This window comes from Xiphophorus maculatus, chromosome 8 (assembly GCF_002775205.1).
Source record: "Xiphophorus maculatus strain JP 163 A chromosome 8, X_maculatus-5.0-male, whole genome shotgun sequence".
Classification (NCBI taxonomy): Eukaryota; Metazoa; Chordata; class Actinopteri; order Cyprinodontiformes; family Poeciliidae; genus Xiphophorus; species Xiphophorus maculatus.
The window spans coordinates 14,998,410-15,120,305 of NC_036450.1; the positions used below are offsets into that span (position 1 = coordinate 14,998,410).

Here is a 121,896-nt window from a genome sequence, read left to right on the forward strand (position 1 = left end):
CGGTCTTAGTGTTAAAGGAAATCAGATTTCTGAGTTGTTTATGTTGCTAAGATATTATGTCATTTTGTAACAGAGTGTGATCAGTGTGACCTGTCAGGTATAATTCGAGCACAGTCATAGCTTGTCGTCTGTAGCAGTTTGAGGAACTTTTTCTGCAGTTAATCCAGTCAATCATGCATTAATTCTGTTCAGCTGCCACTTACTGTGCAGGAAAGGCCTGCATCTTGAGCCTCTGCTTTGAAGCCAGCATGTCCCACCTCGTTACCCCTCAGATGAGAAGCTGTTGATTTAGCTGCACTGAGCTCCGCCTGGAACAGGCGCAGACAAATTGACTTTATCCTTTTCGTAAAGTTCAGGGTTCTGACAAACGGAGGGACACACGCAGATGGGGGAAAATATTTCTCTGAGCAACTGTATGTCATGGAGTCATGGGGCATCTTTGGAGTAAAATGGGAGGCAGTGGGGGTTAGTGCTGCATGGAGTAGCACATACTGAAGGGGGGCAGGTCATTGTGCCTTGGGGCAGGTGGGGGTGGGCTTAGAAGGTAATTGGTAGTTTGGGGCTTGATGGTGAATGGTGGTGACAAGTCTGCGTGGCCAGACCCAGTGAGCGCCTGCTGTATACTCACTTTGTCGCTGAACATCGTGGCAACTGTTACAGCTCACTGTGCAGCAGAGATATAAAGGGAGTGGAAAGGGGAAGGGAGGGAACACTAAATGTATCCCTCCTTTACTTTTTGTCTTGCTTTTTTCTTTAAAGCTACTTGCTGCCATCTATATTCTGAGAATGAAGTGTCCCCAGAGAAAAAAAAAGAGCTATCTGACAGTTTCAAGTCAGCTAGCAAATGTGGGGAGTAGGATTTCAGGCTAAAACGACCCTGAATGGAGTATGACGCTGGGGTGACTCAGTCAAGCCCTCATCCTAATTGTGGCCCAGGGAGTCTATCGTAACTGGGGTGCAGGTCACCCCGAGCCCCAGGAAGGTTACATTGGCCCTTTTAAACCTGTTGTTGCCTGGCGCTCACATAAAAATTACACCTCGTAAATATGGACAGCTAGGGAGTGCATGAAGCAGTACAGGGTCCTTTACTTTCCTGAACCCTGCCCTTTTAACTCACAGTCACCTTGGCCCTGGCGCTGAATGCCAGTTATCTTGTTCACATGCAGCCTGAACAGCACAAAAGACAGTAAAATCCAACAAGTTTAGGATGTTTTTGCTGCAGTAATTTCAATTTCTCTTTTGAAAACCAAACATGCATTCCTTTAGGTACTTTTAACATTGTTACTGTCTAGTTTAAAATATATTTCTGGTGATTTAATCATTATTTGAGTAACACTGTTACTCAATTGGTGTAATTTTCTGATATGAATACTAAAAGTTAATTTATTAAGGCATGTTTTCAAAACCATATCAAGAATCTTTGAACAATGAAAGGCCAAGCTTTTGTAGACCCAAAGAAGTGAAACAAATGTATGTAAACTTCTGATTCTGGAGAGAATCAATTTTCAGGCAAAAAGCAAATATAAAAACAATGTTAGTAATGATTGACAGTGAGAAAAAAGATTCTATCTTTTCACACAGTATATCAACATGTCTGTTTTCAACTATATATATATAGCTGGTTAAAAAAATAAAATAAAATGTATTTATATATATAAATATGTATGTACATATATAATTAAAAAGCTTAGAAAATTTCTTGTATTTTTTCTTTTTTCTTAGTGTGAAACAAGTGTTCATCATCTAATAAATATTAAATCCCTTTTCCATGTGGGTTAAAACTATACAATCTGTGTGTGTGTCTTAATTTTTGAGTGATGGGCTTATAAGCTTTAGTTATGTCAGTGACATGCCTCTTAGTGTGATATTGTTTTACAGCACAGTCATTCAGTTGCAGCCTAATCAGCCCCTTCTCTCTATAGACAGTTTCCTTTTCTTTGGTTTCCCAGGAACCTATGTAGGAACAATAGATGTACAATTAACGTCAGCCAGGCACCGAAGAGCAAACGTTTGATGTTGCTGTTGAGTGGCCAGCCTCCTTAGTGTGTGTAGGAAAGCTTCGCTTATCTGTTGTACTCCAGGTTTTCTGTGTTTTCCATCTTTCTGAAGCTTATTAGCTCTCATATTATTAAAATTCAAGCCATAAATAATAGCTGATTGCAGCTGCAATATACCAGAAATAATGTTTACAAAGCCAAGGCCTTCATTATCTCCCCAAGGCCTAAAGTGGGAAGACAAGGAGTTGGAGGAAAAAAGAAACATGCTTTTAACCTACTGGATACCTACTTTTACTCCACTCTTCCTCACTCTTGTTTCCTCATGTGCCACTCCCACTTCAACTAAGAGGGAGCTAAGACGTACCACAGGATAGAATCATGCTAAAACCTGACTAATGGCAGCAGTAGTAATGGAGATTCACTTCACTTGTTCCCCTCAAAGTGCCGGACATAGGATACATGTATATGAATAAAAGAAGGGAAAAATTTAGACTCTACTTTAATCTTCACAGGACCGTTTTTATAGTGCAGTGCTTGTGTTGCTTTATATGAAACATCACTCAGATGCCACAAATGATCTCCTACATTGGTTGTGCCAACAATAATGTTACATTTTCCCTCTATGTGAGGACAGAAAATATTAATCAGAATGACAGGTTTAATGATTGCATTGATGAAAACTAAACTGGTACATTGCTTGTACTCGTTTCTCTTTGTAGACTCACCAGAAGTCTGTATCTCCAGCCTGGGTTGGGGTACACCTTGGACAATTCACCAATCGAGCAGGGTAACACAGGGAAAAATAAACTTTACACACATATATTCACAGTTTAAGGCAATTTGGAGTAACCAGCTAGCCTAGCAGTCATGTTTTCAGACTGTGGGAGGAAACTGGAGTATCTAGAAGGAACCCATTGATGAGCAGGAAGAACATGCAAACTCCATGTAGAAAGACCCCATGCCAGTGTCAAACAAAGGGGCCTTCTTGCTGTAATTCAACAGTGTAATTAACTACACCACTGTGCAGCCCTATTACTATTACTTTAAAATGTAGAAAAAAACTATTTTTATAGAACAAATTGACATTCATTAATTACTTTTCAATAAATCTAAACAAGAGGAGAAGAGGCATGTTGTTGTTTTACACAGACATTGTTCTAGCTAGGTTAATTGCTGTAGATTTGATTTTAAGCGTAATGCTATATATTTACCTGTAATTGTACTTAGAGGGAATTGGATCATATTGAGGTAGATTTAAACAGAACCTCTTCAAGAATTTTGCATGAGTTTTTGTAGCTCATGCTACATAAAAAATTACTCACAGAAAGTTTTAGTGAAATAATTCACTCCAATCTCACCTGCACCTTATAGACTGTATTTTCATCTTGACCTAGGCATGTCTGAGAAAATGTTATTAAAAATGAAAAGTGGCCAAAGTTTGAAAGGCTGATAGAAAGCATTTATGTAACCTCTCATCTCTGATAAAGACCTAATAACAAGTGTATTCAAACACATAATTATAAAATGTACACATGCTTAAAAATGTACTCCCCTTTTATTTGAAACCACAAAATAGCCTATCTAACTATTATTTGTCTTCATCAGGCCTTTTTGTCAGACCTGCTTTTTGTGGCCTCAGATGTCTCCACTAAAGAGCAGTTGGAGTGGGTCAACCAAATGAGCCCATGGACATAAGGACTACAAGCAATTCATCCTAAAATGTGGACATGATGAGAAAGGACATTCAGGTCCATGCACGCTTTGTTACTGCACAATAGCCATTCAAGGGAGAGAAATAGCCATGAACTGGAATCATTTGGCTGCCCTGGCAACCTTAAAAAATTAGCAGTGGAACAGCAATGAAAGGCTGAGTTCAGAACCAAAAATAATAATTACCAAAACATGTATGTAACCAGTTTTCCTAACCTTTAACTTCTAAAACTATAAATGTTTATAAATGGATGAATGTGTCCCTAGTGTGTGTTCATGAGTGGAAACAAGAAGTAATAATAATAAAAAAAAGACTTGACCGCTAACACATCCAGATACACAAGCTGAAACACAAACAGACAAACAAACATAATGCATGTTCTTTCAGCCCGGTGGTGGTAGCTGCTTGCTCCAAATTTAGTTGTTGTGTCAGAGTCTTTGATCAGCAGGGCTGCTGATGGAGAGAATGGTGAGGGTCAGAGTGTGTTTTCACAAGAGATGAGTAGAGGAAGAATGACAGCATAACACAAAAAACCCTGTTGCTTTGTTTGAAAAGAAGGTCGGAGTGAGTGTATGCTAAAGTGTGAAGAAATTAGAAGGGTACTGAGGTCTCTCAGGAATCTGATCAGATTCACAATAAAGCACATTCCATGAAGGAGAATAAAAAAAGAACAAAGACTGCCTGAAGGAAATGCAATATATGTCCAACGAGTTTCCATTTATTATGATTTGGATGTCATTGTTAGACAGGGTTGGGTTTCAAGTATTATTTAAATTTTACCAAAGTGATTCTTTTGATTTTGATTAAAATTAACCTTTCAGTGAGAACCGTTCAGAAACTTAAACGTAAAAGAGAATTTTGGTGCAGCTTTTAAAGATTAGAGTGATGGCAAGGACACCAATCGAAAACATGAAAAAAGCTGGTTGATATTGTAAGCCTTTGATTGCAGTAATTTCAGTAAAGATTTTCCTTTGAGCATTAAGAACGGCATAGATAACTGTTGACATGCCATTTTTTAAAACAAAATTTAAATGAAAACAAGTCAAGTGCTTTCTTCAAAACTATTACTCCGTTCACTTGTTCAGAGTTGCTCATTTCTTGTAAGAAACAATCTTTTTCTTTGAATACAAATAATTTTAATTCCAAGTAGGCAGGGGGATGAATGAGTTTGGACTTAATTGTATAGAATAGAATAGAATAGAATAGAATAGAATAGAATAGAATAGAATTACTTTATTCATCCCAGCAGGGAAATTACTTCGCAGTTACAGCAGCATAGAGACAAGACACACAACAACCACCACTGAGTAGCAATGTAGACAAAATAAAAAAATAACATGCTGTCAATATAAAAAGCAACTTAGAGCAGTCCTTGCAACGATTCAAAAAATGCAGATACAGTATGTATATGTAAATATATGTACAGCAAGTGTGCCACAGTGCAGTTGTGCAAAATTGGACTGATTTGTGCAGAACAATGATTTAGATTTTATTGTACAGTGAGATGGCATGTAGCAGGAAGGATTTCCTGTATCTGTCCCTACGACAGCGGAGCTGGAGCAGCCTATGTGAGAAGGTGCTCCGCTGTCTGTCCACTATGTGGTGGAACGGGTGCTGTTTATTGTCCATAATAGACAGAACCTTCTTCAGTGTCCTCCTCTCCACCACAGTTTCCAGGGACTCCAGCCTTAGTCCCAGTACAGAGCCAGCTTTCCTGATGATTTTGTCCAGTCTATTAGAGTCGCTGGCTCTGATGCTGCTTCCCCAACACACAGCAGCAAAGAAGATGGCACCGGCAACAACACTGTGATAAAAGGTCTCCAACATCTTGCTGCACACATTGAAGGATCTCAGCTTCCTTAAAAAAATAAACAAGTGCATGTGAAAGAGTTGTTGTTTTTTTTATCTAAATTAAGCAGATTACCTGATTCAGAGGAACATATAATAATTTAGAGAATTATTATGATTCTCTACAGTCCAATGAATCTGAAATACTTAGTAGAAGGGGAAAGTCCACTGATTTCTTTCTTTTGTGAGAAATATAATTTATTTTCTGATGATAGTCTGAGTCGGAAAGGGATGTTCGAGGAGGTAGATTTAGTTTTGAAAAAAGAAGCTAGAAGCTACCCCTCAAATCTGTACTGCAGTTTGAAGAAGTTTTAACTGAGAACAATGAAGCTTTTCCACATACAGAAGAAAGAAAAGCCGCAGTGTTTGACACTTCTGTCTTGAAGTGTAAGGAACAGGTTGTGTAGTTTTCATAGAAATCTCAGTATATTGTAAGAAAAAGAAGTCTGGCATGCATTTGCATTTAACCCTTTGAATTAGTAATTTGTCAAATCTGCTTTCACTGCAATGATAGCTCATCTCACTTTAGAACATGTGATAACTTCATTTTCTTTAAAAACCTCAATATTTTTATTTTGCCAGCTGGTAGAAGGAAGTAGATTTTCCTTAGCAATTTGTCGTTGGCAAGAAAAAAACAGTTTTAAACTATTTTTAAATAATGATGTTGATGTTAAGAATATGGTATTAAAATAGATTTCCTCTAAATTGAGCAGTTTAACCTACTTGGATAAGCAGAGGAAACACATGTGGTTTGTGTTGAGGTGTTGGAGTTTGTCATTGTGGTCACAGTAATGAGTGCTTGGTTGGGTCAGCTGAAACTACTGTTTACAGTCTGCATGAATTCAAAAGCGAACAGAGGTTTTCCAGCAAAGTAAAGAGGCTAACTGACCCACCCAACATTAGAGTTTTCATCTTTGTTCTCAATGAGAGCAATCTTAATTTAAGCTGATTAATGACTTTGTCACATAAACATTTGTTCTCATATGTAAGGATCTACCCAATATTAAACACACTATGCAATATTGAGGTTATTTTGAGTTGCAGTATTCTAACTCATTTGTTTGCTTATTTCTACTGTATATATTTGACCTTTTGCACGGGAGCTGCAATGGAAATTTTGTTGAATTCTGTTCAATGACAATAAATGCTATCTAATCTAACACAACAGAATTAGTATTTTCATATGGAAAAATCAAAAATCAGGCGAATTGTTTCCCTATTCCAGGCAGTGATTGAGCTACTCACTTATTAACAACACTAAGGTTCATTTGCAATCTCGTTAAATAAAAAGAACACAAAACAAAGACTAATACAAAGTATATACTGTTGCAAAAGAAGAGAGTAAAAATATTGATCCAAAATGTGATCTCATCAGAGTAATGTTTTAGCTTTTCTCAAAAGTTATTGTGGTCTCTTTAAACAAACGGGTTGTGTCCTGATTTTGAACTAGAAAAATTTAGTTTGAGAGAAGTAAAGAAAACAAGCAAAGTTTCTAGAAAACCTGGACTTGCTAGTTTGCAGAAGAAGCTGAACGCCTTACGAGGGTCCGACTCTTGTTGTGTCACCTTTTCTTAACCCGAGTCTCTAACCTGCGGTCGTCACCCTGTTCTACACTTGACTGATTGGTGAATCTCAGCACAACTCTGGCTTTCTTTGACAGGAATGTACCGGCAGACCTGTCTGGCCCACGGCTCTTTGGATGTTTGGATGCTTTTCCACTTTGGATCACTCCAGAACCAACTTGAACATGAAAAAAACGCTTTCAAAGGAAGACGCTCAGTACTGTTTTTTATTTATTTTGAGATTAGTAGAAAACAATAAATTACCCAAGAAGTTCTTTGACTGACTATCAGCATAACACGTTAGGATCCTCCATACAGACACTCATGCTGAAGACTCAAGGTTTGCATAAAAAACATCCTCCAAATATGTTCTCAAGATCATATCACCACCAGCCCTCATTCAACAGGAGGGCTGGCGGGGTGAAATCCCAAGAGGAAATTATTTTAATAAAGACTCATAAGATCTAACTAAAATCTTTGTCTTCTATTTTTGCTTTTGCTCTGGTTTATGGTTCTTCTCTTGGTCATCAGATTAAAACTATTGAGAACTGATTTGAATGGGGTTTGAAAGATTTTAAATAAAGAGAAGGTTGTTGAGTTTCAAAAGCTTTTTAGTCATAGCAGGGTCGTGTAAAGTAAAAAATGCAGAGGTTTGAGAATTAGTTGGCACATTAACCCCAAAGGAAGAAGTCTTTTGAGAAAAATTTAGCTGGGTTATAAATTTGCGGCATAAAGTGGCAAAACAGAAACTCAACTGCAATATTTCATGAAACACATCCTTTTCTTCCAGCCTGCAGCAGAGCTCCATTTTCAAGCGACGGAGAATTGAAATTCCAAGATGCCTTCAGCCAGATCTCTCAACCTGGTGAAACATTAGAGTAATCAGATTTGGAGATGGCTTTTTTTTTTTCTTTCTTTTTTGAGGAGAGCAAGATCCCGGAGAAAGCGGGAGCCTCTGGTGATGACATGAGCTGAGCAGATTGGACAAGGAGCACTTTTTCCTGACTGACAGACAGTTTCAAACAAGGCTGCTCTCTGAGGGAACAGAAGCAGGGGGGGTTAGGGTCTCGTCCTCAGACACGATCCCTCCAGCAGCTCAGCAGAAAAAAAAAACTTTGAGGAGGAAAAATGGAGTTCTTTGTGGATCCGAGGACACGTCCGCTTGATTTGTGGGTCTGATAAGGGGTAGAACTGGGAGGCTGATAGATGAATAAATCTTGGCAGTTTCTGTTTAATCACATCTTAACATGCTTGTTTGTTGTCTTTAAGGTCACTTCCTTTCTCTGTAGTAAATGTATGTACATGCACTCTATTACACGTTTTTTTGTGGCTTGTTGTTGATGTTTGTATTTCTTTTATTTTCTGAATTTCAAGACATCAGGAGTACAAATAGCAGATTTTTTTATTTTTTTATTTTTTCCTAAAGCAAGTTAGAAAACTGAAACATATCTGCTGCCCTCTCTGGCAAAACATCGAGACATTTGAACTGTGGTTACATTTTCACAAAGAACAAGCTGCTGTCACTTAAGTCGGCCACTGACTGCTCGTGCTGTTTAGCAGTGATGTACATTTATCTGTAGAGGCTTAATGAAACGTGAGATCTGTCATGAATGGGCAATGAAGCAATCAAAGAAGTGACTCATCCATCCCAAACAAAACGTGTTTGGACAGGAGAGTTTGAAACACCAATTATGTTGCTCTATTCAAAACATAAAAGTTAAGAGGCAAGTTCGCACCAAACGTCAGGAGTTAAATTGCTTACAAGTTATTAGATCTGTGTTAGCCTTTTCTTAATTAAATTGATTGTTGTTAGAGAGCTGTTATTTATTTTATTTAACATTTTATTTTGGGGGTATTTTGCACCCCTTTGTTTGGTATTTACAGGGAATTTCGGTTTTATTTCTCGTTGCTTTACCTTTTCAAACATTAAGTTAGACTAAGCAGCAATAAAACCTGCTAACATTAAAAAAGCAACTTAACTATTTTGTTTTTATTCTTTTGTTGAGACGTTGCAGCCAAACAAAATTTTTTTGTTTGTAAATTCTTCCAGTAAAAATAAATTGCATTGCTTCTTCAGGACATCGTGTAAGCACTCTATTGGCTTATTAAAATATATGTTATTCTCAATATATTTTGGCTCTTACTGACCAGTTACGATGATTTGAGCCAGTGTTCTTCTGTGGCTCTTTTTTTTTTTTTCCTCTGCTGAAAACAAACAAATGCTGCTGTTTTCGTTTCTAAAACGGCGATCATGCAAACACATGGTCAGCAGAGTGACAGTGTCAAACAAACCGCAGGAAGCCTTTCAGGTGATGTCAACGGCCCAGCTGTTTGTGTTTGACTCTTACTGTGCAGCGAACAGAGCCGGGGAGCAGCAGCAGTATGCAGCCGGGCAGGCAGGCAGGCAGGGCGGGTTGCTGTAATGTGGAAAGCAGCGGCGCTTTGACCGCAACAGACCTCACTTTGCTGTGGTCACTGTCCTGCAGCTCACAGAAGCACTTTGATGTCCTTTTTTTTTTTTTCCTGCTGACTGGAGTAAAGCATGCACTGACTGCTCTGTGCGTGCGTGTATGGGGTGCGTGCGTGAAAGTGTGTGAGTATTCAGAGCCGTGCTGCGTTCTTGCTGCTGCAGAGGCAGGTACAGGTTCCGAGCACACAGAGAATCAGCCGTGTGTTTCTGCGGAATAGAGACGGACAGACAGCAGTCAGGCGAGATAAGGTGATTGGAGACGCAGGCATGTATTTACTTAATCTTATTTATTTCATTTTTACACCTTGGGGGAACAAAATGACCCAAAAGGTCAATCTGAACGCCTAACAGATTCCAGTAGTGATTTGCTGCTTCGTGTGACTGTAGATCAGGCCCCGCTCGGATTGTCGTTCACCAACGCTAAAATTTTAAATCTGCAATTGAGTGGCTTTACTACGTAATTTAGCAACAGGTGATAAATTCATATTTGAAAGTAAATGTTTTTATTTAATTTATATTTATGTGTCTTTAGTTAGCAAAATTTGAAAGTGTTAATAAAAAAATACAGAAATAATTTAAGAAATATTTTATATACCTTTTATACTTTTTTATTAATATAAAAAGGGGCAAAATATGTAACTATAAGTTTAACTTCGTTCATGGTCAAATATGACACGGTCATTAAAAGTCCTTTTAAGGAGGTGAAATTATAATAAATAATGTATGTTTTATGTCGATACAAAAAAAAACCTAACTAAAACAGCAAAAAATACAATCCCAAATGTAAGTATATTCAAACCACTGCAACAGTGCCAAATATATATGTGTATCTAATACCAAAAGCGTATATTTGCTCCCATTTCACCGTATTATTTGTACAGATAAATCTCATTTGAAGTATTTTCAGAAGCGACCCAAATTGTTCTAAGGCTTTCAAATTCTAATAGATATATTTCTACGTGTATCTAAAACATAATAATTCAATGACAAAGCAAATAGTAAAATACAACAGTTAATTTGAGGTTTTGTTTTTGTTAGTTTTGTCAGCAATTAATCCAAAAACAAAAAATAGGTGTAATGACGTCCCTTATGGTAAACCATAGCATAATTTTATTCCAAATCTCTTCTTCGTATAATAATTGCGAAACGATTATTATTATTATTATTATTATTATTATTATTATTATTATTATTATTATTATTATTATTATTATTATTATTATTATTATTGATGGATTTAAAGGAGATTCTAACCTGTTATAATGTTAGTGAATGCGCGCTGTCTGCGGTTCCTTAGCGCCATGCAGTGGCAGCTGAATATTTTCAATGCAGTCTAATCCACCAAATATGCTAACCGTCTTTTATTTGTTTATTTTTTTATCAATAGCAATGCTGTATACAGCTGATTAATTTAATATAATAATACTCACTAATCCTTGTAGTTTATTAGAATGTTTTTACCCCCTCAACCTTCACTCCTTCCCCTTTATATATATCTTTCCCGATAAGCTGTGAAATGTTTACTCTGAATAAGCAATTTGTTTCCGCCCCTAAAAGAGTCGAACAATTTTTGTCGACACCAAAATCAACTTTTGTTTAACTTAACTTTGATGTCAGCAACCAAACACGTCTCAACAGCAAGATCCGTTTGAGGACGAAGCGCCCTAACAGCCTAATTGGCTCTATCATGTAAAATTGATACAATAACATCCTCTCAGTTCGCTTCAAAGACAGCCCAAAGAAAACTGACACTTTTTTTTTTCTTCCTCACTACTCTTTCTTTCTTTGCTCTTCTTATTTCTTGCGGTGTAATGACCCTTGCAATTTTCTCCCAACCCAGAGTCATTTGCGGCGCAAGAGGAGGAAATATTACGCGGGTCCATTTGACGAGATGTGTTTTTTTTTCCTTCCTTCTTTGAAACATTTTCTTCAGGTCGTTCCTGAAGGAAGTTTGAAAACATGTCGCCTACAATTAGCGCTTCAGACATCACAAGCGAATCCAAGACTTACTCCTTTGGACTTTGACATCAATCTTGTAAAAAAAAAAAAAAAAACTAAATAAAAAAGATCCCTCCCCCATCAGTTTAAAGCCTTGATTTGTTTGTATTTTTAATCCTAACATTAGAAGTTGAAAGCAGAATATCTTTTTCAGTAAATGTGTATTTTATTTATCTATGAATTTAGGAATGCACAACCGTGCTTTGATTTATGTTATTTTAAGTGATCTGCATTTATGTATATCCCCAAGTTTCTTGTCATTTCCTTTTTAATTGATTTTGCTTTTGTTTGTGTGAATCACATTTAATAAGTCAATATTATTATTGTTTGTAATTCAGCTTACTTACCTTGTTACTGCTGAATTGTTTTGACATCCACAAGTCCAGCCACCCCAGTGTGCTGGTGTATTAATACTTATTTAGCATTATTGAAAAGATAGAATTGCCATTTTGCAAATTGATCTGAAAACAGAGAGGATGCCATCATGCAGCATGGGCCTCCTCAGTCACTCTGCATCAGTGATGATACCAGTATCACAGCAGTCATTTAGCCCATTGCCTATTAATCACCTTCCATTAGTGTCTTTTATCAGCTTTCAGATGGCTTCCATGATCCCAGTCTGTGTTTCAGGGTAAATTAGTCATCAAGCCATGCTTCAAAAATACAATAACAGACTGCACATAGTTCCTGCACGTCACTCCAGCAGATTTTTTCATTATAGGGTGCAGAGTGTAAACAATGGAATCTATTCCCTCCCAGCCCCCCATCAGGGTCTGACGTGTGACAGTATCTGTAGGGAGGTTGGTGTGGTGTGGTCTGGGAAAGGGAAGCAGAAACACTTTAAAGAAGGAGGGTTCTTCATCTTGCTTTGTCTGGGGGTGGGGGAGAGGGCTGCTGACATGGGGAAACATCTGCTGTGTAGAAATAGAGACTGATGACTCAAATTATCTGCCATCAGGAGGACTGCCAGCTTACAGTATGGAGAGTGAAATGGCACAGAGCATGGATAGACAGCATCCGTTCAGTTAAACCGGTGACCCTAAGGGGGTTAGAACTAAAGGCCTGCAGAGATGCAACCCCTCCACTATCGCGTAGAGACTGTAAAATGGATATAACACATCTATGGAGGTGTGTGTCTGTGTGAGGAGTGAAACTTCAAAGGATAGGCTGGTATGCGCTCAGCGCAAAGTGGATCCACATTATGTCAAAAGTGTAGCTCACCTTGGCGTACTCACAACAACAACCACAACAAAACACGCTCACACACACATTTCAGCAGAGCTGTTTGTTGCCTGTCTCTAATAATGAACCTCTGCCATTTGATCTGTGTGGCTGAGAAGTCTGCCTGCGTCTGCAGCGCCATTCCTTGTTGTGCTCGTCCACTTGAGTGAAAATGGAATTTTTAGGGGGCACGTTTCACCTCTTGGTTTTCACCGCAACAGCAGCTCGCCAATGCTTTTATGATTAGGGATGACTAAATTAGAACCAGAGGAAGGGCAAAAAGCAGGAGAGAAAACGCTGGAAGGACCAAAGAGAGAGGATCACCTCAGAGCCAGCAAAGCCTTTTGTTTCCAAAAGAGCTGCATGTTGTCATTGTTGTAATGATAATGGCTGCATTCAGAGCTCACGGAGAAAGCCCTCCGCTCCTTGATAGCACGTCAGTTGTTATGATCATAAAGACAAACAGGCACAACACAGGATCCAGCATTGTTTCATAACATTTCTCCACCATAATAGTCTTAATTTACATGCAATTGTGAGTGCTCCATGTGAGCAACATCAGTAGAGGGGTTGGGGGAAGCTTATGTTTTAGTCATAGTAAGCCTAGTCTTCCAAAAGAGGCAGATCATGTCTATATGCAATGAGAGAAAAGCTGATGGATCATTATTATACGTAACTCACGCTCTATCTTTTGGACTGCGGGGCTTTTGCAGCTCTGGCTTTGATTTGGAGCCATCTCTCCAATGTGACTTGAGTGGACTAGCTGAACTTAGATGTGATCTCCTCCAGAAGATTGCACAGTAAGTGCCTCTGGCAGGACCTTTTTTATTTATGTAGCACTTGACTTTATTCCTCCCTCCTTTTGGGGAAACAGAGTGAGAGGGCTTTTTTTTTTTGTTAAATTGTTTTGATTTCTTCAAAGGATAAAAATCGTGGCTGGATTTAATGCTGCAATAAATATCAATAACCGAGTGGATTAGAATGATCCCAGTATATATCAGGGTTAGGTCAGGTTCAGACCTCTTAATTCTATGAATTGTGTTTAAAACTTATTGAGATGAAGTGACAGGTTTGGCACGGAGGATATTATTCAGTAACGCAGCCAAGGTACTCATGGTAACTCTGGAGGAGCTGCTGAGAATCCACAGCTTAGGTGGAAAAATCTGACCAATCCGATTTTAATGTAAGAGGAAAGAAAACTACTGCTGAAGAAATCTTGTTTTTAGGCACATCACAGACATGTAAAATGGATTCTCTGGCCTGACGTGATAAAACCTTGTACTATTTGGCATAGGCACAAATTCTTCTGGTGACAAATGGTGGTGGCATTATTATTCTGTGGGGAGACATTTCTTAGAAAGCTCATGAGTTGTTCGGGAAATGGGTAGAGATAATGACAGGGCAATTGTGTAATAAAAAGAACATCTAGAGTTTTGGATGGAGGTTCACCTTCCCGTAGAACAATGAACACACACATGGCTGAATCGAAGTTCAAACTAGAATTTAGCAAATCCACAAGACTGAGGCAAAAAAAAAAAAACAAAAAAAAAAGATTTCAGTCTAGCGCTGCATGGTTCACAGTTATGCATTACTTTTGTTAATCTATCAGACAAAATCACAATAAAATATGTCAAAGGTTGTACTTGCGAATGAAAGAGAGAATAATTGCTAATTTTTGCAAGCTACTTTGACCGCACATCATTTGTGTCAGCACTTTAAAGAAATGTAATCAATTCTGTACAAATTTACATTAAGAAAATAAGTGGTTAAATTGAACTTATGCTTGTGTTCAGCTTCCATGACAAATCTTTCCAGTTTTAAGAAACTGACTGAAATAACTTTGCATATTTGAGAGCCTTGAATTCTTCCTCATGGCATGTAAATTATTGCCTAGATCTTGGGATAGTTAAATCAGAGGAAGGATCTAAAATTATATGTTTTGCCTGCAGGATTAGTTCAAACAAGCAGTTCATACATTGACTTACAACTCTCCCTTGTGGGCACGGCGGACACTACACTGGGGATTGAATAGTCTTTGAAAATGTTTTCATTGACTCTTTGTACAAGTCAAATTGCAACGCTCACTTGATTTTCTCCCATGAAATGATGCACACAATGTAAACACATCATAAGGAAAAATAAACATGTCTGACGTTTGCGAATCAGAAAACACGGCGCATTTGTTTGTTATTGTGCTATAAACGTGTATTAAATCCGATAAATGCGGTGGCCAGCAGTACAGTTACAATTAGGCTGTTGGTAAGAAAACACTGCAGTTTCCAGGCAACATCAGCAGGAGTGTATAATTACCAGTGTTAGTGGCAGTTTTCTATCAGCGTAGGAGACATTGAAATTCATAGCACAGGTGTGCTGTTGTTGCTTGCCTTCTTTTTCAGCAGCAGCAGCTTCAAACATGCCTCAGACAATCATAGCTGCCGAGTGGGACCTCCTCTTGATAATTAGGTCAAATAATTAATGAAATAATGAAACAATGAGCCTGGAGAGGCCATGTTTTACATCTCAGAGGCGTTGATAGGCCTCATCGTCATTCCAAGTGGCCGGCTGAAGTGTTGGATGGCTTATTGGTTTTGAGAATCAGCAAAACACTTTTATGTGCTTTTGTATTGGAAAAGGGAGTAAGGGAAGAGTTTGGTAAATGTTTGTTCTTTGTTATGAAAAAAAAATAACATTCATAATAAGTAACAGGAGGGTTTTGATATGTTTGTGATGTGATGATCAATGGCAAAACATCTGTTACAATCTTACAGATTTTGTCATGGCTGTCAGGTTTAACAGAAGATGTGACAAAGCAAAAAAGTCGGGCCCAAATATGTTAAAGATGTTCAGGCACATGAAAAGGCCTTGGTGTTTGCTTTGTAGATGTCTGTTAGTCAATTGTAGTGTTATTTTTGTTACAGAGATATAATTGGGCATTAACAAGGTAACTCTATCAAGATATAGTAAATGCTAAATAGTTATTGCTTCAAAACAACTAAAATATTCCATCATACCAAAATGGTTTAAAACCCTTTTAAGAGAAGCAAGCAGTTGCCATAGCAGAGGCAATACAAAGCAAAGAGTAACACATTTACCCCTTTTTTATTACCGTTTGATTTGAATTTTGATCAGTGTGCGAAAAATGGCTTCTAAACTCTTCTTTTGGTTACAAAACAGGCAAATTTAGCTATTTGAAAATATTTCAAATCAAGAAAAAGAGTGTTATTATGGTAACTCTATGTAACAATCAAATATGTAATAATAAACAATAACATAATAATGTCTGGCATTTAAAATGTAATAAATAAATAAAAAGTGCAAATAGTGAAATAATGTTTTTGAACCAATATTGTAATCAAATACTACAAAATGTAAATTTCCACTTCAGTGATTTAGTATTTAAAAATCATTAGGAAAGGTGATAACTGGAGACAAAAATGTAACAGCTCATAAATATGGCAGCGTTTTTAGATATCAAATATTTTATGGCAGTTTCAGTGCATTATATATATATATATATATATATATATATATATATATATATATATATATATATATATATATATATATATATATATATATATATATATATATATATATATATATATATATATAAAGGATAGATAGCTATCGTTTAGTGTACAGGAAGAGAGCAGAGGACATCTGACCTATGTGTGTTACATAACTACTGGCAAAACATTATATTATTGCCTTAGAAATTGCAATGTAATTTTACTACATTTTGTCCCCACATTATTTTAATATTGGCTCATTAGCTTATTACCGCTTGCTACATTATTGTTTAAAAAAATTACCAAGAAACTCACTGCAGGTGGTCCACTTGAGAAGGTAGCCAGAAATCATTAACCACTTAATAATAATTTTTTGTAGTTGTGTTACTCCATAAAGAGCAGAACTGTAAGAAACAGTTTAATATTGTTATTTGTGAGCAGTTAAAATCCACTTGGCTACAAAATTCAGTGGATGTTTCATTCTATAAAACTGTCTGTAGAACCAAATAAAAGTAACAACATGGTAATTTTGGGGGAAAATTGCAATATAGCTGTAACGTTGAATATATGCATTCATATTTTAGCAGTAATGGGACAAATTAGAGCTTTCCTATGTTAAAGAGAAGCGTATAAGGTCATGTTCCGAGGTCGTTCTCACAATTTCCTGAGCAGGACAAATGCAGTGTAGTCCAGCATAAAAGCACGTGCACTGGTCTCCCTATTCTCCCTATTCTCAACAGAAAACAGGGGACACTTACTCAACACACGCAGCTGCCAGCTCCCCACAGACTGCACATACATAAAAGCAACAGAAAGGACACAACTGAAGAATAAATTCTGTTTTATCACAACACAACTTCATTTCTAGTGCAACCGTGAACAACTACCCAGGTGGCCCAAAATCAACAACCCCCACTAGACTTTTCCTGTATTTTTATTTGAAAAGTAAATCTGTGATAATGTGAAATTTAATGTTATTAGGTTATCATATTGGGAGAAGCTTCAGTTGGTCCAAGCTTAGTCTTAGACTGTTTAAATTTCCACTATGAGTCAAACAATAACATAATCCAACAAAAGTTTTATTGAGTCAAATATATGTTACCCCAAAGTCGGGTAACATTTGAGAGTTATTTAGAGGCAAGTTCTGATTGAAAATCATTATTTTTAAAACAGATAAAACAAAAGGCTCTTCATAGAAAGTAATATTAAATGCTGAAGTCTTTTTACCACAGCTTGCTAATGCTTGATCACCCAATTGAAAAACGATCAAACTTTGTTCAGGACAGTAAGTAAAAATTACTTACTGTGTCTTTTTTTGTGCTGTTTTTATGACCTGGTGTTTTTTTATTTTTCAAAAGTGCTATATACATTTAATCTACAATATTTGATTAGGATTTGTTGCTGCTTAGTCTTATTTTTTAGATATCAAAAGTAAAGTAAAGTTTATTTAGTAACTATCTTGTGCATGAGCACTTTTTACATTGATTTGAAAACTGCAAAGTGATTAACAAAAAATAACAAACAAAATGTTCTACTGCTGAAAATATGAGACAAAAGATAATTGAAAAGATATTTGAACATACGGCCGTAAAGACTCTATCTAAGCTTTTATAAGAAATGTAATCAGTTTTGTTGTTGTTTTTATTGTTGTAAAGTTTTTTTTAAGAGATTCATCAGTAAAATTTACAAAGATACACATCTTTTCAGAGTTGAATTTTTAAACTCCATTTGCTGTAGACTTTGACACAACCTGACTATTCTTCTTCTATGGCATCATCTGGAATGTTTTTTCCTGTCCAGCTGGTTCATATTAGCATTTTTGAACAACCCCACAAGTCAATCTTCTCTATTTTTTTCCATAATTTATTTTTACTTTCTTTTTTCTTTTTTTTTTTACAGAACTCATTGTGCTGCTATTCTTATTAAAAGTCTAAAAAACATTGTATCATTGTGTCCCATTTTCTTGCTTAATCAGCATTTTATTTGGAACAACTTGCAGCATTTATGGTACAAAACAATGAAATGGTTCTATTTTTCATATTCCTGCCTTTAATAGGCCTTGTTCATGAAACTGTGCCACTGATTTCACTACTTCAGTAAAACATACAAGAAGTTAATGTTTATATTAAAATGTTGAGAGGAGAGCAAGACTAAGAAATTACTGTATCAATGTAGTCTATTTGTGGTTATTAATAACAATAATCTAGTCATTCATAAAAAAATATCTACTTTATTATTTTTGGTTTTCTTAAAATGTTAGATTTTCCACCTACCCTGTGTGAAAGACTTGTGGCACGCAGTCATCAAGTGGATTAATGCTCCTCATAGTTTTATATTCAACGTAAATGACGGATTGCTTTTTTTCCCCCCAGTGATTTGATGGTTTGGAAAAAAAAGGTATCCCTTTGAAGTCTGCAGAGCTTTTATCTTTCTCTATTTACACTGGCTAAAGTGTTAAGTGGAGTTCTTGTTTGGCCTGAAGGATGAAATACTCTGCAGCAAGAGATTTACAGGAAGCGAAATTGTAATTTCTAGCATGTTCCTCTCAGGCCCTTCTAACAAAAACTATTTACGCAAATGGAAAAAAGGCTAGAGATGGGAAGCACTCCCAGACAAAATCAGATGTTTTCTAAAGAGTGGCCGTGCTGAGTTGGCAGATGTTCTGTCACTTCAATGGGAGCTCCTTTAAACAAAAGCTGTCGATGGCTCTCTGGCTTGAGTGTGAGCCGTTCTGAGAGGCACATTTTTCTTGGAGCCATCTGGGAGCTGGCTGAGGATTTGCTTGGATGGAGTTGTTCTACCGCAGAAGCACAGGAGAGTGAGAGGCACTAATTAAAATCAACATTGATGCCTAAGAACAGCCAGTGAGCTAACGTCAGGGGAAGATATATTAACTCCTTCAATTAAAGCAAGAAAAGAATATCAGCACTATTTGACCAAATTTAAGATGGAGTGCTTAACATAATTAAGGCTTATCTCATTGATTTGTGAAAACATACCCCATATAAATAAAGTAGATTTGAAAAGTCTACAGGTTTTTGTGATGATGAAAGAAAAAAAGGCAAAAGTAAAGCCCCAACCTGAAACATAGATCCAGACCTAAAATCTTAAAAATCTTGTTAATCAAACAAGTCTGTTTATTTTTGTTGTTGTTTGCTGCATCCTGTCTGACAGCATGACATTGAGAATTGCTATGTGAATCTGTTTATGTTAAAAGAAAGAGGATTAAACACATAGGCAAGAAACAGCAACACATGCAAAAATAACAACGATATTCCTGAAAAGCACAAAGTATAAATTTAACGTAGATGTATTTAGTGGTAACTGCAGCACAATATAAAGTATATCTGTAAACACCTGAATCCAAACACCTATGAATGTGTGTGGGGGCGTGTGTTTGCGTGTGTGTGTGTGCCTCAGTGCACGCCATAAGAATAATTAACAACGGGTTTGAGAACCCACAGATCTATTCCTCAGGAGCCGAGGTAGAAATGCGATAGATCGGAGCAAAAGATTCTATGAGTTTTATACATAGACATCAAGTGTCACCACAGGAACATCATAACTATGGTGAAATATGGCAGTGCCACCACTATACTTTGGGTTCACCTTTCTTCAGACTCAGCTGCATCACGTTTCTAAGTTAAAAGGAATTATGAACAACTCTTAATACTTATCAGTTTTGGAACAAAATATTTAGGTGTCTACTAGAAAGCTACAGAAAACGAGTGGTGTTGCTTTTTAGCATTGCAGTGAGTCCAAATATATGCCAAAATCAACAGGACGGTTTCATCAAAAGCAGTTTCATAAATTTAGACAACTTCTATTGTCAATGGAAAATGACAAGATCCCAACAAAACGAAATGTTTAGTTGTTACTTCATTCAGTCAGAAAGGATAAAGTGTTTGTGGTGTTCAGTTGAGGTTCAGACGACATCTTTATTTTAAAATTTCTCATTACTTTATGAGCTGAAACTATAGTTTTCCTTCACAAAGCCTAATTACACAAATGAAAGGCCTGCAACATAAACAACATAAAACTAAAATATATGAAGTCTTTGTTGTGACACTTACAAAAAGAAAAAGTACAAATGAAAACAGCGATGAAAACAATAAAGTAAAATTAAATTACCTCTGAGCACATGTTTATTTTTTTGCTATTCTGTTATTTGTCTTTAGCTGTTTTCCACATGAAAAAGTTGAGCGACCTTTTTTCCACAGTGAGACAAAGGGGAAAGTTTAATTTTGAGTGTTATAGAACAGTACTAATGATGTAATAAATCTCGTAGGTCTTCTTTCAAATTTGTTTTATTGCACACAAAAATACTCAGAAGTTAGAGTTGTGACATCAAAAGAAAATATATCATTAGGTCTATACAATCTTGCAAAAGTATCCACATTTAGACTTTAGACATTTTGCTACATAGAAACCACAAACTTCAATGCTTTCCATTAAGATTTTACGCAGTAGAGCAAAGGAGCACATTGTGAAATGGTAGGAACACGATGCATGTTTTTATTTTTTTTTACTTAAAAATCCAGACTTTGGATTGTATTTGTACTCGTGTACAAACCCGCAAATAAAATCCATTGCAAACAATTTCTTTTAGAAGTTACTTCATTATTAAATACAGACCATTAGTTTTTAATTTACTTGAAGTAAGGCCTTGAGAAAATCAGAGAAGCAGTCAAGATCCCCAGTGTAACTTTGGAAGAAGCTTCAGAGCTCCACAGGATCTGCTTATAGGACAACAACAAGCCATGCAACAGACACAGCAAACGTGTGGATAAAAATGAGACAGAAAATGTAACTTGTTGACCTACAAAAAGCTACTTCTGTTGTAAAAAATGACAATGCACATCAACCTAAATGCACTGTCTCCAAGACGGTGGTGGCAGCATTATAATTCAGTAGGCACAGCGAAGCTGGTCAGCGGTGATGAGAAAATGGATGCAGCTTATGATAAAGTTAATGGTGTACGATATAATCGTAATTTACTTGCATTGCCACTCTTACTTTGTTGATATTTTTTGCACACAGACAGCAAAAGGACACTATTCAAAGCATTCACTGGTACTAAGCAAAGCTTGTAGAGGAACGACTTTGTACCTAACATAATACAGATATGGGACTTGTTTTAGAAATATAAAAACATGCTAACTTATATATGCAACATGTTAGCATCAATGACAGACAGGCCTTCCTTATTACAAAGTTCTATAGTTAGTATTTGTTGTTATGAAGAAGAGTTGGATTAAAGTAACATGACAGTCAACACATGTTGACTCCGGGTGACATTTCAGCAACAAACATGCTTACGTGTTTGATCATTTTGAAATAAATCAGATAAAATGTTGCATTAAAATGTAGGTGAGGATCGTAACCTCTACCACCCACATTTCTCTAAGACCACTGAACCTTTCCTGACCTGAATGGCACACAGGAGGTCACCGATAAAGGACCCACCACGATGTCCACCCCCCTGCATGACGGCTGACTAAAGGCTTCAATGACAGACACCAGACAGAAAGCGACACACTGAGTTATAAAGTGTGTGTTATTCCTTTGCCTGTAACTTTAAAAGGATTAGAAGGCTTGATTTGCGTGAAGCTACAGCCTTCAGCTGCTTATGCTTTGGTAGGAGAGGAAATAGCAGAGTGCATTGTAAGGCCCTGCAGAATTTATGTACACAAAAGATGGATCAACAGAGTGACATTAATTCTGTCCCTTCACCAAACTTTGCGCTGTTTATGCTGCTTCCTGAATCTCAAATCTGTCAACACATGCATTTACATTACCACGATAATTACAAGTAGCATCAAATCAAAGCTTTTTGAAATGACATATGATAAGCTATTTCAGTAAACTCTAAAATGCGACCATTTTGCTCTATGCTATTTTCCGGCATTCTTTTCAACCAGCGCAATTGTGAGTCAGACAGCAAGGAATGTTTGAGCTCCTCCATTATGATCTGCTATTATGCTGGTCAATAATAATATTAGCTGTTTTTGTCTCTTAATAGATCTAGCATTAAAATAATGGTCAAGTTTTTGGAATTTAAGTTGTACGCAACAGGGTTGAGATGGGATTTTAGAACATTACTGCAAATTACAATATCTTAAAATATTATTTAAACTCCCAACTCAGTATCCAAAACCCAGATGACAGCAGGGACAAATAAACTAATCAGCTAACCGTCTGTTTTCAATGTATTTGATGGAGACAGGGAAGAAATTGGAAATTTTCCTCACTGAAGATTTTTTCTGATTGATTTAATTTTACCAAGTATCAGGAAGGCGTTAATCAGCAAAGATCAGGTTCACAGATTCTAAACGCTACGTGGTGATTTCTCAAAAACAATTGAGACATCCTTTTGAACATGAATATGCACACTAAACTTCCTAAAAAATGTTCTTAATGTTCAGGTCATTTATATCCCCCCCCCCAATTTTAGGCGGACAGAACCAAAAAAATAAAGAAAAGACGTTATAATCAGTCCCATGTTGTTTTGCCCTTTGTATCAGATAATGCATAATGTTTAGAGGAGCCCAAGCTGTGCCACATAACCTATGTCAGACCTTTAGGCAGTATCCCAAATCTGTCTATATACAGGAAGTGTTTCATATAAAAGCATGAAAGCTGCTGTCCTTCGAGGCAGTTTTACACAGAATAGTTCTTGTATCTTTCAGGGTTCCTCATTTCATTTCATGTATTTTCTTTTATATTCAACAATAACTGTCAGCTTAGAGAGGTGCACCTTGTTGAAATTTGTCAAGTATTATTTTAGGCACTCATTAAAATGTATTGCCCGTAACACTAAAGCTTCTATTCAAGTCTCAAATGTCTTCAAGGAGAAATGAATTCTGCTTTCCCTCTTTGCTGAGCCACATCATGGACACTGAGCTGAATCTATTGATCCAAGATTTTTTTTTTTTTTGAAGAACCTTGACGTCTAAGGTAGTGCACTGTTGGCAGGAGAGACGCACTTGTAAAATGTAATTGACTTCTAATTGTGTTTCCAATGCTATGTCAAAGCGGCCCTTGGCCTAAATTGTCCAGTCTGTAGGCCATTTGGCAGCAAAACAGCACTTGGCAAGCCACATTACAGGTGAATGGCCGTGGTCTAATAGGTTATCTGTGGAAAACACATTGCAGTCAATTAAAGAGTCCACTTCCTTCAGTTGTGATGGCCATTAGACAGGCCCACCACAACAAGTGACTCTTCAGTGGCTTTTACTCCACAGCTAGCCAATCCTTTTCAGTCATAGTGTCCTCGAGCTGCCCAGTCCCTCAAAGACATAGTTTTTGTCTGGTTTTGTTGTCCACTAAGCTTTTTTAGGTGGCTTAGAGACACAGTGTTCACTCAATGATTCTGCTTGACCCTGATGGACAAATAAAACCCTTTTAACAAGTGATTTTTTTGCTTCCACTCATCCTTAAATATTCTTCCCTGCTCACACAAAGGGAACACGGCTCTTACCTTCTTTTAGGAGGACATCATTTAGAATCATTACATTTGCACAATAAACCAATTCAAAAGTCCTTAATGTTTTCAAATTGTTATAACATACTCCAACAACCATCTAAAGCCCACATACATGCACACACAAAATTATTCTTACACATAACAAGCAACTTACTCTTACCTCATTTCCTATTTTGTAGCTATTCCGATTTTATCCACTGAGGACATTTTGGCTGTCAGTATTTAATTTTACTGCAACATGCAGCTTCCTGAAAGTTTGATTTATGATGCACACTTCCCCTTATTATTAAGCAGCTTGCACGCTGATCTGTGGGAGCTGAAACAGAAGACATTTCATCAGCTCTTGAGGTGAGCCAGCTGCGTGTTTATACTATCCTGCTGAACAAGAAAGACCAATGACATTTGATAAGATAAGATAAGATTTATTTGTCATTGTCATCAACAGATTACAACGAGATTGAGATTTGCTCGACTCGAGTTAAGATGCAGGTTATGTGTATATACATAATATACAAAGATAAAGAAATAAATAGTACAAAATGAGAAATAAATAGACATCAGAAGATGGTTGCAGTGCCTGGAGGTGTCGCAACAGAATTTACATTTTTAACAAAGTGGTGTCAAGAGCAGAAGTTCTTATGCCTTTGAATTTAGTGCCATGATTGCACTTTCTTCAGGAACTCTTCTTCCTGAAGAGTTCCTCAGGAGTGGCATTCATCAATTTTGTTTGCTCTAACAAACTTTCAGTAAATATTGGTCTTTTGCAAAGGTTGTTTCCGCATCCCAACTTTTTACACAAATAAAAAAAGAGACAAATTGATAACAGGCCCTAATAACATGAGGTTTAAACCAGAAGTCTACACACGCCACATAAAAAGACATATGCAGCTTTTTAAAATGTAATTTTTTTTACTGTCTTACATTAGGTCAGACAAAAAGTTTCTTGTTTTAGGTTGGTTAGAATTACAACAAATATTTCTGTTTGTTACGTGGCATAAATTTGAGAGATGGAATGTGTCAGATTTATTTATTAATACTGTTGTTAGTTTACAAATCTCTGGATGTCTTAGCACCACAATACATTAAAGATCTGCGGTTGTTGTATCAACCTTCCAGACTTCTCAGGTCTTTCGGTTCTGGTTCTGCTCTGCATCCCCAGAACCAGAACCAAATGAGGAGAAGCAGCTTTCAGCATCTATGCACCACAAATTTGGAACAAACTTCCAGAAAACTGCAAAACAGCTGAAACACTGACTTCTTTTAAATCTCAACAAAAACCCACCTGTTTAGAATTATATTTGAAATGTAATCAATTACAAATTTATTGATGGAACTTGACTTAATGCTGTGTTTTGATTATTGATTCTATGTTGCATTGTGTTTCTGTGTTTGTAATGATGTAAAGCACTTTGAAATGCCTTGCTGCTGAAATGTGCTATACAAATAAAATTTGATTGATTGATTGATTGATTGATTGATTGATTGATTAATTTCTTAAAAATCTAACGTTTACATACGTTTCCTCAGAATTTGGTAGCATTGCCGGTTGCCTGTATGAAAAGGGTCAAATGTTTTATGCCCATGACGTTCTGGCCCATTCTTGTCATATATTAGTGTAACTGAGCCAGGTTTGTAAGTCGCATTGCTCACATATAGCTTTTAAAATTTACCCACAAATTCTCCATGGGACTGAGACCAGAGCTTTTTGATGACCAGTCCAAAATATTGATGTTTTGTTCTCAATCTACATTTAACCACTTTGGCTGTATGCTTCGGGCCGTTGTTAATTTGGAAGACCAATCTGCGCCCAAGCTTCAACTGGCTAGCTAGCATCTTTAGATGTTGCTTCAATATTTCCATATAATGTTCTTTCCTCAAGACTCTTTATGAAGTGCTCCAGTTCTTCCTGCAGTAAAACAGTCCCACAACAAGATGCTGTCACCCCCATCCTCCAAAGTTGGGATGGTGTTCACAATGTTCCCTACAAATGCAGCATTGCTTGTCATGGCCAAACAGTTCCACATCAGACGCCAGGATATTTCTCCCAAAAAGGAAGGTTTTTGTCCCTGCATGCTTTGGCAAACTGCAATCTGCCATTTTAATTTTCTTTCGGAGTAATAACACCTTCTCACCAGCATCAGCCAGCATCCTCACAAGATCTTTGGCTTTTGTTAGTTAGGTTAGCACATTTAGGACAAAATAAGTTTTCCGCCTTCCTGAGCATTATGGTGATCGGATATTCCCATCATGTCTACACTCGCATATAATTGTTTGAACAAATGAATGCGTCACCTTCAAGCATCCAAAAATTCTTCCCAGTGATTAACTAGTCCACCACAAATACCTCTGCCTGATATTGATGATTTGTTTTCAAATTCCCATCATATCAAACTAGAAAGAAGTATGTCTAAGGAGGCACCTTAAAATAAACCCTCAGGTGTGTCACCAATTAACTCAAATGTGTCAGTTGGCCTATCAGGAGTTTCCAAAGCCGTGACTTCATCACTTAAACTTTTCAACAATTTGCCATGGGAAAATTGTTTGAAAATAGTTTGAAAAGAAAGTAATGAGAACCAAATGTACCAGATGATTACTCTGTAATCATCTGGTACATAATGTTCTGATAAAGAATTAAAATTGATCATCAACGTACTAAAATTTGGATAAAGAACTTTATGTGCAGGACGGTTACTAAGTAATCATCCAGTACACAAAGTTCTAATTAATGAGACATTAAAAAATACTTTCATTATTGTGGCATAACAAATAGAAAGAAATGTGTTAATTCTAACTGACCAGATACAAGAGATGTTTGGTCTGACGTAACTTCAGACATTGAGAAAGAAAGGTGTATGTGTCTTTTTATTTGGTGTATGGACATTTCTGTTATCAAGAACTTTTGTCGTTATATCCACCTTCCAGACCACTCAGGTGTTCTGGTTCAAATCTTCTCTGCATTCCCAGAACCAGAACCAGACATGGAGAGGCATTCAGTTTTTATGATCCTCTAATCTGGAATAAACTTCCAGAAAATAAAAAAAATGCTGAAACGCCAGGCGTGCCGTGGTGGCGTAGGGGATAGCGCAACCCATGTTTGGAGGCCTTGAATCCTCGACGCGGCCGTCGTGGGTTCAACTCCCGGACCTGGCGATATTTGCCGCATGTCTTCCCTCCTCTCCTCCCCCCTTTCCTGTCAGCCTACTTTCATATAAGGGACACTAGAACCCACAAAAGAGCCCCTGGAGGGGTAAAAAAAAAATACTGAAACAATGAGTTCTTATAAATCAAGGCTAAGAACCCTCTTCTTTAGGATTACTTTCAATAGTAATAACTGGAATATAGAATAAATTCCCTTTTTTTCTGCAACAATATTTGTATATAATCCAACACTTTAACATTTGTTCCACGGCAAGTAGATCTTCAAAAAGTGAATTTCAAAATGAAAAACAATAAACAAATGTCATGTATTAAAAAGAAGCACTGAACGCAGCATCATTCTCAAGAGTTTTAATAATTTACTAAAAAAAGAGTGTAAAAGTAACAGATCACTTCCACCAAAGATAATCTGTTTAATATTCAAAGTGATGACAGATGTAACAAACTTTTGCACTTGTCTGTACGTGTGTACACTTACTTGGCAACTGGCTGGAATTCATTGACTTTTGCACATAATATCTCAAAAAACTCACAGCGGAAAAACAATAATCATAAAAATGATATGAATTACTTTAAAATAAACCAACCATCATGAAATGTACAGCTCTTAAAAAATAGCAAAAATAACCCCCCAAAAATCTGAAATGTGTATATACAAACATGCTTAGACACTAACAAATAGCAGACCGAGGGAGGCGGAAGAAACTGAGCCTTTTTGATGGTTTGCTTGACATCATCTAGGAAAGCCAATGAAATAAATGGGTCATTCTTAAAATATCTGATCAATTTGAACTATCAGCAAATTTTACTTCCTATTTCAAGTTTTGTCATTTATTTTTTTGGCTGAATATGAATACCTTATAAATATACAGCATACTGTATTTTCTGCATCAATTTAAGTTAAACTCATTAAATAAAAATGTCCGTAAGTTAAGAAAATAAAAATAGGACAAAAATGCATCATAAATGTGCGCACTTCTAAAGGGTCGGCTTTGCCCACCCCCGTCTTCATCATTAAGTGCCTGTTTGCGAGAGGTAATATATATTTTTGTATTTACATTTATATATATTTATTTAGATTCATATATATCAAATTCTAAGACATGATATAATCTGTATAAATATGGCATTTTTACAATTGCATTAAATTGACATTTCATTTCGCATCCCATGACAATTAACAGTCACTTGGGAAAAAAGGCTTTGTTTCTTTCTTTCATTGTTTTAAATATTAAAAAATAAGTCTCAATTCTTTGTAAATGTAGGCCTTACAATATAAATAACACATCTTTTTTTTTTTGTCAAATAGTTTCCATTGCGTGTGTATCTGCAACACTTTAGAAAGTGAGGAAAAAAGTGGCGTCAAAACGCTCCCCCCTCAGGCAAAAAAGTTTCCGCAACCAGCTGCAAGTCCAGTGCAGAACCATAGAATCCATGTGTTTGTGTTGTCATGCAATCTGCTGGTTGCCCAGTATGGAGATATGTTGTCCTGCTCCGATGACCGTATTCACAGCCAGAACTCTATTCCTCAGATGCTGATGCGCTGCCCATGAAGCTTTTTTTTTTTTGGGTGAGCATATTTGGAGCCATTCGTTTTGCTCTTTGCACGCCACCATCAGAGTCACTACTGACCTCACTCTCCATATTTCAGCCCTGCCCATGAAATCCAAGTCTACTTCAAAGCAACAGAGGAGCATTGGCGCTCTCTGGTGGTCATAAAGAGGCACAAAAAATTGTAGACTCCCATAGGTCCACAAAGCTACAGTAGGTTCAGAATGGCGTTATACATCTGGACCAGGACAGCAAGATGGACAGGCAGGCAGGACTGACGGTCTTGAGTGGCAGGTGTGCATGTCAGCCAGGAGAGGGCATTGTACTGTTCCAACACAAACCTGCAAGAGAAATATTCAGTTGTTATCACTAGAAGTATATAAAATTCTGACAATATTAAGGTTTATTTCATAGTTTAAAATCTAAACAGTGCTGGTTCGTGATATATATTTACCTTAAGACATCAGAGGTGGTCTTTGAGTCTAAGGGGTGAGGGGTTCGCTTGGTCTTATCAGACGGGATCTCATCTGACTGAGCTATGGAGATATGGTGGTGGAGAGATGCCTGGAGGGAAGAATCAAATTACAGTGTCAAATGCTGATTCAAATGTTTTCAAACATTAAAAAATATATATATTTCCTGCATATTTTCCCAGGGCAAAGAACCGTGCACAAACACAGGAATACCCAAGGGAAATAAAGCCAGAGTAACTGGGGAGAACCGGCGCACTCATAGGGAGACCATGTAAAAGCTCAATCCCAAAAGCCCCCCCAACAGTCTGCACGTTCTGATTTTAGTACCTTAAGGAAGAGCGGACACTGGCTCTCAGCTTGTGGGCAAGATGCCCAGAACCAGTGAGGAAGTCCATTTGCCTGAGCGGTGGAGACGTAGTAGCCCAGAGCCAGCGGCTGCTGCTTCAGCTCCTCTGGAGGGTTGTCCCTGGACAGCAGGCGCTCTCCCTGGCTCTGCAGACACAAAGCAGAACCAGAAAAATTAGGACCTCATTTCAGCTCTTCCATTATTTATCCATTGATGATGGCATGGCCTACTTTTGTAAGCTTTTGCTATTAAACTGAGGGTTTATGTTTCTAACAAAACTACTATGAATTTTAATCTTTACAGTACAATGTAGAGGCTTTAAAATACACTCAGTTTGAATTTACGCAGTTTGTGTTTACAAACGTACCACGTGTGTATAAATAAACTAAGGAAAATCTCCATAACCTCCAGAGTAATTTCAATTTTGGCTTCCTCTGTGTCAGCATTTAATTCCCATGCATGTAACTAAACTATTGCTACACAAAATAAACAAGTTCACTTTGAAGATTTAAACTAATTCCAAATGACATTTTAATTAAGACAAGGTCACACAGCACATTACAGCCCATTAAAGTCTAGTTAAAGAAATTTTGGAAGCACATGAAAAGCCTTCTAAATTATGGGGAACTTATTTATTTTTAGTAGGCAATAGTTGGGTGTTTTTTCTAGGGATCATGTACAATTTCTATTCACTTAAATATCATTTGTATAACTGATCCCTGACTCACCCTGGTATGGTGAAAATGTGATCCCATTCCAATCCCTGATGGTGACCCAGGCGACGGCACAGGAGAGGTGTTGGGCGGTGAGTGAAGAGATGTGATCAGCATCATGTCATGGCCAATATCGTTTTCCAGTTCATCAGGGAAGGGAAGATCAGGGAACATGTCATCTGAAGAAAGAAACAAACAGCAGACAAGACTTCGAGTATCAGAATGTAAATCACTGTTCGTAGGAGCTTAGATTAATCCCTGTTTCAGTCACATTTAACACGATTTATATCATTATATTTCATTACCATTATTGTCTTCAGTGGGATAGGAGCTGGGAGCCAGCTGGGTGGTGGCAGAAGTTGGGAAGACTAAGATATGTGTGCAGGAAGCATCCTGAGGTGTGTTCAGCTGTGACGTCTGTAGGTTTAAAGCATTGCTGCGTCCAAACACAGAGCCCATGGTCACCGCATCTAGATGCAGAAAAAAAGGAAATATGATAGTGATTTTTTCTATGTTGTGCATATTTGCATGTGCCATTATTGCACATGCAATGGTGAGCAATGCTACAGATGAAATGATCCTTCTATAGAAGGATTTCACCCTGAAAAGCATGAGCACAGAGAGTACAAAATTCAGCATTAAAATGAAAAATCCAAACAAAGATTTTGTGGTACAATTAAGAAAATAATTTAGCTTGGAACTGAATACAATTTATACTTTACGTTCACTATTAAAACTCACTGGATTTCTTAGTTATAATAAAAAAAGGAACATTTATTGTGCAGTTCCTACATACCTGGCATGATCACAAATGAGCCCTGGGGCTCCATGGCAACCAAGCAGGCACTGAGGATGGAGGGAGAATCAGCAGCTGAGATCCCACACACACGACAAGCCTCCCTCAGCTGCCGTCCAATTGATTGGAGGGAATGCTCCCCGAGGAGTGAACTCCAGTCTAGTTGGAAGATAAACTGAGTGAGAAGTCTTTTTCTCTCCTTATATTCCATAATATCATCTTACATTGAGAAAGCCAAATGGCCTCTAGTATCAAAGATGAACTTAGAGAGAGCAAGTTTCCCATATTTACATGTACATTGCAATTTCATCCTAATTTTTTTCTTTCTAATTCTCTGTTCATTATTGAAATTTTGAAATATGCTTATTTCACTATGACTTTATTGAAGATATTTTCCCACAAATAGGTCTATTAAAGCTAAATTTAAATATGGTAAAAACAGAAACAGAAAGACGAAAAAAGAAGTAAAGAAATATATAAACAAGTCAGTAAGGAATTGTTTTTATTATAAAATCCCTAATCTATAATAGAGCTTTACATATACAGTACATACCTTTTGGTATTTATACCAAACTTATACATACTTTTTGGTATTTTTGGTATTAAAACTATGTAATCCAGATAGACATAAATAATTTCTTCACTAGCCATAACTCATCACAAAATTTTTTACCAGAAAAGACACTTTGTTCTGAGCACTTACTCACCTTTAAGCTCCCCATGACCCAATCTGCCTAATCGACCTATAACAATCCTCCAAGGTAGGGAGGTCATCTGAATGATGCCAATACACCACTCCCACACTTTCTGCAAACCCATCTTCCTTGCTGATACTTTAGGACGCCTCGTTCTGAAGTGAAGAAAATGTAGATATAGAGAATTACTCACATTAGTTACATTGGTCTCACATGTCGTAAAGAGCAGCATAAACATTAACAATAATTCTCTTTTGTTATGTTTCAAGCTTGGTATTATGAGCAAAAATCCAGTAGTGGTATTTGACAGGGTTGATATAACTCTTCATCCAAGGTTTCTCTGAGGTAGGTGCCGTGATAAGTTCTATTCAACTACTAAATTGCATCTCCAGTCAATGGGGAGTTAATACACTGCACTGTCATCACTGTAGGATACTACTCACATTCAGTTCACCTTGGCTAGATAGAAGTGCGGAAGTAAGCTTCTGATTTGAGATCCTTATTCAGGATTAAATTAAACGGTGCTTCACTTTTTTTTAAGTTATTTGGACTGCATTTGATATAAAGTCATAATATCTAGACTCACCAAAGATAGACAGGACTATTCTATGATGTGCAGAGATTATGTAAAACACAGTTTTGGATTAGTAAAATCTCTATTCTGAAACTTAGGAAAAAGTTTCTCAATTTTAAAGTATTGAAGAGAGTGGTGCAGTTTGTAAAAGCAAAGGGAGTTTTACAAAAACGTCAACAATGCTGCAAAAACATACTATTGGAAATGATTATAGCCATATTTATAAACTGGAATGTTTCAGTGTGTTCTGTTTAAGCCATAATCTGGAAGTAGAAAGAACATAATTTCACCATAAAATAGCAACAGCCTATTGGGACTCATAAGATTTCTGACAGAGGAGTCCAAGAATAATTAAAATATTTATGAATGTAGTTCTTGCAGAGAGGTTCTGAAAACCTGGAAATAACAGAAAGTCTTTCCATGAAAACAATAAGTAATGCACTAAACCACAATGTCCTCTATAAACAAACACTACAAAACACTCCAGTGCAGAAAAAAACAGATGCTGCAGCCTGTTTAAGGTTTGCTTCAAAATATTTGGTCAAACGAATTAAATACTAGAAGAATATGATCTGGTCAGATGAGAGCAAAGCTGCCCTGGTTGGATGAGTGGTTCTGTATATCCCCCCAGAAAAACAAGCAGAACAGTTAAAAAATAGTAAGGAAATATGCAGGAGGGAACGACTGGTACTGTCAGACTTCATATAACTGAAGAAAGATTGAATGGATAAATGTACTTGTAGATTCTTGAAGATGAAAAAAGTATGAATTTCTAAGCAGAATAATAGTCCCAAACTCATGCTAAGTAAACTCTTAATTCGTAAAAAGTAAGTAAAAGTCTAATGATGGCCCAGTCAATTAACTGACTTGTATCCAATTCAAAGTCTATGGAAAGAAAATAATTATATGGAGTGCATTGAATCGACACCCAGAATCTTAAAGATGTGAAAAATTTGGGTGCAAAACTAGATCAAAGTCACACCAGGGCAACTGCGACTAATTTCTTCATTCAAGGTCGGCCTTTAAGTCATTTCACAAAAACCCCAAAACCTTTGTACAGTGTGTTTCATAAAAGTCAGTAAGTGTGTTCAATACATATTCCAGCATTGTACCTATAATTCATCTTGTGGATTCATTTGCTTTAATTTCTTGTAAATGTGTTTTACTTCGGTTATTATTGGAATGCAGTGTGAAAGGTCAAAGGAAAAAGGTTGAAATGTATTTATTGAGAAAAATTTTGAAGTGTTCAATTCTTATTTTGCCCACTGAATACATAAGATCGCGTGCAGATAGAGGGGCTTTCCAGGCGCAACAGGCAAACAAGGACTGCCACTGCAGACAACCACAGCTTACCTATTGGGAACATCAACATTAATAACACAGGTCTCCAGGAGCTCCCCCTGCTGGTCCGTACAGGACACCAAGATCCAGCGTTGGTCATGAGACAGGCAGTATCCTACAAAGAGTACGTTGAATTTGGGTGGGACCTCGGCCCATATCTCTCCTGGTTCTGGATACTTTGGACGGCTCGGCCCAAGTATGAAGGGTGGCGAATAAAGCTGGAGTGGTCTAGGATACTAAAAGAAAAAGGTGAAAACAGAAATATGAGTAAAAATATTAAAATATTGGTATAAGAACAAGTGAAAGGTTAGCTTAAATGCAGACCTCAGGGCTCTTCAGTATCGAACTGACGGTGGACACTGGGCCAAAACCAGTAAGCGACTTGATATACGTTTGCTGGGGTAGCAGCCGTCTGCACTGTGAATAGCAAGAGAAGGCCATGGAGCGGAGGTGTTGCAGGTACAAACGGCTTTCTCCACTCGCTGGCTGGAGAAGATACTGGCACGGCACCACCTGAAACACAGGCACAGGATGGAAACAAACTAAAACATGTGTCTTTAATTCAGAACTGCCATACTGCAAATCAAATCATTTTCCTACCTGTAGTACCAGTGCTGGTCTCATAGTCTCAGGCAAGTTTTGCAGCATTTCTGTGTAGCAGCGAAGAAGCCCGAGAAGCCAAATGCTTCCTGACTCTACTTCTTCACCCTCTTCTTCCTCCTCCTCTCGCCCTTCATGCCTCATTCCACTTGAACTGAGAAAAGCGTCGACAACATAAATAACAACTGCTGGTGGGTTTGCAATGCTGTCTGCTGAGTCAGCCTCAGTGGGGATGCCGATTCGTGTCTGCTCTGAGGAGCTGTACAAAGGAGCAAAAGAGGCATGAAGCTGAAGAACACTTGCTCTTGTTACAACATAATTTAAATTGCAGCAACTACTCTGACACTCTGTCTCCTTACAGTTCAGCAGTATCCGCTGGTGTGTTCGCTGCTGGTGTGGAACTAGGCTGGCCCTTTGAATCACTGGATCCCCCTTGGGTTATTTCTCCGGGCTGACTTGAGATAGCTCCACCAGGGGTTGATGCATTTGATGCACTGACAGCACCTGAAGGTTGTTCTCCATCAGCACTCCAAGTTTGAGGCTGTCCAGAAGAGGATGTGTTGTTTACAGGAGGCTGCGGTTTGGGAGGCAACAGAAGACTGCTGTCTAAAGTCAGGGCTGCAAGCTGAGGGCCTTAAAGAAGAGAAAATATATAAATATGGTTTATTTATTGATAGAAACAAATGTAACAGATAAGAAAATAATCAGCGTATTAATTCTCACCTAGTTGCTGCTTCAAGGCATAAGCATATAGTTTAAGTTTGCTAATATTGTCACTGTGCTGCTGTCCAGCCCACTGTCCACTCAGCCACTGATCGACATTCAGCTCCTCCAGCTTTTCTGGCTCCACTTCCTGCCCAACTTGGACAAGGCCATCCTTGGATACCTTGGACAAAGGGCGGTGCTTTCCCAGACGGCACGTCTGCAGAATAATTCATTTTCACATTAGATAAATACATTACAAAAGTTGTTCATACTGTGCATTGAAAAGCATTTAAACTCCCTGAACATTTTTGTTTGTACTATGAAGTGCTTAATATAACATTAGTTGTGAACTGGCACTACAAACAGAATTTTCATATTTACTGAAGACTAAAGAGTTCTGCCAGTCTTTGCAAAACACCCCAAGTGCAGACAGATTAGATAGGCAGCATTTTTGAAGTTTTGCTACAAATTCTCAGTGGATTTGAGTATAAACGTTGACTGGGTTGTTATACTACATCTAAAATCTTTGATTTTAACACTCCGTTATTATTCTGTTAGAAGATGGACTGCCACCACAGTATGAAGTCTTTTCCAGCCTCTTCTGGGATTTTTTTCAAGGATTAGTTAAACCCTAATTAACCAAACCCTACTCTAAACTCCTTCACAACTTTATCCTTGACCTCACTGATGTGATCATCACTCTTAGGGTTGCAGCTGCTGTTGCTTCTAATTGTTACCTCATAAACAGCACTGAGCTCCTGGAAGAACGCCTGTGATGCCGCAAGCAGCGAAGTGCTACTAGGACACACCACCACGTATGCAACGTCCCTCTGTCCTCCGTATGGTTCCAGCAGCAACTTTTCCCAGAAAGGCAAAGCCAGGGGGGACAACGCCAAGAAGTCTCGTTCTCGGTCATAGCCTAATAGCACTGTCGGAATTGGCAAGGGCTCTGGTGACTCCTCAGAACCTGAGACGGATACAGATTATTATATCAGTTTCAAGGTCACTTTTACATTCGGCATAGAAGAGGGGTTTCCAACTGTCCTTCAATTGTAGGGTTGTGTTCCAGCACATCTGATCTAAACTGATTGAAATACCTTCTCAACATGTTATCAAATTCTGCAGAGACCTGGTAATGTGTTGGAACACATCTGAGTGTAAAGCTTCAAGAGAGTGGTTCTCAAGGACTGGCGTTTGAGAACCCTGGCAGTAAAAAGGTGTAGAAAAGGGCGTGAATTCACCGTAGGAGCCTCTTCCAGCCATCTTGTGGAACTGCTGCCAGGTGAGTGGACCCTGAACGTGTTGGATGTTTTCCCAGGTCCGTCCTGTCCTCTTCTTTTGGATGGCATCCTGCAGGAAGGGCTGCATAGACAGCAGCATTCGAACCATATCCTGTGATGACAACCTGCTCATGTCCACCACTTTGGAAAGTGCAAACACACACAGAAACACACACACAAGAAGGTTCATGAAAAGATGCACAAACATATTAACATTGATTTTACTGATTCATTCCAGACATGTCCCAAACGCTATGATGAGCAAATACACATTGACACTAGGATGAATCTATGCATTCATCCATGTAAACATGCATACCCATCTACACATATGCGGGTACACATATGATCAATTGTGATCACATAATTGATCACATATGAAAAGAAACTCTTGTAAATAAATTTATACCAATCAGTACATCTACTTTAATGGAATGTACTAAATTATTCTGTCACTAATATTAATACTAAATTAATTGCAAATATAACAGTCACTCTCCTTACCATTTGTGTGAGGCCAAGAATGAATAGCACTGCTTCTCACGACAGTGAGGTCGACTTTCCCTCCTGTAGGGTTATCCACATACTGCAGCCCCTGCTCAAAAGCATTGAAACAGTCCACACAAGCATCACTCGCATCTGCCCACTGTTTTTCAGACATCCAACTCTGGAGGAGCGCTCCCTTGCGGCCGTGACAAGATGAATTAATTGGAAGGTGCAACGAAGTCAGACAGGAAATTGGTTGGGAGCACTGTTCCTGAATAACAACCATGACCGATGGAGAGCCAGGACCAGTATCCTGGGACTGCTTAGCTCTGGAGTCTCCCATTGTTGGGTCCCGGCGACAAAGAGCAAGCCTCCGCTCGGCAGCTCTGCCTCCTTCAGAAGTTCGACCAAATATGTCAAGCTCATCCTCCAGGAAGAGCCCGGTGCCATGAGCCAGCCGCCGGTTCACGATGGCACTGAAGCCACACATGCAGCGGTACTGATCTTCACAAGTGGAGTCTGGGATGTACACCCCAACATCTGCTCCTTTCACATTCATGTTGCACGCACAGATGCAGCAGCTGTCAAAGTTACGATCCTTAAAGACGCTGAGGACAGAGTCTGAGAGCAGAAGGACTACATAGAGGCTGTGGGCCTCAGGGATAGGGGGCCCCGGTCTAGCTAAATGCTCCACAGAGCTAAGAGGCAGGCTGGTGGAGGGGGTAGAGACTGGTGAGCTGAGCTCAGTACCATCCTGCTTCACTGAACCTTGCCCTGAGCTGGCAGTATTAATTCCCCTCGGTGTACGTGGAGTCCGTGGAGTTGGCACGGAGAAGCGTGGCGTTGCCGGTGAGGGAAGGATGCCGGTAGTGGTGCTTACAGAGGCAGTGTTGACACTCATCTGGACATAGTCTTGGTCTGTGAGGGTGTTAACACTGGGAGTGTTCCTGTAAAACACACATTAGAGGAAACAAATAGTCAACCACCTGCATGATAACACCGAAAAGTCACATGGGTCTATATGCTTGTGCAACTGCAGCTGCAACCACATATTTACATGCATTGCACAAAAAGACAGATTATCTTTATTCTTCTCAATTCTGTCAGATCTGACAAATCTTATGAAATTTAGGTCATTTAGGATTACCAAAACTATTTCTTTCTTTCTTTTTATGCATTTTATGTAAATATTTGGTTTCAATTGTTTTCAAAAATTGGTTCTCAAAATCTTTAGGCCTATTGTTTCTTACGTGTATCCATCCTTGGTGAACGCAACATTCTGGGGATGCATGATGGGTGTAAAATGCTCCATTTTGGGCAAAAGCGCCCAGGATGGACGGTAGTAACATTGTTCAGGAATCTTGAGTGGCGGTAAAGTTTGGCTGGGAAGGCAGGAGAGCGGCGCAAACATGGAAGATCCTATCTGTGGCTGGAGAGAAAGTCAGATGTATGTTAGTTCAGGTTTTTAGGATATGTCTCTCGCAACTGCTGCTCAGGCCAGTGGTACCAGCAACAACACGTAGATGCAAACCCATAGTACCACTTGAGGGCTTAACATCCCCCCTGAAGTCCAACAGGCTGAAACCCTTAATTCATCAATTATACCTTATACAACAATACATGTACTTCTCCAAGAGTAAAATATTTATTAATAAGAGGGCCAGGGTAAGGGGTAAGGTTAAATGTCAAAGTAACTGGCTGGTTTATAGTAGCTTAAAGCATAATAGCAAAGAATTTCTGAATGGGAAAAGGACTAGATCTGTCTACTATAGTGAAAAAAGCATCTACCTTAATGTCATCCTGCCTGGGACTAGTCGCACCGTCCTCCATCTCCATCATGTAATCAGTGAGTTGGGTGGGGGCCAAAGATGGAAGGTGGTCTGTCACTCCGCTGGGTACAGGGGGCTCTTGACTGGGTGTATCTCGATATGGTGTGATGGGGGAAAATGCTGGGTGTTGCTCCAACGAAGGAGGAGTGGGGAACATTCGCTGGAGATCTGCAACTGCTAAAAGGAGACATATGAGGAATGAGATGAAACGGAAGAAGGAGAATGATTTAAAGATATTTAATGCAGAAGGGAAATTCTATCTGTAAAACAGTCTGGAAAATATATGGCCAATTGTATTGCAAAGATGTCTCTGAAACGTAATTCCTGGTTCTTTGATAACAGAGTGAGGTGTTTCACTATGGGAATCACCTCAGCATGACAAATGTAAATGTAATTTTCTCCACAAAATTACTGGTGGCAAATTTGTTCCCTCTACTGTACTCTCTACATTCCCTTTTGTCTCCTAAAATTTCAGAAGGCAGGAGAATCCAGAGCGAGGGATCTTTTGCACATTTTTCTAGATTGCCTAGACTTCTGAGTCTTTTGAGTCCTCTCCCATGAATTCTTCTCCTTTGCTCAAACTTTTCTGTAGGACTTGGGCCAAGTCCTATAGAACATGTAGACTGTTTCTCATGAGACCCAGCTGAAGTGTTTGTTGACCAAAAAGTCTGAGAAAAAGTTTTTTATCAGCATCCCTTAAAAACCAGCATTATGGACACACATTAAGGATTCTTATGGAGGATTTGATTGCCCAAGGTGGCCCTTTTTACACCAGTTCTCTAACAGTGAACGTGAGCGAAACTGAATCACGTTTTCTTTGTTTTTCCCATTTTGAAGTGTGGCTAAATGAAATGTCCAGTCAAATTTATACACAAAGAAAAAACAACATAATGGAGACAAATTAGAAGTTCATTGAGACAACTATAGAAAAATAAAGTATGAACAACACATTGTTTATTTACTTGCTGCTCTGGGGAATTTGATAAGGATGTTTCTTTCCTATGATAGGTTTATTTCTCCAAATAAATAAATACAAAGGGTTTGATAGCATCAAAGGTTGCGTTAGATCACAAACAATTGTTTTACACAGACAGGTATTTTGATGTAAACATTTTCCTTTATTTTTTAAAAAGATTTTTATGTCATTAGTGATTGCTATACAACAGAAGAGACAGAAGACATGCAGCAAATGACCCAGGACTGTGAATTGAACTGAGTATGTTTTACTTACTTGGAGGATAAGATACACTAACTCTTCCTTCTTTGCCACTGAGACGATCTTCTGTTGACAATAGCAACTTTGTTGAGTGTTGGTTTGGATAAACAGTCTGTAAGATATAAATCAATGATCAGTTTTATTATATAGTGCATTTTCTGCAGCAAAACTAGAAAAGAATACAATACTTTATTAACTTATTTTATTATATTTCCAACACCGATGGCACAATAAAACTACAAAAAAATCGAAAGCCTTGTATTGCCAGTAAACATCAAAATAATGTCAGAAACTAAAGGATAAAAGGGGATGTCTTACCCCTACATCTTCTTCATCAAGTATGTTTTCCAGATCTGAGATGTTGACTGCCAGATCTTTCGCTTCGGTTAGAGAAGGATTAGTTTTAGTGGGTGCATCTTCTTGACCCAAATCATCTAAAACACAAATAAAATCAGATCCAGAATTAAAATATATCCATGAGTGAGTGATGTCCAAACATGTGAAATAAAACACTAAAACATGGCAATGTTTGTGGTCATTTCCTCACCGGATTTTGGAGCAGAGTTGAAAATAGACATTGCATCTTTTCCATCAGGCAGTGAACCGTTGCTGGTGATTTCCTCTCCCTAAAGAATGAGTTAGATAAGACTTTAGATTGTTGACCACAAAATAGAAAAAAAAATCGAAAGCCACAGTTTGTGAATATTATGAGTCACAGGGTGCAGCATCACAGTTCACATTACTGCCATACAAAATAGAAATATTAATTTCAATGTTCCTTATCATTTTTTGCAAGAGTGGATTTTTGTGGATTTTGTACTGTATACACTCATATCATACATGTAATTATGTCTATCCACAAACAACTACATCCCCTTCTCCTGCCACCCTAAAAATATATATTTTCCCCTCTGCAAGGACAGTAAGCAACAACATGCTCTAAAGAAATTGGCACAGAAGATGTACTGTATATCTAGCTTGGATTTCGAGATCTGCACCTCTATATTTTGGCCACTTGGGGGAGACAATTTTGGAATGTAATTTGAGTGTTTTTCTTACTTACACTCAGGATTAAAGTATTAATTTGTAAAACCAATCTTACACATAGCCTCATTAGCGTTCAAATGGAGTGTTGCAGCACCTGGTGAATTTAAGTCTGGTATTTACTTTCCATTTAGCTGCTTTTGATTTCACACTACCTCCTGAGGGAAATGTCTCAACCTTGTGCTGCTAAATGTTTGTCAGCACTTTCACCAGCCAGTCACTTTAGTTTATTTATTTGCTGTCACAGCAAGCAAAATTTCTGCCGTCAGAAAAAAACAAAAAAAAACAACTTAGGTTTTCACTTTAGTTTTCACCATATTCAAACTGGTGAATTTGTGTAGCTACTTCCTGTGGCTTCACATAATAGTGGCTTTGAATTATTGTACTTAGCTTTTAAAATGTTTATTCTTTTACCTTGGCCTTCTGCTTGGTTTCTCGCCCTGAGCCCTTGAACCTCTTGGACGAGGGAAACGGGTACTCAATATCTCCTTCCTTGAAGTCGTAAGGATCGTCCCCAGTTCCAGTCTCTCGCAGCGCCTCTACGCCCGGCTGCTCAAACAGGCCCAGAGCGTGGATGTGCTCCTCCACCTTCTCTTCTGAGATTTTAAATCTCTTGTGGCTCCGACTGTACAGTCTGGAAGAGACAGAAAGGAACAAGTGAAGCAGGAGTTTATTCTTTCTTTACATTATGTCCTAGCTTTTTTTGTCTTTATGGATCTTCAACGTCATGTTTGCAAAATAAGTTAGTTTTAATGCAGAAGAGCTTCACACCAGTAGCTGTATCTCTGCCATAACTAGCCTTGTTAGAGGTTTTGTCAATAAGATGCTTCCAACACTTATTTGCTCTCTTAACATCTTTCTCGAGTGTGAGGATCTACCGCAGTGTGACTCAATCCAACAGGCTGAATTGACCTGAATAGTGTGAAATCATGCCAAATGGAATGCAATAGCAATCAAATATTCAATTCTTAACTATTCATACTGTGCAAAAATAAGATTACAACTATTACATACAGTTGAAAACAGATACTTACATACACCAAATAAAAATACACACGCATTTTTTTTCTCACTGCCTGAAGTGAAATCAGACCAAACGTCTCTTGTTCAGGTTATTCAGAGTTATTGAAATTATTTGTATTTGATAGAAAATTCAGAGAATATATTTTTTTAGATTTGTTTTGTAATGTTTTTTCAAATTTAGAAGTTTATATATAGTTCAAAGAAAATTACAAAACATCTCTAAAAATTTTCTTGTTAAGTTTTTTGGCATTTAGAAAATCTAAAAATATGTTTTTATATTTCTAACTAACCTAAAAAAGGAGCAGTTTGGTTTGATTTAACTTCAGACAGTGAGAAAAAATGTGCATGTCTTCTAATTTATCTGGTTTCAATTGTATTTTTCCATCATGTGCCACATTTCCTACCTTTTAAATGCATTGTTTACAGTGGATGTTTCTGTCTCCACTTGCTCTAATTTCTCAGTGGGAAGTTCAGGGGGCCTGAATTCACTTTTGTCTGTCCTGGGAGTCCTGAAGCCTCTCCACCAGCCAGACCCACTCTCCCTCTGCCTCAGCTGAGCAGTATAGACCGCTGTTTCGCTGGTAATCACCCCCAGACCCGAGGGCCCATCTGGACATGCGAGCATGTCCACAGAGGCATCTAGAACCTCCGGGTCCTGCATCCGGGGGTGCGGGCTGAGAGTGGGCGGGAGTGGAGACATGGATGAATGAAGAAGGGACTCAGGGGCTTTTCTTTCATTAGAGAGAGACTTGGAACACTTGCAACTTGGCAGAGAGCTCAGCGGCTCCATCGGTGATTCAAGCGCAACAAGGGCACCAAGTTGGGGTCCTCCAGGTGAGCCCTGTTCCAGTGGGGACTCCTCCGTGACAGAAAGACGATGGTGAAAGGGAATCACAGCCGGCCTCTTTGACTGTTTGTCAGGCTTTTCCGGCCTCTCGCTTGTCTTGTGTTTTGGCACGGAGGTAGGGTATAATGACGGGCCTGAAGACAGTGAGGAGCTGGAACAAGGTTGAATGTTAGCTGTGAGTGTGGTGGACATGTTGAGCTTCTGCTGCTTTAACCTACAAAACAAAACAAAAACATAAAATTAAATATTCTCAACAGTAGCATAAATATGTTTTACTGAATGTATTGCTATAAACATTTGGGTACGTTGTGGAAGAAGGGATCCTGATCAGATGACTCTAAACTTCAACTTTTGGTCCTACTTAGAGAGCATAATTTGTGGTAGAAGATGAAACTAGGAGTCTGTCGCAGCGGTGAACAATATTGTTCACTGAAGCTCTTCAATACCGTATTTAAGTTATTTTGCGAGAATAGTCAAACATTTAAGTCCCTAGATGTGAAAAGACTAGAAGAGGCAGACCCCAAAGACTTTCTGTAATTGCAGCAAAAGGTGGTTCTACAAAGTATGAACAAATTCATGCTGCACTTTCAGATTCCTGTTTGTAAAAACTGTGAAAACCATAAATTTTTAGTTTGTGTTGTCTTTCACATAAAATCCTTTTTTCATATGGTAGACCGACAGCATTGCATTTTTAGGGGTGTACACGGTTTCAAATTAAATTAACATAAAAAAAACATAACTTTGTTAAACAAAGTTATGCGGGTTTGAAAACTTCAGTTTAAACAATGTGTTACCTGGAGCAGCTGCAGGTTGTTCGTGCTCCAAGATCATTAAAGTTCCACGTAGCAACTGCGTTTGGCACTTCCTTTCTCTGTGACGCATCAGTTACCTGATTTGGTCTGTAGGGAAAAATCACATCCAGATGAACACTGGTTAATATAACCTGTCACGAGTATTAGAATAATAAGCAGAAAAGGAAGAAAGTAATTTAGAGGTAACTTACACGTTCTGAGACTGGTTGAGATAGCATTCCCTCCAGGCCTGGTGGACCACCTGGCAGGTCAGCTTCTTCCCAGAATGCTTTGGGCTGAAAGTGGTGATCCCCATGCCGCTGTCCGGTGTAGGGACATTAGAGGCCGAGGTCACAAAGCCACTGTCCGCTGGCAAGGAAAAGAACAGATACCATCCTCTCAGCGACAGAGTTTTAATCTTAGTCAGCAGTGAAAAATGTCTTTTTCACTTAGGCCCTCCTTTTCATTAATCTGTTAGCAGCTGAAAAAGTCAGGGTCGTGTGAAAATATCCAACTGGTGCCTTTTCACAATAATTTGAAGCAGAAATGTAAGAAGGTCAGAGTGTATACTATGAACTCTTGTTACACATTAATGGCTACTTCTGTCTGTTAAAGGTGGGTAGCATCATTGGATCGTTTACACATTAGTCACTTCCTCATGCTTCACACAGACAAGCCTGGAAAAAAGTGCTACAAAGGCTACACAGTATTTGTTTATTCGTGGAAAATTGGACCAGTGAGTACGGTTATCATCAAACTGTAACTCTCAGGGCATGTAATACAAAACAATATGTAATAACAATGCGACAAACCTTTGATTGACTACATACATTAACAGAAGAAAGGAGATGAACAGCACTGATTTTTCTCATGTTTAGCTTAATTCAACAGTTAGTGCTACAACTATTTGGCTTTAAATGCTCAGATGTTCCCAGCAGTCCAGGAGAGCAGCGCATACCATAGCAGAAATCTGAGTCAGCAAATGTTATTACGTTTGAGACAAAGTTTATGAACCAGAAGAGCAGGTTTTGTCCTCACATGATTAAGGGGAACCAAATGTTACAAGCTAAATTACCAGTGAGTCGCATTAAAAGTAAATGTGAACAGTTTAGCAAACTGCTCCCCATGAAAAAGATCGGAGCTGGAGATTTTAATAAAGAATGTAGTGATTTGGTTCAAGCCAGAAAATTTTAGAAAAAAATAAATCCATTTGCTTTATTCTATGTCATTTGATTGTTTTATCAAACAATCAACACCACAATAGCTTTCTTAATGTATTTAACTCCCTGTTAGAGGAGTATGTTGAGGCTGACCAGGAGAACCTCAAAAAAAGCTTGCTGTATGAAAAAATGTGTAGCAAAGTAATCAGGACAGACTCAAGTAATAGTGATAAACAGTAGAATTACTTTTGCTGCATGTATACGGCACTTATTTGATAGAAGAATCGCACAGATTGCTGGTGTATGCAAATGCATATTCTTAAATAACTTGGGGGAAAAAAAAGCAAGAAAAAAAATCAGGACATCCCGAGAACAAAGTTAAAAATACAATGAGACTAATTTTAAGTGGGCCTAACAAATCTGAATTAAACTAGAATTACCATGGAACAAAATACATTTAAAATACTGGATCTAGAAGTGTTTACTTCAAGCTGTTAATGATTTAAACCCTGCACCATGCATGTGTGTGTGTTACCGGAGCAGGGCTGCTCTGGTGACGTCGGCGGAGTCAGCGGCACGCTGCAATTGTTCAGCTCCTTGTTGAGGCCCAGAGCTGCAGGAACAGGTGGAGACTGCTCCACCGGTAGGTCCCCCTGGGCAATCAGCACAAAAGCAGCTGGGTAGGTCATCCTCACGCCGCCTAGGAAGGTAAGAAAAAGAGGGTTTGCGGCACTCATTTAACAACAAATTTATGAAAATCCTTAATAAATCCTTGCAAAGATAAACTGTGTGAGCAAAACATGCTGTTTCTGTTAGAGATTTACAGCATGTTCCCAGATTTCAGCATGAATGGCCACAAATGCACTCGCGCCAAGCAGTAGCTTTGTATTGCATTAATGCAAGCACAAGCTTTCTCACTCACTGCTCTGATAAAACATGATCAAATAAGAAACCTTCTACTTTCAGGCTTCTTCTGGCTTTCCTCTTTAGCTGTAAAAGCTGCCGGTATCCAAAAGAGTTTTAATTGTAATCAGGTCAAGTCAACGCTGTGGGATCAGACTGATTAGGCTGTAAGAGAGACTCCCTGGAGTTTATGGCTCAGCTTCCAGACTCTTCCTCTCTGCCTGTCTCACTGTATGCTCATAGCTTTCAGTCATCCCCCCTTCCAGGCATGTTGGAAGACTGAGAGGCTCATTGCAGTTAAAGCAGCACTTTTACTAGTTCCTCTGCTCAAACAAAGACAGAGAGCAATCAATGAGATGTTATTGTCTCACCGTTTGCTTTGTGAAAGCAACATCACTGAAGCCTAATGTAATTATACATTGCTATTTGCATGCTGAAAGGTTGGCAGTGTTCTTTTGTATTTGCTGAAATAAGAAGGCTTGTGCAGGAGACTGTTTACTTTTATTTGGTGAAGTATCTCCCTTTGCATGCTGTATGTTCTTCAAATCTAGTAAATGTTTTTTTTTTTACAATTTTGTGTGATATTTTTTCTTTTTGCCATACCTACGATGACATCCACTGCCACATGAGAGCTGCGATCGTAGGCTTGCCCGGCTTCCTTTTGTTCCTTCTCTCCGCTCCCCTCTTTCTGTGGAAGCACCATGGGATAGAAGTAGCTCCACTCCTCTATCAGCTTCCGAGCGGCGGGGTCACTCATTTTGAAGGCCTGCCCTGTTAGGGTCCCGCTCAGGCCATACGGACTCAAAATCACTGCACAGACAAGAGCAGAGCGATCAAAGACTGCAAGGAAGGAACAATTTAAAAGTAAAGGTGATATAAATAAAACGGTTAAACATGATCCAAATATGTTTCTTAATATGTTTGTGTTTAGATCTGTTTTAGTATTTGCATCAAATAACAGTAAAAATAATTTTTAATTAACTTAAATTTATTTTAATAAGTTTATTTACTTCTGTTTATGTAAGCAATTACAGAAAAAAGTACTTTCTAAACTAAGACACTTGTAGTTATCACAGCCTTTGATCTAAATTTAAATCCAGTAATGTCAACTCTGCACTACACATGTGGTATACAGACTATGCAATATTATAAAGCAACTTTCATATTTGGTAAATATGTGGAAGAATGCATAATATACTCATCTTTTCACCAATGGCTGTTTTTTTTATCTCCTTGTAATTGTTCAGTACTTTGTTGGAAAGTGCTTTATAAATAATATTAAGAATATTTTTATTATTATTATTATTAGTATTAGTAGTAGTAGTAGTAGTAGTAGCATAATTTCATTGGAGTGATGTAATCTCATAATAAAGACTTTTGAAAAATCATAACTTTAAAATATATGCTTCTGCTCAAAATGATTACATGAGAGCAAAAGGCTAATGTATTAATTCTGATTTAAATATATATGTGTGTGTGTGTGTGTGTGCGTGTGTGTGTGTGTGTGTGTTACCTTGCACCGGAGTAGAGGAGGTCTGTGCGAGTCGGATGTGGCGCTCCGTGATGTGGTACGCAGGCTGATGCTGGACGATCTCCACACTAGTGCACACGTTGCTTTCGCCGTGCAGGAAGAAGGAGAAGGAGCAGGACAGGTGTTCGCTGCAAAAAGACGATTGAAAAACAATGGAATTAAAGGCAAAACGCATTAAAATAGTCAAAGCACGTACACAACTCGGAAATCAAGCCTGTCTTTGAAAACGACTGGCAACATGGGTTTGCACTCCTGTCTTTGTCCGGTTTAATTACAAGTAAAATCACCTACACAATTTAATTAAGCTCAAATTAAAATGGAACATAATTATTTTTTAATTATGTCCAATTGAGATGAAGCAGACTGAAGATGTTAAACATGCCAGGTTTTTTAGGCTGAGATCTGACAGACGAGGGGAGCTTATCTACAGATCAGAGAACGCCGTCTGACAGCATGTTCACAAAACTCTACCACCACTGATCTCACACACATGATTCTTATTGCAGGTATAAATCCTCATTTGCGTACGACTGACTGCGATGGCTACATGTTTACATATTGCGACTCTCTCTTTATTACACCAGCCAGAGTACAGTTCATCATGCAATGCTGTGTTTTTTTAATCAAGGAGGAGTAATTGTTGGAGCTTTATTGCAATCTATACAGCAGTGGGCGGGCTGGACGTCATTAACCGCCTCGACAGCTCCACTGATGTATATTTTTAATCTATAAACCACCTCACTACCTGGGTTTATATATATCAGAATTACAATAAAGTCAGCAGGTACTCTAATCGCTTTGTGATTACCCTGCTGCCTATGCAATATCCCCTTTGCCCTGAGGGAGTTGGACCTCCATTTGAGCTGTAATGGATCATCAAATTCAATAAAATGGCCAGTTCCACATGCGCAGCCAGAACTAAACACAGCCTATCTGTGCCCGATATCTCAGTTCTGACTATGAAAGCCTCCAGATGGCGCTGGATTCACCCAAGAGGTTGAGAAGGCAAGGTTTTCTGCTTCATAAACACTCCTCAAGCTCCCTGAGAAAAGAAAAAAAAAAGAAAAGAAAAATCCCTAATGACAGCAGGTGGTTCAAACATAAGCCTGCACAATCACAGGGAGAAGAGTACAGCTAAAGTGCAAACATATGCATGCCTGTGATAAACTGGCTCTCGGGCACACAATGCTTTCTCACCCCACAGATAATATCCCAAGTGCACACACGAAAACTCAGTGGCAGTTTATCATCTCTGCAGTTCACATTTCCACAACACATGAGTCAAAAATGCTTTCAATGTCACTGCCCTCCAACCTCGTCCTCGGCGCATCGTTCCAGTCACAAGAAGAGCTAAATATAGGTGCACAGGGAAGCTCGGGGAAAACAGCTGCAAGTCAAGGGTACCAATCTGCTCGGCACAAATACAAACATAAGCAAAATTAACAGGCAGGGATGTTCATCTCTGTCGCTTTTGTTTAATTTACAAGTAAAGTGAGATTTCTGTGGACTCATAGAGCTTCAAGACATTCAGGGGGTCCAACAAATATTGCATTTCAATTTTTTTCTTAAAAACATCCAGACATAAAATAAGATAGCTGTTTTAAATATTTAATATATATTTTTTATTATTTGGGAAATATTTCAGGCTTACAGTATGAAATCTATACAGACTGTTGGATTAATGGATGAATGGATGGATGGATGTGCAGTTGTCTGTCCTGAGTGACTTGTAGAGAGTGTCCCACCTCTTGTCTAATTACCTCCAGTCTCGCCCCAACCTAGGGCTGACAAGTAGGTGTACAAATTGATTGGAAATTTTTTCCAAATCTTATTTTTTTTCTGACGTTATCGAGCCCTGGAAAATCAATCTTTAGACTTTTCAGTTGCTTTTTTTTCAGATCTGAGCCACTGATGGGTTGAATTTTTTTTTTTTTCCAAAAGATGTCAACAGTTTTGCATAAATGTAACAATAATACAGTGAAAATTAAGAATTAATAAAAAATGAATCTCTTTCCCTTGTTGATGCTTGCTTATTTATGTGAGATGTAAGTGTAGACAAAGACTTTAGGGTTTGAGTCAGATTGTTCCACTAATGCTACTGTTTGCAAAAAAATCAATGTTACAAGTCTCTCTGACAATGTTTACACAAAGTTTATGTACGCAATTACAGCCAATAAATTCATAAAGTCAACACTAAAGCACGACATGCGTAACACTAACTCGTTTATTTTTTTTAACTGCAATAAAGTGTGACAATTTGCAAGTCAGTGAAAAAGCAGAGCTACAAAAAGCAGCATCAAACTGCAAGATGACCCAGCTGGGAGATTGATGCTCCCTGTCCTTTTACAAAGGGCATTTTCCTGCACAGTAAGCGGGTATGAGTGTGTGGACACACCGGGCTCCACACGTCCTCTGGGGGGTTTTGTTCAGTCGGCAGGCAGAAGTATGTGTGTGAGAACGGCAGACCAGGGATGTGTGTCTGTATGAGTACAGGTATTAATAAATGAAGAGGAGAGATGGCTGAGACATAACTAAGGGTTGACAGTACAGGAGAAGATGGGGAGGAGGGATGGATTGTGAAGAATGAGAAGGAAAAGACAGCAGGACAAGAAGATGGAGACATGGGGAATTAAGTCAGGTGGGGGTATGCATGAGCAGGACGGGCACAAAATGGGAAAGTAGGGAGGAGTAAGAGGAAATTAAAGAGATAAGGAAAGGGAAGACCGGAGGAGCCAGACCAAAAGCAGTGTGAGAGACAGAGGAGGAAGTGAATAATTCAGTGCCACACACTGCAAATGCTGCACACATATCGATGAGATCAGAGTTTTAATAGGAGGCTACTGAGCATGATTTTATGGTGAAATCAATCAGCTAATGTAGAGGTATAGGGGAACACACAGACATTTTACAGTCTGTGTGAATCTGTCACTTGCTCTGGCTTCATGATATCTGCAGGCTCCGTCTTGAATTTTGCATACTGAACATTGTGTGCAACAAATCTACCAACAATGCCACGCTCCTGAAACTAGACAGGTAAAAAGCAAGCACATATCCAGCGGTCAGAGCAGCACGTGGGCAAGAAGAGTGGCTTGCATGCAGTGCCTTACAAAACGATCCTTTGAAACATTTGACATGTCAAAAACCTCAATAAATTTACTTAGGATATTATGTGATAGAACAACACAACATTGTGCCTCATTTTCAAGTAGAAGGAAATAGATCATGTTCTTTTTTTTAAATATATGCTAATTTTATATTTCCAATTATATCCAGGCCCTCAATGCTGCAAATGTACTTCCAATGTAATTTGTTTAAGGTCAACTTAAACATGGATAAAAACGTACAAATTCTTCATGCATGATGTCCCAAAATTGACCAAGAATCGGTTCTGATGGATCTATTCTTTGCATATCTGGTGAAACAATTCAATCAGACATAAAAAAAAGTAATGAAGATATTCTGTATATTTATCAAAAGTAATATGTATTTTCTATGAAATTACATTAAAAAAAAACTAAGGGTCATATTTATGAATAACTACACTACACTAATAATTATTCATTATTATTTTTCTAATAATTTATGTAAGTAAAAAAAACACAACTAAGCAACAATTTTAGCACTAATTCTACTTAGTACTGTAATCAGAGAACTTTTAGGAATAAATTACCTTAAGATGTTCGGAGTTAACAAGGGCTCACAGCCTATGTTCGATGCTAATATTTATCTCTATATTTTAATTTGTAAATAGAAATAATAAATGATACAAAGTGACAACTTCGTATTATCTACCTCTCTTTTCAGAAGAGACACTTTTTGTTGGTCACATAAGATCCTAATAAAATATATTGGAGTTTGTGGTTGTCACATGAGAAAATGTGAATTTAAATGGGTAGAAATACTTTTGCTGAACATCACTGAAAGGGATCGAGAACCAACATGTGTGTTTAGCAAAGGAGGTGATTAAGGTCTGACATGGATTATTAAGACACATAGCTGCACAGAAAATAACTGTTAAAATAGCAAGAAAGATTACTAAAACAGCAATCCACACACTAACCATTAGGATTACACACAAGGCTTATATCTCCTCCAACAGACCTATCTTAATCTGATGGCGCGATAACGGTGCTCAGCTAGCAATCACAGCCATGTGAACTAATCAGGTATGATAGTATTTTATCTGGATTCTCTTAAATCTGAGAGGTTAATCTGCTTAAACTGAACCTTGGGTGTTCTCCCCGCCACCAGAGGAACAGCTCCGTGAGTTATCCTCTTCCCTCCAGCTAACCCTTTTCCACACACACGTGTAGGACGCTCCACTGATGCTTGTGGACCATTGTGGAGGATGTTTACACTCTTGTAAGCTCTCGTGAGCAGCATGTGTACACATCCTATTGAAACTGCTTCCAGAGTGCCCCCACGATTGTTTAATTTATTCCAACACAAACAGAGCACCAACATGTAGACTCATTCTCGGGCTTAGTGCAGTGCTAAATGCTACTGCATGTACACATTCTGCAGTATGCAGAGCATATCAGAAGCAACATAAAGGCAAAAGCATTAGGTTTGATGTTTTATTCAAGGGCTCCAGGTGGCTTTGAGGAGGACTGTTACCACAATGTTTATGCTACAACTAAATTTATATGGTTTCACAATAATAGGGAGCCAAGCTATAGAATAAAAGAAGTGCAATTACAGATTCAAGTACAGAATTCATGAAATTCAACATCCATAGGTTTTTATTTCATATACAATGCCTTCCTGTCCCACACAAAGTAAAACATCTCCACAGTATGATGCTGACAAAACTATGTTTCCCTATCTGGCCATGTGCAAAGACACTCCATGTTTTTGGTTGGTTTTTAGCCACACATAGCGTTACACAGACTGCCCAGTGAGAGACAAACTGGTGGTGGAAAGCCCAGTAAAATGATATGCTCAGCTGCCATTGTGAATGATAGCCTGAACAGTATTTTGTCAGATGTTGAAAACTTAGGATAAGACATTAAACTAATTTAATAAGACTCATTTAAATTTCTCCACAACTTTCTCCCTGACCTTTATCTTGTGTTCCTCTGTCTTCATGATGCGGTTTATTCACTTTTATTCTTTGACAAACTACTGTGGCTCTCACAGAACATTTGTGTTAATACTAGGACAGTTATGCACTTCATTGACCTAATAGTGGACTTTTCAAGGTGATCTTATTCAGTTATCATCTTGATAAGTGCACAAGCAAATGCATGTGGTGTTTATTGGATTTCTTTTTAAAGATACACATCTTCCACTACATTAAAAAAGACAACTTTAACTTAGTCTATCACAATGTTTTTATTTGCATAAGATAAAATTACTTCTTTCATAATTAATTCTTGGTATAGTTAGTCTCATAGGATCCTAATCAAAAACAATGTCAAGCAGTTTAACAACATTTGCAAGGTTCTGTATTGTTGTAATTTTAAAAAATGAAAAGGATCTGGTCATGTCTCTGTGACTTATCATCATTCTCTATTCTGCTCTACATATTTTTTTCTTTCTTATCTTTAACATCTTTAACACAATAAAGCAAAGGTTTCAGCTATCTTTGCAAAAATGCAAGTTTCAGCACCTTACATGTCGACTCCTCAGACTCTCAGAACATATTAAAGAGTAAATGTAAAGGCACCAACTTAAAAAAATCGTGCACTCATGCAAGAGTTGTGTTGAATTAATAAAGACAATGATTAAACAACACACACTAACACCTCTGCAGGAAAGATTGTACTATGTCAAGTCAATCACTGAGCAATTGTGCAAACCTTTTGCACAATGAAAGCAATCATCAAATTCCCTGGGGATTGTTAAAAGTGGTGTAACTTTTCATCTCTATTCTTACAGTCACACATTATATCCAGTCAGTCACCACCTTCCAGTTCATTCACTCAGCAGCTACTTATCCATCCAGTCGGGCTGTCAGTGCATCTAGCAATCTGTGACTTGAAGGGGCATTTTTCTTGTCTGTCACTTTTCTAATTTAACCTGTCTACAACCGTTCTAACCCTTAATTACACTGTGACTTAAAGCTTACATGTTTTTACCAATTGGCAAATTGTCCTCACTTTCTCCTAATCACATCTGTCAGATTAGCATTTATTTAAGACTTAAAAGTGTATATCATCAGTGAAATTCTTGTTTTAGATAACATATTAGAGTAATGGAACACACACAGTGAGATGCAGAAAATTAGATCTTTAAAAAAAACCTTTATCTCTTTTTCTTTTGTATGGGGAAATGTTTTTCCTACGTTTCTGAATACACCAGCGAGCGCGGAGCAAAAAATACTAAGATGAGCAAAATTAGGTCAGATAATTTTTTTTTCTTTTTTTTGCTGGCATGAATACTTTTCAAGTGAGTTCTTACAAGCTCTGTCTAGCTTCCTTTCCCTCCCGCCGATCTAAATTTATCATGGCATTTGTTTTGTGCAAACACAGAAGAGCAAACAAACAGCACCGACATCAATGAAGTTATTCCACAAGTCTAAATGAAGATGCTGTCTCTGTACCTGCGGTGTAGCAACACTGAAAAAATTAAAGACATGCTGTTGTGACAGAAAGCACACTAGATTTATATATTTATATATTTATATATAAAAATCTTGGTGGCTGTTTTATGATTTTTTAAAATTAATTTTATCATTTTATAATTGAAGAAATTTGTAAAACCCCAGTTCTGTCAGGTCAGCAAAGAATTCCTGAGATTAATAAAGCAAAAACAAAAGGCAGCTGCCATGTTTTTCATAGCAGAGAACAGGTCTGTTACTCTGAACTACAAATATTATTTATGCATGAGTTTATGGCCATTAGTGAAATGAAAGCTGCAATATAAAAAACACTGAGCGTTACACTTGGCATGCAAAGAATTGACTGAACTAATGAGGGAGACAGACTCTAATACATCCATTCAGCCGTCTATAGTGATGATTAATTTACGACCCCCCACCTTCTCTGATCCCCACCGCACCACCACCCGTCTTCTCCCTGCTCCCCCCGCTCCTCCCCTCTCTGATGCCTCGTCTCCCCATCCTCACTCTACATCCCTGTAACGCTCTCCCCCTACTCGTACGTTCTTCCCTCGGCGTCTGATGCAATGTGTTACCAACCCAGAGAGCTTTCCTCCCATTCAGACACAAAGAGAGAATGAGAGTTGGGTTGAGAGGAAGGAGTAAAAGGGGAAAGCGGGGGGCGGTTGTGGTTGGGGAAATCATCTCCTGGATCTAACGCAACCTGCTGTGCCCAATGGACACAAACAAGATAAACACCTGATAAGCCCTGACTAAGACAGCTATGCCAAGGCACTGAAACTGGCACGGGTGTGGAAGCATGGCATGAATGCTCGCATCAATACGCCCCCTAATGGGGAGAAAGGGCACAGTGTAGAAGTAGAAAAAAAGAGACAAAAGAGGTAATGAGATAAGAAGTCATTGTTAGTGAGAAATGTTCCCTCGTGGGCTGAAAATATTGCTGGTCGGGAATCTGGAGGTGTTCTCACACTCTCAACTTTGGGGCAACTTTATAACAATAGGAGCAAGAGGCGGTGTGGGAATATGAGTGGAGATAACAGGTGGATATCAGCACTTCTTTTGTGCCACTGTGTGGTACAAAAACGGTGTTGTAATAAAAATTCATACTCTTCACCTATGCAACGCACACACATGATTCAGGTTTGTTTTGGTGGGAGCTCTCAGGAACATTTCTGTCTTTCTCTCTCCGTCTCTCTTCCCATCTTTGCCTTTAGGATGTTCAATAATTCACACAAAAAAAGCAAGTCTGAATCGTCTCAGCAGGAGGCATGCAGCACATTCCGGTGGAGCTTTCGAAACGAAGAGGAATTAACATGACATACAGAAGTCTCACTGCCACACACACAAACACATATAAAGGTCTGTGAAACTTCCAGAAGAGTCTCATGTTTATATATGCGCATACTCATGGAGGTGTCTTCTACCTTAATACTTTCCACTCCTGTTGCTCTATTTAAATTCATATTTTTCATGTATTCCCATGTTGAGATATTTCTGATTATCTCTGTCTCAAAATCCCTTCTACAGAAAATTAGAATATTGGTTGTACTTATTATTTCTTACAGCATTTTCTAATCTTCTCTAAAATAAATTAAAAGCTTTATAGTCACAAGATGACAAAGAACAAAATAAAATCTGTACGGTTTAGCTAACATAAAACATCCATGATTAATGAATATTGTCTTGGTTTTGTTGAGTAATAAACAAAGGGCATTGCAACTTCAGGTGACAGAAACTTTACTCAAATAAAAAGGCTCACAATGTTATTTTAAATGTGGTTAGTAATCATGGAAAAACACACTTTCACTCAGGATAGAAAAATAATATTTGCATTGAATAGCCAGCACAATAAATATCCAGTGGACCATTAATATTCGCTGGGGTTAGGGACCACAAAATTCTTAGCTGCCTATTTTATTAGCTCAAACGCCAAAGTAACTTAATATGCATCAACACAAACAGCAAAAACGGTCTTAGTGCTACTGCAGATGTTAACATCTACAGTCTTCCTTATCTCCATTCAAAACAGCAGTAAGATAAATGAATAGCATTCCTTGATTGGCTGCTTTACAAATGGCAACCAATAGTGTCGACCAGCATTGTGCCTAGGTATTTCATTTTCTATAAATTATTTTAAACATGCCCTGCAAATGTGAGTTTTCCATGGATACTTTGGAGTTACATTGAGAAATCTGTGAATACGTGAATATGTGAATACTGAACTGCAAACTGGTTGTATTTCACTGTCCTTACATGTAACCCTCGCCACAGATTCCACACTGTCATTATTCAATTATATTATTAAACTGAAGTTCAAATGGAGAACTTTTTGAAACACAGAGGGTGTGATCTAAAAATATTCCAAAAAAGAAGTGCTATTACGTGAGCAAAAGAAATAATCCACGTATAATAAATGGACATTTTGCAGGCGATCTACAAGAATTGCATGTGCAATCAATTGCCCTCTTTCAATTTGAATTTTGCACGTTCTACTGCAAGCCACATAGTGTGGCTGACTTATTTAAGCCAGGGATGTGGCAGCAAGACAACGCCTAAATAATACAGGACATAGGAACTTGAGAGGCAGGACTGGGAACCACTGCTTTAAAAGATCTGGCCCTGATACCCTCCAAAAAAACCTTAGATATATACAAACTGTATGAAATGCTTTAATTAACCTCAGATGTACTTGATTTTACACAATCAGATAAAGGTGTTTTTTTGGTCTATGATGGTAATTATTATCTACTTTTCCATGATAAGAGCATGTAACTTAAATTGGATCCCCTTCAGACTGAATTCATTATTGAGCCCTTGTTGGGTTAAAGGCTACAAGTAATAAAACCACATTAGGAGCCTGAAAGACAGCAGTTAAAATTTTAATAAAGCTCCAATAAACAATGTCTGAAGTAATTATTCAGCTAGTCCTCTGTCCTGGTGTCCCTCATTTGATTCTTTGTGAATGTGATCAGACTGAGCGGAATGTTATGGAAGACTAGGACACTTTCTAACTCAATTAGTCATACCTTTCAGAAAGAAAAAATATAACCTTCATGGATTTTGCTGTTTTGGTTAAACTACATAAAAGTCTTATATGCTCTGTGTTGAGGAGTGTTTACGACATAATTAACAGCAAAGGCTCATCCACAGCTCAGTCTATTAGAGCAGGGTGGGCGCATGAAAACCTTGTTCTGTCTGCAGCCGCTTCCTCCAGCTGCTTCTGGGGTATCCCCAACTGCTCTGAGCCAACTGGGAGATATAATCTCTCCAGCAGGAGCTGTGTCAGGACTGGGACTCCCTCTCCACCGCTAAGGTATGTAATAGCAACCGTATCACAGCAGGAGCTGAATATAAACTCCTCCATCTTCATACATCTGAGAGGCTAGAAGGGCAAATGTACCAGCCATTACAGGCCATTATTATTGCATGAAGTCGATCAATTAAAAAAGTAGATCAAGGTTTAAGTGTTGACATAAATCCTCTTAAGTAGATAAATTCGCGGCTCCCACAGCGTATTCCCTGGTTTTATGATGGGCTTGAGATTCATCCCTTTTTATACATATATACACATTCAGTGGGCCCTTCTACCTATTGAAACTCCAGCATTCAATGCAATATCTGTTAAAGTTTCTGCCTTTCTTTGCTTCAGTCTGAAGCAGATTTCACCCAGACAGTGCCTTCGTAGACAGAGATGTCACCATCACATCAGCTCTGCACACCAAATTCCCCAGATATAAGCTGAACAAGTGACAAACACTCTCTCTCGACGTGTCAGGCAGTGTGCCTAAATCAGGGACTTCCACCTGCTCTCGGCTGCTGAACTTCACTATGCTAAGGCACGTCACGGCAGAATGCAATCGTGTCAGCAACTTTCTGCAGAGACAGACTTCCCTGTGCATCACTTACTTTGCACCATGCATTGATAACAAAGATAATATAATTCTTTAAAGAAGCGCGTGGCTTTGCTGCCTCTAATCAGTGGTTGTTCTTGGCATGAACCACCTCTTTCTGTTATTCCCGACACGGTCAAACACAAACCCAAACAAAATAAAACTTTTATTTGTGTAACATCCTACCGATAACTAAGCTATGTGTTGTGATTTTTACTGAAGTGTGGTTCTAATGCTGCCAGTAAAGCCTTGAAAATGTTTTTTTATGCTTCTACAGTGGTAAGACATAACACAAGTTATGTCTTAGCACTGCAAACATGTATGAGTTGAAATGATCAAATTTAGTCAAAACTTATTTAAAAAAGGTCATAGCCTTTTGATTTATATGTTTTTACTCAGATACCAACTTCAGTGTCATCATGTTTCTTCCGGTACTTAAGCTGTGAACAACACAGCAGACATAAATTGCCAATAACAGGATATGCAAATAAGGAATAAAAACATAGTTGATGTGCAATTGACAACTATTTTCTCAATTGTGGTACTTCTCTTGCGGTCTGTCGCCCTGGGCAGATAGCCATATTACACAAATAAAAAACCGCCACAGCCTCTAAGCAATGTATTAGTTTTTAAAATGACACCACTTTGATGGCAAAGTGGTTTCCCAGCAGTTAGCGAACTCAACATGTTTCAAAGCAATTGAAACAGTGCTATGTCAGAGATGTGAGGAATGTTGCATCCTCATTGCCCGGAAAAGTGGGCAGAGTGAGCTGTGAAAGGGATCTATAATGCCTGAAGCAACAAGTTGAACTGTCATCACACCCACCCCTCGTTTTACTCTGTTTCAGTCTCTCTGTCTGTCTCCCACGCTGACAACACTGTTATACAGCATGACATGTGCAAGCACATGCACACGCACACACACACACACACACACCCCTCTTCACTCAGGGAAAGAGAGAGAGAGAGCGCTAACCTCTGGACACCATTCACATGCTCTGTTTCTCTTTTACAGACTCACACCATCGGTCTGCTGCTGGAACATCCAGGCTTAACAAATACTGAATCACATGAAAGTCAGTCACACTGCCTCACAGAATGACATTACCGCACTTTTTCTTTCTTAGAGCATCACATGTACTAATGTCAACACATAAACCATCTTAATAAAGAGTGTGTATGCAGTTTCTTACCTGCTGCCCAAAGACTTTTCTTCTAGCTCATGTGGCTTAAAGAACCATTTTCCAATCCTCACGAAGCCCTTATCGTTCAAACATCTGGAGCAATGAGCAAAAGAAAGACGTCAAAATTAGGACATTTTTCTGACGTCTATGCATCATTGAAATAAGATCTAAATAATAGCAAACAATTATATATTAATTTCACAAGGTAAAAATTTTGATTCCAAGTAGAAATATTTTTTAGAAAATATTGTTTAAGCACTTTATGACTGTAACTGAATAATAAAGCAATTACCTTTTCTTCATGATTCATTTGAAAATGAGTATACTCATCCATACAGACATAAAGCTGTTGTAATCCAGCAGTAAACTCACTATGATTGTTTGTAGGCATCACAAAATCATAGCAAATGATGACAACTTTGAAATAATGGTTTGTTCTTTTTCACCTCTAGCAAGTTTAAGCTCCTTTCAGGTACCATTCTGAACATAACCTAACGTAAAACTTTATATCGTAACGAGCACCTTTGGCATTTTTCAGATGACGTTCAGAAGAGTTGCACTATGCCTGACAATTTTATTCATGCATTTTGCCACAGTCAATGGAGGCTTGCACAGTAGGGGGTGGGTCTTAATTTGGAATATCATCTACTGTTCAAAGGAAGAGAGTTCACCACGTCTCTGTTCAAACTTTCTTTTTATAAAGTTATTTTTGCTGCTATTAGGGGCAAATCGTCACACTGGCTGATCCAAACTTTGCAAATTGTTTTTAATATCTTTGGATTCACATTCAAAACATCTACCGGTATATGTATCCTAAAATGACATGGAAGAGAGTAAACCGGTGAGACGCAGAACACTGAGAAAAGAACTGCTAAATGAAGAGGCCTTTTTCTTCACCGAGCAAATTCCAGTATTATTTTGGGTAATTTTACTAATACAGTTTATTTGTCATTTATTATTATCATTACTGATGTATTACTTTTATTTCTATGCACTCTGAAAATCCACAGTGGAACCAGTTATCACATAGCGCTTTCATGTGCTGATCTCTGAGCAGATTAAAGCGGTGGGATACTTTATATCCACTAATAAATGATAATAAACTCAAAAGCCTGCTGCAGCGGCTCATAAATCTTTCTCCATAAATCTGGTGGAAGACGTTTCCCTTTATTGACTCAACAAAACGTCTGTGTCTCATTAGTTGATTTCCTTCAGACACTGAGCACCTTCTTGTTATGAAACATATCACTGAGCGCCTGAGCCGAGCCGTCCCAAACAACACGTCTGACTCATAACGTGAAAAAACATATTTATAACATTTAGCTTCACTTCTAATTTAATTAGTTTTCTCAATTATATTAATTACAATCGCGCTGAAATCCAGCAATATTTGTAAATCACGTCTATTTATACGACAACATGGGATACTCATTAGATGCATTTGTGGAGATCTTTGCAGTTATACAAGAGCAAAGCAAAAGTGATCCCTCTAGTGTTGAAACAGTAAGCTATAAAAGGAGTCAGCTCCAAGGTAATAGGAAGGTTAATTCTGCCTTTCCCCTGTGATGATCACTGAGGCTTAACTTAATAGAGAGCAAATATGTGCTGCTTCATTTAACAGATGGCTCCGACTCAGAAAGGAGAGCTTTGGGTGCTTGAGCAAGTGATTCAGCGCACAGATTATAATTTCATTAAGATGAAACTTATGACAGAAAAGGTTGCATATATGTTTAACTTTCAGCTGTTGAAATGTGCAGTAAATAACTAATGGCATATTAATTTAGAGCTACATAATATTATATTGTGGGTCCGATGAAAAATATTTAAGTGCATTATGCTATAAAATACTTCCTTGGTGTTATGCGTTGCGATAGCATTTCCTCCTTTTTTTTGCTTTATTTAAAGGTGTAGTCAGTGTAAATCCCTTTCTACAACTGTGGATTTATCTCATTCTTTCTCTCAGTGATCTGCAAATACCTATCCATTTATTGTTTTGAATCTGCCAAATTAAATAACTGAAAAACTACTGGACGTGAAATCCAGGGGAATTTTAATAATTTTTTATTTACTTGAAAATTAACTCTGGTTTGAAACCCACACAGCAAATCCAGTCAACCACAGAATGGAAATGAACCAAAGGATGGAAGTAATTTATGATTTACAAACATATATATATATAGTCTGAAAATATAGTTTGAAATCCCACCAATAACTATCTACGTGCTTGTGTGACCACAGCAACAGGTTATAGCCTCTCGTTCTTCTCAATCTTTTTCTGTCCCGCTGCCTTTGTCTCAAGTATGCAGAGCAACATGCTGATTGGCTTTTTGCCTTGCCCATTGCTCGTCTGGGGGAGCTTCTCGTGACAGCTCCTCAAACATGCAGCTGTTGTCTACGTGACATTTTTCAAGTGGCTTGGTCCTCTTTTCAGTGCAAGGTGAAAAGCCAAACTAAGTAAAGGTGTAACATTTCTTTGCTTTTTGCTGTTCAATCTAAAAAGTGTCCCAGACGGTCCTTGCATTACAAAGTCTTAAATAACTCAGCATTTTCCATATCTGACCTTAGCTTTAATTTAGTTATTTTATTCAATAACTCCTTCCATCAGCTTTTGGCTTTTTTAAAAAAATATATGTTAATTCTGTGTAGTTGTTTTGACTGAGGAATTTAGATGTCATCAGTACCAAAGCTATAATTGATCTTTGTTAAGGCAATAAAGATCAAAAGGTCCCTGTTACCTGATCCACTACCAATTGTAGAGTATGTACTGAGACTTTCAATTCTCAGATTTCAATAGTTTCCCCAAAATTTTTTATTACTTATTGCTATGGTGGATCTTTTTTACTGCAAAGGTTTGAAGTTGGATAAAATTAACTTTCTGTAGCAAAAAGTTGGTGACCTATGTCTCAGCATCGACTGTCCTCGTTCTTCTATGTGGCCCACAACTTTTTGGCCGAGATCCTGTGTTGCTTGCACTATGTTATATTCCTGCCAACACTTGATGGTAGAATATTTAGTAGCGAGGTAATTGCACGACTAGACTTTTTGCACCGGTGGCGTCCTATGATAGTGCCACGTTGGGAATTGGCAAGCTCCTGGGAGAAAACCCATTTTTTCACAAATGTTTATAGAAGCAGTCTGCGTGCCAAGGTGCTGGGTTTTATCCACATGTGGTTGGAACCTCTGAATTCAATGATTTGGATCGGTGAGTGAATACTTTCGGCAAAACAGAGTAAGCTGTAAAAGCAATGGTCTTGCATGCCAGGGCCAAAAAACACAACTGTACTAAGTTATATTTCACTAGCCTATGCTTTTAAGTAAGCCAAATCTGAGTTAAGTATGTTATTAAGTTAAGTTAGACTTTGCTATTAATGTATGTCTTAAATTTGAAGAGTATTAAGATGTTCTAAAAAGTCTTAATAAAACCCTTTTTTATTATCTTAACCTTAAATTATAAGAAAACACATGGGATCCCCCTGTTATTCTGTTTGTTGATCATTGGCTTTACCTTTCCAGCAGGTTGTGTATGGCTTTGAACAGGAGGGTCCTGCACTCGTAGGACAGTCCACACTCCCAAAGCCCCTCATCAGCCACTGAAAAAGAAAAAAGCACTGTTAGAATTTATACGTCTCGCACATAATATCATTTAGAGATGGCGATATTAGAAATGATGATGAAGCACACATATTGCTTCTGTGCGTGTGTGTGTTTGTGTGAACAGGGGTTGCTTGGCTGTACAGCTGTCACACTGGCTGCTCTGACATCCCAGTCAACCCCCCCCTGCAGTTGTCAACCCTTGTTAGACAGACAGTGTGAGTGTGTCTGTTTTTGTATAGGTTGATACACATGCCTGCGTGCTTAGGTTTCCACATTCACACGACCGTTTTAGCTGTTCTTCTTTGCAATTTTGGGAGTCTGAAGGTTTAATATCCTTAAATCAACTTTGGCAAAGCCTGCGAGACATAAGCAACGACTACACAGATCTGTCATGTGAACAATTCTGCAGCCTCTCAGACTTCTCCCTGAATCCACCCCAGCACCAACCCCCCCTACCCCCCACCCCCATGTGCCCTCCCCCAAAAGTGGAGACACACACACACACCCTGACAAAAACATACACAGCGGCCAGTTAGCAGTGTTTCTCTTTGTTCTTCGCCGTATACCTGCAGGGCTGCTGAAGAACTGGAAGATTGTGGGTGGGTGTTGTGTTTGCTGATAGGGTGGTGGCAAACAAACCAAGCATCACAGAAATACACAAAAAAAAAAAAAGGAATGAGAGGCAGAGAGGCAGTTCGCCTGGGGGATGGGTGGCACAAACCCCACTAGATGTTTCCTCTTTTTCCTCCTGCCTCTTTTTTTATCTCCTCCCTTATTTTTTTCTTTTTTTGATTATGTATTCCTTTCTATTCCTCTGCTGCATTGTTAATACCCCCCTCTTTGTTTTTGTCTTCTTCTTCTCATACCAAAGTGAATGAAATTTCCTTACTCGCCAGAATTACCCTGTAACCATGGAAACGCTGGCGGTGAGAACATGGCGCCCTGGCATTCAATTTCAACACTGGATTCCCTCCCTCCTTGCCGCCCCTCACCCTCCTCCCCTTCTCCTCCTTCCTCTGTTCTATTGCTTCCAACACCCCCTTTCCTACCCACCCCTCATTTACTCCTGCTTCAGGGCTCAGACAGGAAGCTCGCTCCAGCCAGCTCTTCCACAGCGGAGAGATACAGCGAGCACCATGAGCAGAATGCAAAGTCTCTGGAAAATCCAACTCATTAGTTCTCCCTGTCTCTACATCTTCCTTCTTTCTCCTTTTCTTGAAAAAAAAAATACCAAACTTTTTTTTTTTTCATCACCAACTCTCCCAGCTCTCTACCAGTCATCTTCATTCCCTCTCCTTGTGGCAGCCTAGGCGGCACACTCCTGACCCCCCATTAGTCTAAATCTATGTAAGTGACTCTTCACCCCTCCATCATTTCAGCACATCCTCCCAAAAAGAAACTAAACCCATATTCTTAAAGAGACTACCATAAAAAGAAAAAACTTTTCACATTTGCCCCAGAATTCCTGCAGCATTCAGCACGTGTCACCAATCTCAATAAAGTGACAGCACCATATTTTTAGGAGCCACATTTAATGTAGATTGCCTGTTTGTCTGCTTAAATCGCAGTTGTCAGCAAGCCAGCTCACTGCGCCATATCAATGCAAGGTGTGACAAATCGCTGTAGCAAGAAATTAAGGTCAGGCATCCACAAGAGCATCTGCGCACACAAAAAAATCATTACATATATAGAAAAATAGAGTGTGAAATAAAACATTTGTCTGATATTTCAAAGCAGTAATATCCCAAATGAGTGTGAAACTGACACCCCGTGAAACTGACATTTTTCCCAATAGTCAGCTAGTAACTGCCACATTTTTAGATGTTGCTTCCAGTTAATCAGAAGAGCAACGCAGTTGGCCCAGGGGACGAGCAGACTGTAAACAGTAAATGCCCCGCTAAGTGCAGTGGCGGTTTTTATAGCATTCCAATCAATCATTAATCACAGATGGAGTTACATGAAATAAAACTAAATATTCTCTCACACTATCACCCATTCCAAATGCATGTTACTTCAAGTTCAAAGTAGACTGCTCATGACTTTGGTTTCCATTTATGCTAATTAAATGACATAGGGATTATAATAAATAGCTCATTTTCTCATGCACTCATTTTGTTTTTAAATGTGAGAACTTCAAATCAACTCTCAATATTCAGTTTAGCTCAGCTTAATTCATTTCAGTACATGTAATTTACTTCTGTTTAAATGAGTTTAATAATCTACTATCTGTGTTTACCTGCTTTGTCCAATAACTGGATGTTGACAGGATTGGTGCCTCCATTTTAATTAAATTCAGTCTAATTTACAATTCACTTATATTTAATTAAGTTCAAATTAATTCAGCCCAATTCAGCTCAACTCAATTCAGTTCAATTCTATTGGATTTTATTCAGAATCAGCTCAGTCCAATTGAATTGAATTCATTTCAGTCTTTGTCAATTTTATTTCAGTTCTTGTTTTATTTTATTCAACTTGATTTAATTAAATTCAGTTCAATACAACCCAGATCATTATTGTTGTGTTTAATCAACTTCAGTTGAGGTCAGTTGATTGTGTTTTTGTCTTTTAGATTCAATTACACCTCGGTTTAGTCCAATTTAAAATCTCTGAAATAGATTTAAATTTAGATACAATCTGGTTTTCTATATGGCAATTTTCCAGTTTGAATTCAGTGAAATTACGAATAAATTCAGAAATAAAACCAGTTTGAGGGCATTTATAGCTAAGTTAATAGAAAGTCAATAGTCAATAGGTAGTTTACAAAACAATAGCCAGCAGACTGCATTCAATCTTCATTTTGATTAAAGCCCCTCTCCTGAGCATACATTGAATGGCATGTAACAATGGACAGGGAGAAAATTTTCCTTTAAAAAGGAAGAGGAAGTTTCTCCTTTTGATAACATCAGGTAAAGAGAAATAATCATTCTGGGAATTCCCATTAGTCATTTTCAGGCAGAGTCAACAGTTATGTTAAGGCACAAAATGACAGACAATGTTAGTACCCACCCTACGGTCATTCAGAGGCTGGTGGATTACAGTTTTGAGAACTCAAATCTGTTGGGACTTTGTAATTTAGTGCCAGGACTTAAAATGTTTGGAAAGGAGGAAGAGAGACGGAATTGGAAGGGATAGATCATACTGTGGGTTACACCTGGGTTACAAAAAAACAAAATGCCACACAAATTAAAAGCTGCTAAAAGGGTCAATAATTTACAAAAATAAGCTCAATATACTTATAAATAGTTCAAACTAATGATTTAGACAATACATGCACTGTAAAAATGGCTGACAATGACATCCGTTATCTTATTACTGATTCAGATCAGGTTTTAAACTACTAATCAATAAATCTTTCAACCAATGAAAGACATTTAATAATCCTCAATAAAAGTCAGAGACCAATTGAAAATAAATTGAGCCATTTACCACAATTGTTTTCTTTCAGTGTAGCACTTTATGATTTATGAAAATGAAAGCTTAGCAACATTAATGTGCTTTGGTAATGATGTTTAAGGCTTTAAGTACCGCTAATTAATTGAATTGATTTCCATAAATACCACGATTGCACAGATTTATTTTTTTTTTTGCATCCAGTTTTCTGTACTCCTTTATATGTGACATTATTGTTGTGATTGCTTTTAGAAACCTCTAAAATTTGCTTTGAATTTATTTGTGCACATTTTACTTTTCATTCTTCACAGTGCAGAAAGATAACCGTTTCCTCTGCAAGTATCTAATGTAAGATCTCTTCTGTTTCCTGTTTTTAAGAGCTGTATGAAAGACAAAGTTTTATTGATTAAATATTCTTTGCCAAATGTTTAAATTTAGGTGGATAAATAGATGGATATTAACCATCACATGTTTTTGATAACTCAAAAAGATCAGAGAGAATTTGTGTGGGATAAACATGCAGTAAAGTATAAAAGCTGACATTTTATTAATGCGCAGTAGTCAGTACTGTCACCCAAGGTGAATTCTCATGCAGATATATGACTTTGCATGATATATGGGAGTGAGGTCATGCTCTCACAGATGCATGTTTCCTTCACACAACCTTCTCCCCCCTCATCTTCGTGCCACAACATTCTTTACTGCCACACCGCTCAAAACACAAACAAGCAGTGATGGAACTGGGTCGCCACTTCCACTCTTTCATTTCTTTTCCACCTCTCTTTCTCTCCAGGTCTAGCCCCAGCTTTCCACCTCCCTCATGTTTGTCCTCCAGCCTCTTTCTTCCCTTCTCATCTCCCGAATGTGCCCGTCTCACACCACAGGAGAGAGTGACCGCTCACTGCTTCAACTCTGTGGAAACAAATACAAAGACGGTATTGATCTGAGACGGGGAGAAGGCGAGAGTTGAGCTGTGACAACGCTCTATCTTGCACATGAAAGCCCCATGCCCCACGTTTCCTTCCTCCACTCCCCCACCCTGTGTCTCTCATTTGTTCATTTGTCTCAGATCGATAACACCAGGCGTAGTGATGTTATGTTGTGTCTTTTGCAGGGATGCCTTCAGCTCGAACTGGGAAGTATGACGTGTGTGCAAATTCACTCGTTGTCAAAATGCTTCTTTAGTAATTAGCTGCCCTGCCGCAGGTCTGAACAAAGGTTGATCTATTTTAGCTATTCGTTGAGGGCTCGGTGATTGCTCATTGTGCTTTCATCAATAAAAAGAGGGAGAAACATTCACAAGGTTGCACAGATGGGTGGGAAGCGAAACAGAGCAAAGATTGACACAAGGAAGCAGGAATAAAGATGGTAATCATACATTTCCTAAGTGGATGTACTCATATTTTGCTCAACAAGCTTTTAGATTACAGAGGGAACAATAAAGGTGTTTCTAAGTCTGAAAGTGAGGCGCATTTATATTTGCATTTATATTTAAAATAAATAAATACTAAGTTTTACAATTACAAGGTAAAAGCTAAACATAAATTTCTTTGGTAAAGCCTCAATGATTGATGTGTAAACACTGACTGTTCTTTTTGTTTTTGTCAGGCTTATATGCTTCATATCATCAAACAAATGTTAATATCTTGCAAAGAGAACCTGATTAACTACAAAATAGTTTTGAAAGGATGATATCTCGTTTATTAGGATACAAAAGCTCATCACTACAACAAGGGCTTATTTAAAAAGTAATTACCCTATAAACCTTGGTATTAACAACTTCATCTGAAGTTTGTAATGCGTGGCCAATGTTTTCAACAGGTTAAGTTTTGGAGATTGGAGGGTTTTTGAGCATGAAGACCCTGTGTGAGGCCATGCCTCTGTAACTCAATCAGATTTAATTCCAGACTTTGACTAGGCCACCTCAAGACTTTCACCTTGTGTCATTCAGTGGTGGACCTGCTGTACTGCTTCAAATTGCTTCCCTGGTGCATAACCAAGGTGAGTCCTTAGTGATCTCCTGGATGAGATTATAATGATCTCTTGGGGTAATTTAGGTAGATGGTGATTCCTGGATTATGTATAATGTCTCTCACTTTGGTCACTGGACTCCCACAGTTTTACATACAGTTTTGTAACCCTTTTTGGTTAGATAAAGTGATAGACGTCAATAACTGTTTCGTATATGTTCAGAAATTTCTGTAAATCAGGACATGATGTGATGCTTTTTGAGATGCATTAGTCTGCATCGTGTTGTCGGATTATAACCATCAGACAACACGGATTATAACCATCCGTGTCGTTGGATTGTTATCCATGAATGATTTCATGATTTAGTGGCTTGTGGAGCAGAACCAGCAGTCTGAATTAGAGTAATTCTCTGAATGAATGAGCCCATCATCTGAACACTACATTTGAATTTACTCTGGTTACTTATTTCAGATAGTATTTGTTTGACTATGAGGTGTGACCAAAAAAAAATTGTAAGGGTGCAAATACTTTTTTAAAAGTGATGTATCCTAACCATGTAATTGAATTGGTACAATGTAATCATGTGTTAAGAATAGAAAACTACTGATATATAGGAGAAACTGTGCACATAACCACACAACTGTCTGCGCTGCGTAAAGCCCAGAGTACATTTATTACAGTCAAACTGATGAGTATAGGTAGTTTGAGAACACCCTTAGGTGCTGGATAAGGTCTTAAGATGCCACACAGGAAAACTAAGAGCCCATAAAAGCTGACTGTTATATATCCAGAAACCATTTTGCAGAGTTTTTGAATCAGCACAAATAAAAGTAATTCTCCTTTCACATCATCAATAATGCTATTAAAGCTTTCAAGTGTTGATGTATTGGCAACCTCTTTTTTGTACATTTATTGACTTAGGTAATCACCAAATCACAGAGCAGCTGTTCTGGTTATTCAGTATTAGGCAGTTTGCAAACGGGACATCTCAGGAAAGGGCAGTTTCACGTGCAGCGCTCCGATGAGCCTCACAATAACAGCAGGAAGGCTGTTCAGGAGAGAATCAAGACATACAATAGGGTTTAACTCCTGATAACATGCATCAGGGTCTGGGTAATGAAACAGAGCACCAGTACCTCACTATATTAAGAGTATTTATGCACAGAAAAAGAGCAAAGAAATGTAGACACTGAATATTCACAAACTAAACTGTCAATTCTAACTTGGAGGGAACTGAAAGGTAATCCACATTAGCATCCTCAGAAGTAAAAAATACATTCCTATTGATTTCTGTGAAACAATGCACACCAGTGCAAGACTGTGTACTTTTTCAAACCTGTACCATTCAGAAGTGTCAACGTTACTAAATGAAGCAAATGCAAATACTGCTACATCCCAGCTAACGTAGCTGCACTACTACTGAGCTGCTTTGGACGTTCCTCTTCTTTTGTTGTATTGTTCATAAAAATATATTTAGAGGGAAAGGATCATGTTTTTATTATTATTGAGGTAATCATTAGACACAAGTGGAGATTCACTATTCATATTTTGACTGGGTGGAACTGAGGCTGTCCTGATTGTTAAAGACTTCTGGTCATATAGTTCCTACTATCATGTTAATAATTTTTTGTCACATTGTTTTAATGAAAACCACCCAATAGTAGAAGAAATTACAAGAAAACAACAAGACATTCAAAATGGCATATGCTCAATTTGACTGTAATTTTAATAAGCCATATTTAATTCAGTGAGATGATAAGGTAATTAATATGAAGAGCCTCTTTTTATTTAAATAGCATTCATACAATATAATGATCCTGTGAATTGATTACACTAAATTATCCCTTAACTTATCAGGCAACAAATTCATCTCCTTTTTCAAATAAACGAGAGGACTGTCTTTAATTTAGTTTGTTTTAATGGTGGAATTTTCCACACAATTTTTAAAATATTTACCTTTCATCATTTGCATTCATATAAAATGTGTCAAGAAGGTTATGAGGAAGATAGGCCTTTCACTGGAATGTCAGCACACCTCTCTTGTTTTCATATTGATGAAATATCCTACAGTAAGGTGACAAAATAAATCATGAAGTATCTGTATTTCTAAATTTATATTCAAAGATTAACTCCAAAGTCAAAGTTGTCTGTATTTCTATAACTAAATGAGAATAACATTTAAATTTTGACAAAATCAGAAGAAAACACAGAACTCATCAGGATAATAAAATATTTGTTTCATGTTCATAAAAATCCCTGCTAATGTGATTTTATCCAATCCAATATTGAGCATAAAAAGGTACATCAAGCAATGACTGTTTTAAATGAACTGTTGTTTTATAAGTTAAATCAGAATAAACACACAACTGTCATAATTATTTAACCATAATGCATCAATTACAAACTTAACTCACAATAAATAATTCATATGTTCTGGAAAAAGCAAGCATGTCATTTGGCATATTGTATGTTGCTTTGCACCATTAGCTTTGCATGTGCTTGTTAGGTTTTATTATCCCAATTACTCAAATCCAGGGTCAATTTGTCAGGTGGAACTGTTATGTACTGCAACTGATGTGAGATTTGTGATCTGCTTTTTACCATCTCTTGCTTACTGAGCCTGATATTTCTCTCTGAAGCTGTGGAAATCTGTGAAAGAAGAAATAAAAGTTTGAGGACGAGCTAGCCTTTAGCTGTTACTTTTTATTTACGGTTTCCAGGTTCAAGATTCATGTTGTGAAAAGAAGCTGGGTCAGTTAAGTAAGCAGCATCTAACACCGGCGAAGCAGAGACTGTACCTTTTACTGAATGAAGACCTCTGGTGCTGGTTTCTAACAACTCAGTCATTTCTCTGTCAAGTTTAAGCTTTAGTCGTGCAGGAGAAGCATTTTTATTATTAGGTTTTCATGTATCGTCACTCTTCTAGTTCATACAGATTAAACTTTTATTTTGCCCCATTATAAACACCAATGTGTCTTGGGGATTTTTTTTTTTTTGACAAAGTAACATAATTTAGTTATTGTAAAGTGGAAGAAAATGGCTTTTACAACAAAAAACCTGAAAAGTGTGATAATTCTGGAGGAGATTGAATATAAATGCGTACCAAACTTTTAAGTTTTTTGTGTAAAAAATATTGAAAACCACGTATAATTTTTATTCTGTTTCACAGGGATCTGCTACTTCTTTTGTAAGTTGGCATCTGTATTGCTTCCATCTTTTTAAGCATCTTCTTAAGTGATAAGCTTATAAATCATAACATAAAAAACTCAAATAGAAGCAATTATATGACCACTAACCTTACAGCACTTTGAAATTCAAGCACATAAATATTGCATTATTAGCCTAAATATGGCTATGTGAAAGGATATTTAACATTGACAAATTTTAATATGCAAAACCATGTGACTATATTTTAATGATAGCAACAAAAATGTGTGCATGGAAGGCAGTGAGACCCAGCAGGCCTGGAGTGATGGAGAAAACCAAGAGCTGGGGTGACAGCAAGGAGGAGGAGGGGGAAGACAAGGGAAAGGAGGAGAAAGAGGAGGCCTGAAAGAGTGAAGGGATGAGGGGGAAATCTGGAATCAATTAGGTGACTGAGCTGGAGCTGCTTGCATAGTTGTGGGGGTGAGTCAAGTATAGAGCCAGTAGAAGAGACTGGGTGTTGTGCCATCAGAGTGTGCGTTCATATAAACACAAGCTCACAAAAATAACTACAGAATTTTCCAGCTTGACTTGTCAGTGTGAATCTTTTGTCTGCCTTAATCTTCTTTTGTAATTTATCCACCAGAGTCATGTTTCTGCCAGAAAAAAAAAAGGCTCCACCTCTCCTCCACTGAGGTCAAAGCGGAGGGCAAGAACGGATGGCTGGCACCGATCCAGGCTATGTCAACACAGCAGCTCACACACTATTCCCTTACACAACTTCTGCTCGTTCCTTCTCTGCACCATATCTACAGCACTTTGTTTTGTATCACTGGCTCTGTCAATGGGGGAATTTGACTTGAAGGAAAAAAAAAAGAAGAGAGAAGCACATATTGTAGAAAAATGGCTTGTGTCTTGCTGCGAGTGGAGATTTGGCATGCCGAGGCAATTTGAATTTGCAAGCAAAAGCACGGAATATATCAAGTCTCAGCTTTAGCGAAACATGTATGGTCTTAGTGTTTTTTCTTTCCTTTAGTGAATCATATATATACATATGTTTTATGCATAACAGAGTATGCAGACTGCACATCAACTGTACTTTTTTATCTCCCACAAGAGGACTCTAACTTTTCCTACAGGTACTACATATGTCAACATAATGTATTTACTTAATATAAACAAAGCCTGCCGCAAACAGAAAGAGTGCTTCATGAAAGATAATATTTTCTCCTCAGAGTTTCTGGTAAAATGTCTTACTCACAAGCAAGGCATGTCAAAAGTTCTGTTGTTGGCTGCAAGGGCAAACAAAGATTATTTATTTGATCCTGATATCAGTGGCGATAAAGCAGGTGACTTATTGTTCATGGGAATTTTCCCAAATCTTTCAGGCTAAACAGTTAGTAGCAGAGAACCACCGAGACTGATAATCAGATAACAAAAGCTGCTGCAGAAATGCACTGTAGACAAGCAATAATAGGTTTTTTGCTAACAGTAAAGAAGGCATGAGCAAGATACTGATATCAAAGTACCCCAAGGTTTTAAAAATATCATAAATGCATTTTCTACTCTGTACCATTTGCACTCTTTTAAATGCTTTGGATGACTACAGTTGTCTCTGACTCTATGCAGATGACCTTCCTGAGGCCCATTTAATTGGCTGCAATGGTTCCTCCAGAAAGCTTTGTAGGTGGGGCTGAAAAGGAGCAACTAATAATCATGATCTGGAACAAAAAATCAAAAAGCCTGAGCAGAAATTCAGTTTTCCTTAGGTATGTTGTTAGAGCCAAAGTTGAAATTTAAATAATTTGAAAATAAAATGTTTGATTCTCATGAGTTTTTACCCTTGTCTTACTGCTACAAATCTACCTTACCTTCTAATGCTGTGGGAAAACACAATGATATAAGAAAATCCAATTCTGGCATCACTTTAAGATGCATTTTAAACTGCAGCAAACGCAATTTGATAATGCGATAAACCAGAACAGTACAGATTTTTTGGCAGAATTGACACGTCAACTCAAATATCACAATTATAACCAAATAATACCAAATGTTATACTTGTGCTTCTCTATGCTACCTGCACTGATGAAAACTGACTTCCCTCAGCATGATGGAAGCTTGAAACTGAAAGTGAAGTGAAGATATGAGAGCATTAAAATGTGTGTTTGACTTAATTAGAAATTTTAGAGTCCACACTTTCAGAATCTGTAAAAACCTCAAAATGCCCTGGGGGAGGATTTGTTCCAAGTTTTGTCATGGCCAGTTACATTTTTTTTTTCTGAATTAGGTATAAAAATAAGAATTGATATAAAAACTTCTAAATGCAAATATTTTATCTGTAAAAATTAGTGTCTGTTATCTTAGCAGAATTTTTTTTTTTTTTTGCATGCCTTTAAATTTTGTATAAAATAACTTAGATCTTGCTGCACATTTTTGCATTATACATTTTGTGAACAACCTGAAACTATAACAGCTGTGGTGTATCAAATGTAAGATTCTCTTTTCATGTAGATAAGGGGGTGAAAAAACACATAAAAACTAATTCAATTTTAACTGAAAAAGAAAACATTTTGACCAGCTTTTATAGGTAAGAAAAAAAAAAGCAGGCTGTTCTTCTACCAACAATGAAAGTGCGCCAATTGTAAAACTTTGAAATGTTCAAGAAAATGGTTAGGCGGTTTAAGCTTTATGCATATTTGAGGCCTTGAAACTAACGTCCCACGTGGTTCAAATTGTAAAAAAAAGAAAAGTACAAGGCACAGTGTCATGTCTTTACAGAGAGAAGCATGTAGTGACATGCCAAAAAAGAGAAAACAAGCACGATACACAGCATGACTTGGCATGTTATTAATGTATTTCATGAGATGCAGCTAGAAAGAAAAAGAGATATCTACAGACAAAAAAGGAATCGATAAGAAATGGGAACATGAGTGTTACTAAATAAGTGTATCAATAGAAACTGCACAGTTAACAGAAGATTAAAGCTAACGCATACAGTGAGTCTCTAAGGATAAAAGATATTTTATCAACTCAAGAGGAAGGAAATCAGTGTAGGAAAACAGGAAATAGGGAAGAAAATTAATTATTTAAGACTACAAAGAACAATCACAAAGCGCACAACGCTGCAACATTATGCTAACAGAGAAGTACCAGCTGCTTCCAGCTCAAATTTCACATCAGATAAACAAGACAGCGCATATCACACCATGCTTGTCTTCAAATTTTAACAAGTAATTGACTTCTTGTGCATGTTTTAACATATTTTTTTTTAAAGTTATGTCTAATTCAGTAAACAAAAATGACACAAACTCTATCATTTATTTATCAGCTCACCAGTTAGCCCAACACTAATTTGGAGAGATGCTGTGAGTGATTTCAGAGTTTCCCATTAAGAAGAGCTTGTTGACAGCATCATTTATAATTTACAGGGATATTTGATGTATTAATGTAAATTCAGTGATGTAATGAGAGAAACTGAAGACAATCTAGGTGAAGCTAAAACACCAAAAATCAAAAGTCAAATAAGATAGAATGTGCTGAAAAAGCTGTAAGAAGAAAATTTGATTTGAAAAGACAAACAATAACAGAGAAGAAACAACACTGTAAGGTGAAAAAATAAATAAACATAGTGGCAGATCAAAACTAACTCTGTATGATACAAAAATAAGGAGTGGGTTTGTGTGTGCTGCTGCAGATTCATTTCTTAGGCTTCTTGCCAACCCTGGCAATGAAAAAAGAGCAAACTGTGCAAAGGAAGGACTGCAGAAATATCCCACATCCTTACATAATTTGACAGTCACTTACGTAGTTTATCCACCCCAGCACAGACTCGTTTGTGCACACAAAGAAGCACCCCTCACAGAACTTTTTCAATGTCCAAGATGCTGTGAAAAGATGTATGCTGAGTGCTAAGCGTTTCCCCTGAGGTCACAGGGAAATAAATAAATGAATGGAACATGGTGTATGCACTGTTTTCCACAACAGACAACTCATACAAAAAAGCACATTTGTCTCTGTAGTCTCAAAGGATTATAATTAGCCTTTTGGATTTTAGCACAGAATCAAAAGAAGAAAAAAAAACTGAATGAAAATTAAACAAAAATTGGCCTCAGTACCAATCCTCAGTGGAGATGAAATGCAAATTCCCAGCCAAAATGCTGGATTATTCCTCTGTATTCCAGTCTTACTTTCAAACTAATCTTCCATCTGTGATTTAGTGACCATAAACTGACTGCTTGGTGTTTCTGACAGGATTGTTTTTGATTCTGTACTCTTCAAATATCCCTTAAAATCTGGGTCTAGTGACTTTCTTAGGGAATTGTGCAGTTAAGTAGTCATTGTTTCAAATTTTCCTTGTTAACTTGTTAACTATGTAAGCATTATTAAAGTAACATAAAATGTCTTTCAAAAACATCCCTATTCCTTAACTTTTACACATTTTATCACAATGAAATTACAAACTTCAGTCCATCTTACTTGCATTAAACATGATAGACTGACGTAGGGTAGCTTATATCAGTGAGGCGTAAAGAATTATTACTTTTTTTCATTTTTCTTTTTACAAATAAAAGTCAAACATTCAGACTGAACAAAAAATTTAACTTTTTGGCCTACACACCAATTGCTATGAGAGGGGGGAAAAAATCCTTTACATTTTCTATAAACAATTTCCACAGAGACACACGGCAATGGGAGTGTCATTGTTTGGGCAATGCTTTTATTCAGAAGGTTGATTAGAGGTAGATCAAAGCTAAAAATTTATTGCAATGCATAAAGAAACTTGTAAGAAGATGCAAAAAAACCCAAAAAAACTTAAGAGTAAAGAGTAGGTTCTGGTTCCAGCAGAATAACAACTCTAAACATTTACTGACAAAGCTATAAAGGAATGGTTCATATCAAATCATGTTCACGCATCGCAATGGACCAGTCAAAGTTCACGCTTAAAGACAACAGAGAATCGGCAGCACTTTGCTGTTAACACAGATGCTTGCTATTACTGAGTCTGAGTTGTTTGGCGAAGAAGAACAGGCAAAAAAAATTAAGAAGTTTGTGGCTTAACATAATAAAAGCTCAAGAGGTGTAAATACTTTTGTAAGGTACTTTACTTGTGTGCATTATCTTTACAGTTTCAGGTTTAATAACTGCAGCATAAATTAGGTGTCAAACTGCCACCTCACGCTAAATTTCCTGCCGCAGTCAGTGTCTAATGCGTTCTCTCAGGCTTAATCTCATTTGTCTGAGTTGACAGGCAGTAATAGAAACTGTTTATTTCAGCTTAGATAGCTGAATGAGGTGAGGAGGACTTGGTATTTGCAGTTTGCTTTTTACAGCAGCAGATGTTTATGATGACTCCCGTGGTGGTCTAAGTGGATGTGAAGGTTGGAATGTTGCTTTTCCAAAAACTTTTTAACCTTCTTCCAAACCACAGGTAAACATTGCAGAGAATTTAGAAAGACTTCTGCTCATGCAACAGCCATATTTGCCATTAAAACGAAACCCCCACCAGGATTAACTTTTTGAAGGTATCATAAGAAAAAAAAGCAATATGATGGAAAGGAAAGATTATTTGAAGCTTCCTTTATAAACAATCCTTCTCTAATTATCCTTAGCTGTTTTTAAATAATCCTCAATTTGAGAGTGAACCTTGGCTGTACCTGTTCATACTTGTTTAACCCATGCAATTACAACAAATCAGACTCAAACTGTGCGTTGTGCAACTGCACCGTTCACACCAACACCCAACATCAGCCAGAGATAAGTGAATATCAAAAAAAAAAAAAAAAACAGCAGCCAGGGAGTTCCTGAAGTGGAAGAGTAGAAAGTGAGTTTATCCTAAGTGGCTGTTGTTTGTTTTAAGCAATGCCAACTGAAGTGCACAATGTCTGTCCAGGACCTTCATATTAAAGAGTGTTGTTCAGTTTGTGTGATCCACTCAGTCTACCTGCAAATGTCAAATGTTAAGCACCCAGTGTTGCTGTGGCATGCAAATTACACCAATTAGGCAAAGGAAAACTGTTTATCCTCGACTTCAGCTGATGTAGGTGTTGAATTACGACTGCTTAATATCATGTAAACAAGCTACGGTGAAAGGTTTTGTTATTTGCGCAGGAATAAAAAAAGTTTGGCAAGCTTTGCAGATGATGCATAATAAAGTGAATCATTTGCAGATTAAAGCATAAGAGCACGTTATCATTAATCACTTAAGTGTTTCCTACAATGACAGAGCAAGCTGAGTAAAAGGGAACCGTTCCTGTGTTGACCCTTGTGTTAAGCCATAGACACTTGAGCACCTCATTAGAAGTGAATGAGCCTCGAGGTGGGAGGCAGGGCAGCTATTGAGAGGCTTAACAGGACTCCACAGGGCTTCCTAACCGCCACTAGAGGCGAATTGAGAGAGAAACAGAGAAGTGACAAGCAAAGCTCGCTCTCTCTCTCTTTCTCTTTGTTTCAAAGATACAGCGAGGATGGATAGTTCTCAGCTCTGCCCTGGCACAACAAGTGGCAGTTCAAGCAATGGCTGAGTCGTCTGAGTTGGTCCCCGTCTGACCCTGGGAGCCCTTGTGCCCAGAGGACACATTGATTGTGAGGTTTTCTACTTCAGTCAGTATTGAAAATACTGAACACACACACACATCTGTCCACTAATATCATCATCATAAACAAATTATAAGAATTTGTTTATGATGATGTTTCTTTTGTTTATAAGAAACAGATTCAGTTGAGTCAGTTTATCGAACAAAACACCAACAGTTGGATAATGTGGTTCAGTCCCAATTAATTTGTCCAATAAATTGAGACCTTTTCAGAATATGTTCATTTATGCAGCACATATAACATTGAAAGTTTCAACTACTTTAAACTCATTATTATTGAAATCTTTGTGATCAGCACAAAGAACCACTTAGTTGTGACATGAGAAGACATTACCTAAATTCACTCACTGCATTTGATAAAATGAAGGAACCACATACTCATAGCAGAGGATGTGAGGCAACATACGTAGGTTTAAGTCATTCAAAAGACACTCTTTTGTGTGTCCTAATTGTTTACACAAACAGCTGCAGAACCTGCAGGGGAATGAAAACCTGTTGTGGGGGCAATGATTTGCTGGCTTCTGCAACAAAATCAGAATCTCGACACTTGTGATAAAAATGCCAGGGGAAAAAATCAATTTAAATCAATTTGGCTCTTGCACTCTCTTGATGCACACTGAGAGTCTTCAGAAACTGCAGATATCAAAGAGAAACGGCTCATCTTCAAAACCAGGCAGGGTGTAAAGAAGGACATTACTCCATCAATTTAATCCTCGATCTCCAATTTGAAACTATAAGTGCATAAAGCTCAATCCTTTCATCATTTCTGCTAATAAACTAACTTTACTTTACTATAGCAGTATTAATTTATATAGACCTTAGTTACAGTTAGGCATTTATTCATTTTTTTGTCATGAATCCACACCAACAAACACAACTTACCATGGTTTATAATATGTGTTCAATATCTTTAAACTGTCAGATGTGACTGACTGAACTCCCCACTGACAGGAGCTTTTAAGATCCTATTGTGCATCGTGATTGTGGGGAAGATTGTCAGATAAATAATGGAGGGGAAATGTGAAGCAGAAGTGTACTGTGGGTGCCAAACTGTCAGCCTGAGGTAGCGTTAACATCTATAGGCCCATCTCAGCCATTAATTTTGCATATGTACAGGCGAAAGGTGGGGTTGAGCTGCTCTTGTAAGTGCCACAGTCTGTTCATTGTTCACTCTAGTCTGCATGTAAATGCCTGGTAAAGCTTCAATAAGATTTTTTTTTCTGAACACAGTTGCTGGATGTTGGTGTTAAATTGGTAATTAACAGAGTCTGATCATTTGTGAACTTATACATTCAGTATTTATCTAGTTTATAGTTTATTTACTGTGATTCAAGCCATAATATGTTCCTTAATGGATATATTTCCTCATATCTTAGAGTTATACCCACACTTGTCTGATATAGTAAAAGCTTTTGGAGGCAGTCATTTATAAAAACAATTGACACCACTACAGTATGTATGCAGAGTTATGAAGTGTTATGAGGTACAGCAGAATGTGACTCAGTCGAAATAAACATTGCTATTGGAATACAGAAAACATTGAATGAGAGCTTTCACTTTTCTCAAAGATTTTCTATGCAGGATAAAATACTTCTTGCTAAAAGTTTATTAAACCATTGTTTTAAGTATATGCAGAATCTTGGCTTTAAAAAGTAAATAAACTGTCATGTTGGACAACAATATGACAGGTCATGTCAGTACAACAACAAACAGCTCTAACAATGAGGCAGAAAATCAAGAGAGGCCACAGCATAAAGTTTCTTAGGTAGGAAAATGTGTAGTTAATGATTTGTTGTTTAAATGTATCTTATTCCACACAAAAAACTCAGGTAATGCCTGTGGATTGTTTTTTCTAAATTATGTCAAAAAACAAGTTATCTTAACAATTCCCCAGCAACAATTAGATGTGGCAGCAAGTCATTTTCTACAGCATTCAGCAAAGTAAAAACATTTTACTCCACTCGGTGTCTAATTATACTGTGGTATCTTCACTTATCATTGTCACCTCATGTGTAGCATTAATCGAAGCAGCTCTGCAAACCTAAACAACAAACTAAATTCAACAAAACACATGTTGAATTTACAGTTTGAGTGACCTCACAGATGGTGTCTTCAGAATAATGTTTGACAGCTTTGTTCCTACAGAACAGCTAAACCCCTCAGGAGGAAAACAGAGTTATTGAAGTTTGTGTAGGGGTAAGATTTCCAGCTGCTTCCATTCACTGCTATGGTGCTTTACCAACCCACAGCACAGCTTGCTTACAGCGCATCTGGAAACTATTCACAGGGCTTCACTTTTTCCACACTTTGTGATGTTGCAGCCTTATTCCAAATTTTATTAAATTAATCTCTTTCCTCAAAATGCTACAAACAAATACTCCATTAAGAGAAAGCGGGAAGCTTCTTGGAAGATTTCTGCTAATTTATTAAAAATCAATCAAGAAATTATAGGTATTCATGAATTTTACCAGGAAGCGCAAAATGGAGTTGTTTCTGTTGATCATCCTTGAGGTGTTTCTACAATTTAAATGACATCCACCTGTGGTATATTTAGCTGAAAGGACTTATTTTACAAAGGAACACGCCTGTCTACACAAGAGTCAACAGCTGAAATTGCATGTCAGAGGTCAAACACCAAGAAAGATATTAAATTAATTGTCTACAAACATCAGAGACAGGATTGTGTTGAGGCACAAATTTGGGGAATAATACGGCATCAAAAGCATTCCTTAATAAAAGGTACATGGCTTTGCCAAAAGACACCTGAAGGTCTGTCAGACAATGAGAAACAAAATTCTCTGGACTGATGAGACAACGATTGAACTTTGGTGTGAACGCTAGGGGACGAAACTCTAGTCCTTCAGGTATCTTTCTACAGCGAAGCACAGTGCTGGCAGCATTACGCTGTGGGGAATTTTTGCAGCACTCGGAACTGGCAGACTAGTCAGGATAGAGGAAAAGATTAATACAGCAATGTACTGGATAAAAACCTTCTGCAGAGCACTCCTGACCTCAGATTGGGAGGACGGTTTATTTTTCAGCAGGATCACTCTGTGAATGTCCTGGAGTGGACAGTCTAGACTTGAATCCGACTGAACATTTCTGGAGAGATCTGAAAATGGCTGCACATATATCTCCCATCCAAGGTAACTGTCCCTGCATGCTTAAGATGCATAGCACTCTCTGCAGTTCTCATTTTAAACAACAGGCAGAGCTAATGAGGGAGATGTACAGCTAAACAGCAGAAATGACACAAGAAGTAGAGGCATACGGGAGTTAATTTCATCATACACACTGAATTAAACACCCAAATCAGTATTCATTTTAAGGATTTTTGTATTCATGCAACAGTCACAAAAAACTGACCCTAAGTGGGGTTCTTTTTTCCATAAGATTCCTGTAAAAACAAACCCTCCTGCTGCCAACACTTCCTGTTTTAACAGGCGCCACTGGTGGAGAATGGGGCAAGTTAGAAAAATCAGCCACCCAAAATGACAAAACCACCCTTGTGAGGTGCTGTTTGTAAGGCAGAAAACACCAGGCTTAAAATGAGCTTAAATTCACTGGTTTATTATGTTCCCTTTTTTCTTTTCCTTTTCTTAACTTATCCTACTTATGAAAATCAGCTCTTTGGCAGAGCAGATCACACAAGAACCACTACAGGCACAATAAATGTGAAAATTATATATATTTAAAAAAGAAAATAATAGACTTTTATTAAGGCTGTGAGGTCTAAATTGTTGATCATATTGAGCGGAAACATAAAAGTCACTCTCATTTCCCCTCCTTACCTTATACAAGCCTCTACACTCGTCCAATAATTTACCCCTCCCCTTAACTGTGTTTTACTCTTTCTGAGTCGAAGTCGACATTTAAAGACTCCTTCAACTCTCTTTTCTTTCCTCTTCTTTCTCATTTTAAAACTCCCTGTCCCCTGTCTGTCCCTCACTTTGTCTTGTCCTCTTTTCTCTCCCTCTTCTCCTCTGTACGATACACACAAAGCTCTCATTCTTTCAGTTTGTGGCTTTTCAAAACGCAGAGCTTGTGAAGGGAGAAGCCTTAGCTCCCACCCCTTCTCTGTGCAGCTGGGAAACTTCACCCCTGCCGTTGCATCTTTTTTTTTCTCGTGCATGCGCATGCACACCAATACACACGTGCAACAGAGGTTCAGGAGGTCATGGGCCACGCCCCGACCGCTAACAAAAGGGGAGGAGAAGAGAAGAAGAAGCGGGAAATTAGAGATCGTCCATCCTCGGCCACATATTTAAAAAGAAGTAAACATAACTCAGGCAATTTTTTCCCTTAATTCCTGTTCTCTGGCTCATTATCCTGACTCCCTTCTACTGCCAAAGGAAAGCATCAGGACAAAGTTTATTCTGCAGAAAAATCTAGTTTTTTTTGTCTTCTTTGTGCTGTGAAATTATCAGACAGTCCACACCGTTAGAAACTGCCACAGCCGAAGAACAGACTGATCCTTTCACACTGATCTGAGACTAGAGAGATGTGAACAGGAGGTGTGAAATTTTTCCATTTTCAAAAATATGCGTATGTTGATATATATATATATATTTTTTTTTTTTTTTTTACATTCTGGCAACACAGCAAATAAGAATCTTAGGGGGGAAAGAAGGAGAAGCACGTGCAGAACACCACACCAACTGCATATCCAACTTGCGGAAATCGCAGATGTTCTCCTCTCCCGCAAAACAAACCACCTCTTTTCTTCTTCTTGAAGCATGAATTCACATCAAAAAACACACACTCCTTTTCTTCCCCTTTTTCCTGCCCGCTTTCTCTTGTTCATGGACTTTTTTTTCTATCACTAAATTGCTGCTTTCCACATGTGACTCACTTTTTCAACAGCCTGAGCCAGACAGGGGGAAAAAAGTCAAATCATGAGTCTATTCGCAGCCTCTCAGTTTCTTTAAATCTCTCTCACTTAGGTGAAGCTACATTCCTCCGGGGGGGGCGGGGGCAGGGGGGGGGGCGCTCTTATAACCTCCACAGATCCCCCATTTTCTTTTCCAACAGAGTCGTTCCCTACTAAGACGTGTGTCGGCCTGGCGACCCAGTTCCCAATTGAAGGAAAATTTTGGGGAGGCTAATTATTCAGTCTTACTGTTTTGAGTTTCACATCTGAGAGCTTTTTTTTTTCAAAGACAAATCCTGGAGGAATAAAAGAAAAGGAGTCGGCCTTGATTGGCAACCGTACACCCACACCTTTTATTTGCCAAGGAACTGAGCGTGCTCGCAGACATCCACCACCCTGACATCAGAGAGAGCGACCCCCAAAAAAACAAGGCAGGAGGGAAAAAAAAGCATCAAGCACAAAAAAGCGTGAAAAGGGGGAGGAGAAGCAGGAGGATGGGGTGGGAGGATTGAGAGGATGGAGGGAGGGCAACTTGTTGACATAGAAATGGAGATGGTGAGTCATTTTATTATTGGAAGACTGGGATTTATATTGTGTGATCATAAAATAAAGGATGAAGTCTAACCTGGGCTTCCTTGTTTTAGGTTTTATCTCACTTTTGTGGATGAAAAATACACTTAATAAAAACCTCAAATTAATGGAAAAGTGATTAATTCATGTATTACACATGCTTAAGATACATTACTGTACCATAAATATTTCTCTTTGAAACAGTTCTGCAATCAAAACATAAAACTCATTTTCCTCATATCTCTTTCACTCACATCCATCTGTAAAACTCGGCTCTAATTGACCTGTCTTGGAGGAAGACTTGTTAATCTTTAACTCCAGTCAGTCGAGTCCTGTTTACCAATTTATGACAGAAGTCACAACCTTAAATGCTTTCTAATAAAACACACATGGAAATAAATTACCACGATCACCTAGGATGTCAAATCAAAGAGACGGTGAGTCTGCTGTCTGGCACTTTTTTAATCTGGTTCATATTTCAACAAGGTAGCCCAGTTGGTTTGGAAGAGTGTATTTTGCAGTGCAAAATATTTGCTTGTTTAATGATTCTACAGAAACAACTGGCCAAACTTCACTCTCCTTAAGTGCTGAGGAGTTGATATGTAACTAAAATCTCAATAAAACACATTAAAATTTGTAGCTTTAGATTGACAAACTTTGGAGAGGTCGAATACTTCGAAAGGACCCTGTACTCAAAATGCTACTTACTAAAACTTGGCAGAGAATAAAGTATACAGAACATTCTGATGCCTGCTGCCATCATTAAGAGTGAGCTGAGCGACGATCATTTAAAGATGAAGAGTGGACACTTTAGCCTTAGCGGTTTCAATCCTGGCAGCGATAATCAGGGAGGTGAAGCGGACAGCAGTCACATAGCAACTGAGATGCACTCCAGCAAAACACCAACGCTGCCACTGATTTGAGGTGATTCACCAGAACAAGGCTGGTTGTAATTGGGCCGTGAGCTGAATGGGTTTCGTTTACAGTCAGTTAAACAATAACATTCAAGTGAAATATTAATACTATTTTGAGTTCTGTTTAAGTTATCAATAATAAAGATTTTTAAACATATTTTTAAGTGGCAGTGTCCACATATTACAGCCTCACTGAGCACGTAAAGAGGAACAATTTTATTCAGTTGAACCAAATCTGAAGTGCGACGATCAGCATTTTATTCAGATGGACATGAATTGGGCTTTGTGTTATGACACTGGTCATAACTTGTACAGTAATTGGAGGCTTTCCTTGTGTCTGGTGAAAGTATCTTGCTGCAGAGACATGATAACCAGATAACAAAGTAAGACTTAATGCCAAAACTACCTATTTGATTTACTTGAATCTTATTAAAGAGTTGTCCTGGAAAGCAAGACTTGTAGATTAGGCAGCAATGTTGAGCTGAAAGGCTAAATTTAACAACCACACAACATCTTTTGAAGATTTTATCTATTCCCAAGCCGCTGATTCTTGACTTTAGAAAGATTTTTTTTTTTACTTTTCAGTCTCCACATGTTGAGATGAAAGGGAATATATAATGGACTCGATTTAACTTGAATTGAGTTAATGAAGTGACTTGTTCGTGATTACTGGACAACTAAATAAATACCTTGATAGAGGAAATCAGTGAAGTTCTGCATGAACCACAATATAAACAAAACCTAGCCCCCTACTCTCAGCTGTAAGCATTATATTTCTCATTATATGGGGCTCCCCTTTTAATGCACATGCATAAAAGCAATCGAAAAAAGCTATATTTTATTAAATGGTGCTTGCGTTTCCGCCGTCTCAAATTGCTTCCTGGTCAGCTGGCCATACGACCCACATCATAAACCGCCCTGGGTGGAAGTAGTAGATTAAAGAGGTTTTTTTCTTTAGCATTTTAGCATAACTTGCTGAAGGTTAAGAGAAGGAGAGCAAATATTTGGAATAGATTTGTTTGCAGTTTGAAGGAATATCAAACCTTAATAGCTTTTCTAAAAAACATTTGCCTTAACCTTCTCATAGAATAAAGTCCCTTGGCCTGGATAGGACACACTCCCTCACCACCACCAACAGGTTGCTGTGCACTTCTCATCTCTTTACTTATAAGCAACACACATTGAGCTGTTCATAAATATTTCCAGTCATAAAACCAGAAAAAATAAGGATATGGAAACAGACAGCAGTTGACTGCAGGCTAACAAAGCAGATAATCACACTATTAGCCTGCTGACATCAACTTGTTAAAGTATCAGTCAGCCTTTGAACATCTGAATGATACGCACATTTACTTAAAACTAATACTGAACTTATTTGTTGTTTATCCAACATTGTTGTTTAAGTCTATTCAATAAAATTTACAAAAAAACCAAAAGGTAACATTATTATAACTGTAGGAATAAATATGCCATATTATTAGAGCAGCATGTAAAATGTTCATTGACTTCAATAAAAGTAATTGGACCATGGCATATACATTTCTTGGACTTGTTATTTGAATGTGATACTATGGTATTTTTGCTTGTGGTGATTAAACTTGAGAATCTTACTGCTCCTTCCCAATGAGAACAAAAGAGCCAAAAGGGAAGTGGCAGGAAGGACAAAAGTCAGATTAGATGACAGTCATAAGTTTTGTCACAAGTTATAACTGTTAAATATTAGCTCAGCCTTCTCAAAGTCAATGACATCTGCCACTAATTTTGTTAAATTTATAGAAAGTTGGGCAAACTGAAATGTGTCATTTTTACTCCTTTATTCATTACAAGCTCAAAGAAACAAATCTAATTTTTATTCTTCATTTATTCTCTTACCGAAGCATGCTTAAATTAATTCAGAAAAAAGATTTTTAGTCATGATTGAAGACGACGCAACTGTGTTAAATACCTGTCTCTAATGAATTAATTACCTCATCTGCAAGGAGAGAAAAAAAACACGTCTTTGTGTGTTCACATTTGCTGCCGTCTAATTTCTTAATTCTGAAGAAAAAAGGCACAAATGTTTTGAGCGCAGCAGAGGCGTAGATTGTCAAAGCCAAGCTTTTTTTGTAATGTAAGCTCTCTCAGGTGCATATAATTAGAGCAAATCAAGCAGGAGCATTTATCTGGAGCAGAAGTTACGCCCTCTCTGTGAGAAAGCACTTGACTGTTCCTTGTGTCAGGATTTGATGCTGCTACTGCAAACACTGAAAAGAACCCTTAATAAAACTTTAAGCCCGCTCAGTGTAGAAAATGTAAATCCAGAATCGGTCGGGCAGAGCCGCAAAAATAAACAGGAAATTATGTATGGCGCTTTAATAACTGAGCTTCCTCTGTCGGCAGATCCATGACAGTAATAACCTCAATCTAACCTGTATTTCTGAAGCAGGCGGCTGCCGGTGGAGAGGGTTTGTCTCCACAGGCCAGATTATGAGTTCACAGCCAGACATGGACAGATGGAGGCAGAGGTTAGTCCTCCCTTCTGTGCTCTGCCACACACACACATGCACACACGCACACACACACACACACATATTTGGCAAGCACTTTTTCACATGACAATTACCTTACGACCTCTGCCAGCCCACACACACACACACACACTCACGCCCACGCCCACACGCACACACACTTGGCCAATTATGAACACACTGAAGGAATGATAACAGTCACAGAGGAGCCACTCACACAACCTGTCATGGTGTGCACATACACACTCTACAACGCCTCTAGCTCTGTAAAATATGGCAAGCATCTCTGTTTCTGAAGGGCACAGTGCCCATCTGTAGCTCTAGCACAGAGAAGACAACCAGACTGTCAGAGTATTCCTGTGTTCCGTATTTATTAGATGTTTTTCTTTTACCTTATTTAAACCCTTGCAAAAAAAAAGAAACTCTTTCTTTCTGCTGGCTGATGAGGTCTAATCATTGTGCTGATAATGCAAAGTTGCATTTTTATTCCCTCCTAGCATTTCTCAATTAGCGCTCCCATTTATGGTAACTGTGATGACAAGAAAAATACACAGAATGAGGCTGATGATATACTGTATATTTTATAGTCAACTACTTTGCAAGTCTGTATTATGCATATAATTCCCAAAATTTAAAATGATATTTTTTCTGCTCAGTCTCATGTCTATGGTGCCTGGCTTATTCTCCTTCAGATTAACTTCAATACACACAGAGGCTCTCAAAAGGTGTATGGACTCTGTGTAGAGTGCCAGGTTTTGTGATGTAAAAAAAAATGCAATAAATTATTTAAAAAGATTTATGATATAATATCACAATTTGTTCCGTAAGATTTCTAAGAAAATAAAAAATAAATCTATTAGGTGGGGAATGCAAAAAAATAAAAAGGTTCAAAAGATTGGTTGCATAAGTTTGCATGCTCTTTAACCTGTCAAAATACTTGTCTGAGGTAGTTTCTGATTTACTTTCAGCAATCATTTTTCTTGAATTTATACCTACCACCTAGAAGGCAGAAACTAAAGATCAGACGGACCTCATTGTTGAAGTGTTTCCGTCAGGTAAAAGATTTGAAAAGTTCCATATTTTTAGTTATACAACATGGCTCAATAAAGCCAGTCTTTGATAATCAGAAAAAAAGGTGGGACATTATAAAATAATGAACATTATTTCTTTAGTTGTGTACTACATGTTCTTATGTTTTGTCACTTTACAACCGCTGTCTTAAACTTAAAGAAGTGCAAATTCGTGAAATGGAAAGGATTCATCCATCCAATGTCTATATTTGCTTATTTGTGCAGTTTTGTTTGTGTATGAGTGGAAGAGGTGAACATCTATGACTTTCTCCCCAAGTCACAGAGAAAGTCGCAGATTTTTCCAGACTCTCCAAGGTTCTCAATCAACTTCTTCCTCTTCAAGAAGAATAAAAGAAACTCCACAACATAATGCTGTCACCACCATGTAACATGATGGTCTTGATGGTTCAGGGTGATGTGCAGTGATTTGTGAAAGCCAAAAAGATTAGATTTGGTCTCATCTGACCAGAAACCATTTGTGCCGAGTCCCTGACATGGCTTGTGGCAAATCTCAAATGCACCTACTTGTAGCCCAAAGTACCACACTCTACATGTTCTCTAATTTGGTAACTTTTAAAGGCAAGTGGTAACTTTTAAATGACCTATTATGTAAAAATCACATAAAACCCCCATTGAAACGTACTGATGTTCATGGCTTTAACATGACAAGATATAAGAAATGTCAAAGCAAATACAAAATAGTAAAGCTGAATTCTTAGCTGTATGAGTGCTCCACAAAGATCTTAAAGTATGTGATAGATCACACTTTAATTGGGAAACACCTGCAACACATGGCTTATTGAATGGCTCTCTAACTCTTCCTTATGTTCCTGCATTCACCTATATCACATGCTGTTTCAGTGGCACATAGGAGAACCACCAGCAGTGTTATCAAAGTCATCAGCTCTTAGTTTTCTGTGATTGAATCTCCTGAATAGGTGATATTTCACCCACACTCTTTCTCCTGCTGTTCGTTTTATTCATCCATTGTTAAGGAGCAAATTTGCAGGCTTATAAAACAAACTGTCACCTCATTTTTCAAGGATCAAACAGATGCTTTTATAAAGATTTGTGAATTAAAAAGGAAGAATAATTTGGATTTCATAAACTGTGAACTCAGTGTTAAGGTTGCCGTGGCTGCAAAGTAGTTTATGTGTTGCTCATTGACGAGGGCGCATAAACAAGGAAGTGCATCTGCAAATTTAATGACTGCTTAAATTTGGCAGACTAAAAAGCTCCTTCGATAACAAAAGACATTCCAAAGAGTAACTAAACCAAAGCACTTTACACCTGAAAATATAGCTGTTTGCACCATTAAGCAGATTAAGAAACTGCTGCAAGAAAACAAGCAATATATATATACAGACAGGACAATCAGTAGAAAGTTTACCAAGTTTCACCATGCAAAGTGATTATGAAGCTAAAAAAAAGTAAAAGAAAATCATTAAATCTCACCATTAAAAAACTGCAATAATTTTTAGAGAATAAAATTATTCTGCACTAAAACATCAAAAATATTTGAAAGATTTTTACACATCTTTTCCATGGGTGGCAGTGAATGTGGAACATGAAGAACAAAGGATGAGGAAGCCTTACACTCCATTTAGATCCAGAGTTGTGACTCAAGCCGGGGTGTTTAGGTAGAGTTCAGTTAATGAGTCATCTTTAAATGTGAAAGTCGCACCACAGGAAAGGAAGGAGACTGGGCAGCTGCTATAGCGACTGGGAAAAATAATTTGGGTTTTGCACCAAAACAGAGAGGAAGGTGTCCAAGTTGTGACCTGAAAGTACTTGTTTCAGATTTTAGTAAGTTCCAACAAAATTGGAGAATTGAAACTGCATTTCTGTCTGCCAGCTGATGGATGAGAGAAGACAATCTGCAGTGATGGATGCTGTCAAATTTTTAAAATGAAGTAGACTGAAGCTGTTAAAATGTTGGTTTTGCAAAAAGCAGGCACAGAAGAGAACCTTTAAAAGGCTTTGTGTTATACAGTATAACATGTAGCCTAAGGAGTGTAAATGCAGTAAATGCATCAAGATAAACAGTGCCCTCCACAAATATTATTATACAATATAAGTAAATTGTGAATAAACCTTTAAATAAATCAGTCTTTTTAAGGAGTATAATCTCATATTTTGTACAGATCTCCAACAGTGGAGATTTACCTTCTTTACCATCTAAACTTGAATCCTTTCCAGTCTCGTCACATTTTACAGGTGTTTCAAGCTTGTTAATTACTGCTCTAACTACAGAAATTAGGAAGTTTTTCTAGATTCTCTGGCCCTTCCCCTGCATATTAGTTGTTAAAATTCACATGTTAAAGTTCAAGTCTGACTTGTTTGGAAGAGTATTGAAGAGATGCCACAACTCTTCAAAAACTCTTCAAAGAAAGATAATAAAACCAAAGTACGGATGCCTGGCCATAAAAAGTGCAATATGTTTGGTCACAAAAACCTCTAGCAAAGTGTGAAATGTGCATCCATCTGTTTGACAGTTAAAGTTTGTTTTACGATGGTCCATACGTGAGAGAACAATTCAAAACACAAGAAAGAAAATCAACAATTAAATGGTAAAAAAAAAAGGCCTACAAAAACGTCCTTTAAATCATTGCTGCTAAATGTGGTTCTACAAGCTGTCGAGTTGCGGGGTGTACTTAGTTTTTTTACTCGCTGCTTTTCCTCTTTGGCTTTATTTTTATTTAATACTGTCAGCATGTAATCTGTGTGTATTTTTGTACCCTTGAATTTTAAATCAGTTCAGTACCTGGTAAAACCAGAGCCTTTTTTCATTATGTCCTGATACACAAAACCTGAGAATTGAAGCCTCTGTGTGTATTGAGGATGGATTTTCTTTTTTTCTATATCTACTGAATTAGTGTTTGTTTTCTACTTATAAAATCCTTCAAGTTAAGCTTTGGAAATGTGCAAATTTCTAGAAACCCATGCAAATCTCTGGAAAAATCACCGGCTTACGTCCTCATTTCATATTCGTTATTACCTAAAATGTACATTTCCACAGGTTAACCAGATAAGAAGCTAAAAATGCTACATTGCAGAAGGCTAAATGGGTTGTTATTTGGTTCTACTGGACATGTTTTTGGTTGGTGTGATGTGGCGGCTGGCTGCAGACAGCCGTGAGTCTGTGACTAAGACTTTATCATAGTTGACTCAGACAAGTTTTTCAGCTGTTTGTCTCAAAGGGGAGGACCGGTTTTATCAAGTGATACTGCTTGTTATAACCATTTACAAGGTCAAAAATCCCCACATATTTCCACTGTCATGTGTCAGAATAAAATAAACTGGATTTCATTAACTCTTTCACCCTTTTATTTGACTCTTCAGTCTGTAAATGCGTTGATTTGTGACAAAATGAAAACCATGTGTGAATAGAGTTGTGGAGGTTCACCTCATACCAGAAACAGCACCACTGAAAGTCTTAACCTGAATCAACAATCGATTTAGCCAGCATTTTTTATAAGTATTTCACAAATACCTGTAAATTATTTGAAGAATAATTACAGGTGAACCAATAATCAATCAGAGATAAGAATTGGTCAATTTCTCTTGATTGAGAAATCAAGTCCTGCGTTTATTTTTATCCTATTTATTTATTGCACTACAGCTAAGAATCCCACCATGTTCAGGCTAACAACACTTCATTTAATAGCAGTTACTTTGGTGCACTTTTCATAAACTTTCATAAGTTCATAAAAATCAAATACAGAAACTAAAGAAACTATTGTTTAAATCAAAGATCCTGCTGGACACCGTTTTTCTTTTTTTGCGTGATAATCATTGGAATGGATAAATCAAAATAGCTGGAAATGTGAAAGTCTTTATACTGGTCTCTATTTGTTTCTTTTGTTCTCTGTTGGGTGCTCATTTTAACAGTTTTTTCCTATGGCAAATTAAAAGCAGATTTGAAGATGTCCCAAAAAATACTATATTTTTAACTGTGGTCAGTTTCAAAGAACTTTAGTCATGATTCTTCAATAAATTACTGAATAACGAAACCTACAAAAATACATCTTTGATACTATTTTGGCTGGAAATGCAACAAGTGTCTGGAAGAAAAGATAAAAGTAGTGAATCGAAATCAGTCTACAGTTTTGTGTTTAAAAACCTCATTGCAGAGCAAGCTTAAAGCAGAAATCCAGATCCTGTAAATGTATCTTAGTTAGTATCAGTGTCTTTCCTGCAAAAAGCAGCTAAGGCTTGATTAAAAAGTCCTTCAGATTCTACAGCAGCCATTCACTCCTCACGCTGAGCGTAATTTAAGGTTGATACAGAAAGATTTGCTCAGTTCAAGTCAGCTAAAAAAACACCAATGTTCATTTGGATATTTTCTAAATAATATGAACACTACTCAGTAAAGAACTAATTCTCATAAATTTGGGTGTAAAACCCAAATTTTGACGCACAATGCAGACTCTTATCGTAAGCATAATCCTCAACCACAAACACCAACAGTACAGACATGGCAAAAAAAAAGAGAAAAAAATATTTCCTTATTGTGAGTTGACAAAATTGAGCCGAGTTCTCATTTGAGATGGAATTACTAAATTTGTAAATGTGAATGCACATTTACTATTGTAAAGTATAAAAATGTGAAACGATTTCTTTTAGTTTGACTATATCAATAGCATTAGCATAAGTAAACCACAGATCCCTATACCATTGCTAATAGTCTGTACAATATTTAATGTAATCAGTTCTGATATACTGTCAGAAGAAAAAAAGAGATCATTTAATGTAGTTATTTTCACTTTATAAAGACAAAAGATTCTTTAGTTTCTTTCTCCTTTAACCTCTAGGTCCGTCGGGTTCTAGAGGTTAATTTACACCAGGGACAGACTGTCTTCAATGCAAAAAGGCTGCACTGCATGGCGAGTTCATTCATTTGAACTATAATTATTAATCTCCAGATGCAAGGCAAATTAAGGTGGCATGGTTATACACCACTTGTATTAGAGAAATATTTTACAAAAATTTCTAGGGATACAACTCTAGAAGGAAGGACAAACTATTCCTTCTATGACATTCACGCACTCTTTAGTAAATTGTTTTGTTCTAATTTTTCCGTCTTATGAAAATTACTGGCTGCTTCCAGAAGACGGGAAAGATTTCCCACAATTTCCATGTAACAAACAACGCTGGTCTTTGAGAATCCAACACTTCCGGCACAAAATATAAGTACATGAAAGGGAAAACGACAAAGCGATTTTCTTATCAGCAGAGTCTTAGGAGCAGATCTCTCCTTGTGTGAGCATTAAGTAACCTTTAGTGCCTTGGTAGTGTTATTTATTACTTTATTGATTGTTAGATTCTATAAAAGCATATCAACATCAGAGGTCTGGCATAAAAACCACTGGCGAGCCGCCATGCATTGCAATGGGTTATTCAAATTATATTACTGGATTAACCTGTGTGTTTTTTGCAATCATTACAGAATAGAAACAAGCCAATAAGCATTCAAGATGCCAAGATAATTAAATTTTTTGTATACTGAGTTTTGAAGATACTGTGAAGCAGTTCTGTTTGAAGCTGTAAAGAGGTCCAATTATCCTGCACTGTGACTTTTATCCAATCATTTACATTATTATTGTTGGTCAGCTCTCTAGTGCAAAAATGCAATGAACAACTTTCACACAATGGTGGTACTAAAGAATAAATAAGAATCATTTTATCTTTACCGACACATTCAAATGAGAAGTCTGTTTTTGCTCATGTCATGATGCACAACATTGTTTCTGCATGTGGATGCAAATTTATTAGATGTTAATTGATACCATTGTGAGATTACTATACATCTATCCATTTTATATGCTAGTTTATGCATGTGTGTCCACAACAGCCTGCTCATTTGGGTGATGGCGTGTGAGTGTGTGTGTGTGTGTGCATTCATATTTATGTCCCCCTGTCCAAAATATGTCACTTTCTCTCCGGCTGCGCTGGCGACACGCTGATGACTCAGCCCATTCAACACATTAATCCTGTTTCTTCGCAAACTGTACTCAGCCCACGCTGAGTTTTTAATATGCTGCATATATTTCAGACCATCTGATTTCAGGAAAGCAAGTCCATGTGAGCTGAACTTGATGTCTTAAGGCTTTTCTTTAGGAGCCATTACAGTGCTGCGGTGGCAAGGGCTGAGAAAAAAAAAAAAAAGAGGTCATACTGGGTCAAAGTTGCGCATACTGTCAAATCTATCTCAGAGTCATGATCTCTCAACCTGTATCGACATTTACACAACTGCATCGAATACAACACATAACTAGGCATTTGCATAAACTTTCGTAGTCTGACTTTAATACAAATGAATACAAAGAAATTTGAAAATGAACCACTGAAAAATGGGAAGTTAGCAAAACAGACACAGTGAGTTTCTAGTCATGGACACCAGTGATAAAGTTAGAGCAAAGGGAAGTGGCTGAAAGACTTGTCATGCTTTACTGTGTATACATTACTTTGTTTTATAACTTACTATAAAAAATATTTCCTAACATCCCTAACAGTCATTATTTCTGCTATTCAATTGGCCTAACAGAGAATTTAAAAACTGCTTTAAAAGCCATACCACCACTCATAAATAATAATATCACACTTTAATTATAGTCTTCAGTAAGAATCCAGAGGTGTTAAATGTGAATTTTTTGCACTTAAAAAATATATCTCACAGACTAGCGGATGAATCCTGATGAAAGAGGGCAAATTAATTTTATTGAGCTAGACTGGGCATAATTTTCATGTATAAAAATTTCAATTCACAAGTTCTTAAGGCAATACTTCAGTTATTGGTACACTACTGTAATGTTAATTATGTTCAGTTTTCTAGTCTTTTTAAGCTCTGGACAGATATCAAGTATGATTCGTCCTAAATCGATAAATATGTACCAGCAGGAAGTTGCTTAGAGTTATGTTTGTTTTGATCAGACGTTATAATGACTCACATTTCATAAGAGTAAACCAGCTCAAGATGGGATCAGAACCATGATAGCAATAGTGTATAAAATGAAAGCTATAGAAGTCAAAACAGAATTAAATGAGGGATCTTAGCATTTGGCCGTTATCCCTTAATCGATTAAAATAATTAGCTCAACTAAAAGATGCTAACTGATGCACAATGTTTAGGTGCAAAATGATTTGCTTTTGGTTACAAAAGTAGATTGGGGCAAAAATGTAACACATGAGTATCAAAGAGTGAAGGAGCAGATTATTATAGGGTTTGTTTTGTTGTTGAGATTTTTAGTTTTTCTTCTAATGTTTTATAGAGATTCTAGTGCAGATGTGGCGTTACTCTTCGATTTACAGGTCAGATTTAGTTACACGTCAACATTGTCCACATATTGAAAAATAAAACAGGTTATTTATCTGTGTGTCTAAATTAAATGTAAGTTTCTTTAATTAAGTACAAGTTTAAATCATTAGATTTCCAATGTAAATTGCATTATTTTAGGGCCTGTTGGAGTTGTTATACATCTTATTGCCAACAATCCTTTATTTTGTGTAAAATTCTGCAGTCCAATTTTGCACCATTTTGTAATGAGTGTTAAGTAACATCATGTTACCACCCAAGCAATTAAGCCTTCTAAGAATTTTCCAGACGGACATCAGTCTTCGCCTTTTCACACAGAAATCTGCACTGCTTTAATTTTCATTTATGACTCAAAACATGAAACAGCCTGCTAATTATTCACACAGCGACAGCTGTTGCCGTTCTGTCAAATCTGCATAAATCAGCCAGTCGTTTCTGAATGGAAGAGCGTCTCTGTCGCAGGAATTAACTCACACAATTTGTGAGTGGATATGGCATCGATTAGCAACAACAATCATTAATTTGCTGCAACTGGTTCCTCTAGATATTCGTTCTGAAAACCTCTTTGGTCTTCATAAACAGAAAACATTGAATAGTAGTTGACGTAACCTCTCACAGGAGCTGATGTACATGTTGTATTATTAAAAGCTCTTTACATCTGTCTAGTCTGAAATTACTTACAAGATGTATATGAGAGCCACATTTTTAAGAGAAGCTCAGATTTCTAACACTAACTGAAACAACAGCTGATCATGAAATGCATGGAGATTATTAAGACATATTCTGCTGCACTTGAAAGACAGCAAGGCACCATCACAAAACCAGGAGATATCAGATAAAGTTAGAGAAAAAAGAAAAACCTCATGAAGGAGACAAAAACAAAAACTGAAGGAAAGAGAAGCAAATACAGCAAACAGATGTTCAGGTGTGAAGCTTCCTAAGTCTTGATAAAACACTGATATTCCCCATGTTACAACTGATTCTAATTTGGAGAAAATCCAGCATCTTCTTAATTAACAATTACCAAATCCTGTTCACACCCTAAGTGCTATTTAAGGCGCTTAATGGGAGTTATAAAGAAAAGCCTGTGAGATTTTACAAAATAAGTGAAGCAGTCTTGTTATCATCACTGAAAGAAGACGGTGTGTGTCTGCGGGATTGTGCGAATGTGTAGGTGTCTGTGTGTAAGTGAGCACCTGTTATTTTTTCCAAAGCATTTATGTTTTTTTAGGAAACAGAAATGTTTCCTAAAGAAACATTTATGCAAATACAAGCACAGCCTGTAGTAGTAACACCTGTTTTTAGTTCAACTTTTCAGATACGCTCAGGGTGAGTGTCATGAATCTTAATTCTTCTGATATTTTACATAGAGATGTTTGAAGAAATTAGCGAGTCAGAAACTGAAAAATCCTATCCTTTTCTGATCCGTGAACATACCATGCTTAAAGGCTCGCAGATTGCACTAACACAACTCCTTTTCAATAAGGTCTACTGAGCAAAGAAGAGTCAAAGTTAGCTATTTTGGTATAGGTGGGCTGATAAAAGATGTAACTGTGTGATATAGACATGTTCAGCCATGTCTGTGGTTTATTCAAACTTTAAGATAAAAAAAAAATACAACAAAGTTGCTCTGCTTTATCCTTTGAAAAGTCAAAACAAGTGTAAAGGTCCATATTCTATAGCCAATAGACAGGGAAAGTTGTGTTTACAGGTAGCAATGCTAACCATGCAAAGCTTAACATTATTAGCAGTAGAATAAAAAGTCAAATTCATATATAATTTTTTTACTATTTTAAAATATGAGTCAAAGCCAGTTTTAAAGAGACTATTAGAGAAAATTAATGGACACTGAAGTTTGAACAATGATAATCATAGTTCTTACAAAAAACTGTGAATTCAGCTGCAAAACTCTGATTGGTGTTATTATTAGTCCAATGTAAAACATAATTCTTTGTATGTGAGCTTACCCTTATAAAAACTTTCCCGCTGCTACTAAATGTGTAATAGTATAAAGCGCTTTGGAAATTTAACTGGAAAAGCTCTATGTAAGCTTAGTCCATTTATAAGTAGTAGATTTGCAGTCGGTGAGCTTTAACAGTAATCATTTCAACAACCAACTTTGTACTTAGAAATATGTACTTTTTAATAACCTAAACATTACAGTAGGTTTTGAAACAACAAAGCTCAAACAATATAAGATTACAATAAATTTTTCCAAAAGCAAAAAATTTCCATAAACCCAAGACATGGGGGGGGAAAAAAGTCCTTCACGCCAATCTTCTGGTTACGTCTTTATTGTCTGAATGAATAAACAGACAAATAAAATCACACTTTTTGAAAGCAGTGACACAACTGCAGCAGCTCCGAATCTATAGCCATAAAATGTAATAGAATTGTCTCAGTTATTATCAAGTTTACTGGACCTCAAAGAGAGTCATAATCAATATTTTCGGCAGCCATTAGCAGCGCGTAAATTGGTGAGGTAATGCTAAAATTTTGCCCTCCTACATACTCGTTTTATGGCTTCAGGTAATGAAGTTTTTGCTCTCAAAATCAAATCGCTACCTCCTCCTCTCGCCACACTGACTCATTGTGTTATTATGATAGTTAGTAGCCCGTGTGGATCTTTCAAAATCAATAAGAACGACAAAATACATTATTCAGGGAGGCCATTGTGTACCACTGCAGGATGGTGCACTTATTTGTACGTAAGTACAGCTTGATGCAAATATAACTCTCTGCTGCTCATTTGTACAGAGTAAAGGACTCTCCCTGCAGCAGCAGTTAGAACATTTGGCAAATACTTACTGCAGCCCCTGAGAGGCCTTTTCACATCAAGTCAGCTTATTAGGTAACTGATGCTTCAACCTCTCAAACCAATATACCTGTTTTCCCCTCCTGGCTGTTGTTCTGCAAAACCAAGCCCATTATAATCCCTCTCCTTTCCCCCCGTCTCCCACTGTCTTCCTGTGGCTCGGTCGATATGTTGGACAGCCATACACGTGCGCAGGGAGATAATGCAAATGTCTCTATAAATAGGGACAATAATGCTGACAGTAGCACTCTCCAAAGTGAGATATTGCAGTGTAATTTTCACTAACACGCACCGGCACAAATCCAGGTATCCGGTAAACAGTAGCAAGGGGAGAGAAAAAAAACCCCAACTCTGTCGCTCTGTGCTTCATCACAGCGATACTCCTGAAGCAGCACAAAAATGCTTGAGTTTGCAAACCAAACACATTTCACATTTATGCTATATGAGGCTCAAAAACAGGAGCGCGCCACAGAAAACAGATCAATGTCTCCAGAACATCTTGAACAAACAGCACAGCAACTGCGATCTGCAGCCGACTAAATAACCTGAATATTGACTTTGCTATATGTTAGCCTCTGCGGCTCATGTAGTGTATTATGTTCAGGCACACTTTAATGCTTAGATCCATTTGGCACTCAAGCGGCTCACATCCCTGGCATGCACCTCCATATTATATTTTTTTGCAGCCAGTTTTTCATAAAAACCTTCTAAAACCACAATATAGCTGTATCCCATGCAATATTTCCCCAGTCTATATAAGCAAGCGCAGTGTAATAAAGAGCAGCCATCAAATTATGCCTCGTGTACAAGCTTCTAACCCAAACTTTGAGAGCACAATAGAAGCTGAGGTAAAGACCGATGGGATGAAAAAATAATTGAGACGGATAGAGCAGAGCTGCGAGCCTCATCCTTCATCTCTGTCACACTTTTTTCTTTCCCATCCCTTGCTTTCTCACCTTTCAGCTCATGATGAATGACATCAGAGAAGTCGGGCTCCTCGCCCCACCAGAAGATCCACAACTCCCTGGCATCGGGCTTGATCTTGCGTCGCCACACGCACAGCAGGTTGGCCTGCACGCAGTGCATGAAGCTGCGCAGAACCGGGTCATCCTGGGCCGGGGCCGAGATCACGGGCCCGTACTCCCCGCCGCTGCAGAAGCTGTAGCGGCGCCATTTGATGCCCGTCAGCTCCGCCTGGAAGAGGAGAGTAATGATTAAAGCATTGCAGCAGTGAATGTTTAGCTATTCAACAAGCTAAAAATTAGTTCTTGTTAGGCAATGTTATCACTACAGTCTGTTCAGAATAATTTTTGCTTGTAGCTGCGCGCTTGTGTGTGGTGTTGCTATTATAAACAGTAAGATGCCCCAAGTCAGCTTGAGCACAGTTACCAGACACACAGAACAATAAAGCCTTATATAACACATCTTGCTTTAAGTAAACCTTATTTTTCCAACAAGTAGTCAATGAAATGGTATGGGGAAAAAAACTCCAGTGTAAAATCTTTTAAAATATTCAAATTTTACACAATAATATCCCTTTGAGTTGGACACTAAACATTTACCGGTGATCAAAATATGTAGGCCATGGTGCAATGAGGTTATAATTAATAAAATGTCAGATGTCACAGATAAGTATACAAAGAAGCTGAAGTTTTCAATATTAAACCAACTGGTTGTCATTGAGAACATGACGTCACTGGTGCTGACAAGAGACAAAGCAGAGTTATGACACATGCTGTGCATGGATGTTGCTGACAGAGCATACTCCAGCACTTCTCTAAACTATAAGACTGTATGGGTGAAAGTGACTACAGAGCAGCAAGCGCTGCATGAAAAATGGGACTTTCGTTAGGATGCGGCCATCTATATTGCCATGGAAGTTCAGCTTAACAGCTGTGCCCATCAATCAGTCAGTGAAACGATTTCTGCAGGTTTTCATCGATAGCAAAAAGCACCTGCTAGTGTGGACTGTTAGGTAGAAAGTAATTAAAGCTTAATTTCTATGTCACTGATGTGTGTTGCACTTTAAAGGCTCTAAATAAGACACCAACTTCATATTAGTAGCAATTATTACACTTATAATACTGGGCAACACAGCTGGGCATGTCTCATTGTCACAGACCTTCCATATCAGCAATATAAACATTCTGCAGGGCAAAACTGATCAATCGATTTTCCAAAATCAGGGGCTGCTCATTGGCTGGATGATGCCCTGGGCAGTGAGCCACATGGCAGAATGACTGACACTTTGAGTCCTTCTTTGGTTCATTTGCTGCCAGGCTAATGTACAAAGCACTAATGAATTCATTATTATCTCCAGAAGTTTTCACCTTTCCAAACATTTGTCCACAACCTTTACAAAAATGTTACTTTCCTCACAACATTCTACTGCAACAAAATGAACTTATCACAAGGACACAACAGCTTAGGAGCAACACAAGGTTGTTGTAAAAAAAAAGAAATAGGAGAAAAGGAACATCAGCCATCTAGTTATTGTTTATCAGATGCTTAAGAGGGACGTTTTATTATTGTATGTAAATACTCCATAAAGTGTAGCAGGAAACTGAAACCAAGCCAGATGCTGTCATGTGTAGATACACTTGTAATGAACATTCCTCCGTTGCGTTTGTGTATGCTTCCTAAGGGGCAGGATAACAGTTTCTAAGCATGCTGTGAAGATCTTTAGAAATGTGGACTCCAGAAAGAAAGCATCAGATCTCTTTATAAACACACACATCTAACATCAGGACAGCCCTGAGACACAGCTGCTGCAAATACAAAACTCAATTTAGACACTTGGTTATATAGCAGTGAGGAGAAGTATTAGGAAATTATGGGAAGGATTTCTGGACGTATCATAACACATATCATACAGTTTGGAAAGGCATTCCTGGATGTTCCTGAAAAATATCTAATAATTTAAAGATTGTTGTGGCTATTCTTTCTGTGAGAATAAACCAGCTACCTCACACAGAACTGGGGTTAGGTTTCTTCAAAAGAAATAGGACTTCTTAAGTGAAGTGATGAAATTATGAACAGTTCATAATTTCAGTTTTTGCTCCAAACCTTCAGATTTTAGCTATAAATCCACAAAGCATACACCCAAATCAAAGAACTTTGTGAGAGGACAATTATTCTCTAGGAATGACCTATAGGCATTTAGCTTGGTGCTAAATTTTACCAGAAACCTGTGATGTCATGAAACCTGTGATGCCACCTGCAGATGGCTTAGAGATGTCCTTATAATCTGAGGTATTCAGACAACCTTTGCCAGGCAGCGAATGCAAATGTTGCTAAGTCTAGATGTGGGATGCTGATAAGTTTATGAGTGTGCAAATGCAACCAGGCCACTTCAGCTTTTTCATTCCGTTGTTTCTCACGGATGTCTCTTTTTTAGTAGAACTGTACATCTCAAATGTCACATTATATATATATAAAACATTTTCAGTGATTTATCTTTTAAATTTTTTTGTATTAAAAAAACAACAACAGATTTTTCAAAGGTTTACAAGACTAAGTGTCTTGTAAATCCATTATCTGATTTTAGTGTGAAGTCTGCTTTTTCTTTTTTTTTCTTTTTTTTTACATATTGTGCTTTCAGATAAAAATGCTGATCAGACAGAGCTTGTTTCCATCAATAACTCCACAGTCGCTGTCAGCTTTTGCCCTCTTCCTGTTTACATGACTACAAGGCTTGTGAAAATGTTTAAGATCAGTCAGTGTCTCACTGATAAGCTGTTAGAACCTCGCACACGGCATCGCTTCACTTGAGGAAGACTAAATAGTGTAATCGCTGCAGAGGGAGAGGAGGAGAGAGACAGTAAGGCATAAAAATGGATATGAGAGGAACAGCTGAGTGAAGTCAAGCTGAAGAACCAGCATGTTGACTCATGAAGGAGGAAGAAACAATACTATCTGGATACTGTTTGTGTTGCTTTTACCAGTAAAGGATCCAAGTTACAAGTTTGCATATGCTCATCAAAGCTAATATTTACGTAAAATTTTGACTTTTAGAAATCTCTGATTCCTTTTTCAGGGGGGAATGACTATACGTAATACATATTGCACACGGCTGAGGTTTCTGTGGATTTTCTCTAATCCACACATTGTCAAAATTATACATACATGCTCAAATAAATACAAACATCCCCCTCTAATATTTGGTTTCATGTCACTTAGCAAATTGCAGAGAAACCTCATGGCGTTTGTAGCCATCAGCCAGGTTCTTGCAAAATTCTGGATAAACATTTGACAGCTTTTCTTGTCAGAACTTGGTAGATCTCTCCTCCGTTTGTTACTTTCCTGGTATTCATTATTGGTTTTCAATGCAAGGTCCATAAATTTTGCAAAAGTAACACATCTGTGTTGAATAAGACACACGATGCTACCAACAAGACGCTACAATAAAACTTTTCTCCAGAAAGTGACTGCACTTGGAAACTAAGTGACATTTAAGAAAGTATTATTAGGAGTGTATGAAAAGTTTTAAAACTGTGCAAAATACAAAAAAAAACCCATAAAATTCCAACATGTGCACCCAGCTCTTTATTTTAAAAATCACTGAAGTTATATTTGAATCTGGAAAACAAAGAATTCAAATTCATCAGAAAAATTTTATATGGATTTAATGCCGTTGATAAACATGGAAGTAGATGTCTTGCTACAAATGTATTTTTTTCTGTTTAATCAGAAACAGATGCCTACTCCATTTTTTTCCATGAAAACACTCTTGATCCTTCTGTGCCTGGGAAACTTTTTACTATTTTTATTTGTGTCTTTGTGTGTGCAACTGTGCATGAATGAGTGTGGTTCACAAAAGGCATTGCAGAGCAGGAAAGAGATTTGGCATGCAGGGGCGGGGGAGAAGTGGAGGGGCCGGGGTCTCTCAACACTTTGCACTGCCCTCCTCTTCTCCCCTGTGTCCACCCAGCTGTGAGGATCGTGTTTGGCACACTAGCCTGGGCACCGAGCCATCCGACGACAACCGAGAACAGAAAAATACTGACCCATTTTCACACTAGAACAGGTAGAAAGAGGCAGCTCAAAGGAAAACAAAGCCTGCAGAGTGTTTGAGTGGATGAAGAAAAGCCCGCTACTCAGGTTTGATGATTGTGGAGGAAAGCACTAAGCATGATTATGTCAATTTAAGTGCAAAAAAAATAAAAGATCTGCATGAAACATTTGATTTCTACAGATCTAACCTTCAATTGAGCATCCTAAAGGTGAGCACACACTAAGCCGTTAGCATGACCCCTATGAGCATCCAAACAGTAGAGTGCACCCATAATTACAAGGATGTCCCTCCTGTAATGACAGCATGTGTAATGAAAGACATAAACATTGGCGCTGTGATAAGCCAAGCACTAAAATTAGCCATGACAAGGTCAAGGATGCTGTTTGTCCCAAAGCAAAGAGAAAGACATCTGCTTGCACTGCCTCGTCACTCCCAGTCAATGTCAAAAGTTCCTCCAGTGTTTGGCGCAGCTGTCTGCCAACCACTGAATGCTAAGGCAAAGACAGGGGTTGAGGGGGGCAAGCAAGACATCAGGAAATATATTCACAGCTAAGGCACACCAGTTGTGTTAAAAAGCAAAACAAGCTCTCCTTCGAACTCATTGATAAATGGGCCTCTCCAGACATGTAAGACAGAAAATTACTCATCTCGGAAACATTTTTTTTCTCTCTCTCCTGCGAAACGGGAAGAGATGAGAGAGGAGCTGTGCTCGTTTCAGCTAGATTCCAACATCAGTCGGATGATGATAAGATATTTTAGAAGGGTAATAAATATTATATTTCAATCTTCTTCCTCTCGTTAAAGGAATCCATGAATAGGCAAATATGCTTAATTAATAGTATTTCACTAAAACTGCCTAAGATGGGTACCAGATCATGATATGCGTGCAAACTGGTTGAAACACCTCAAGATACATCTCTCAGAATCTATATGATGCATGTTTTATGATCATAGTGAAACATTCCCCTTTCATGACACGAATGTGAAAAGAGTCTCATCCATTATTCCTCACTGTCAAATAACAATGTGAAACACTTTTTTTTTCTTTTCATTTTTGTAGTGTAGCAAAAGAAAAAAAAAAGGCTCGCTGTTAGCAGCTTATAAGATCATTTATATTTCCTGGTTTAATCGGTGGCCAGAGGCTGTGCAAACACAGGTGCTGTGTATTTATCGGCCATGTGGAAAATGCTGTCCTAACACCCTGCTGAACTTCTCTGAATAATTAGCAGGGGCACAGTTGCAGGAAAGGGAAAAGAGCTGCAGTTACATGCTTGCAGGCAGCATCCAGACACGGTAACGCCGATGCTGCACGCCCACATCCCGCTGAGCAGCTATGAGAATGAGCAGAACAGAAGTGCTTGAAAAACACTTCTGTGTTTGGGAAGCAGAGTGGTTTTCCAGCTGATGTACAGTCATGCATCAGAGAACAAAGCTGAGATCCGCCTGCCGATTTATGTTAATTTATTGCCTCTCGCAAAGGTGTTCAGGAATTTGACTTTTCATAATATTTTTGCTATTATGAAACACAAAGAATTGCATAATTTGGTTATAAAACTGTATCCCACAGTTTGAACATCTTACATCAAATGTGATGCTCACTGTCATCCAAAAATAAGAAAAGCTAAAGTCGTAAAAATTTGAAAAAAAGATTGTTGAAGTAAAAGTAATAAGAATCCTTTTGTGCTTTGTCCATGCAGTGGACAAAGCAAACATGTGGAAGAAAGCTGTCTATTGACCTTTGGCCTTAAAAAATCCACCCTACACATCTCTCTGAACACACCATCCCTACAGTGAAACATAGTGGAAGCAGCATCATGCTGTGGGTGTTGATTTTCTTTCAAAGGAGATGGATGGAACTACAAACAAGTCAATTTTGAAAGAAAACCTTTTAGACGGCGCAAAAGACTTGAGAAAGGACCAGAAGTTCACCTCTCACCAGTAAAACAGCTCCAGCCAGAGTTACAATGGAATGTTTTGGATCCATTTATGTCAAAGTCCAGACCAAAATAAAATCCAGAATTTGTGGCTAGACCTAAAAATTACTGTTAAAAGATGCTTGACATCTGCAAAAATCTGCTCCAGTTCAAACTCTGGGTGTGCAAAGCTAGTAAAGAAATTCCCCAAAGGACTTACAGCTGTGATTGAAGCAGAACATGGCTCATCAAAGCACTGACTGAACATCACACATTTATTATTCGTACTACTCCTTCCAGTTCAAACTTTTGCACTTCTTTTTGTTGGTCTGTCACATAAAATCCAAATAAAACACATCAAAGTTTGTTGTGGTGACATGAAGAATGTGAAAGGTTTTAGGGGTATGAATGCATTTGTAAAGCATAATAGCTGCATGCTTACACGACTGTGTGCAAAAATAAACATCAGTGTCAAATTATCTGATAACAGACTGCCAGTTCTCATATTTATTTTGAAACCATTATCACTTGTAACACATAGCAGAAAATCTGTCAGGAATGTAAATTCATTTGACTGAATCTACTTAGAAACAGATGCAGAGCATTTACAATACCAGTTAAAATATATTAAATAGAAACAAGCTTTAATTTATCCAATTAGGGGTAATAAAGACAGTGTGAAAACAAATTAAAGTGGGTTATTTGCCATATTTCAGGCAAATACTACTAAATTGAAAAGGCATTACATCATAAAGGTTGATATGAGAAGAAATAACTTGGGGAAAAAAGTCCTCTGTTTGGAGTCAGTTTATTTTTGATTTGCTTCATGTTCCTCATGATCATATCTCAGTCCCTGCTGCATTTCATTGGGCAAGAAGTCAAAGATCCTTCTCTGCTTCTTAAAAAAGCAGTGGCATAAAAAGGAAAAGACAAATAAGGTGGTGGATTGTGTTTCTCTGTCAATAAAACCTGAACTTCTCTAAGCCCCGTGTTCGGCAGGTCCGCCAGTTCAATCTCTGATTGAGTGCAGAACCAAAAACAAGAGCTTTTTCCTTCAATTGCCAATACGGACTGGAGCTTTGACCTTACCCTCACCTCTATTATCTACCTCGTCTTCACTCTCACTCTCATCTCTCAGCACTCTCTCGCTGTCACAGATGCCTATTGAATATGTGGAGAATCTTCTGCTCTCTTTTTTTGCCTTTTTCTAGTCCTCTTTATGTCTTTTTGCAAAGTAAACACCGAAGGAAAAATGAATATTTTTAGGCTAAGAAAGAGCAAGTATATATCACACTGCCTCTACAGTATAGCATTCAAAGAAAATTCCAACAAATGACAACATTTCTATCCTTTTGCACTACATTTGTTTTACAAGTAGTTCATCAAACCTCTGACACCACCGTGAGTTCAGGATGTATCATCATTTCTATCCCAACCATGCTTAGATCTCAAGGTTCTAGTATCGTGCCTATAATCAAAAGCAGTTCATGTGTGGCATATTTTCCTCACACAGAAACTGGTGTGAGGAAATGAACATGAGGAAATAATCCAACTAGTGATTAAAATATTTGTCGTTCCAATAATCTTGAAATGAGAAGGAAATCTTCCTGAAGACAGCAAAGACAGAAAGGCTGAGAGAACAGAATCTGTGAAATGCACCTTTCAGAAATGGTTCTACAGGATGAAAACATTTCAGCTCATCTTGTTTTGTCTTTCAAAAATCTTTGCCAGTTGAATTGAGGTTTTGAACAATTCAAGGTTCCAGCACACTGTATATGTGAAGTGCTTCCTGAAAGGTATTAAGAAGACTTTTGTGTCCCTGACTTCATTTTAAAGTCCCTATGAGTTGCTGTTAATGCATTTGTTCATTCATCATTCTCATAGTTTACCTTCTTAAGGTGGAAGCAGGAGACTGATCCAGCTGGTGTCAGGCGAAACGTGGGATATAACTTGGGAAGCTCACTGGTGCAACACACAGGCACATGAGGTAACCCACCAATTACAATCAAACTCTCTCTTAAACTCTATATAAAATCAGTAAGTCACTAAACATGGATGTTTTTAAAACATTAAAACTCTTAACTCTGCACAGAAAGGATTGCACAGACAAGATTTGAAGTGGAAATCTCCTCCTTCTGTCAGAGAATTGTCTTGATATAAGATGAACCAAAATGTGAACTCTTTACTATGCATGAAGAAAAAGCCAAGAAAATATGTGTTTGTTTTGCTTATGCGCTGCTTAAGGCCTACACCTTACTGTTCAAAAATCTGAGGTGCTTGAATCTCACCGACAAGCACATTCTCTTAGTCATAGCCTTGTTGGCTTAGCTGTTCCAGTCAGAGAAATGCAGTTTGGACTATGTCCTTATAAGGAGCGATGATGTGTTGATTTGCACATTTATTACTCATAGAAGAACTGAAAAAAAAGAAAAAACAAGCTAAGTGATTTCTCACCAAGATGTTGATGCAGATTCCTTGTTCTTGTAGTTCCTGAGAGATAAATCATCTAAACGGGGATCTCCCCATACTCTACTTTTCAGAAACAATCTTCGTAGTCGTTTTTCTTCCACTCGCGATAGTGCTCACCAGTCTCTTTACCTGCTGTGTTTGTCACTTCCTTTTAAATGGGACTCTCGTTGTAACTATCAATAGGAAGTCACAATCAAGTGGGGAATAAGGTAAACGAGGTATACAGTAGACCATCTACTCATGGTTCAAAATTGTGAATTCACCTATTTCAGTATTTTTCAAAAATCCACATATTCTAGTGGATTTTCACTAGATTTCTTTCAAAGAAAATATTCAAAACATTGAAAAGAAAATGCAGTGTGGGAAGTTTAAATAACTAGGCGCAATGCTACAAGACCTGCTATTGTCTGGCGTTTGCAAAGCAGCTAATCCGGAAGCATGACTTATTTTTATTTGGGCTCATAAAAATGGAGATAAGAAAGACCACTGATATTAGTACTGTTTTAACAACTCTAGTTGCATGGAGAGTAAAGTACTTTGCCTAGTGTCGTCCACACATTGAAATTACGTACTAGTAGTAGCATGAACAACATACATAAACAGCTAAAGTTTTACATAAACTGAGCTTCTTAATACAGAAAATAGTCGTGATACGTGCCATTAAAGCTAGGAGCGTGGTGACTGCAGTGTGTTCATGCCTATGTGAGCATAAGCTACACTTTTCACAAATCCTGCAGTTTGGAAAAATCTCTGGTCGCAAAAAGCCAGTCGGAAACAATTTTCCCTTAACGGTAAGTTCTCTCTCTGCTATAAGCACAGCTGTAGCAAACCAACGATCCTAAGCTTGTGCAAAATGCTTACGCCAAGCAGCGTGCAAATGAGTGTGATCTACAGCGCTAACACCCTTCTTCTGCCTCTGATTGGTTGCTTCTGACCATTCTATGTATTTCTGCAGATAGCAGTAGCAATAGTGACAGTTTTGAGAAATATGTTTAAAAATACAACATATTTTTAGAAAAGTTACATACTGCAGCTTTAAGAGCACTGTCTTCTTTAAGCAACCAACTGCAGGCTAGCTACCTGAGCAGATATCCTGACTAATTAACCACCTAATAACAGCTAGTTATGCTTATGTTACTCTTTAGAGTAACATCTTATTGATGTGTAACACTCTGCCCAGTTAGTCGTAAAAAGCAGAAGCATAAAGAGTTTCTTCAATTTGATTGTGCTAAATATTTTGGTTTAAATTTTTGGTGTTAATATTGTGAAACTATTCTTTCTCATGATTATCATGCTTACTGTGAGAATGTCACGTCAGCCCAGCCCACCCGTCATTCTGCTGTTTGAGCTTTCTTACGGCCACTATTCAACGTCAAGTGCAGCTAATGCGACTGATCTTACATCTGAGTGAGTTTGTGGTTAATACGGCATCCCAGCAGATGTGCTACTTCTAACAACATGAAAGCCTCATCCTAACAAAGAAGCCACTTTAGCCTATTGAGAGGGAGACTATATCAGCAGTTTTACATACTCTGGCACATGCAAAACACTTAATATGAAAGGTATCCCTTTCTCATCCATGTCTAATCTGTTTAGATGCTTGAGAAACTGCTCATATCCAGGGGAAAACAAGATCCGTTAAAATAATTTCGTAGACAAGTTTATTATTTCTAAGTGATATTATGTAATTATAATTGCTTAGACTTCAAAGTTTGTTTCTTTTACCAATACCTGATATGTGTGGCTTACATTTAGTTCACTGTTCCTCATTCTAGCAGTGCCAAGACTCAAGCCACCTACTTGCAATTTTATCATATTGATGTGCGCCAGACTGTTTGCTGTTCCTTCAAATAAAGTAATCAACAAGCACGACGCTGGGTTGGTTTTAATGTGAAAGAGACTACAGACAGACAGCACATTATCTGCACAATCTCGGCTTCAGATGTTTTGTTTGTGGTGTCAGATCAGACAGTTGCAAATGCAAAATAAAAAAAAACACAAAAAAACAATTAAGTTCTGCATGAAATCGCATTGCATTTTGTTTGTGCAGCAAATATATCCAGTTGGCCCTCATCCTTTATTAGCCTCTGCTAATTTGTTTAATTTTTTTCTTTAAGATAAAGAAAAACGAGATTGTCTGAAGCAAAGTCTGCACAACTAACACTGAGAAGTCACCAATTAGAACAGCCAGTGGCAGAAATAAGACCACGCATCGACTCCCTCCCTCCCCTTCATCAATTAACCCGATGAAATCAAATTAACCCACAAGGAGCCGTACTCCCCTATGGCATTTTGCAACACAAATCAAGAGCAACGCACATTATCACACACAGGAGGCAGGAACAAAAGTGATGAAAAGCACAATGCGTGTGAAAAAGGAGGTTTCTGTGTGGTTGCTGTGGACGCCAAACAGATGCCTTCCCTCTACCTTCTGCCACCACCTTTAAACGTCCCCCACAAAAACAAGGGGCTGTCATTTGATCTGTGCTCTGCTGTAGCATCCAGCTCTGGGAGGTGAGCAAGCCAAGCGACCTAATTAGAGCGAGCGAGGGTCCCAGGGGCTGAGTGACGGATAGACCTGCCAATCACGCGACAGAAAGCCCTTCGCCGAGCCACGACTTCTCTCACCTGACACAAAGAGAAGCAGGCGGCAGGAGGAACAGCGGCAGAGGAACCAATAGGATGCCACAGCCATTAGCAGAATAAAACCGACTGGAGCATCGAGGACAGTCAGGTGGTCTCTGCTTAAATTATTCACATGGTAATAAACAATTTTGTTGTAATTTTTGTTAAACTAGAAGCAACGAAGGGAAGAGAGATGCAGAGAAATAAATAAAAGCCCAGAGACACAAAGAAGAAAAACAAGAAGAGAGGAAAAACAGTTACTAGGCAACATAAAACATCTGTACGAATTCAGTAAGCTCAAGTTTAGAGATTTCTGTCGCCAGGGTTACAGTAGAAAAATAACACGTAAGTCCCTTACTGTACTCTAAAAATCTGTGTGTATGTGTGGGTGTGTGTGTGTGTGTGTGTGTGTGTGTTGGCTTTTCTAGGGCAGAACAAAAAGCTCAATTTGTTCTCCTGCAGCTGGAATTCATGAGCTCAAATTTACCAGATGATTATGGCTTCATACAGCAGGATTACTGACTGAGAGCAGTTAGAGAACTGCTTAACTTGTGTTTAAAAATTACTCTGGTAATTTTAGTTCAATAATTGTGCAATTAGCACTGCATGGTGGCTTCTGAATTGGCCACAAGAAGCAGCCAGTTTGATTGTTCTTGAAACTGGGCAAATGGAGCAGAAGCAGAATGAAAAATGTCTCATTTGGCTTCCAATTTCCTGCATTGATTTTTAATTTATTTATTTTTGCTGCACAAAAAAGACAGCAAAGCAAAAGTCAGCATTTAATTTTCTTTTATTTGCTATCAAAATATCAGTGGAAAAACAGTAAATAACCCTCTGCAGGAGCATGCAGGACGTAGTCTGGGCCGGCCTGTCAACATCACCACAGGTCACACCTGAACAAGTTCCAACTTGCAACTCGCCCGACTGCTGTCTCAAATCTGTTGTTTACTTACTAACCGGGAGTGGCTGCCAATCTGAGCCTTGACGCTAGAAGTCATCTGCCAAGCAATACAAATATGCAAGCAATCCTGCAACCTATGCGCCTCACAATATATTATTCTCAAGACAACTTTCTCTGCACCTGTCTGTGTAGATCACCCTAGAAAGCCCAAGTTCACTCTGTCACGCCTGTTCAGACACTTCCATAAAACCTGTCTGCATCTCTATTGTCCTGCACTGCCCATTCATCCTGTAAAGCAAGCCAGCACTGAAATTGAGCTGTACAAATTTTCATTAGCATCTGAAAAATCATGAGCGTCTGTCTTAATTCACAACAGGAGAGAGCGCCGTTCGGCAGAGCAGAGAGAATCAATGCAACACAAATGCTTGTGAATCAACCGTCTGTGTATAATGTGTTTGTTCTCATCAAGCACCCGTCCGATCGGTTGCGGATAATCTCTCAATGGAAGATCAACACGTGATAATTAGAATTTGCAACAGCGCGCCAGGCAACGTTAATGTTTTTTGTTTCTCTCCCCCTCTCGTTCCGCAGAGCTGACATCCTTTAACCTGAGAGCGCTCTAACTGCTGCTGAATCCCAGCCAGCCATGATATCGGCAAAGCTGTCTGGCTTGCAGAAAATATTTGCCCAGTTACAAGCGGGGCAGTATCTCCCTTTAAAGAAATTGTCCTTGTCGATATGCAGGCAGCCAGGTGAGGAGACTGAAAACAGGTCTTCTGCAGACAATTCCCTGAGTTACTCCTGTTTGATCGCAAAAAAAAAGATTTGCACATTTTATGGTTTTAGAAAAGTGTCTTTGAAAACAACACTGGGCTTCAGGAGTTAGGCTTCATTAGAAGGCAGTGTAGCAACATCTTGAGCAGGGCTAGCCTGACAACTTTGCTACCATTTAGACCCCCGCAGGTTCCAAGAGAGATTAAAGTTCTTCAATGTTGTTCACATATACAGGGGCTGTAAATGTTAAATATCAGAAACTAAATGGGACAAAATGACTGAAAAAAGTCTGAAAGGGAAACGAGAGGAGACACCGAAAAGAAAAACATTTACAAATAAACTTTTTATTGATAAACTGACTTAAGGTAAAAATAAATTGATATTTATTTAATGTGCATATCTACAAAAGCATGCTTAAAGTTCTGGGAATTAGCGAGATTTGATAATTGTTGCATACTATTAGCAATACAAGCCAATCCCAACGTATTTCCCAACATATTCTGAATTCAAATAATATAGCAGCATGTTTACTAATGGATGTATGGACTAGCACTACAAGTTATGAAATGTAAGCTGTCAGTAATGTAAATAAAGACCTATCACTTCATTTTACACATGAGGCAGCCATATTGGAGTTAGAATTATAACCAGTACATTAAAAAATAACAATGATGCTGACAAATAATATAAAAACATAATTTATTCAACCCATAAAATGGAAAGCTTAACTTATATGTCTTAAACCCCAATTTGCGTTGGAATAAGTGAGATATTTAACAGCATACTTTATTTAGCATGAGTGATATTAGCGGTTAGTATGCATGTCTCGGCTAACGAGCTGACTTTCTCGCTATCGCAGGCATTTGATGGCACCACTTCCCGCCCATTCCTGCCAATCCTTGTTTCACACACAGCCTTCTTTCGCCCTGCACACATGCTGAAACACCAGCAGGCACTAAGAATAGAACACAGCTGGCACTGCAGGGCTTACATATTTCACACTCAAGCCACCATGCTCAAAAAAAAAAGGAAAAAAAAAAAACTCCAGCCCATCCTGTCCCAATTCCAGCTCCGGGACCAGCGGTGGTTCCCCTCCCGCCCCGCGTCTCCTCCTTCCCTCCCGCTCTCCCCACTCCGCCTTTGAACTGTTCTTCACCTCTGTGGCAGGGCTCTGACAAGCCTGCTGCTCAGATAAGATCCATGACTACGCTCCGGAGAATTTAGCAGAAAAGAGATGTGTTGTAAAAACAGAAGTGAGAAGATCCCGGCCTTCCTGTTTCCAGCTTACACTCCACCCTGTTTCTCTGACCCACGGCGAGGCTGACTCACAAATCATTTTCTTTACAGCAGCCCGAATGCCTGTTTTTCTCTCTCTCTTTCTCTGAGTTACAATGTTCAAACTGTCGGGTTGTTCTCCCATTGCGATGACAAGGAATTCCCACAGCAGTGACAGGGGCAGATTAGTAGGAGGTACCTCATATATACTCAAGGTGAAGCCAGCTCTATCTGTCTGAACTGCAAGCAAGCAAAGCCAAGAGCACAGGTTGGGCGTAGGGGGTGGATTGTTTAGTGCGAATCAACCAGATGGAGATGCTCCGCGGGGCATGCAGCAGAAGACAAAGATGCTGCCTTGGAAACCTGCACTTTTTGTTCCCTTGACGGTGGCATGGTCTCAATGTCACCTGTAATCCACACCGTCGTAACATTTACATTTCAATCCAATTAAATCAGAAAATTCCCATACCAGCAACTTGTTCTGAGTGCTTGTATTCAAAATACTATAATTATTTGTATACAATCATTACTATATAAACTGCATTAATGCCGCAGGTGAGAATGTATAAAAAGCCTTAAAATCACTAAGAGATAAACGATGACAAGCAGGATAATGAACTATTGATTTTCACTTCTGGATTTCACTAAATACAAACATTTATTTTCACTGAAGGGAAAAAAGACAGAAAATTCTTTGTACTTAAGTTGATAACATCACAACAGGCACAAGAATGGAGCTCAATCAGCTGGCATTACGAGACATAACACCAGTTAACACTTTTGAATGAGAATTGTAATTAAAAGATAAATAATGACAAGAAATCTAGGAGGAAAATCCAATATTTAGACTCAAGCACTGCACCATATTTTATTTGATTTTACCAGAGCAATGTGTGCATGGGAGCTTGTTTTTCAGGGGGTAGATGCCATATTCCTTAAATAATGTGTTACAACAAAATAACAAAAATTAAGAGAAAAACTGACCATGACATGTCATCAACTTCTCCACAGGTGACAATCTGTTTCCATAATCACAAGGCTCTTACTGTCAGCTTTAAAATGTTTATTTTACTGAATTAATACAAGCATCATTTACAACAAATGGATACCAAAATAAAGCTTTTTTTTATGTATTGGTATAGTTTTGTTTGTTAAAAAGGTTTGACTAGACCTTCACACATTTACTTGGTAAGGAAGTAAAATCCTGCAAAATTAACAAAATTTAGGAATAATTGAAATGATATAAAGAATTCATCTACAGAGAAAAATCCCTAAAATGTTCATGTTTATCTTTAAACATAAGATTTTGTTTATTCTAAATAATTTTTTAACACAAAACACTTAACAGTTGCTTTTCAAGCACGGAGCAGAGGAAGGTGACTCCCCCTCTGCTCTGAGAGGTTGTCATCATTTCTGCATTCCTAATGTACCTGCAACCGCTTCTCAGCATGGTTTCTAATTAGACATGCAGATGGTGAAAAAAAAACAAAGCAAAAAAAATACCACAACAATTTCAAACAGTGTATGGTCAGCAGACGAGCTGGGAGACGGACAGGTTTAAAGAAGATGGGTCCACCTGCTTCATCGCTCTCGCTGCAGGACTGTCTCTCAGTCTCGGGTGGCCTACACCCAAGAGCGAATGTATAAAATAAATGAGAATGATCTCATGGGAGGCTCTGGTGACATCATATTAGATGAACAAATTGACTCTCCTCTCCAGAACAAGAGGCTCCTTTTTTCAGCTCTGTTCACCTTTTTTTTCCCCCACCAATTTCACAGTTATTTTGCTGCGTGCAACCTGAATGTAACTGATGAACAACAAGCTAAAAAAGGGAAACCTTGAATCTTGATCAAACTGTGATTTATCAAAGTGGCTTTGTCTTGGAGATTAATTGGGCATGAGAAATAAGAGCTGCTTGAGTATTTCTTTTGCATGCAGCAAAAAAAAAAAAAAAAAGCCATCGTGTCGTGACATATAAATAAATTTTCCTTACTTAGCACTGAGCACACAGTCCATTTTTCAAGACAGCAGTTGCCTAACTGATTATATTCAGCCTGAATATCTCTGGTTAAATATAGACTCTTTTTTAGACTAAGCAGTTTTACTCTTTATTGCACGATTTATAAATCAAACTGTAAATATGTAAAACACATATTTCCAAAGTAATGTGAGAATCCATTTCTCTAAAGTCTGTCATAACTTAGAGTAGTTCATTTTTGGCCTAATGTTTAGAGCCACAGGCAATTTCAAGATTGCTTCTTCTTGTCTAGTACAAATTAATGTTTTTTTAAAAATTTGTCTATAAGCCAATTTAACACAACTTTTAGCAAAACTATTTACTTTTATAGTCCCTAGCAACTTGTAAACATTGACGATAAATGTCTTAATACTAACTTTATAGTCCCTAACAACCGGTAAACATTGACGATAAGTGTCTTAACACTAACTTTATATTGTAAGCAGCTTGAGAATTATGTTTATCTTTAAATTTGATTGTGGGTCTAATTTCAAGTAGCAACATTTTAAATGGACCAGGTCATTTCTATAAAACACTTTAAAAACTTATGCTCTGAAATGGCTCTATAAAAATTAATCATCTATTTGTCCATTTATTTTTTATGTGTTTACGTTGATGTCTATTTTATACTTTATCTTTTAGCTTCATAAACTGCATTTTATGGAGAAGTATTCGTCAGTTTGTGCCTTTTTAAAATTTCTTCTTTTACACCCAACCTTTTCCAGGTACGTTTCATACTGACCATGCATCAAATTGCAACCTATAAATAAAAGTTTCTAGGTTCTTTTTTTCCTGTAAGAAAATGTGGTTATTTGGCTTCCACAAATATCAACTGCTTTCTCTGGGTTTTCAGAGTTATTGTTGGTTGATTGTGGTTCTTGTTTCATATTATTCCTAAAAAGGAGTCAAAATCAAATTAAATGGGCACGGGTGTAATATAAAGTCTAAATTTAAATTATATGTGAAGTCTGAGTAATAGTATGACTATGTATCTCTACATTTCAAGAAAATAATTAACAAAGAAAAATAAGCACATGCACCACATAGACTGTATTTTCAATAGGAAAAAAGAGAAAGCAACACATTTATTTTTTTAATTACCACTTTCCTATTTAAAACGTTTTATCCATTTGTACTTAAGTGATCATACATGACTATTAAATCCTAAAATGCTATAACTGAGCCTGAAATAAACCTGACCAAGGTAAACACTGAGACATTTTACAGCTAAATACTAAACAGTCTCAAGGTGACACACATCCCCTTTAAATGTACTTTATACTTCTACACAATATCTAATTAAGAGAATGGCTTTCCAGTATTTACACCTGATATGTACTTTCAAAGATTTACTAAAATGATTTATTATTTCAGCTGGAGTGAAACAGGGCTCTACAAACCTATTCATATTTTTCAGTGTAAGAAAACACCTTTGTTCTGGATTCAGCTCTCCAATATCGCAAGAGCACAAGCATAACTACATTTCTAATGTTTCCCAGGTTTGCATTAACTCCCAATAATTCATCAGCTCAGCAAACACTCTGTCCAAGCACTGCCTCTTTCTCATCCCTAAGCATCCCTGCACCCTCCACCACCATTAATAAGGAGCAAATGCAAACAGGATGTATTAAAAAGGCACCACTCCTGATTACCTGCTTCTCCTTACAAGCCATGGCCACTCACCTGCCATAAATCACCACACTGCAGCTATCTCCTCAAGCCTCATCTTTGAGCACTTTATTTCCTCGCCAGAGAGTAGCATCATCGTTATACAAGCGAAGATTGCTGTTGGGATACAGTTGGGCTAATGAGCACCTCCTAGTTGATCACATTAGACCTCTACATGAGGACACTTAATTACCAGCGTTGCACTCCACGCACCTCTGTTGAGAGGAGAGGAGAAGTCCCTTAATTAAGGTCTACCTCTGTTTGCACAAACCTGCATCGTCGGGAAGCGGGGTTTATTCACAAGCCCAAATATGGGCGATAAAGGGAGTGGTATATGAGTGCGCGTGTGCAAAATGCAGCACGTGCTGCGTTGTGGTACATATGTTTGTGTGGGCACCGGGATTTTTCCCTCTCCTCGCTACTTGTGTTTGTGAATGCGTCTGTGTGTGTATAATATGATGGCTGTTTGAAGTTTGTCTCCTGAGTCTGCGTGGTTTACAGTGTGCTCAGTATAAACACACGCACACAGTGAGGCTTCCTGTGTTGTGTGGCCTTTAACTGTCTCCTCCTTGCCTTTCATAATCAGCCTGGAACTCAGTGTTAAAAGGAAACCTGCCCAGTCCACAGAAAGATGTTTGTTTTCTCTGCTTCTCTCTCTCTGTCTCTCTCTCTTTTTCTCTCCCCCATTGCAGTCTCCCTCTTTAATTTTCTCTCGTGCTCTGTCTCATTCTTTCACTCTCAGTTTCTTGCTCAAATAGGCTGAGGCTTGCAGTCAGGAAATGCACATCAGTCATAATACTTTCCTAAAATGAAAACAGATTCTGCTGCAGTCCTTCAGCCTCTCATTGAAAAACCTTCCTCCACCCTATTCCCTCCTTCACTGCCACTTCAACTCACCAGCCCCGGCTCTTTTCTCCTACTTACAAGGGTCTAGTTTGCTTTCTGTCACAGATGGTTGATCACCAGCACACAAGACAGTTGTTCTGTGGGTTGTGTGATTGCAGACGATCCAGAGTATCTAACACAGGCCTTGACAATAATCTGCTGTTGCCCCCATAAAGTCCCCACAATATAGGCACTTATGCTTTCTAGTTAGCTGTTGTTTTGCGTTTTTCTTTACTGCTGTGGGGTGCAAATCGGTGTGAGGAACAAGGTTAATGCATGCTGGAATGCCGTTTAACAGCCTGTCAAGAATTTGCTACAAGACCTTTATCTAAGAGTGCAGCCATCATGACCTACAGGGAAAGGTTAGGAAGTTTCCCACCTTATCATTTGTGGAACCCTGACAGACAAAGCTAACATCGCATTAGCATATTTTCTGAGCCAGTGGGCCATCTAATGGATGGAACATGCTTACTGAGGATTAATATCATTTGATTTTTTTTTTTTTTTTTAGCTTTCAAAGCATTTAATGTTGATCTGATGGCTTAAGATCAGATCAACATCTTACGCCATCAGAAAGGCTGCATGCTGGTAATAATAAGATTCCAAGAAATTATAAAGAAAAAATGTGTTGTGTTTTGTTTTGTCCAAACTTCTATATTGTGCTTTCTTAAACAATGTGCATATGAAAAAAATATTTTATGGCTTTTTCTTGTAACTTCAGTAGCATATTATTGCCTATTTTACTTCCTCTTGTTGTAAACTGTGAAACTGCATTAAATTCAGCCATGGACTTTGTGTCTATGTGGATTTATAGATGCGCTTCACAGTGGAAGACAGGATGCTGTAGATTCCTACGGTAAAAACTTTACGTTTGGATCCAAGTCGGAAAAAGTGAGGGATCACATCTGTGGCTTATCCTTTTTATTTTGTAGATAAAAAATATTACATTTTGTTAGCATATTTTGTGATCAAGTAGGTCATCGAAAACAAGCAACATGTTTCTGTGCAGTATTTATTTTTAAATGATTAAAAGTATTGAATAAAATAAAAAGAAACAAAATATCCCGTTTATCATTTCAAAGCATTAGAGGATTCTATATCAGCTATACAAATAAATTTAAATGCTGCATGGTGCCAATAGCAAATTTCAGATAGATTTTAAGGTTAACAGTTGAGGTACTACACAATATTAATGTGTGTTTCTTGAACATGAACAAGCTAAAGACAATGTAGAAAGGTAAAAGTACAAAATGTAAATATTCCCCAGGTGAAAAAGATCTTAACCCAGATATCAGAGTCTATAATATTTAGTAATCTTGCTCTTGCTTGTCATTTACGCAACTTTAACTGACAAAGCTTGCGTGTGATTCCTGTATTTGAAAATCAAACATGTTCACTGAGAGAAATTATAATTCTGTCGAAAACTAACATCAAATACAACATGAATGATCTAATGCTAAATATCGTCAAACCATTTTATGCTTTATGTAAATGTCATAAAAAATAAATATTTATAGTTTGCAAGCTGCCAACAAGAAGCTTCAGGGGGATTATGATAGAAATAGCTTAGCTGTATTAGAACAGCTTTCTCTAACAATGTGCCAGCAAGAAAAGTGCCATGTTTAAAGATTTCTCTGGTAAAAACAGAACTTCACTTATAGATCAGTCTGAATTAGAGATCAGAGTGTGAAGTACTGAGTGATTTCGCTTTCCAAGCCAAACACTCTTCATCCAAACCGTCAGTATTGGTTCAGATCAAGAAGTGCGTCCATATTTTCTGATAAACACAATTGCAATAAAAACTGTTTTATTTATGCCGATTTGCCACAAATGGAAACAACTTTTCTTCTGTAATGTATTTGCAGAAAAAAGAAAGAGTTCCTTATTTATAAAGACTGATGCCACCCACACCACCGACCCTTAAAGTGTCAACATCAAGATACATGTTTCGCTGCTGCGTCCGTTTCAAACCAGTACACACGGTGTGCTTTACAATTTTGTCCTGTCTTGGACTCCCCTCTAGGAACCCCGCCAGTTAGTAACCGCCGAGGCACTTGCCAGTCATAAATATTCTCAACAAGCCGGCTGATTGATGGTCTCTTTCACCCTCAGTTTGAAAAGGATGTTCATGATGGCCAATAAAGCTGCAGTGAGTGAATGAGAGCTTTTTTTTTTTTCCACAAAGGGAATAGCCTCCTTGTCACCGGATGAGACGGTGACAAGGACACAATCACAGTTTTCAGCTGTGTCAAGCTAGGAAAATTTAAGATGCACAATGCTGCATGTGCATCAGAATCAGTGCAGAGGAATTCATGCAAGAAGCTTCTGAATAGTTAACGATGGCACTTTAAAATTCCTCTCTCCCTGGTGTCAAATATGTATGTTTTTTGAACAAAAAGTTCTGCTCAAGCCCCAAAATTTCAAAAGAAAAAAAAAAAGTCTGTGTTTCTAATTAAAAACATTCTCTGGGATGTATTTAAATAGCTTTGGTGTCACATTTAGTGCAGTGTAACACAGTCTGCTGCCGGTTCGCAACCTGCACCATCACCTGAAAAGCCCTCAGGACCCCTATGTTGTTGTGGTTCTCGGCAGTCTGAGATCAGTCTCCTGCATGCCTTTACACTTGACTGCTTACTGTGGTAAGACAGCTAACTCTCTGATTGCAGGAGGAAAACTGTGAAAAACACGACGCTTTGTCGCCTGCAACCTCAAAACCAGTGAGTTCTGCAAAAAAAAAAAAAAAAAAACATGACACTGCACGTATGGAGTCCAACAGAGTTTTTTTTTTTTTTTTTGCAGCTTCCGTTTTATGCATGTTATTGTCATAAATTTTGAACTCCTTTTTTTTTTTTTTTTTTGCTACTCTTCATTGCTCTTCATGTCCTGCTGAAGTAATTTCACACATGTTAACCTGTTTGTTCTTCTTTCTTTCAAACCAAATGAAAGAAACCTGAGATAATAAACAAAGGCTTCTTCCTTGAGAGTTAGTTTCTTGGCACTGCAACAGAGTTCCAGGAAGATTTCCAGCAAAATGATTAAGTAAAAGTAGAGGATGCTAATAACAATAAAAATCTGGTGCTTTTTGTGTCAATATGTGCTTGGAACACATTGAATCTGCAAATGCATGCAAAGAAACATCCAATGTAATTTGTTAGAATTTTTTTTTTTTAAATGAGTTTTTCTTTATAGGTTGCACAGAAATGATTAATCTAACAGGTTTAGTGGTAAAATGTGATAGTTTGCATGTCTGTTAATGATTGCCCAATAACAACATCACCAATTGGTCCACCTTTGGACAGCAGGCAGACATATAAGCGTGCCTCCCACGGTCTCATGACCTGTCTATCATAGCTGGCCGAGCATGATTTATTGATACTGTACCAGAGAGAAGATGTTGGAGTGGCAGTCCTCAAGGCTTGCCCCGTTAGCCACCCAATTCGCCGTTGCAGTCATAATCGTCCGCCTTTGGGGTCGCGAGCGCAGGGCATGTCGAAATCCTTACATCGGTATCCAAACACCGATCAGGGGTGACAAATCGGCTCCCTTGTACGAGTCTTACAAGAGCCGCGGATAATAGACTCGGGATGGTCGGTATGAGAGAATGGGCGTATTCAAAACGAAGTGCACAATGCATCCATAAAGCCCGTGCGTATAAATCCAAGCGTGTGTTGAAAGAGCGGGCGAGCGAGAGAGAGGGAGATGATGTGGGGAGCGGGGGGGGGGGGAGAGAGAGAGAGAGATCACAACATTGTTACAATCCAGGTCAGGCGATTCCAAATGCGATCACTGTCATATAATAGATCCATTTCAATCCACGCACAGAGGAAGATCGGCTTGTCTCCAAATCAGTCTTTCCGCATGTAGTTTCATCATTAAATCGCCCCGATCCATGAGAAAACCACTCCTTTTCTCCTCCTTTCCCAGAAAACAGCCCAAATATGTAGAAATTCTACGCGTCAAAACTTTAAATAGAAACGCTGCCAGAAAAAAAAAAAAAAAAAAAAAAAAAAAAAAAGATCAACTCAATAAAAAAAAAAAGGCGATTGCTATGCAGGATATCTGATTCCGTGTGCTCCACAAGATGATGCACCACTTGTGATAGTTTTTGAGAATTGCATGCGCTATTTATAGCCCTTCTTTCTCTTTGCCACAACCGTTCCTCTCACAATGTAAGCCAGTCTGGCTCGCACAAACACGGCGCTGCGAGCAGGAATATTTAATCCCTCTGTTGCTTCTGAACCAAACGATCCGAGGATCCCGACAGCTTTATGAATATAAAAACATAAAGACAAAAAAGAAACGAGAAAGAAAGAGATCCACCCCCCACGCACACACACTTCTCCTCCTTGTTCTGCGTTGCTCCTGGCGGACAAAGTCAAGCGGGTTCCCAGCAATAACACCCAAAAATCATGGGTTAAACCATTCAGGCAAGAAGAAAGAAAAAACTACTCTGACACTCCACCAACCAGGAAAACGAGAAGCAGGCGACTGCTGTAGACGGAGGTTTGAAAAAATCCTTCCTTCCTTTCAGTTTTATATCATTACGAAACGTCCTCTCAAAGCCACAAAAGCCCCAGCGTTGCAGAAAAAAAATGTCAGATAGGGCTTTTTTTTTTTTTGTGCGCGCGTGTGTGTGTAAATGTGTACACTTCCAAGTCAAAAGTCACCCTCCTCGTCTGGCGCCGATTCTGACATAAAGATTACGCTGAAAGGCTGCAGATCGCTCCTTCACAAAGCGCGCATCATCCGTGTATTTTGTCGAGAAACCGTGCGAATGTTGATTTAAATCCTCCAACATGTGCATGATTTCCTCAACCGCAGCGGCTCCTTCCTCATTGTTTATCTGTCAGAGTGCGTTATTATACTGCTCGATGGGCGTGCGCGCAGTCTGAATGTGTCACCCTCTCTCTCTCTCTCTCTCTCTCTCTCTGTGAATGCGTGTGTGTGTAGGTTTTACGTGAGCGTTGAAGCTTTTCTTTTTTCTTTTTTTTTTCCGCGAACCATAGTCCAGCCTACAAGGCATTGTAATAATGTAATGGCGGTCGGAAGCGTGTACTACAGAGACTCGCCTTCCCATTTGGCCAAGTTTGCACTCACGTGAC

At 38.0% G+C, this 121,896-nt stretch overlaps 1 protein-coding gene across 2 annotated transcripts; it reads right to left on the reverse strand.

Moving 5' to 3' along the window:
* Positions 1–27,294: 27,294 nt before the first annotated feature.
* med13l (mediator complex subunit 13 like) lies at positions 27,295–121,680 on the reverse strand. 2 transcript variants are annotated; one of them, XM_023338211.1, is made up of 31 exons: positions 120,176–121,680; positions 98,209–98,446; positions 62,004–62,088; positions 58,508–58,591; positions 46,845–46,990; positions 45,935–46,141; positions 44,964–45,128; positions 43,481–43,637; positions 43,272–43,376; positions 42,035–42,691; positions 41,022–41,241; positions 40,111–40,189; positions 39,882–39,997; positions 39,579–39,675; positions 38,307–38,521; positions 37,769–37,947; positions 36,537–37,465; positions 35,994–36,173; positions 35,490–35,719; positions 34,771–34,969; positions 34,407–34,680; positions 34,048–34,306; positions 33,772–33,960; positions 33,460–33,683; positions 31,545–31,687; positions 30,838–30,996; positions 30,347–30,511; positions 30,057–30,220; positions 29,310–29,474; positions 28,964–29,073; positions 27,295–28,850 (listed from the first exon to the last, which is right to left on the reverse strand). In XM_023338211.1, the coding sequence occupies exons 1-31, from the start codon at positions 120,245–120,247 to the stop codon at positions 28,718–28,720; spliced, it is 6,345 nt and encodes a 2,114-aa protein (XP_023193979.1). In that variant the 5' UTR covers positions 120,248–121,680; the 3' UTR covers positions 27,295–28,717. The 2 variants fall into 2 exon arrangements, with proteins under 2 accessions (XP_023193979.1, XP_014325982.1); XM_014470496.2 differs by having other exon boundaries at positions 38,307–38,524.
* Between the last annotated feature and the right edge of the window lie 216 nt (positions 121,681–121,896).

What these genes read in the sequence shown, in the direction of transcription:
- med13l (XM_014470496.2), bottom strand. Translation starts at nt 120,247, where the DNA reads ATGACTGCAACGGCGAATTGGGTGGCTAACGGGGCAAGCCTTGAGGAC. An exon ending in TGCCTTGAAGCAGCAACTAG is followed by an intron (nt 34,681 to 34,770) that starts GTGAGAATTAAT and finishes CTCTTCTTTAAG; the next exon opens with GCCCTCAGCTTGCAGCCCTG. An exon ending in AGTGTCCGCTCTTCCTTAAG is followed by an intron (nt 29,074 to 29,309) that starts GTACTAAAATCA and finishes TCTTCCCTCCAG; the next exon opens with GCATCTCTCCACCACCATAT.